At 40.3% G+C, this 131,156-nt stretch overlaps 2 protein-coding genes and 1 pseudogene across 9 annotated transcripts; 1 reads left to right on the top strand and 2 right to left on the bottom strand.

Annotated features, from left to right (window-relative positions):
• The first annotated feature begins 22,567 nt into the window (after window positions 1-22,567).
• Window positions 22,568-75,725, top strand: anks1ab (ankyrin repeat and sterile alpha motif domain containing 1Ab). 8 transcript variants are annotated; one of them, XR_004568017.1, is made up of 16 exons: window positions 22,568-22,660; window positions 23,001-23,397; window positions 35,247-35,319; window positions 42,945-43,060; window positions 58,745-58,843; window positions 59,655-59,801; window positions 61,703-61,810; window positions 62,816-62,986; window positions 64,936-65,073; window positions 65,470-65,541; window positions 65,815-65,898; window positions 66,039-66,176; window positions 67,380-67,556; window positions 69,556-69,671; window positions 70,437-70,971; window positions 71,961-75,725. XR_004568017.1 is itself a non-coding variant. In XM_034205731.1 (15 exons), exons 2-15 carry the CDS (start codon window positions 23,074-23,076, stop codon window positions 73,711-73,713), a joined length of 1,785 nt encoding a protein of 594 aa, XP_034061622.1. In that variant the 5' UTR covers window positions 22,568-22,660; window positions 23,001-23,073; the 3' UTR covers window positions 73,714-75,725. The 8 variants fall into 8 exon arrangements, 7 of the variants coding, with proteins under 7 accessions (XP_034061622.1, XP_034061620.1, XP_034061621.1 ...); XM_034205731.1 differs by lacking the exon at window positions 70,437-70,971 and having other exon boundaries at window positions 69,573-69,671; window positions 73,675-75,725; XM_034205729.1 differs by having other exon boundaries at window positions 69,573-69,671; window positions 70,437-75,725.
• Window positions 75,726-75,870: 145 nt separating this feature from the next.
• LOC117539515 lies at window positions 75,871-86,562 on the bottom strand (annotated as a pseudogene).
• LOC117539549 (polyhomeotic-like protein 2) lies at window positions 85,603-118,339 on the bottom strand. Its single transcript, XM_034205752.1, is given in 16 exon segments — window positions 85,603-87,821; window positions 89,334-89,646; window positions 90,461-90,575; window positions 90,654-90,759; window positions 92,063-92,192; window positions 93,361-93,578; window positions 99,398-99,698; window positions 100,328-100,638; window positions 107,352-107,538; window positions 107,540-107,635; window positions 108,233-108,367; window positions 109,362-109,523; window positions 112,750-112,827; window positions 113,176-113,337; window positions 114,957-115,278; window positions 118,113-118,339. Coding segments are annotated over 16 exon segments (2,835 nt in total). The 5' UTR covers window positions 118,157-118,339; the 3' UTR covers window positions 85,603-87,666.
• Between the last annotated feature and the right edge of the window lie 12,817 nt (window positions 118,340-131,156).

Genomic DNA, 131,156 nt, shown 5'->3' with positions numbered 1-131,156 from the left:
TAGCCATTAAGTGGAATTTGCCCTGAAGGGAATGAAGTGGGGAAAAGTGTTTATGATTACAGCTCAGGAGTTCAGGAAATAATCCTTGATCAGGAGAAATATGTGTTCTAATACATTTAGGAGGGAGACCACTCCTAGACAGACTCTGCAGAGGATTAACTGATATTTTGGATGATTGATGAGAACAATTTAGTTCCTGAGAGGCGTTAAATGTCATGTGTTTTTGAAGAATTGTAGGAGAAGTGAGGCTTGGGAGAAAACCACATTCCCTTGATGATTATCTGGGATTCATTAAAGTCCAACGTTCTGATGTGAAATGTGCTCACTTCATGTTTACTTTAAAACCCTCCTGTTGTCTTCCGGTCAAATCTGACCGATTTCCTACTTTCTTCAATCAAAACTTTTTTGTATTACATTCGATAGCATTAAGGCTTCATGATATCCTTCACAGTAGACATTTGAACATATACAATTGCTGATCACCACTTTCATTGAATTCCGGATGATTTAGTCAACTTTGTAACACCCATGGTGTTCCCGGTCAAAAAGAAAAGGAATTAGTAACCATCCGGATCAGATCACACAAACACACACACACACACGCACATGCACACACACACACACTCTCTCCAGATGTGTCCCCCACCCCTTATGTGCCCAATCCCCCATGTGAATCACACCTGGCACTCACAAACACACACGCCCACACACAGAACAATTTGACACATTTCCCGCTCTTATGTGCCCATCCCCCCACATGGATCACACCTGGGCCTGGCACACGCAATACATGTTGAGTGTCTGTTCTTTGTATGTAGGCCTACTGCAGTTTTTCATGTATACCAGTCTGATACAATATGTCCAGTTTGAAAGGGTGTTAAATGGAATTTGGTGATGATTAATGGTTTTTGTGTTAATGTAATAGCAGTTAAAACAGGACTGGTCAAATTTGACCATGAACACTAAAGTAAGGGTGGGGAACGAAGGCAATAGGAGGGTTAAACCTGATTCATACACACTGTAAAAATCCCATAATCAATACAATGAAATCAACTTTTAAAAAATGTTTTTTACAGAATGTTTGTCAGGTCAACAAACTTTTACAAAATGATAAAAAGTGTCCAGCTTAACATTGAATCACCTAATTAAATATTTTTGTTATTTTTGGAAAAATAGTTCCCAGCAGCAGAGAATTGTAGTTCTCTCCTTCTGCTCTCGAATTTAGGAGATGGAGGGAGAACATATTATATCATATATATTTTATATGACATACATATTTCAAAGTTTATCTGAGGTTGATTTGATGAAAAAAAAATTGAAGTTGTCTTTTTACAGTGCACTCACCTCTTTGATATTCCTGTCAAGTGAGCGCATTAATGCCCCGAATATCAACTCTCAGGGCTCACAGTATCGGTACTTAGTAAAGTGTTTTCCTGAAGCCCCCAGACCCATCAGCAACGCCAAGAGAGATGTTTACCTTTCATACAAAACAGGTTTGTCTGTGACTGCTGGCTGTCCACATCCGCACAGATTTACACTATCTCGAGGATCATTCTGGGCTCTGTATTCATGATGATGCATCTTATGTAGCTCCCAGCATGCAGTTGGCATTCTTACCACTGAACAGCCTTGGTTGAATGGAAAACGATAATCCCCCCCCCAGACTGTCGATTCCTCCATAGCCAATTGGCTCAAAACTGCATAAAGACCAGGATGGCGCTGATGAGTATACGGCATGATTGCGCAGGGCTGCCGGGTGGGCTATCGATGAAAAGAATCGTGAAGAAAGAAAGCGATGTCAGCAAAGCAAAGACTTTGGTAGACTCTTTCAATACCCCCTGCGTCTCCTTTTCCTCCTTCCTTTTGTCTCACCCTCCACCTCCATTCTACCTCCTCCTCCTCCTCCTCCTCCTCCTCCTCCTCCTCCTCCTCCTCCTCCTCCTCCTCCTCCTCCTCCTCCTCCTCCTCCTCCTCCTCCCTCTCGTCTTATTCTCTCTGCTGCCCTGCTACCAACACTACTCTGTAATTTAATCCATTTAGTCATGGCTCCAGATCAATATCCATGTTCCTTGGCCTTAGGGAGAGCCTCTTGAATCTGCTTGTTTCCAACAGTCTTAGTTGGCCAGCAGGGGCTCCCATGGGCCCGTGGGCTGATACAGCTGTAGTTCACCACAGTATCTGAGAAAACAAAGCTTACATCTAAGCTCCTGATAACAAAACACAGCTTTAGATATTGAAGCTCTATATGTATCATCAAATTTTTAACCAATTGTACTTAGTCCAGATGAATTATTTGAGATGTTGAAATGCAACGCCCGGCTGCTTAGCAAATGAATGACATCAAAACAGATTGCATTAAGGTTCATTTGATTAGTGGACCTTGTAAGTGACCAGAAAGAAAGATGGAATTATTGTTCCCTCCAGGATTTGATTTACTGTCTGCACAATGTCACAAACTGAAGTGGTGCATGACGCTTTACTAAACAGCAATGAAAAGGTTCAATTACCACAAATGGCCTGCTAAAGTGTCCTTGAGCAAGATAACAACCCGCCATCAGCAAAAAGTCTAAATGTGACTGTAAGAATTAGTCGCTCCCTGCCATTATACTTCAGTATAAACTCTTCATCCTGCCACCGGCCAGCTGTACGCTCTGTGGACACTGACAGTGATTCTCCTTCACCTACTCCACTGCGTTGTGCATCGCCATGTTTTATAAATATTAATTTTGCTAGCATTTGCATCCAAAGTATTTTGTACTTCATATCTGAGTTTCATAAAGTCAAAAGGACAGGCAAACAATTTACACAACTACTTTCTGACACGAATATGTTATGTACTGTTGTGAAAAAGGATATTACAAACTGGCAAGAGGTGTGTCAGGATGATTCCTTCTTAATAGATCTTACACAACTTCAATTCTCCAAGCCCACACATTTTGTATTCACACATTTATTTATTCTTGTTTAAGTATTATATGCAGCCCAGATACAATGTTTTCATCAGTAATATTCATCACATTCATAATATCAACTCAAGACACCTGCATTCTAAGAACCAATAATATTTTTCTGACATGTTATCCTAAAAAAGTTTCTTCTTTGTTTTTTACAAAGGGATTCTGACCGTTTAAGTATTGAATAGAAGGATTTAGACTCGCGTTAAATAACCCTTCACAATGGTTGTCTCTGTTTCCTCAATATAAAACAAAGAAATAAAAGCAGTAATAAAAACCTTGATAGCATCAATAAAAATGTAAAACCCTAGTTACATTTAATTAACACATTTCATTGTTATAAGTATTATATTTATACAAAAAGGATATTATTTATTTGTTTATAGTTTGTTCATGTGCTAGCAATGACCTGCATTGTTTGACAGAGTTTACAAATGTGCAACCAACATTAACACACAGTAGCAGTGAAATGTAGTTGTTTTGTTCTTTAAAAAATAAAAAGCAGCTTTATATGTACAGTAAAACGTTGTTTTTTTCTATATCAAATCAAATCAAATTTTATTTGTAGAGCACATTTAAAAACGATTTTGGTCGAGCCAAAGTGCTGTACATGTAATTTAAACACATAAAAACACATTACATCACAATAAAAGACAATAAATCACGACAGATAAAGCAACACATGGAACAGTCAGGAGTCGTGACCCCACTCTAACTAGAGGGCCAGGGAGAAGAAGTGTGTTTTAAGAGTAGATTTAAAAGCCCCTAGGGTCTGGGCCGACCTCACATGGGGGAAGAGTGTTCCAGAGCCTGGGGCCAGCTGCTGCGAAGGCTCGGTGCCCTCGGGTTTTGAGCCTAGTCTTAGGCACTATCAGCAGCAGCTGGTCAGCGGACCTTAAGGCTCTGCCTGGGGTGTAGCGCTGGAGGAGTTCAGCTATATAGGCAGGAGCCAGCCCATTTAGGGCTTTAAAAACAAATAAAAGGATTTTAAAATCAATTCTGAACCGGACTGGAAGCCAGTGTAGTGAGGCCAGAATTGGGGTGATGTGGTCACGCTTTTTGTGGCCAGTCAGGAGACGTGCAGCTGCGTTTTGGACTAGCTGCAGGCATTTAATTGATGCCTGGTCCATACCCACATACAGAGCGTTACAATAGTCCAGTCTTGAGGTCACAAAGGCGTTAATAACCCTTTCCAGGTCTTTAAAAGATAAATACGACTTGGTTTTGGCCAATAGTCTTATTTTAAAAAAGCAGGATTTTACTACGGTGCTGACCTGCTTGTCGAATTTAAAAGTGCTATTGAAGGTCACTCCAAGGTTCATGACAGAGGGGAGGATGTTTTTACTTAGGGAGCCCAGAATATTAACCGGAGAGGCTGGAGGTTGGGGTCCAAAAAAGATGACCTCGGTCTTACTCTCATTGAGGTTGAGGAAGTTTTTGCTCAGCCAGGATTTTATCTCTGTTAAGAAGTCCATCAACTGCTGTAATGAGTTGACATTTGCTTTGAGAGGCAGATAGATCTGTACATCGTCCGTGTAGCAGTGGAAGGGAATATTGTGTTTTGTAAGAATTGAACCTAGGGGCAGTATGTACAGTAAAAAGAGGATGGGGCCCAGAATTGAGCCTTGGGGGACCCCACAGGTAAGAGGGGCTTTGGCAGAGGAGAAGGCACCTAGCTGCACTAAAAAGCTACGGTCTGTCAGGTAAGACCTGAACCATGCAAGGGCAGAGCCTGTGATGCCTGTGGACTGTTCAAGCCGCGACAACAGGATGCTATGGTCCACAGTGTCAAAGGCAGCTGTCAGGTCTAACAGCACCAAGACAGCTGGGCTACCTGAGTCGGCGGCTAGGAGCAGATCATTACAAACTCTTAAAAGGGCTGTTTCAGTACTATGCATGGGTTTAAAGCCAGACTGAAACTTTTCATGGATACCATGCGTGGTTAAAAATGACTGCAGCTGGGCGTAGACTACTCGCTCCACGGCTTTAGATAAAAAAGGTAGCTGGGAAATGGGCCTAAAATTTGAGAGAATGGAGGGGTCTTTTTAAGTAGTGGCTTAACCACGGCATGTTTGAAGGCAGCTGGGACACATCCTGAGCTAAGAGAGGTGTTTATAAGTAATAAAATACTTGCTCGAACTGATTCGAAAATGTCTCTGAGGTGCAGTTTGTCGGCCGCAGGTGCATGATCCGAGAGAGAAGAGAGGGATACAGGCTCAAAGTGGTCGAGGACAGCAGGGCACAGAAAAGGAGCAGAATCTGGGATAGCACTAGTGTGGGCTAGCCTAAGTGCAGATACTTTTTCAATAAAAAATGTAAGAAACTTATCACAGAGAGTAGTCGATGGCACAATTGGAGAAACATCACAGGGATTAATGATCGAGTTAAGGACATTAAAAATAACCTGAGGTTTATGGCTGTTTTTGTCTAAGGTGGATAAAACAGCTCCTTACTCACTCACAACATTTAAGGTGAATACATTCTTATAGTCCTTTTCGTAGTGTTTTTGTTTTTCCCCAATTCTGAAAGTCTACATTTGAAAAAACTTAACTTAATAAATATTTCATATAACCTCACCTCGAACTAAAGGACTTGAATTTTTTATCAGGGTCCTCATCTCCTCAAACATATGGTTCTTATCCATACATGCATATAAAAGTAGTTTAAAATGTCCTCTTTAATGAGTGTCCTTGGCCCATAGCAGATTTGCCATCACAAAGATTATATGTTGCCATTGATTTCACTGAGAGTGAACCTTTTTATCTTTTTTTTTTTTGTATCCATTGCATATTTATGTTATGTTGTTCGAGTTTACCTGCTGGAACCATTGTAAGTTGAAGTCACTTAATTTTTAACCGACTGATCCAGTTTTGTTTTGTATTTGCTTTGTATAGTATTGGGTTTCTAAAGAAACATCCAGTTGAACCTTTTAACTTGCAAACTGCCACAGTTTAAAGGCTAACATTAAGTTATTGTCTATTTTAATAAAATTAAGAACTAGCCTTATTTTGAAAAAAAATCACTGCTCTTAAAACTTTGCCTATTGCTTCTCATTAATAACAATGTATTATATTATGCTGTGAGCCACAAGTTCAGAAATCCAACTTGTTATGTGAGTTTTTTCTTACTTCTTAAAATCTGTTTTACTTAGGCCTATATAAAAACATTGTTAATTGAAGTGTAACAGTACTTTGAAAATGTACAATTTTCATTTGGCCATAGGCCTACTCACAATAAAACTTTAGTCGAACCACAGTGCTACACTTAGCTATATCAAATGAAAGCTAACTTGGGAGGTGCTAGTGAATTGTCCGACCGGCCCACTTCGGTACCGGCCCACTGGGAAAACTCCCGGTATTCCCAATGGCCAGTCTGCGCCTGCTTTTAGCTGTTACTTATTTTGATGAACTGTCACATACATGTATAATATGAGTGTTTGAATCCACATAACTGAAACAGTAGCTGCATTTCATCATGATGAAGAGAAAGAGAAATAAATGGCCAAGTTACTGCTAGCAACGTAGCTAGCTTATCCGCACAGTAACAGTGACTAACTGCCATCATGCAATTTGGTGTAATTAAGTTACCATTTAATCACAATTTAACTTGTTGATGATGATAAATAGGCCCACTGATTAAAATATGCATACTAGAGATTCACCAAAAGACTACTAGATGTGAGAGGGATGTTGCTTTCACAGAAACATATATAGCAACATAGACATCAAATATTAATATAGTCAAGTTAGTATCAGCGCAGAAAGAACAAAACTGCAGCTGAAGCTAACTCCATTCAAATGTCCTGTATGTCCGAACACACTGATACTTACTGTTAACATGTTGAAAAGGACATTATAAAGCAAAGGCTCTAATTGTCTTGTTCATTTCTGTATTTTGACACTCATGCATACAGTATGTGCTGTGCCAACACATCCTCACTCCCAGGTCGGCCTATGTTGACGTTATGTCAAGTCCTGTGTCGGCTTTTTCCAACGCAAGGGGGGGGGGGGCTTAGCGTCCATTTTCAACGCAAGGGGGTGGCCCTTAGCGTCCATTTTCAGCTTTCCAGGATGTGCATATGCTTCTATGGACGCTCATGGAAGCACGGCATTCGTTTGTGTCGGCTGCCCTTAAAGGCAATGTGAGCGTCCATTCTCATTGGATAACGGAGAATTGTACACCCGGAAGTAAGTATTCCCCTTACTGTCGAATGATTTTACAGTGTTATCTGCACTACTCATCGACTAAAAAACACCAGATTATCCTTGTTAATTACACAACATTGATTGGTTTAAATTGTGTGCAATGCTTTTGTATTTTTCCCCTTCGATTCGGAGAAACAAATATTTTTTCGGAGTAAAGGATGGCAGAAGACACTACACTACCCAGAATCCCCAGCTATCGTTTGGACTACACCATGTGCTCTGTTTGACAAACCCGGTGATAGTCCTCAAGCTCTGTGATTGGAGAGTGTGCTCCGAGGGTTACGCCGAGCCTCGAACGGCAGAATGTCCAAAATCTATGGCACGTCTCTACTGGGAGTTGTAGTTTTAAAAAGACGTTTTCGTATTTCCCATAATAAGAAGTTGCCAGTATTAAACTGTGTACATCCCTGGAGGTTTAGGGGATCGGAAACACTCACATTTAAAACATATAATTAATAAATGGGTGAAAATTGCTTGTGCCCATAAGGGGCAGCATTAATATATATACACACATGCCAGCTAAGGTCAGAAGAGCTTTATTTAACAGCTGGTCTTATGTTTGTGACCCCTGTTGTTAATTGATAACATTACATTACATTAATTGATAAGCCTGAAACATGCACTTGTCAAGGTTCAGAGGCACATTTTGCAAATATGGCAGTAGCCATCGATCAGCTTAAGATAAGATATACTTTATTGATCCCAAGTTGGAACATGTGCGTTACATCAGCATGTGTAACAGTTAAATATGCAGTGGTGTTCATTTGTAAATCATTTAGTATAATCACACAAATTCTGTGTTTTATATTTAACAATTCTGTGTTCTTTATTTATTGATTGTTCAATACCTGACAAGGCCGGAGATGAAATATCTACATACATCTTATAAGAGTATAATACATTATGTATAATATCGGTTAAAATAAGTGCTTCAACATAGTTAACATTGCTGGAGGTATGCACAAATATTGATAGATGTCTTGTAATGCACTATTGAGGAACCTGCGACCCAAGTTTTTCATTCAATGCAGAACTACACCATAGTTGTGTGTGCCTATATGATATGTCAATAAACCTTAGAAAATCTTGAAATCTTGAAAGGGATGTGCAAAATAGTCATTATATACAGTCTTTAATTAACTATTAGTAGAGAATAACGAGTAATGAATATACTTTATAGGGATCCTATTAATATCTAATAATAAAAATAATGAAATTCAATAACATGCTTTAACCACTAGGTGTCCCTTTATATCAGCTGTGCACCTTTATGGTGTAAATACAGCATATCTACCAATTGGATCAAATATAAAAGTCAGCCGAATTAGTGTTGATACTGCAACGAGACGTATTGTGTGAAAAGAAATGTAAGATGTTGTTTAATGGCTGATATATTTATGATCCACGTCACGTTTTCAGTTCCTCATGTTTGTCTAGAAGTCTTCTCATCAGGGCTCTATGAACTACGGCAGATATGTAATATTTAATACAGCCGAACCGTGTATTACAATGCCGTTATGTGATGACTTTCAAAGAGAAAAGCAAGCACACTCGGAATAAAGTATTATTTTATTTTTTAAAAATGTTTTCGGTCTGTTTCCGGTATTTGTTAATGACGATGTGCTCTGAGATGTGAGACTGGAATTGCACAGGGGAAAATAACGTATCTTTAGATGCGGAGTTTGTTAAACTAATACGTTTGCGCTGTGGACCAACACTATACATTGACGGGGAAGGGGGTAGCAATAAAGATAACACCATTAAACAGTTACACAACATAACAGAATTAATATCGATAGCAGCGTCCCTAGCAACCACCTTGGTAACAATGAAAACTTCCTGAAGTAGGCTAATCTTCGTAATAACTAGCAAACTAAAGATCATGTACATCCACTGCACACATAATCTGAAATAACAACTCATATTTCTCGCATCAAATGACATCAAAACGCATTTTAATGGCCAAACTAACTTTAAAATAGGCATTTTACACCGAGACTAAAACGAAGTTCGGCCATGTTTTTTTTTCTGCAGGGAGAAATTTGAAGATCACGTGACGTCAAACAGAGCACATGGTGTAGTCCAAATGATAGCTGGGGATTCTGGGTAGTGTAGTGTCTTCTGCCATCCTTTACTCCGAAAAAATATTTGTTTCTCCGAATCGAAGGGGAAAAATACAAAAGCATTGCACACAATTTAAACCAATCAATGTTGTGTAATTAACAAGGATAATCTGGTGTTTTTTAGTCGATGAGTAGTGCAGATATCACTGTAAACTCAATCGACAGTAAGGGGAATACTTACTTCCGGGTGTACAATTCTCCGTTATCCAATGAGAATGGACGCTCACATTGTCTTTAAGGGCAGCCGACACAAACAAATGCCGTGCTTCCATGAGCGTCCATAGAAGCATATGGACATCCCGGAAAGCTGAAAATGGACGCTAAGGGCCCCCCTCTTGCGTTGAAAATGGACGCTAAGGCCCCCCCTTGCGTTGGAAAAAGCCGATACAGGACTTGACATAACGTCAACATAGGCCGACCTGGGAGTGAGGATGTGTTGGCTGTGCAGGCATAAATGAAAATGGATGTAGCCTTTCACTACTGCTCACACACTCTGTCTCCTCATTAGCAGCAGCATGAGCAATCCAATAACTCTTCACTTCAACACTTGTACACCAACACACACAACATGAGAATTAAGGTTCCATTTTATCCATGAAAATCATGGAAGATTACCATCAAGTAGAGGAGAACATTTCACAAATCACTTATTTCCCATCTGGCATTGGCATACTCAAAACTGCCTAGATGTTTCCCAAATCGGAAAGTTGTCTTTGCAATCAAGTGTCGCTCAGCTTATCTTCCAAACAGATATTTCTGTTGTGCGCTTCTACCTCCTGTCATTATGCGCCCAAGGTTGCATTGAAAACCAATCATCGGTTGCCATCTCTCTCATGCATGTAATGGTTTTTAATAGACGCGCTCGGCTCTTGTTATAGAAATCAGCTAAACCTTTCTCTGGTAGAGAATCGGCTTTCCACTGGTGTTCTTTTTTGCTTTAGTTTCTCTTTTGATTTGAGTTAGTCAGCTCTCTACCAAAGGAGCATGTTCTACCCTTTTCCAATCACGTACATGAACAGTTATGTTATCAGGTTCTCTGAGGACTTGCTAATTTTCACAATACAACTGACGGAGATTTCCAATTTAAAGAAATAACATTTCATGTGCACTAAACAATAAGAACATGTTCTTCTTCTAAAAATAAGACCGAGCTGGTGAATCGAAGTTAAAGCAAGAAAATCTCCTGTGATGCTACCTTTTAAATGTGAGGTAGACATCATGACGGAAAGCTAGGGCTGAATACTAGAGTGCTATCTCGCCTTTTACTCCAGCAACAAGTGATATTGCTTCTAAAAATGTGCTCAATATAGAGTCAAGGGCTGAGTCTATTTTTAAGGAAAAGATTCTTACTCTCCAAAATTCTTTGATGTGAAAAGGGCTAAAAGCCTTTCGCTAAGCACTGTGTATTTAAAGATGAAACCTTAACAATGAAAATCCTTTTGCATGACTTTTTGAAAGACATTTAGGACAGTACAGACATGGTTTGTGCAACAAAGAGCACAGCTTGATAATAGAAAGACAAATCATGGTATTTTGCATCTAGACGACGTGCAAATTCCTTTTATAAATGTGTTTCCCCTCAAATATGAACAGTGATTAATGTCTTTATTCCCAATATGTGTTCCTAATCTCTCTTTAGGTGCTGTGTTAGCCATTTAATAATGGAAGCGCGTTGTCCTACAGCAGGGGTCGGCAACAGGCGGACCGCGGTCCGGATCCAGACCCAGACGCCGACCTATACGGACCCGGAGCTATAATCAATAGACATTAATAGGGGATTTTTCGGCGCCTCCCGCTTTTTTAACGCTGATTTGGGTGACTTGTGTAATTCGTGGAGAACCGAAGAGTTTTCGTTTTGGCGGTGGGGAGTCCGTCCGTCAGTCCGACTGACGGACAACTTCTCACTTCAAAAAAGAAGAAGAAATCTAGACCGCAAAAATAATTAAACAAGCGAGTACCTGTTTGTCCTGGCCAATGACAGGTTCCTTGAACGAGCGTAACGTGTCTTCACGTGGTATATGTCTCGTCTGAAAGGAGTGCTGACGGAGAGCACCGGAACGCCGCTCCAGCTCTTCAAATGTTGCAGTACCATACACATGCCGCAGTGTTTGCGTGGCTGTGTCTTTAGTTGTAAGCACAGTGGCGATCTGTTGTTATTAGCATCTGGTTAGCTAGCTAGCTATGCTAACGAATTTAAAGAGCTTTTCTACAACCAGGTGGAAGAGAGCTATCTCCTGAGAGGCTCACATAACCTCAGCTCACTGAGGTTAAGGCACACCTTGATATGATCATTATAGTTATTAATGAGACATTAGAGACTAAATTAAAAACAGGTATAAAATACTATATGACAGTCACAAAAAAGTTGTTAAAAATAACAAGAATAGAGTTTAAAAGGGGAGTGATTTGTAAAATATCTAAAAAGAAACATCTGCTTACAGTTCTGTTTCATATGGGTGTTGAAAGATGGATCCATAGATCTCTTCATGTTGCTCTTAAAGTGCACCAGATTGATGCTTTTAACTTAAATATTTAAGAGGTTGCTTTTTCTTTGCACAGCATGAAAGAAAGGCCAAATGAATGGGCTGTGATTTTAGTTTTTTTAAGCAGAGTTTGAGTTCAATAATTTGTACGACCCTCGGAGGATGTTGTAAAAATTGAAAGGAAAAAGGTTCCCCACCCCTGCTGTAAATAATAATAAAAACCCTTGATTTATAACTTAACATCTCTGTCTCCTATTGATCTGAGTATATTATAAAGAATAGCAGTTAATTGAAGCACTATAGCACAGGCCTTTGTCAGATGGTATATTACGCTGTTTTTTTCCTGCTTCGAATAGTTCTCTCTTTTTTTTACCATACCTGTGTTTGCATCACTGTAACCAATGAGCACCTGCATGTGTGTATGAGAATGGCCCTGACACCATTTCAGCCCAGATTTAAACTCCTGGCAGGACAAGCTCCAGCTCAATTCTCGCACTGAAAAAAAACAAGTGAGTGAGGGTCTGCAATATAAGAGGGAAAGAAAGAGAAACTTTAAAACTGTTCAATTGTTATGATGTGTAAAGACTGATATTGTTCTATAATCGTCTGAAACTGTTAAGTCATGCTGTGAAACGGTTAACAAAGAAAAAGAGAAACTCAAGCTGCTGCTACACTTTATTTTATTTATCTAAAATTAAGCACTTTTAAGATGCACACATTTTCAAAAGCTATTTTATTTATTTTCTCCTATTTTATTTTTAAATGCAGCCCGAGAGGAACATTACACATATCCACAGTATTTTACTGTATATCTGTATAGTTCAATGTTAATTGACAATAAATATTGTTGTTTTTGAATTGTACTTTCTTTATTTGATTGGCAGTCAGTTGTTGATTACATGCAGACGTTGATAAAGCTACAGGTCACTTCAATATATATCACACTAATTCATGAAGCAATTTAGACATTTTGATGTTCCGGACCTTTGCATGGGGACATTTTCTCTAACTGGACCTCGTTGAATTTTAGTTGAATACCCCTGTCCTACAGTATCGCTTCGCAGAAAATACATTCCCCAACTCTCAGCTGAATATATCAAGCATGCCTGATTGATTCATGACTGCCAATATCATTACTATCATTAGGACATACATCTGCAGTACGCTGTGGATATGAAGATTGTCAAGGGCAGCTATCATGTTGCTGTCACTCTGAGAGTGACCTGGCTGTGAACCGCCAGCTTTATCTGTGGATTAATTAAGGGGCCAGTGCACTCTATCAAAAGTGCCCGCTCTACCTGCTCGGTGGCATATTTGATTCACTTATTCCCTTTGTCCCTTTTTCCCCTCTGAATTTAAATGTGTCCATCCTTCATTTTCTCCCCATGTTCCTTTGATAAGACACAATGGTTATTAGACTCTACTGAAAATGTTTTATTTTTGTTTTTTTTACCATCATACTGCAACAAAACAGGGAATGTGTTTAATCTGTCAGTGGCCATTGTCATCATCACCTCCCTGAAGGGAAATTCAGAAACGTGGAGCTGTGCCCATTGTTTTCACAGAGAGCAGCACAGAGAGAATTAACCTAACACAGGTAGCTCTGCGTGCCTCTGGCTTCAACACAAACATTTACCCCTACATGTGCACACATCACACGTGCATGCATGCATACGTGAATGCATGTGAGAACATACCGTCATGCACAGACATCCATCTATCATGCCATTGTTTCTCATCTTACATACTAAAGAAAGAACTACAGCTGGATTCCACGTTGTGCTTTGATCCTGATCTTTCCGGCAAGCTGAATTGATCTGCTAAATGTATCTTCATCCGTATGTGGCCGCACCAACGCATGCAAGGCAAGGCAAGGCAAGTTTATTTATATAGCACTTTTCAACACAAGGCAATTCAAAGTGCTTTACAAAAAATGAAAGACATTAAGAAAAAGGCATTTAAAATCAGTCATTAAAAAGAAAAGCTAATAAAATAAACATTAAAAGAAAAAATACATGGATAAAAGTTTCAGTGCAGTCTAAGATATGAATAGTTCAATTAAAAGCAGCGACAAAAATAAAAGTCTTCAGCCTGGATTTAAAAGTAGTCAGAGTTGCAGCGGACCTGCAGGTTTTTGGGAGTTTGTTCCAGATATTTGGAGCATAATAACTGAACGCTGCTTTACCATGTTTAGTTCTGACTCTGGGGACAGAAAGCTGACCAGTCCCTGAAGACCTGAGAGATCTGGATGGTTCATAATTTAGCAGGAGGTCAGAAATGTATTTTGGGCCTAAACCATTCAGTGCTTTATAAACCAGCAGCAGTATTTTGAAATCTATTCTTTGACACACAGGAAGCCAGTGTAAAGACTTCAGAACAGGAGTGATGTGATCCACTTTCTTAGTGTTAGTGAGGACTCGAGCAGCGGCGTTCTGAATCAGCTGCAGCTTCCTAATAGATTTTTTAGTGAGACCTGTGAAGACACCATTGCAGTAGTCGAGTCTACTGAAGATAAAAGCATGGACAAGTGTTTCCAAATCCTGCTGTGACATTAGTCTTTTAATCCTAGATATATTCTTTAGGTGATAGTAGGCTGATTTAGTAACTGTTTTAATGTGACTGTTGAAACTGAGGTCAGAGTCCATGACTACACCTAGATTTCTGGCTTTATCTGTTGTTTTGAACATTGCAGACTGAAGCTCAGCGCTAACTTTTATACATTCTGACTTGGCTCCAAAAACCATTACCTCAGTTTTATCTTTGTTTAATTGGAGAAAGTTCTGACACATCCAGTCATTGATTTGTTCAATGCACTTACTCAGTGTTTGAATTGGAGCATAGTCTCCTGGTGAAATTGTTACGTACATTTGTGTGTCATCTGCATGGCTATGGTAACTTATTTTGTTGTTTTTCATTATCTGAGCCAGTGTATTGTAGCATGTAGATGTTAAAGAGAAGAGGCCCCAAGATGGAGCCTTGAGGAACCCCACATGTCATATTTGTCAACTCAGATGTGTATTTACCTATAGAAACAAAGTTGTTTCTGTCCTTTAAGTAGGATTCAAACCAATTTAGAACTGTTTCCGAAAGTCCCACCCAGTTTTCCGGTCTAGTAATATGCTGTGGTCAACAGTGTCAAACGCAGCACTGAGATCTAATAATACTAACACTGAAGTTCTGCCACTGTCTGTGTTTAAGTAGATGTCATTACAGACCTTTACAAGAGCAGTCTCAGTGCTGTGGTTTGGACGAAAGCCTGACTGGAACACATCGAAACAGTTATTTAAATGCAAGAAATTACTCAACTGTTGAAAAACAACTTTTTCAATGATTTTACCTAGAAATGGGAGGTTTGATATGGGCCTGTAATTGTTCATTACTGAAGCATCTAGATTATTCTTTTTTAAGAGTGGTTTGATGACTGCAGTTTTCAGGGTCTGTGGAAAAATACCTGAGTGAAGAGATTTGTTTACTATATGAAGTAGATCTGAGGCCATGCAAGGCAAAACATCTTTAAAAAATCCTGTTGGAATAATATCAAGGCAGCAGGAGGAGGATTTCAGAAGTTGTATAATGTCCTCTAGGTTTTTATCATTAATCTGATGGAATTGTGTCATGGTGTTTGAATTGATGTTAAGTGGACACAGAGACAACACATTTGCTGTTCCTGATGCAGAGACTGCTTGTCTGATTTTCTGAATTTTGTCAGTGAAAAAGGAGGCAAAATCATTGCACGCCCTGGTGGATAGAAATTCAGAGGCTACTGACACTGGGGGGTTAGTTAGTCTGTCGACGGTAGCAAACAAGGCACGTGCGTTGTTTTTGTTTTTGGTAATGATGTCAGAGAAGAACGATTGTCGTGCGTTTTTCAATTCCAAATTATAAAGGCCAAGTCTCTCTTTATAGATTTCAAAGTGAACCTGGAGATTTGTTTTTTCGCCACCTGCGTTCAGCTTTTCGACATTCTCTTTTTTCTGTTTTCACGCTCATGGCCTTTCTCCATGGAGATATTTTCTTGCCAGACACTTCCTTTACCTTAGTTGGAGCAATGGCATCTATAACATTTTTTATTTTTGAATTAAAATGATCTACTAGCTCATTTACTGAGATGTTAGCAGGGGCAAATGTGGTAGAAAAATTCTGAGTAAACATTTCCCTAGTATTTTCAGTTAAATATCGCTTTGTGGTTACCTCTTTTTGAACATTTTTGTGAACAGAAATAGAGCTCTCAAAGAAAACACAGGAATGGTCAGAGAGTGCAACATCAGTCACCACAACCTTAGAGATATTCAGACCCTTTGAGATAATTAAGTCCAGAGTGTGCCCCTTATTGTGCGTGGGCTCCGTCACATGCTGAGTCAGTCTATAGCTATCAAGAACACAAAACAATTCTTTTGCCCCTCTGTCCTGGGGGTTGTCAACATGGATGTTAAAATCACCAACAATGACTAGACGGTCAAAGTCAATACACACTATAGACAGCAGTTCAGTAAAGTCATCAAAAAAGCTTGCACAGTATTTGGGTGGTCTATAGATATTTAGGAACAGAGCTCGAGAGGAGCATTTCAGCTGAAGGGCCACACATTCAAAAGAATCAAAGTTTCCATACGATGTCTTCCTGCATTGAAGGGAATCATTGAACAGAATAGCAACTCCACCCCCTTTCTTATGCATTCTTTCCTGACTCATAAAACTAAAGTTGGGAGGTGTTGATTCGATAAGAACAGCTGCACTGTTATTTTGTTCAATCCAAGTTTCTGTTAAAAACATAAAATCGAGATTGTGCTCAGTGATAAAATCATTGATTAAAAATGTTTTTCCTGCCAAAGACCTGACATTTAATAAAGCTAGTTTAAGTTTGTTAAACACACTATCAGTCATGTTTTTTGTAACAAGCTGTGGCTGACATGGAATCACTGCTAAATTAGATAAACTCACACAAACGTTTGAGCGCTTCCTGTATCTAAGATGATTCTATTACCTATCAACACAGATATCGGCAAAGCTACTGGCAGGCAGGGCCCCGACATGTCCTGGAAAGAGTTGAGAGTGCCATACGCCCTTGAGCCTGGACCCAGCACATATCAGTAAAAGTTTGTTGTGTTTTGTACACACACATCCTTATCAGGCTTCGGAGACTGCAGATGCCCTCTCGAAGGGAGGGGAGGTGGTCGACGTAGGCACGGTGATGGAGACGTGGGAGATGGTGCGGGGGTAGAGGACATTCTGCCTGGGCGGGAGGTGGTGACGTAGGCACGGTGATGAAGACGGGGGAGATGGTGCGCGTCTCCGCAGTGATTTTGGTGGGCGTCGTTGAGGAGCGGGGGTAAAGGACATGGTGCCAGTCCTGCGTATCGCCTTAGTTTGGTCTTTGAACTCCAGGAAGGAATCGGTGCCAACCCTCTGTATCTCCTTCATGTGTTCAACGATCCCCAGGAGGGTGGGCGAGGGTGAAAGGGTGAACGGAGTATCCTCAAAGGCGTTGACAGGGGGGGGGTTGACGGGCAGTGGAGACTCCTCCATGTGTCTCCCATAATCAGAACATTCCTCAGGCGGGTGCAGTGATAATTCTTCAGGGTTTTCTGCGCGATGTGTTGTGTCTTTCTCCCATTTTGATTCCTCTTGCCGCTTGTCCTTGGCAGAGGGAACAGATTGATAATGCAGGCAGTTGAATATGTTAGAGATAAACAATTTCACTCCTGACTTGTTCAGGCAAACTCCATTTGCCTTGAAAAGATGTCTGCGGGCCCAGAAAAAGTTAAAATTGTCATGCGGTGTGATAAAAAAAAAAGAGAAGTATGAGCAATCACTTATCACACCGAACGAAAACAATGTTTTTCTTTCTTGAAGGATGCGGTTAAGAGGATGTATTGACATCACTGATAATAGGTTTTAAAGGTGAGATTCATGACTACATGTATCTTGTTCAAAGGCCCCTACAGGCTATTGACACATCTTTACGCATCAAGATTCATATTTCTTTCCTTCAAGCATGATTTGTCTACATTTAAATGTTGCCCCTCCTTGCTGCCTCAACAAGGGTTGGTGCTCGGTAGCGGGTGAAATTTAACCCGACATTGACTCTAATTTGGGGTGATCTTTGCGTGGTTGTCGTTTTGGTTGCTATTTATCGGATTTTTCTGCGTCATGTCCGACACATTCCTAGCAGTATTTGTCTGATAGCGAACTGCCCTTTTTGCTACTGTTGAATAGACCGGAAATTTTCTGAACATAGCTAATTATAAAGAAAGGAGAAAATACAGACATAGGGCCAGACAAAGCCACACACTTGGCTCGTAAGGGACTAAAGAGAGGCATTCTTTTTGTGTGACTATTTTTTGGAAATATCCTTCTTATATATTATACTTATCTATAAGTAGCTACAGGAAGCTGATTGGAATGAAATTAGCTTTGTAGATATTCCATCATAAACAGAAGTACCGGACACAAAAACATCACAGGATCAACATATTTGCTTGCACAAAATGTCATGCCAATCCTTTCGAATAGACTATTTTACAAAACAACAAAAGCAAAGGTCATCCTAATGGTGGACTCTATATATACGTATATATATATATATATATATATATATATATATATATATATATATTTCATTATTGTTTATTTTGTGTTCTTATCTTTATTTGTTTTTGTTTTGTGAGCTGGGCTGTGTGATTTTGTATTTCTTTGTAAAGTACTTTGATCTGGAGGTTTTAAAGTGCTTTATAAATAAAGTTGGATTGGATACAACATTACAATGCATCAATGCAAATTGTTGTGCCAACCATCTGGATGTTGAGATAAATCACTGTGAATGTGAACACTTTGACCGACTGATAAATGTCAGGAGATCACCGAAGTCATTGGGATTCATCGTCTGGAAACCATGAATGTCTGTACCAAACTTTATGCAATAAATTAATTAATTTTAAAGTGGTCGCTCTAAAACCAACCGACCCCCAAGCCTTTCTTAATTGCCATAAAACCACCAGTAGACAGTTGTCAGATCCCTTCACTGTGGGGAACCTCTTGCCAATCTTCCAATAACCTATAGAAATGGCATTGGTGAAAGGGCAATTTACTGACTTTTGACCCAGTTTGATTAGCAACTGAAGTTAGATTGTGAGAGAAGATTTTATCTCTACCCTCCAGTCTCTTTCCCACTTTCTAACACTGATGGATATCCAGCGCTACATCTTCACTCAGCCATGCACACTTGCCCTCCTATTTCCCCGCCGAGAGGTCAGGTCTGTTCTTGTCTTTTGGAAAGCTTTAACAGACGCCGCATCTTTAGCCATTCTTAGCTAACAGCAGGTAGTTTTGCCATCCAATGAAGGCATTTATTTTCTCCTTCAACCTTGAAGTTGAAACACCTGTGCTCGATGTCCCCAGAGTAGAGTCAGATGATGTCTCTTTTACTGCCTAATATTTTTGTGTTTCTCAAACGTATGTGCTGTTGATGTTGTTGGCCTGTAAATGACCTCATTATTTATAGACTTTTAGGCTTCTAACCTTGATCTTATTATTTCCTGGATTTCTCTCCGGTTTGAATTTCCACATTTCGGGGCTCTGAAAATGAAAGCCTGGATGAATGGCATCCCTGGTGCCTCAGGGAACAGATGACCTTAAGGGTGAGTATCAGAGCATTCTTGTCTGTGACACTGGGGTTAACGTCCGCTCAAACTCTCCAAGGAGAAAAACAAGCACTATGGGATTTCAAATAGAGAAGCATATAACTGTCATTCAGGTCTGTATATTCCCAGGCATACAGGGAATCATACAGCTCATGTTATGGTGTTCATGAGAGGCTTGTTTTGGAGATTCGTTGCCCACTTTCAGATTTGTTTTAAAGCCTTTCTGAAGGTAATAGCTTCTGAGTTTGATAACTTTATTAGATTCTTACATAGTGGCCTCTTTCTTCTTCTCTGCAATGCCGGCTGATCAGGCAGGAACTGCAGGGCACCAAATTACAGAGAAGGATAACGATTTATAGGCTAGATTGGTGAGAAAAGTGGCTTTATATCTTGGGCAGTGTTATTAAAAATGTCAATTGTGGAGCTGGGGACGTATTCAGCAGGTGGAAAACACATCACAAACCTGTACAATAATCCTGAAAAGTCATTTGTGTGTCAGGGAGCAAAAACACTATAGGGGCGCACAAACACAGAGCACATGAAAACATTGCACTCCAGTGTGTGTGTTTACTGTACACGCTGACTTTCTGTGACTTGCACAGTGTGCATGTCTTTGTTGGAGAAGAGTGTTCATGAGTCACCACTGTCTTTAGCCCGCGGCTAAGCAGCCAGCCAGCCAGCTGAAGGAGGGGATGCATGTTTTATTTTAGTCACTCTAATATGCCGTGAAGACATCATTATCGTGAAACATGTTGTATTCCAGGGCGTCTATTGTTTAACATTGGCACAGAAGATGTGGATAACTTAAACTGTTTCATCCTCATTGCAGTCACAGAGATCATTAATTGTGCAATTAATCTTGCTTCATTAGATGTGGCTTTTGTTGTTGCCAGCTAAGCAGCGTGAACCCTCCTTGGCGAGCGAAGGATGTTATCTTTTCTGTCATGCACATACCAGCGCTGCCCATAGGGAAGAGGTGAGCATGCGAAGTACTTGGCTGATAGAGGGCACAGAGGCGCTCTGACGCTGTGCACTGCGACGGTTGCCTGTGAATACTAAGGATGCCTCACAAGAGACTCTTTTGTCAGCTTCAACTCCCTTTGAGAAGAGGCATGAATAGCACAGAGTCTGTGAGATTTGTATTCTACATTCCTCCCATATCAACATTTCTTATCTTGATTTATTTGTTCTTCTCTGCAGATCCCGAGAGTTCATTGTTCGATATAAACCCAATTCACAATGAAAATACTTGATGGCCTTTATTGTGTGGTAAATGATATCAGTGAGATATTTTCTTTCAAGTATATGACAAAGAAATAGAGAACACTTTGTAATGTAATGATTTGCCATTCAAATCTGTGTTTAGCCACTGTGAAGTGCCACCACTTTGGCCTGGACTGGATTTGTGAGCATGAAAACGTATTAACCCATTTAATCCCACATTTTCCCCAGACATGAAAATATCCAAATCTTGTGTCATTAGTAACCCTTTGATTGAAAAAATCAATCATTGTTTTAAAAAAAATTCATATATATATATCATAGGCTTTAGAACCAAGTGCACGATTAGTTTGTGCATCACTATTTTGAACTACAATCTACTGATTGATTAACTTGAACTTCTTTTCCAAAACATTCCAGTCCTTTTGGACTTTTCCCCTTTGTCATGGACTTGTCCTTTGTACTGCATCTCCACAGCCTTTATTGGGTCTGCTTTGTTGTTTTTTTATAGCTATTACAGCCTCTTTGCATTCACTTATAGTTCCCTTTCTACTGTCCATGGTACATCTTGAAGCACTCAATGTACAGTGGTGCTTTGCATTTCTCACATGCATAGGTAGTGCGTTTGTCACAGTGACGTCTTTCTGTTTCCACATTGAAAAAAGTTATTGCAAATGTATTTATAAATACTAGATACCTTAAAGTTTATGTTTACCAAAAATCATTGTACTATCTTTACGTTAACAGACCCTTTAATTATCCAATCTTTTCTGGAAATACATTGATATATAATTCAGTAACATTTATAGAGCCTTATAAGTGAAAATATGTTTTACGGTCACTATTGTGAACAATGGGATTAAATAGGTTGCTCAGACAGATCTTACCAAGGAAAAATAGGAGAGGCATCGAGAGGGAAACACTAAGCTGTCTGCTTCACTGCAGGTCATTGGATCATAGATAATATAGATTAATAGAGAAAGAGAGTTGTGGCTATACCTCAGTACACTTACTCAAGTAATGTTACTATTTCAGGGTAATTTATTCGTACTTCAACAGAGCTATTTATTTTCTTCCGTTTTTACTTCTATTCAACAGATTTTGGGGGCAAATATAATAATTTGTGCAGCACTACGTTGAATTTACATTGAGCTTTAGTTACTTACGGATTCTTATTTTTAATAAATATGATCAAATAACTAGAGATTTTCCTGCGATGAGAATCACACCATGTTGCAGCGCCAGATTGGTGAAATGGGGTGGCAATGGCTCGTACAACGCCCATTTTAGATATACACATCTGTAAAGTGTCATGACTGCGTCTTAAATGGTTGCCACACTTTAGTGGTGACACATTTTGTCCACAGACAGAAAGACAGACAGATAAACAGACATAAACACCAGGCAAATTACAAAAACCTCTTCTGTGTACACACCCAGTTTCCTCCAGGACAACAAACATTATGACACAAACACAAAAACTCTCAAGCTAAAAAAACATATTTTTTGTTTTGAGTGGTTATAAATTACGATGTATTAGTAATTCAAGTATTATCTCCATCATTACCAGCAGATTATTTAAAAATACATACGGTACATTAATAACTATAATCAATACTATGTGTATTATTCTGAAAAAAGTCAGTCTTTATTATGTGAAAACCATTGTTTGATACTTACCTACTCGTACTCTACAAACACCTACCTAAGTAAAGATCTTTGTACCTTTTCCAACTCAGTAACCTTATTCTCCTGCAGACTAGTCACACCCTTAGACACACACACACAAACACACACCCAGAAAAAGAGGAATCCTGACTCTCCCTCCTTTTTAAATGGAGCAGCCACCCAGTGCTTCAGTAACCTGATTACCCCAGCTGTCAGTCTGAATAAGGCCCGGCTTTGGGATCCTCCCGTCCTCTGTTCTTCAGAACGCTACTGAGCCTGTCCTCCCGGAGAGTCTGGGAAACAACCTCCGAACAAGACAGACACTGAAACAAGGAGCAGGGAAAGCAGCAAGGCTACAAGAGTCAGCAGGTAAGAGGATGCTAAAAATTAAGACTGTTTTTATTCCAGCGCAGTCAGTTCAAGTCTTTAACCATCAGTTTTTAAGAATGAAGAAAATAAACTGACTATTTAGAAGGGAGACAGTGTATCAAAAAAGCCACAGTTAAGAGGATAAAGGAGGCCCTTTGAGGCGGTCAGCCACTAAGGGGAGGGCAACAGGATACAACTAGTGGGTGGACCTTGATGATTGTTTCTGTGCACAACAAGTCTTTCACTTACATGCTTCCTCTCCCTCCGGACAGGAGCACTTTGTAGGAGTTGGAGGCAAATCCCTCAAATTACAAATATTTCATTAATCTGTGTTTTTCAGGACTGCAACTAGAGGTTTAAAAACTTCTGGATCACTTTCTGGACTGACTTTACAAGTGAGATTTCTGCAGGAAATGGAGGACCCTGAGCTGCAGTTTTGCAGCTCCAAAACAATGGCAGAGTGCATGCAGGATGCCACAGTTATCCAGGATCGAGAAGCGGACATTGACAACCCGAGAGAAGTTTCAACCGAGCCTACATCAGTGGCAACGGTCAAAGCCAGACCTGCAGACCTGGGGCTGATTCGGAGCTTGTCCAAGTCGGACTCTGACTTGTTGGCGTCACCTTTTGGAGGAGAGGGAGATGGAGGACTGGCTGGCCGCAGTGGGTCCGTGTCTAACTGCCGCTCTGGTCAGCGCATGGAGCGCATGCCATCGTTTGCTTCTGAGTGGGATGAGGTAATACTCCAGCTCAGGGGAAGGGAAACCAGTGGGAGGTGTAGAAGACAGAGGGAGTGGCAGTGGTGGTGTTAAGACATGGACAGGCTTTCAAATAAAGTGTGATAATGTCCTTAAAAGAGAGTGTTTAGTGAGTTTGTGAAAATATAGAGTGAAGAGGCCAAAAAGAGATGCAACTATAAGTGGGAATGAAAGAAAGAATTGTATTGCATGTATTTTTAGGACATCATATTGTTACAAGGCATACACACAACAACTATAGTTAATATGTTAAATAAAATAAAATAAAAGAAGATGCATTCGTTTCACAGATACCACATTAATTGTCATAATTGTCACATCTAACTGGAGGATCATTAGTCATTTTCTGTGGTATACCTTACTTATTTTCCCATCTTTCTACAAACATTTGAACTTGATTTCTAAGTCTCATGGTTATATTTTCCATTTTATTTATTTAATTTACAAGATTCTTCCATTTTGAGTTTATTAGGATATCATCTTTAAAACAATTCCTTGTGATTTGCTTTATTATTGCTTTACTTATTGTAAGAAGTTAAAAGCAGCATATTTTAGGACAGGAAAGAAAGATTCAGGAAAGGAAGGAAGGAAGCGGAGCGGAGGCAGCAGAATGAGAGCGATCAGAGGAGTCCAGCAGAAGCAGTGATAGACTGTAGTAACGCAGGCTGTTGGCATAGAGTGCCTGTGGGTGAGAGCTTGAATGCATGAATGGCTTGATCACTTGCACCGACCTCCCTGTAGCAGCCCTAGCATCTAAGACTAATTGGGCTTGTGCTGTCATTCCAAATCCACTCAGTACATGTCTCTGGGGCCGACCCACGCTTCCACTGTCTCCTCCTGCACTCCTCTGGCTCCTTTGCTCCGTCTTACGCCATCTACTTTCAGCCCTCTGTGAGCAACTCTCCCCCTTCCCCATCCCCAAAAGCCTCAACTTGTGATTTTCAAATGATTTCTGAGCGTCAATTGATCCTAAAGCACTGTAAAGACTATGAAATTAGTAGTCATTTCTTACCAAAACTCTCAAAGGCACATAAATAGTCCAAAACCTTTGAGGGGAGAATAGCGGATGACTGATAATAGAGTGTATTATTAGTGCACAGCTTGTAGGCAACATTTTGACACTTTCTACTGAGGGTTAGGGTTAGTTGTTATCACAACGATAACAAAACAAATCTTAGTTGGGGTTTAAGGTTTAGTTTTGACATTGTACAATATCTTTTCATAAATGATATTAGCTGGCAACTTTTTGGAGTATAGTATAAAGCCTGTTTGATAGCCTGTTAGATACACAATGGGTGCAAACATATGCGTTATATAGGTTATATATCAGTCAAGGAACTTTTAGATGTTTTGGTGGTTTGTCTATTTGTAAGCAGGATTACTGAAAAACAATTATTAACATTTTCATTAAACTTTCGTGGAAGAACCCATAAGGTTTTGGATCCAAATTACTGATGCAAAAATTAATTATTTTTACCACGGCAAAATGGGCTAAATAACCATTTATAATCCTTCTCAGACGCACATCTAAATGTGAATTCTCTAATTAAAATGTCTGCTAATAAAAAACCCTTCACATCATAGTAGACTGAACTATTGATTTTGGCAGAGTTTGTTCTCTCCGAATGCTCTTTAAATGTAAGGGAATGTGACCTTTCCTGCAATAAAACAACTGGAGAGGAAGCGCTACCATGATCTAACAGCAATGCAATGCAAAGCAGATGTAACATGAACAGATTAGTGTTCTTCACATTTGGACTTCAACCTTGAAACTGCTGATACCTGCACTGAATATATGACTTAACATAGGCGTACTTGATCACAGCCCTGTGGATGTTATAGTCACATCCATTTCCGGTTGGGCTTTTACAATATGTCTTGAGCATGTACCTTAGTCATGTTTAAAACAAGGGCAGTGGGAGCACTCCGACACCTCAAACCTTTACTTGGCCTTGTGTGCCCCTCTCTTTGTCTCCCCTTGTGTCCCGTGCCTGCTCCACCCTCTGCTCTCTGACGAAAAATGTTTATTCAGGCTATGTTGGGTGGGGTGTCCTGTTCTCAAGGGCATCCTGTTTTGCAACTGCTCCCGAGTGTCTGTTTCTCTTCCAGATTTCAAGGGATTTGTTTGGGTTGGGCAGCGAGGGCAAAGGTTGACTCATGAATTTATCTTGTGAAGCAATCAACCACCATCAAACATTGAAGTGACGCACAAGGCTCAGAGGAAGGCTGGGCTTTAGATCAGAAATATAAACACACACACACACACACACACACACACACACACACACACACACACACACACACACACACACACACACACACACACACACACACACACACACACACACACACACACACACACACACACACACACACACACACACACACACACACACACACACACAGGCCTTCTGAATGCAAATGCTGGTATTCAGATGCTGTTATTATAAAAACGAAGTTATGAGATGAAGTATAACCTTTAAACCCCATTGACATTTTCAGTGGTATATATACATTTTGAGTTGTATTATTTGAGTCAGCTTGTGTAACAGTGGACCATTTAAAAAAAAAAAAAAGGTTTAAAGGCCACCACAAAAATGAAAGTTCAGTAACAGACGTAAAGTGCATTCCAATTCAGACCCTCATTTCACCCCCTGTTTCCTGAGTGAGATTTACTGAAAGAGGGATGACATATTGTTTTATGGCACTTTCTCATGTATTGATTATTTATTATTTGTATGTAGTTGTTACTTGTATTTTATTTGAACCCTAAAGCACCTATCTGATGGCAGAGGTTTGTGATCTGAATACAGGATATGGGACAATCATTTCCTTGGCATGTTTATTGGTGTCTAATTCTCATTTAGGGGACGAGATGCCCCCTTAACCCAATCACGTTCAATGCTGTGTATAGACCAGTTCATTTGTGATTTGAACTTAACTGATATGAAACCAAACCAAGCTGAGTGTGTTTCCTGTTTCTCATTTGACATTAATAAATACATAAAAATACAAAATGATTTAAAAGAAATCCATAAGCTACCCTTTTAAACACTCATGTTTTATATTTTATTTTGGATTGATAAACTCGGCCACAGAGAGATGTCCCTCACACAAACTTATTTATGTTAAGGACACATGTGGAAACATACATTAATATCTAAAAGTCCAAATATACCAAAACATGGAATGGAAATATTGTTCAACAAAAACAATTGTTTTGTTTTTTTAAAGGAAGTCCCATTGAAATAAAATATGCAGAGACCTGGCCAAGGTAGCCTAATAGCTCTGTAAAAGATCAGGCATTTATAAATTAAACACAGAGTTATACCCAAAGATTTACAGTAAAAAAGAATAAAAAGATCAGCCACTGAAGAATATTTAACCTTTTAAACTGCATTGCAGCTGCCATGGAACAATTTGACTTCCTCCTGTCGAACAAACTAAACCAAAATGGATCCATAAATGGATAAAAAGAAGGGCAAAGGTTAACACAACCACATGTTACAGATGCTTGAGTGGCTTCATTCGTGTGCATACTCTACATATCCCAGCAGTATTCCTCAGGTCATTACACATGCAAGCTTTTAAAGTGCATACAGTGTGTGTGTGTGTGTGTGTGTGTGTGTGTGTGTGTGTGTGTGTGTGTGTGTGTGTGTGGTGTGTGTGTGTGTGTGTGTGTGTGTGTGTGTGTGTGTGTGTGTGTGTGTGTGTGTGTGTGTGTGTGTATTTTAAGCAGTCTATGGTTTATATGCTGCTACACCTTCTAATGGATGTGGTCTTACATAACAAAGATTGGGACCCATTTAATGAAACAAAACGTATTTTATTATGATGTAAACTGTGGTTTATTATTATTTTTTGACTTGATTTGATTCATACAGCTATTTTTAAATTATTATAATTTTGAATTAGTGATTATAAATTAAGTTTGTCTGCTTTTTATAAAACAGATATACCATAGATTTGAACAACTAAAATGAATTCAATATCAATGGATTTGAGTCTCTCATAGTAAAAATGATATAAAATGAGATTGCAAATAAAAACTCTCTTCATGTTGATATAGAGGGAATATTTTCAAAGTACATGTAAGATTGTTTATAATTCATACTAGAGAGCCACGGCAGAGTGAACACATCCCAAGATCTGGTTAGACAGATGTGGTACATGAATATGAGAGCAGTGTGGATGGTGTTGGGGGGGGGGGGGGCTGGGGGGAGGCACAGTCCTGTTTCACCTGCCACATTGCCTGTAAAATGTCTCACCAGGTGGAACCATAGAGTGTATTAAATAGGGTGTAACACATGAGGCTCTTAAAAGCTGCTGTTTCACACATACTTTGGCTAGACCTGTTTAAAAGCTAGTGCTTTGAAATCAAATGGAAGTTTGCCAGTTTGGAGATAGCAATGTAGGATTTCAATTTGAAGAAATGTCATGTCAGACATTTTCATTACTTTTAAATAATTGTATTATGTTATTTAGGGAAGGAACAGGTTTTTAAATTTGTAATATACATTCAGAACCTTAAATCTGGCTTTTTTTTGTGGGGATCATCAGCTTGTAACTGTCTTTTCCTGTTGTCACAACTAATCACAATCATTTTGTTATGCATCTCTCTCAATGTAGTACCTAGGAACAAGGTAGACAAATAAAGAAAAAGCTTAAAAAAGTATTAACACAAACTACATTTTCTTTACCAGAAAATGTAGTTTTCAGCTCGGGTTTTTCATGAACCCGAGCTGTCTCGGGTTCATGTCACATTTCATAGTAGTTGGGGTTTCATTTATTCATCGTCATGAGCTTCTTGACATTGCAATAAGCAGTAGTGTGTAGGAAGAACACAGTGTTGTGGTCACCAGTAGTACCTGACTAAAATCCTACAAAAAAACATACAAATAAATGCTGTTTCATCTTCAGAGACAGAAAGGGCTATATAGCTAAAACCAGTTGGACACTTAGTATGATAATTATAATGTCAAACTTTTATGAAAACATATATTCTATAACCATAAGCAGAGGAATACGTCTACAAAGCTCTTCTCTCATGTCACTATGGCTCACCGCATTTACAGTTCACCACTGAGGCCATCATGACTTTACTATGATCATTCTTAGCAGCTTTATTTGTGGTGTGTGGTTTCAAAGCTGTCAAATAAATAAAAATCTATCCAAATCATGAGGACTGCTGGATAGAATTATGCGATCTGTGTCTTGTATCATGTGGAGCTACTGGCCCATCTGTCTTTATTGACAATAACACTGAGGCGGTAATTCTGTTTCCAGGCCAGCGCCAGTGAGGCAGGCAGCCTTTTTGCTTAGTTTATTATATCCAGCCATCATTCCCATTATCTGTCCGGCTCACTGCTCTGTGTGCAGGGGACATCAGTGACTCAGCGGACAATACTGTACTCCCTATCTCTAAAGCACATTGTTTGAGATTATTTCCCATTATCGTTATCTTATTAAATAGCTTGGAGACTAAATTAGAAAGATTGGAGGAATAAAGGCAAGTGCATGAAAACACATTTTATTCCTATGCTAAAATCTATACTCTATACTCAAATCTGAAAATAAAAGTGTTCGATGTTTCATTAATCTGTTTATTAACATGAATTCCCCACAATGCACACCTCCAATTGTAGAAATGACCAATTGTGGATGACAAGGCAGCTTCAGGAACATCCTATAACCGAAAAAGGAAATAAACTGTTCACTTTCTCCTTTTGAAGGGTAAGTAGTTTTCACAGTAATCACGGTCTGATAAAGAGCTTATGTCTCTACAGTTGCTTCAAATGGTTAAATATAGTAATTTCTTGTATTTTGACTGCATAAAGTATAATTTGAAGATAAGTGTGGTAGATAGAAATAATGGTGAATGTAGAAGTGGGACACAGTTGGTTTTTACATAGACATCTTTAGTGTTTGCTGATGTATTGATCTGTTTTATGGTTTAGTTCTTCACCCCATAGCTGACAGTGATTCATCGTGATAGAGGTGCTATTTAGGTTAATGGACTGTAAGTCATGGTGTTCGTTCTGGCTGCTGGAATTGGTTTTCGTAAAAACGAACAAAGCATTTATTGTAGAATATGACTATTTTTGCACCATGTTCCTGTTCTTTGTGCCCATTTGGGTCACAGTGTCATATCAAAATAGACAACAGTGCACTATAACCCATGGACCGAAATGAAGAGCTGAAAGAAAATGTTACAGATAAATGCTGGGCGTCTGTAGCTGAACCACAAATTGCTCCTAATGGTCAGACCAGCACCCTGAGAGGGTTTGTAAGGGCTCTCAACATTGGCCTTCTATAAATACAGGTTCGAACAATCCCAATATTTATTTTTGGCCATTATGTCCATGACACTGTTACTGCAAGAAGCGCTGACATTTGTTGGATGCCTTGTTTCTATAAGTCTCTAGCTTGGAAAGAGGTGCAATGAATGAGTGGCTAATTCAAGAGGTTGAAATGAGGGGTATTTTATTTGATACTTCCTCATTTCACTACAAAACCGAAATAAGGTGTTACATGGCTGAATAGAGTTTGCTAGCGAGCTGAACGTTTTCTACATCTGTGTTTTTTCTGTTTAAAAAGTACAAATGTTGGACAATAGGTAATATTACTCGTCTATCATTCAGGTGGTTTCATCTCCAGTCTGATCTTTAGCACATGCAGTGCTGATCTGTTTGTGTTTAGAGACGTAACACAAAGATACGCGTGCTTGCTGTCTGGACATGGTGTCACTCTTTTTGCGGCCGAGTTTTCTGCCAAACATTACTTTAGATGAACTCTTCCTCTTTTAGTTTGACCCAATGCTACATGTGTTCTGTGATGTTTTGTGTCTCCTGTCATTGCAAACGTTTTTCAGATTCAAATGCTAATGTTTTCATTTTAAATGTCTGTTGTTTATTTTATCGCAATTCGAATGTAAGGATTAGTTCACTGCCCCGCTGAGTGTGTGTTCAAATGGGTGAATGAGCTGCAAAAACCTTTGAATCTAAAACGCTATACATTTTTTCAGCAACATGTATATAATTGGGAACACTTCCAATTATTTTAATTACATTACAATATTTAAATGTTTACTTTAGTATTTCAATACTAAGAGTTTTCTCTCATGGAACAGTGCCACATAATATTCTGTATATTTTTCAGTGAAGCACATAATGAGTGAAGGTATAATAAGGCCTGTGGAGAAACTCAATAAGAGTCAGGATCAAATTGGCCGACCCCTGGCCATTATGGAGCTCTCTTTAGGTAACAACCACGTCCCTACATATTAAAGCCACGTTCATTCAAGTCAGCAATCTGTTATACGTTGATTGCCTGAAAAATAGATGCAGCCTATATTGCTCATCTAATCTTTCTGGGGTCATTTGGGTCCAAACCACAAACCCAAGATCACTCCCTATTTTCTTCATTGTCTACATATACTTGGGGTTTTCTGACTCCAGTCCATTTTTGCAGTTTTTTGTAAGTGTGGTTAAAAGTTTATGTACCCTAGAGTCAAATGATCTGACTACCAAGAGCTTGTTCTCTACTCCTATTCTCCCAAGTAAAATAACGACAGATTCTCAGAGGAGCTGGACTCAAGCAAAAGAGAGAAGATGTTTCATTTGCATACTCAACTGTTTTGAGTTAGAGAAGAACAAGTCGTATTAGCTTAAGGTAACATCATCTGAGGACATGAATTGATCACAACAGTTCTGACAGCCTCTTGACTTGTATTGGAAATAATAAAATAAAATCAGAACTGTCAGATATTTTTTCAGTTTGAAAACTTGGGCATGAAAAGGTGACATAAAATGGATAATTTCTTTGCAGCGTGCAGGCATTGAAGAGGAGATTCAACCTGTATTAGCATGTAAATCACATCAGGGTGCAGAGCTTAGCCATCACTCAGAGATGAGCACCAGGGATTCCAGGGCAGTCCACTCAGAGCTCTGCGCTTCATGACTGCACAATTAATTACGTTTCTGTGTGAATAGATCTTCTAAGTTGATTACTTCCATCCTGCTCTCATACAATCACTGGAACGTGCTCTCGGGTCAAATTAACTCCAATTGAGAGGTGGTATGCAGGTCAGAGTAACTACATCTTGACCCTTTTACGTAAGTGCTACTTTTCTTTTGTTACCTAGCCTACACTAATCGATATTTACGAGTGCAAAAATACTAGAACATAAGACAGCTTCTTACTCAGAATCAGGCTATAAATGAATTTAAAACTTAAGAAATACTTACAAGCAAGGATTGCAAATGTTCCAAAATGTCTTTACAGAGAGTTAGATGACAAGATTAATAATAATATTAATAATAATAATAATAATAATAATACATGGGATTTTTTATAGCGCTTTTCCTAATGCTCAAAGACGCTTGACATAAAATCAGAACAGAAACAGTACAAAGAAAACAAAAAACATAAACAGTATCCTAATCCAAGTGTGGAGCAAATCCACTCTCATTTTGGTCAGGCAATTATAAAGCTGCAGCCGGGAGACTCAGCCTAACTTTACTTCACACAAAGACTTGACACAGAGGGAAAGTTTAGCTCTGTCCGTTCTTAAAAATCCAACTTACTCCTAAATTAGTAGATTGATTGCCTTGGGACTGGGCAAAGTTGTTCCAGTCTTTTCGGAAAGCTAAGCTAACTGGCTGACATGGGACTGTTATAAGCAAGAAAGCAAATAGGTCCCAAAATGTCAAGGCATTGCTTTTTAATTTCTTCTTATGGTTTAAAAAGTTAGTTTAAGTTTGAAGTGAATGTACTTGTTAATGGAGTGGTACGGTGGTTCAGTGGTCTGGACTCTCGGGTTAGAACCTGCTGGCAGGCTGGTTCGTGTGGCTTTGTCGAAATGTGAGCGAAAATAGTTGTCAGTTCCTGTGGTTAACTCCCAAAATATGTCCAGGTTGTACCCTGCCTCCCTTCTAATGTCATCCGGGGTCTGCTTCAGTCTCCCTGCAACCATCAAGTATAAGCGTGTATAGATAATGGATGACTGGAAATACTAATGGATCAAGGGACCTGAGTTCGCATGGAAATGATTTCATGAAAAGTAAATAAAAATAAGTTTGATTTATTTGACTTACTTTCTGTATTGAATACCCTGTTATAGTGCCCAACATCTAGCTATTCATACAGTGGATGAGGCTGCATGATATTATGAAATACTTCAGCACTTTGGCTATGATGGCGCTGGTTTCCCTCGAGGCAGCATTTTGGTGACAGGTTTTAATAAAGGTGCACTTAAGCCCAGATGTAATGTAGTCATGATGTTTGTGTGTGTGTGTGTGTGTGTGTGTGTGTGTGTGTGTGTGTGTGTATGTGTGTGTGTGTGTGTGTGTGTGTGTGTGTGTGTGTGTGTGTGTGTGTGTGTGTGTGTGTGTGTGTGTGTGTGTGTGTGTGTGTGTGTGTGTGTGTGTGTGTGTGTGTGATATAGAATGTAACTGGGTTAATTCAAAGAGTAATGTGAGGTCTCTACTGCTGGAGACATATGCCATGCGTCCCACGTGCCTGACTTCCAAATTAATCAAGGCTTTTCCACAGTGTTGATGCCACTAGCGAAGTGCATAGGGCTTTTTCAAACACTAAATATTACATCAAATAAGCCTGGCTGTGTCTCTGGTGTCACTAGTGAATGCAGATTCAGCTATTCAGGCTTGCAAAAAATGTTCTTTGCTGATTGTGAATAGACTTCACTATTGATTCTAAATTGAGTTCCCAGCCTGATCTGCAACAGTTCAGACAAAGAATTTTAGTTGACCCCAGCTCGCTAATTGCCTTGTTATAAATCGTCAAAACGCGTACATGCAGATATCCACTGTTGTACAGAAGTCAAAGAATACTGAATTCAAATAATATGTATAGTCTGACCGATGAGTCAGAAAGCATTCTGGTGCTCAGTAGAGAAACTTCTCAAACCAGCAACAAGTGATTATTATTCAAATGCAGTACATGTGATAAATCCCACCCTCTTTGTTTTAGTTGGTACGTCATCACTTGTAAATATATTACTGTGTATATTTCTGTGGAAGAAATATCACATTGTGTACTTGGGCAAAATGAATTGTCTGTTCCACTTGAGCTTAATGATATGAGTGAAACGCAATCCTTGTATTTGAATATTTAATAGGATGGAACGCAGAGAGGGCATTAGGATAACAACTCATCTCACACCTGCTAAAGAGCTCCCATCTTATTCAGTTTTCATGATTTATTTAAAGAAATAGTTGGAGATTTTTGGGGCTTCGCTTATCCATCTGGTTGTTAAGAGTTGGATGTATGAGAAGATTGCTTCCACTAGCGTTTCTGTTCAATCAATATGAGTTAGCTGTCAAGCTTAGCATGGCAAGCCTTGCTCTGTCTGACGGTAATGACATTTGCTGAGTGACTACTTTGTTTAAATGACAAAAAAACGACAAGTAAATATGACAATGTTGTTCGTGAGAGGGACTATTTCTTTGATTGACACATTGAAGGCCTCTCGTCATCTTGAGTTTGACAGTCAATCAGCCCAAGAGGATAGTTTTTTGTCTAAGAAAACTAAGAAATTAACAAATCTCCTTGTCCTCACTTATACTTGATGACATACCGTGTCTAGCAACCAAAAGCACTTAGTCGGAACCTGAGTTACTGTTATCAAGCAAGTACACATAGACAAACAACCTGGAAATGTACTTTGGCTCTCCTAAGAGACCACTTTTTGGGCTCTAAGCCCCTAAACAACTCTTCCCTGAGTTGCTCTGTAAACTCCTGCATGCATCATTGTGCTCACTTAACCTTTCAGTAAGCTGTTACCGTCTTCTGTGAAGCTTAAATAATACAGGTCTAAGAGGGCAATCAAATACTCACCAAGAAACAGTCAGCTACAGATCTCAATCTGTGGAGGGTTGGTTTGTGCAGAACTCTTGATTTGGGGTCAGGACTGCCGAATAGGAGTTCAAAAGCTAAGCTAAATGTACAGATCCAAAATTGGATATGTACAGTATATGCATGGTAGTGTCCGTAATTCTCAGATCGAAATGCACCCATTCACGTCGATCGTTCAGAGCTGCCAACTCTTATACATTGAACATGAGACATGACACGTATCCCTCATGTCACAGGTCCATTTCTTTAAACTGATAACGTCACAGTGTGAAAAGAGAACACTGACAGACTGCACCGAGCAGCAAAGTACAACATCAGCACCCTTAAAACACAATGGAGAATTGAACCGTTGTTTTCAAAGCACAGAGAAAGAAAGAAATCTAACATTTTATACAATTTAAAGCTGTCGACAAAGAAGTCCTATTTCGATAAAACAGTTTCTATAATAGGTTTGCTGAGAATCCACAGAACAGTGGATTTCTGTGTCCCAGACGATTAACGACCATAGACCATATTTAGCTCATCATGGCCGAGGCTAGTGCAGAGAAAGGAAGAACCAAATGTTCTAGTGAGAAAGGTGTTTGGGAAGGTAGTAAAAAAATGCCATGTCAATATGTATTTCCAGCCTTGCAGATTGTATTTCAGCTCATCCCTTTGCAGTGTTTTTGCTGAGTAGTGGGTTAGTCATTGAATTGCTGTCCGCGTTGGACTGTTGCTTGTAATCCATCATTGCAAAGCTGCCCGCCTCCTCTCCCAAAACTCCCAGCACCAGCAGCCCCCCGTCCTAACTCCTCAGCCAGTGCTACTCCTCCACTCTCCTGTGTTGTAATTGGTTTGGCTGCGGTGGGATGTGGTTACACCAGAGCTACGTGCATGTTTTGAGGAATTTCTGTATTGATTTGTTATGCATTAGTAGTTGTTTGCATTGTTTCATGCCTGTTTTATTTTCACAGATTGAGAAGATAATGAACTTGATCGGAGCAGGCATTGAAACGTCCAAAAAGAAACAGCCCTCACCAAGCTCAGGTAATACCTCACCACATATTAAGTTTTCATGATGATAGGAATTTTAATTTATGCTGAATTAATGGGTTTTTTCTTCCAGAGATATGACTATGTGGTGTGTAATGTATTGGTTGGTTAATGTAAGATGACAACAGGGTATGGGGGATTAGGTGAGTCTTATTCATTAACCATTTATAGCTCCTAATAAAGCCTGGTGCACCATTCATGATCGTCTCGTAGAGTTCATTGGAGGGGAATTATGTTATGTTAAGTTTTAATACCGTGTCATGTATTTTAGGAGCTGCTGTTCAGTATTCAAACACACCTTCATAGATGACGGAGGGGAGTTTTTTCTTGTACTTATAAATCACAGGGATTTAAGCTGACATTTGTCTGGCACATTGTTGTTATTAGTCACACACAAGGTTTCCACTTGGTGGGTGATCTAATTCCAAATTCCTCCTCACTGTCATTTTTTCTGTTTGTGGAGTTGCAGTAGATCTCAATAGGGCTTGAATTGATGGCATGCTTTATCAAGTGTCCTTTAGGCGGTGCAGAGGGAGAAGCCAGCTGGCATCAGCGCAGTTTGTTTAGATAACACTCCTGGGTTGTTACACTGTAAACCTACCTACATTAGTTAGAGACTCTGCCATAAGGTGCTTTCATCATACATGATTGTGTAACAGCTCCTCTGGGTATGCACAGCACTGCCTCAGGGGGCTCATCAGATTTATTAAGATAACATTTCCATGAACAGTATGTTTCATAGATTAACAATCTGCTGACCAACCCCCCGAGCTGAAAGACAGTATAATGCGTGGTTGTGATCAAATAATATAAAGCAAAGACGCAGAAAATAAACAATTTGTAGTTAGGAGGATTAAGAAGTTGAACTGCTCAACCACCAGTAACCATATCTGTGTATTTTCTGTTAATTAAATTACTTATCTTATATCACTCTCCCCTTCAGCCCATTTTGAAGGCTTAAAGTGTCAGTCCAGTTAAATTGGCATACATTACTATAAATTAAAAGGTAAGTACTAGTTTGACAAATGCAACCAATTAATTAAATGATGAGTATTCAAAAATGTTAAGGACATAAAGTAATTTAATCAAATATTTAGTTAAATGTTACTTATAGACACCCCAAAGCTATATAGCTATTGTAACAAGTCCTCCAACTCATACGACCAAATAGGTCGATTGTTCAAGCGCTTATTACGACCTATAATCACGTTTGAAAGTTTTCAACCTCTAATGCTCCTGTTGACTGCAAACGCTCCGGAGGGTCGTATATTCACAAATAACCCTCTCTGGAAAATCCTAAATTGTAGGATAGTTTGGCCATTAACATGCTTTTTGTTTAGATTTCTAGTGAGAAGTGTATATTGTACTTTTAGAATCCATGTGTAGGATAGTTTGATAGATATTACGAAGATGATTTGAGGTCTCGCCAGGAGAACGTGTATATACTACGTCTTTCCCCCTATTCATTTCTATTGACGGCAGCTTCCATGTAAAGTTAGCGTGGGTGAAAACAGTATTTCTGGTCTCGAAGTTTTCATAATAAAACCGTATTCCCCTCACTGTCAAATGTTTTAACAGTGATATCTGCCATACTCATCCACTAAAAAACATCAGTTTATCCTTGTTAATTACACAACATTCATTGGTTTAAATTGTGTACAATGCTTTTGTGTTTTTCCCATAGTTTTTTTTTCTGAGAGACACATTTCTTTTTTCAGAGGTTTTGATAGGCTAAAACATTGAACTACCCATAATTGGTGGTTGGTGTTTATGCGATGTGAAATCCGAAAATATAAAAATAATAATAATAATACTTTATTCTGAGTGTGCTTGCTTTTCTCTTTGGAAGTCATCACATAACGGCATTGTAATACACAGTTCGGCTGCATTAAATATTACATATCTGCCGTAGTTCTTTATTTATAGAGCCCTGATGAGAACACTTCTGGACAAACAGGAACAACTGCCACGGAAACTGAATACGTGACGTGGATCATAAATATATCAGCAATTAAACAACATCTTCAATTTCTCTTCACACAATACGTCTCCTTGCAGTATCAATAGTAATTTGATCCAATTGGTAGATAGGTAGCGGTGCACAGCTGATAGACAGGGACTTTAGATATTAGATATTACTGATTTTCTTTGAATATAAGAATGTAAATACTGAGTTGAGAGAATAGTCAGGGGATTTGGGTGATGGGAGACACATCTATGGAATCACAATTTCAATAGCTTACCATTAAATTACGGATATACCTTTCTGTCTGTGATGTTTTACAAATCAGATATTAATGTGTAGAACTACAATATGTGACATAATATAGCAATATCCTGTAACATTATGTGAAAACATGAATAAAACTACACATCTTCAGATGTTATACATACATAAGTGTCATACACTAAAAAAGTTATTATGGCATTGCATGCTGTGTGTTATTTCTAACATCTTCAGAAACTACCTTTCCAACTCCTCATGCAGTTGACTGTTACAGGTCTATACAGGTTCATGGTACAATGCATAAGCTTCAAATCGAGAGACTGGAACTGTATTTCTCTTTACCGTTCTGTTTTGATTTCACAATAAAGTTAATAGTAATATTATGTTTGATATTATTATGTTTTATTAACTAGACCACTGGGTCATGTTAAGACCATCTTTTCTGTCGGTTTGGTGTTACAAATATCAAAGCAATATATGTGTGGATAACAAAATTCATCTGTCATAAACTAAACTGGAAATTATACTGGAAAGTATAATTTATTGTGTAAACACTGTAAACTTGACAGTTTTTTAACCCGCACCGCCTAGTGGTTAAAGCACGTTATTTAATTTTTTTGTTGAATATGTTATATTTGATGACATTTTTTAAATATTAAGAGTAGCCTACATACAAAATTGGGGGAAAGTAGAAGGTCAATGATAGAAATATAGAATAGAAAATATCAAGAACATACTGTAGTGATCTCTACAATAAAACAGTTTAGTGCAGGACGTCCACAAATATTAATAGGAGGATGTGCAAAACAGACAAACTAATTATGCTTTATTTAAAAAAGATATAAAAGTAACAACACCAATTATAATTAAAAAAAAACCTTAATTCTTCATCTTAACATTCTCTTATGTGTAAATCAGTTTATTTTACGCTTTTTTTAACCATCGCACAATATAGCAATATACTTTTTTGCAAAAGGAAATGCATAACAGCAGAGCAACCCCAGAGCACAGCTGTTTTCCATTGCAGAGGTAATTTATGATTTTCATTGTAACTTGACTTTAAGCATTCTTACACTAATTGCCATGTTAACAATTAAGACCTGAGGTTATTCTACATTACATAAGAGCAAATATGTTGTTTGTTTTTCCCCTCTACACATATAGGTGTGTGCTATTTATAGTCCCTGTTGGGAGAACAGCATGCAGAAAATGTCCCACATTCAGCTGAGTCATACAGTTGCTGCTCCGATTTTAATCTGAGATTGTGCAAGGAGTTCTGGGAGGTTGCGAAGATGCTTTTGTTGCTGTTTTTGTATGTGTCGCTTAGTAAAGAGGTCATATTTATTTTCCACAGTGTAGCTTAATGAAAGGGAACAAACAGGTACCCTTCAGAGTCATTACCAGGGGAGGAGGGAGAGGGATAGAGGATGGGAGGGGGGCAGAGAGAAGGAGATGAGAGGGAAGATGGTAACCTAAATTGTCACTTTTCATTATAGCTCTTATCTTTTCAACGTGACACAACTTGGAAATCTTATCTATTCCTGTTTTGTGTATTTCTATTCCATCCATCGTTCTCCTTGTATGCTGTCATTCTCCTGTCAGTTGCCGAGGGCCGCCGATTCATTTCCCGAAAGCAGATTTCTGAACATTTGGGGGTATTTCTGTCAGCTGATTTAAGCCAGCCCTGCCATTTTTGCGTCATTCTGCTGCTCGCTCAAAGATGAGGTTGTTTGTGTTGTGTGCCCATCACAAGCGCCTCGATTGTGTGCTGAGAGCGACGAGTAAATGAGCTTAAAAAGAGAGAGGGAGAGGAGAGAGAGCTCGGCCAACAGCACACAGGAGGCATCGGCTCGGGTTTGTGTACAGGCACAGTCTGACGTTCAAAGCAAAAGAGTCCGCCTTCAGTTTCCCTGAATTAATTCAGCTTTGCAGCTCATTTTCTCCACTGCTCGGGTGTGTTGACAAGGAGCTAGTGCTTTTCTCCTTCTCTGATAAAGAGCCACGGCCTTATAGGCACAACCTCTACCTTTTCTTCCTCTGTAAATCGTTTTTGTTTTTACTCAAGACCGAACAGTGTTCAAACAGTACAGAAAACCCACTTGGATAGATGTGACAGCTCGGCCTGTTTGAAAGGGGATAAGACTGTGACCCAGATCCCCCCAGAGGAGGAGCGTTGGATACTCTGTCAGTCAGTAATTAGGTCCTACTACCGTGGGAGGTGTTGCTGTCCCAAATGAATGGATGTAATTGGATGGAGTGGCAGGTATTTTTAAAAGTCTTTGTCTGGATATCGTGGTGTAAGAGCAGACTTTGGTTAGAGGCTCAGGAGGAAAGAGTAAAGGAGGAGGAGGAGGAGTTGTGGGATCTCGTAGTGAATCCTAATTAGTCCACTTCAATCCTTCTTACGTCCTATTGGCATCTTATCTTCCCCATATGTGTTATCGCCTCCTCCTTTATTAGTCTTTCTCTGTCTCTTATCTGTCTCATTCTCTCCCTCTGCCTTCCTCACTCATCTTCCTCCTCAGTCTGACAGCAGCTTCTCATCCTGATAACGGATGATGAGCACTGTTCGTTCTGGATGACTGACGGATCACGGAGACCCTGGCCTTTTACCTGATCGCCTGAGCAACAGGGGTACGGGCTGCCAATTACGGAGGAAGTTCAATCAATAGCCCTTCACTTTGCTTCCCTCTGTTGGCACCGCTCCTCCTTGCCCTGACTGCTTTACTCACTGTCTGACTACCATCTGGGGATGTGTGAGGTGATTGCAACCAGCTTGAAAGCCTGCATAGCTAGACTCTGTTTGCAGCCGTATCCACATCACACCAGTGGTGGACGCAGTGAGCAGCCCAGCACAGGTCTGGCTAAAGTCGACCAATAAACACTGTGTGACTCTTTTTTACCCCAAAATCGATTTGAATTATATTTTATCACACTTTTTTATCAAGGCTTTTTTCCAGTAAGTGTCATCTGTTATACTTAAATGCTTGATCTGAGATTGAGCATCTGGAAAGCTTTCATGCTGTATGTTCGTGTGAGATTAGATGAGATAGGACTTGAATAGTGTCTTTGTTTCCTCCCTTCTTCTTTTCTCAGTGCAAAAGACACTTCTGCTAACTTAAATCAACGCTGCCCTCCCTTGTCCTATCATCAAAGTATAGATGTAAATGAATTCAAGTTGTCTGCTTATGAGCAGAGGCTTGATGAGGCTCTTTGTTTCAATATCTCATGTGAGCCTTAAGTAATTTGGCGTTGCTCCTGAAGAAGAGGATTGCTTCTTCGTCATCCCTTTACATTCTCATCATTCTTGGCAGAGAAGGACTGAGATTTCTTTGGTCTCTCTTTTTTTGGGGTGAGCTCCTATCCTCTGATGGTGGTATCCTCACTGCACTGGCAAGATCAGAGTGCTTCTGCAATTCTAATCAGTGGAGGGGGGGGAGAGAGGTGGGGTAAGGTTAGAGAGAGACAGACAGTGTGTGTGCATTTGTATGACAAAAAAAGGACAGCTAGATAAAAGGGGAAAAGGGGTAGTGAGACAATAAAGAGAGAGAAAGAGAGTGTGTGTGTTTGCTTCTGTCTGTGTGTTTGAGGACAAGAGGCAGGGAGCGAGACAGAGTGAGGGAGAGTGCAAGCCAGAGAGGGGGAGAGAGGGAGAGGCAGAGGGAGGGGAATTAATATAGTGGGAGAGTGAGGGAGAGAGAGGTGGTTACGTGGAGCGGCACCCCACTTAATCAGGCAGCATACGGCAGCCCTGCAGTGCGATCACACAGTGTGGGAATGGGGCTATGAGATCGAGAGCAAAAGGAAGAAAGAGAGACATGAGAGTGAGGAGGGGGGGGAGTTAAAAAGAAGAGCTTGAGGGATTTGCTCGGATGAGAAGGGGAGATGATCTGAGTCTCTTGCCTGTCGTGGACGTGGGAAAGGACGTGGCAGCAGGGGCTGAGGTTGAGGCAGATCTGCGGTCTCCTGTGTAGAAGTAGCCGGCGTCAGGACGTTATGCCCTGTGAGCAGTGAGGGGAGCGTGTGTGAGCCGGGAGCAGCTGCTGTGACTGCATCTGCGCTGCCTGCATGTCTCAGACAGGCAGGGGATGCAGCAAACCTCTGCCCTGAGCACAGAGGCTGCTAGCCGTACCCAGCGAGGAGAAGAACCAGGTGGGCTGGGGTGGGAAAAGGGGGCGTCTGCCTTAAGAAAAGGAACTAGCTTAACCTGCACCTGTAGTGATCCCCCCTGCTTCAGAGTCAAGACGCTCACCTGCCGTCTGCTGGATCTGAACCTGGATTTACTGCTCTGAGAGATGAGAAGCACGCTCACTGGCAGAGCCGCACAGCCAGCAGTCTGCTGAAGAGTGTGGATGCTGGGAAGCACTGGCACCACCAAGGACACCAAGCCTTTTTCCAGACAGCTTTGAGGAGTTTGAAATCAGCACACTCTGGAAATCCTAAGCCAACCAATTTTTTTTTTTAATGTAGGATTTAAAATATTTCTACCTGATCGTACTTCTTGTGGCTCTGGAGTAAAGAGGAAAACAAAATGATTTAAGCCAATGTGTATTCCTTGATCAAAAATAACACCAGTACCTCAACAGTACTTTAGAATGCTGCTACCTTCCTTGTATGAGCCGTGTCCTTGCTCTCAAAGAGATTGACCAATGAAGCCATGGGACTCAGCCAGAGCGTTACAAGTATGTGGTGAAAACCGTGACAAATTTATTTTGGGGGAACTGAATATTTCTGTGTTACACCCTGATGCAGTAGTTTCTGATGTTAGACAAACATATTAATGGGGATAGTTTTAGCCGAGTAAATAATGTGTGATGTATGAAAATGTTTGATTTAGTGACAGATGTTTCCATTTCCCTTCAGGCTGAAAATGATTTAGCTTCTTGACTTGAAGTGTTCAGAATTGTTTTGTTGTCGGACTAGCTAGGCATTTGTTCTTAAACTCGCTCATCTGCTCACTAAAGGAATGTTTAGTGAACCCTGTTTGTTGGAAGATGCCGTAGTGGCTCAGTCCAACATAACTAACACCACCAAGCTTCAGATGGGCTTCCTTCCCTGCACTACCTCCACCCTCGCCTGACATTTCCAGTCAGTCACACTAACACCAGTGGGTGTATATTAGCCTAGTCAGTCCCCTGCAGGGCTCGAGCTAGGCCTGCAGCACTTCCTACCCTCCTCCTGTGTTTGAGTTAGCTGGGCCCCCACCCTTACCTCGGGAGCCCCTCACCCCCGGCCTGGACCCTGTCTCCCCCCCACCCCGCCTGGTGCTGCTGCACTCGGCTCTGCCTCTGCTGGCCGAGGATGATGTGGCAATGCCATGTGTCGTCCTCTGAGTGCCGCTGCTACCGTCTGAACGGCTTCTCCCTGCTGAAGCGCTTCCCTCTCTCGGCAGATGGGGCCTGTGGTAAAGCCCTGGACCAGCCGGTCGGAGAGTGGCTGGAGCACGTGGGGCTGCCGCAGTACGAGAGCAAGTTCCTGCTCAATGGCTTCGACGACCTACGATTCATGGTGAGTCACCTGCAGCATGTCATCTCAGAGGTTGCTTCCACTTTACATCACTCCGTCTGTCCCCGTGTCAACCCCGCTGCATTTGTCTTTTAGTGTCACCACTCTGCTCTCTCACCCTCTGCTTGTCTGTTAGCTTCTCCACTCACCCTCTCCCTCTCTCTCCCCAACTCACCCCACAGACCGTTTCTCTTCCTCGCTCCCTTTCCTCTCTCTCCTCTTCACCTCCTGTGCAATGCATGACCCTGCTAAGATTTATGGCCCATCACTGAATCCCTTTACAGAATATGGGCTGTCACCAATGGAAAGACAAATTACAACCAAAGCCCATTAACTTTTTCCCAGCATTTCCAACCATGCTATCTCATTTACTGTCAATTCTAAAGCCACTTCCTCGCCCCTTTATATTGATTCTTTTGATTTACAGTCGTCCCACTTGACCTCTCTATAGATATAAATAGATAACCTGCACAAACAATAAACCAAAACACGCTGTAGTTGCATGTTTGCTTGCCAAATCTCACTAAATGCTCTACACATTATTATGCTTATGAGAAGGTCTTGCAAAAACGGCACAATATCTGATTAGACTGCAGCAGCATGCGTATGTTCAAATGCAATGCAAACAACATGTTTGCATGCAGACTTTTATTTGGGTTACACATTTATGATGACACTAGTTAAATGATCAAAAGCCACATGGATGTCCACTGTGATGAACATGATAACAAACACAATTCAAAGCATTGGCACATATTGCAGTTTTAAATAGCCTCCATCAGATTACATATTGATAACTGAATTTGACTGTAGTAAACAGTCTGCCTGAAAGCATTATCATGTTTCCCGTGGAGAACGTTGCAGGGAACTTGATATTGCATTTGGTCATGATTGTAGAAAACGCTATTTCATTTAGTTTGCTTTGAAAAACATGGCGACACACTGTAAATAACTCGGCCCAGAGGGTAAACACGGACCTTTCTCACACCACAGAGTTGCATTTGCACTATGGGCTATATGTTACATCAGTTTGTCACAGCTGAGCTCACTTAAAGAGCCTGTGACAGCATCCCAACAACTGTTGTGCAATGAAATATTGGGCTACTAGTAATCTCGAACCGTCAGTTTAAAAAAGAAAAAGCGATACCGTTCCGTTAAATATCAATAATTTCGAACATCGCGGGAAATTCCTTCGACTCATTTTGAAGTTTTGGGGGAAGCCGGAAGTGACGTCAATGCGGGAACGCTTCACTGTGCGGCGAGAGAGCCAAACACGGACAAAGTGTGTTGTCATGCGTAGAAATGGTGAATTACTGAGTTTAGGCACGTTAATAACGTTGTAATGAAGTTGACTACAGTATATTCATATGTGTCAGTGCTTTCATGTCAATTCGGCGAACATAAACATAAATGATCGTGGTGAAGATGATGATTACATTAGGATTAAAAATCGGTAGTGAGAGCTGCTGAATTTCCTCCCGTAGGATGTGATATAAAAACAAATCGATTATTTTTGTAGTTGTAAACTCAAGTGGATGAAACTACATGTATTAGTGCTTTCATGTCAATTCGGCGAACATATGATAGATTAAATGATCGTGAGAATGATGATTACAAATCGTTTGTTTGTGCCGGTCTGCATTTCCTGATGAGAAAACAAACCGATGCTTTTTGTAGTTGTAGTACACCAACATGGATTAAACGTGTGTTTTTTTCACCACAATGTTGGGGAAATTAATGGATAAAATGCACGGATTATTATTATTATTATTCCCACTCCGATCGGGACACTAGGTCCACCGTTTCCCCGCAGCGAGGCTCCCCCCGTTGACAGTTTATGTGGGCTGGGTGCAGTGGCGGACTGGCCATCGGGACGAATCCCGATGGGCCGGTACCGAAGTGGGCCGGTCGGATAAATTACTAGCACATCCCCCATAGGCGGCGCGTGAGGCTCAGGTTTGGGAAGGCTAAATAACTTTTTTTACCTGACGCTGCCCGCCTCCGGCGTCTATAGAAAAGAGATCAACTCAGTGTGCGGAGTTTAAATCTCTCAAGTCATATTACAGGATAAAGGAAATACAGTTTAAACTGCCGTATGCAGAGAAGACGCCGACGTGTCGCACTTATCATTCATATTACATCATCAATCAGATCATCGATCATATAATATCATAATATCATATATTTCCTTATCTCAGTCAGCTTCTCCAGCCGTATCTGGCTGGTATGTGACACTCACAGTGTCACATACTGTATGCAGAAGTATTATTTTAAGCAACACATTATGTTGACGAAACACTCGAGTCAAATGTAATTAAAGTCAGATCCACTCGTGTTTTAGACGTGAACGTGCTCTCAGCTGGAGAGAGAAACCCTGGCTTGATTTACCGAGTTGATAACCAGCGTCGTAGGACCGCTTAGCGAGATCTCGTTTGTTAGTTTGTTGTTGTTAGTTTGTTTGTTACTCAAACATATCCAGGGTCTGTTGAACTGGCTTCGTAGTACAGGGCACAGGTGGCTAGCAGCGCTAATGTCAAAGACACAGACATTGCATTATATTTGTATTTTACGAGGATGCAGTGACACAAATATTTACATATTTACATTTACTATCTACAGCACCTGCCGCCCCTGACATCCCCCACTCCCCCCGTTGACAACTTACTAGCGGTACCGAAGTGGGCCGGTCGAGAGTCCCGGGATGATTTTTAGTCCCATTCCACCACTGGCTACATGACCGTATGATCGCCCATATTGACGCACCTAATTCCTAAACTTCTAACAGATACAACATAAACCGATCCTTCAGCCTCATATGAGCTCTCAGACACGTTCAACATTAAACTGTCATCGCTGTCTGAGCTTGCTGCTGTGTGCGCCATCGTGCGTTTATATGCAGATGCTGGGATCCTGAACGGTGCAGCTGGAGCGCTGTGCCCGCAATGACGTCACACATAATTTGGCGGGACTTGAAGAATCCCCGAGAAGATCCAGAAAATGGTCAACATTGAAGGGCAGATTAATGGTTATCAAAGTACAAATATCCAAAATCAGTTCAGTAACGGTTTTCAAGGGGACAATATTTACTCAAATTGATGGGTTTGGATGATGGGGGAAACTCGTGTCACAGGCTCTTTAAGTGAGACCAGTAAACTCAGAGGGAAAGTGGTTGTATTCATAAAGCGTTCCAGTTGAGGACTGCTGCTCTGATCTTTTCTTACTGGTAAGGCATGAGATTACAACATAATGGGAAATCCGTATGCACACGTGATCACTCCTACTATGAGGGGCTGTGGAGATACAAGCTGGTATGGGAGCAAATAAGGGCAATCTTCAGGGCTAGGCCCAATATTTTACAATTTGGTTATGTGTTTGAAGGCAAGGAATTTGATTAATTTTGAGTTATGAATATTTGTTGTTCTTTTTTAACCCCATGGGACTAAACATGTGTGTTAATGTGTGCAGTAATATCTTAAACAACAAGGTTTCACAAGATTGATTGTACAAAAACAAAAAACAAAATGATTTAGCATTATTGGTCTGTTTCTTTGGTGGTTTGGCTCCTGATCCATAGCTTTGTTTGGATAACTTGGTGTCCCTTGGGATTATGGGATGAAAAACGGAAGCTGTATAGAAGTATGAATGTAAGTTATTAGGCTAATGTTTATGAAGGCTAGTGTTTAGCAAACCTCCTCATTAGACAGTCTGAATCCTATGATTTGATGTCCAGTTAGCAACAAACGGATTGGCTAGTCAGCTCAATCGTAAATACAGCATAAAATGTGTGCTCAAAACTCTTAGCTTGTTGCAGACAGAGGGACAGTTTGTTGGTCTGTCTCTCAGACTTTGTATAACCCAATTGGGATTCCTGCACAAATGTAAATGCAAATTCACTAAATATTTCTGCAGCTACAAATACTTTACATATATGCAATTGGAATCTCTGTTCTCAAAATGTTTCACATTCAGATACATGCAAGCAAATGATTTGTACATGCACACAAAACATTCAGCTGCTTTACAATGACTTGTAAAACACATTTTACAGCTTCAAAATAATAGTGAACCTTATTTGCTCCCATAAACTCAGATTTGTATTTGTTAATGAAGACAAGCCCAAAGGAGTAGTATATTATAATACTATGAAGTCGGAGTAAAAGGAATACAGGGGGGGGGTGGCCGTAAGCTATGGGGTAAGCTTAGTACATATAAAAACGTTGTTTATCTGTCGAACAATAAGTAATAAATCATGTCAGTATAGAAATACTAATACACTCTTTATCCCTGTATATGTAACATTATTGTTTGTAATAATATAGTTTATTACTTGGAACTTCAATTGAGAAACAGTATAAAGATACAATTACAATTCTGATCTTTACCTAAACTAATATATTGAATGCCTGACAAATAAAAGGTATTTAACATAATTTATGTAAGAATCCTCCAAATCCAATATTGCCATAAATCAGCCCTTCTTATTGATCAGCAGCATGGCCCACAATAGCTTAATGCAACCATCAATCAATCAATCAATGTTTATTTATATAGCCCAATATCACAAATATTACATTTGTCTCAGTGGACTTTACAGTTTGTACAAAATATCAGTATGACAATACGACACCCTCTGTCCTTAGACCCTCACATCGTACAAGGAAAAACTTCCGAAGAAAACCCACAGTTTAAAGGGAAACATGGGAGAAACCTCAGGGAGAGCAACAGAGGAGGGATCCCTCTCCCAGGACGGACAGACGTGCAATAGATGCCGTGTGTAAATTGAAAATATAATACATTTGCAACATAGGTAGTCCAAATGTTTGGAAATGCATGTGTGTATAATAGGAAGATGAATCCACAAGGATATCCATCCAGGACCTATGATCCAGGACCACAGCCACGACTCAAGATCCAGGGCTCGCGATCCAGGACAGAGGACCGCAGGATCATCCATGACTCCGGATCCCGGCGTATATAGACACCAAAAAGAAAGACATTTGGGGAAGCTGGGTTAATCGGAACATGAGAGTACACAGGTATAGACAGAGAGAAGGAAGAAGTAAGATGTCCCCCGACAAACTAAGCCTATATCAGCAAAACTAGGGGCTGAATCTAATCAGCCCTAACTATAAGCTTTATCAAAAAGGAAGGTCTTAAGCGCACTCTTAAAAACGGATAGGGTGTCTGCCGCCCGAACACAAACTGGAAGCTGATTCCACAAATGTGGAGCTTGATAAGAAAAGGCTCTGGCTCCCATTTTACTTTTAGAGACTCTAGGAATAACCAACAACCCTGCATTCTTGGAACGCAATGCCCTAGTAGGACAGTAGGGTATAATGAGTTCTTTAAGGTAAGATGGCGCCTGCCCATTAAGGGCTTTGTAGGCGAGAAGAAGAATTTTAAATTATATCCTGTGTTCTATAGGGAGCCAGTGTAAGGCAGCCAGAACAGGAGTAATGTGGTCCCTTTACCTAACTCTGGTTAGTACACGAGCTGCAGCATTTCAGCATCAGCTGAAGCGACTTGACTGACTTCTTGGTACACGCTGATAATAAAGAGTTACAATAATCCAGCCTTGAAGTAACAAATGCATGGACTAGTTTCTCTGCATCGTTTTGAGGCAAGATATGCCTGATTTTTGCAATGTTACGTAGATGGAAGTAGGCGGTCCTTGAAATTGATTTTATGTGGGCGTTAAAGGATAAATCCTGATCAAATATAACACCAAGATTCCTTACAGTCTCACTGGAGGCCAAATTAATGCCATCCATAGTTAGTATATCCTTAGATAATTTGTTTCGTAGATTCTTCGGGCCAAGTACAATAACTACAGTTTTGGTCGTGTTTAACATCAAAAAGTTTAAGGTCATCCACGTTTTTAAGTCCTTAAGGCAGTCTTGAATTTTATTTAGATGATTAATTTCATCAGGCTTGATTGATAAATATAGCTGAGTATCATCCGCATAACAATGAAAATGTACAGAATGATTCCTTATAATATTGCCTAACGGAAGCATATATAATGTGAACAAAATAGGTCCGAGCACTGAGCCCTGTGGCACTCCATGGCTAACTTTGGTTTGCGTGGAAGATTCATCATTGACACGTACAAACTGAGAGCGTTCAGATAGATAGGACCTAAACCAGTCTAAAGCAGTTCCCTGTATGCCAACTAAGTGCTCTAGTCTTTGCAATAAGATATCATGGTCGATAGTATCAAATGCAGCACTGAGATCGAGCAAAACAAGAATAGAGACACGTCCCTTGTCAGAGGCTATTAGAATGTCATTTGTGACTTTAACCAGAGCTGTCTCTGTGCTATGATGTGTTCTAAAGCCAGACTGAAAATCTTCAAATAAATCATTGTTTTTTAAGTAATCACACAACTGTTTTGCGACCGCTTTCTCAAGAATTTTTGAGAGGAACGGAAGATTGGAAATAGGTCTATAATTGGCTAAAACCTCTGGATCGAGGTTGTGCTTTTTAAGAAGCGGTTTTATCACTGCTACTTTGAATGATTGTGGAACATAGCCTGATAATAAAGACATATTCATAATATTTAATAAATAAGTGCTAATTAATGGAAAACTTCCTTCAACAGCTTAGTTGGAATTGGGTCTAACATACACATTGATGGTTTAGAAGAGAGAATCATTGAATTTAATTGTTCAAGGTTTATGGCTGAAAAGCATTCTAGTTTACTATCTAGTGCAGGGGTGCCCAACCTTTTTTTAACCGAGAGCTACTTTTAAAGTTGCCAGTCTTCCAAGATCTACCAGTCCAAATAGAGAGACGTAGTTACTGACAGCCTACTACCAGGTGAATACACACTTCTACTTTTATAAAACTGACCTTTGTACGATGAATACTTCATAAAATACTGCAGATCCTTTATCTTACCTCTTTCTAATCTACACACATACAAGTATTTAACTGAAGCTACACAACAGTGTTGTTGATACAGAGTTGGAGTTTATTCACACGTCACATACTACAGTGGGTAATGTTTTCAAGAAACATTGAACAGTGCTGCCACTGTGCCACATATGACACAGGGAAAAAAGAAAAGACTCTGAACCCTTTCTTTGTCCTTATATAAAAATAGTGTTGCTACAAAAGTATAAATGAGGCTTACTAATAAGACAACTCAGATCTGAAGCTACACAGGAATCTGCTGCCAAAGTGCAATAAAAAAGACAAAATTAATAGAATCGAACCCTTTTTTTATTGCATTTTAGTGGAGTATAAAAATAAATGCCTTTAAAATAGGATGCAAGCAACACTAGTTTCTTAACCTGAATTGATAATAGACTATAATCAATTTAAACAGAACAGATCTTAATGTTTGCATTCTTATACCATTTTGTACAATAATTGTAATGAATAAGTTCAAACAAACAAAAACTTACAGCTGATTAATAACGGTATCTAACTTGAGTTTTTATTATATCAAAAACCTGTTGAAATGCTACTGTTATTTTTACTGTCCCCCAAAAGCGCGTCGCAGCCTCCAGGAAAGCTTATTTCACAACTTCGCCGTCTTTGAAAGACTTCATGTGTTTCGCAAGAACGTGCCTGACTCGATAAGATGCTCTGGTAGCAGCCTTGCTCTTGTTGTTGGGCCTGGTGGAAATGGACTGCTGTGCATTTAGCTGTCCTTTCAGGCCCCTCCCCTTTTGGGAGCGTAGGGCAGAATTAGGAGGGAATTCCGTCTCGTAGCGTTTGTGCACTGTTTTGAAATGCCGCTCCTAAATTACCCTTCTTCGATAAAGCCACGCTCGCATTGCAGATGAGACAGATGGACTTTGAATTGAAATATATACACAAATAATCATCCTCCCACTCGGAGTGAAAATTATATATTTTGGGCTGTTTTGCTTCTGCCATAATTGCGGTCTTGTGTGTGTGCCGACTGTCACTCCTGTTGACACGGACAACGTCAGCGAAATAGTGCCCACTGCCCACCAGCCACGCCCCGACACATGGGGTCACGCCGGCCAATCACAAAGCTTTGATGCGTTCAAGTGCATTATTCTGGCACGGGAAGATTATGTTATAGGACATTAACGATAAAACAGAATGTTGTTGTTCTATTTTTAGACACATCTCGCGATCGACTGGGAATCTCCCCGCGATCGACCGGTCGATCGCGATCGACTGGTTGGGCACCCCTGATCTAGTGTAATATTAGAACTTACGTTTCCGGGAGCTGTTGATAACACTATACTGGTCAAAGGCAAGAGGTCATTAATTTTGTTTCTAAGAGTAACAATTTTATCGTTAAAAAAGCACATAAAATCATTACTACTGAGTGCTATGGGAATAGAAGGCTCAATCGAGCTGTGGCTTTCTGTCAGCCTGGCTACAGTGCTGAAAAGAAATCTTGCATTATCCTTATTCTCATCTATTAATGAAGAGTAGTAGGCTGCTCTCGCTTTACGCAGTGCTTTCTTATATTCATTGAGAGTAATATGCCAAATTAAACGAGATTCTTCAAGTTTAGTGGAACGCCATATCCTTTCAAGTTGTCTCGACTTTTGCTTTATTTTGCGGGTTTCGGCATTATGCCATGGAGCTAATCTATGATGTTTTATTTTCTTCTTTTTCAAAGGAGCAACAGAGTCTAATTTTATTCGCAGCGCATCTGTAGCACTATCAACAACATGATCAATTTGGGGTGGTGTACATGTTGTATAAGTTTCCTCCCTTACATGCAGACATGCTATCGAGTTAAGTATTGGTGGAATCTCTTCCTTAAATTTGGCTATAGCACTAACAGATAGGTTTCTGCTGCAGGAGCTTTTGACTAATGCTTTGTAGTCTCGTAACAGTACTTCAAAAGTTACTAAGAAATGGTCGGATAAAGCAGGATTATGCGGTTCGACTAATAGTTGCTCAATTTCAATACCATAAGTCAGAACAAGGTCGAGAGTGTGATTATAGCAGTGGGTTGGTTTATTTACACTCTGAAGGAAACCAACAGAATCTAATATAGAGTTAAATGCAACAGTAAGGCTATTTTTATCATCGTCCACATGAATATTAAAGTCACCTACGATAATTAGTTTATCTGTTTTAAGAACCAAAGTTGATAAAAACTCAGAGAATTCTGATAAGAATTCTGAATAAGGACCTGGTGCACCGGTACACTGTAACAAATAAGATTGGCTGCAAAGTTTTCCAGGTCGGATGCGTAAGACTAAAAACGAGACTTTCAAAGGAGGTATAATTTAATTTTGGTTTAGTATTGATAAGTAAACTTGAGTCAAAGATTGCTGCAACTCCACCTCCTCGGCCCGTGCCTCGGGCAATATGAGTATTGATATGGCTGGGTGGAGTGGCCTCATTTATGCTGACATATTCTTCATGTCTCAACCAAGTTTCAGTGAGACAGCATATATCAATATTATAATCTGATATTAAATCATTTACCAATATTGCTCTAGATGCTAGAGATCTTATGTTTAAGAGACCACATTTAATATTCCTGTTTTGTTGCACTGTAGTAGTTGTTACATTTACTTTTATTAGGTTATTATGTATGACACCTCTATTAGGTTTTACCTTAACTTGTCCTTGGGCAGACACACACATCCAGTGCTTGAATTGGAATGAAAAAGGTGCCAGTACTCTAAAATCAGCAACTTTTTCAAGTCAATTTTATATATACAACTATAATGCTGGTGGGTTTGTCTCTTTACTACTGTATATTTTAGAAAGGTTCACTGTACTTAACATTTTTTATGATAGGCAGCGGATATGGCTAAAGCTCAGTAAGGTCAATATTAACTGAAAATATAGCAATCAAAGTCTAGATCTTCTGCTGAAGACACATGAAGCAGAGACCTTTCAGGTGAGAGCCCCTCTGGTGGTGTTGAACATTAATGACAAGGAAACAAAGCTCTGGTCAGAAGCATTTTTTATAAAAAGCTTTAACAAAATTAAGTATTTCTGTACATTTTGAATGCAATCTAACTTTCCAACTCAGAAAACGAAAAACGAAAAAGTGCCAAAAGTCTTCTCACATGGCTGAGCTGCTTTGCAATATACTTCACCACTGAAGAATACAAATATGTATAAAGTAAACTATGATGCAATCTAACTTTCCAACTCAGAAAAATGATAAAGAGCATGAACAAAGAACATGTAAAAACAAATGCAAAATTTGCACAATCTAAAATGAGAAACTGTAACTGCAAGTAACAAAGTCTGAGCCATGGTAAAGAGTTACATTGAACACCAAGCTGATCAGATAACTCCCTGGTTGGTCTGAAGTCCTTCTATCTCCAGGATCTGTACAAATCGGCACATTATGCCAAAAGTCTTCTCACTGGGTGAGCTGCTTTGCAATATACTTCACATTGTTAGAAAAGGCTCCAGAAGGCCTTGGGGACATCAGTATCAGGGGCTGGAGCTGGACAGGCTCTTTCATCAGCACTTCTCCTTCCCTTTGCCAGCCAGGACCTCACATACTGTTCCGGATTGAACTGTCCAGTGATGGTCCATTACATTTAATGAAAACCAGGCTGGACAGTCGGCTGACAGAGAGAGCATTCCTTTTTGCAGTAAGGATATCGTTCATGCAGCTGAATGCCCGCTCACACTCACTAGTGGAGACAGCGATGGTTCGGACTGCTTTCAGTAGAGGCTCCATGGCAGCAGGTGTACGGGATGCCCTGGTTTCCTTGTATTCGCGAAAGCCCTGAACAGTCTCTCTTCTGTCCACTTTCAGCACTTCGCACAAACGTAGCACCTCTACGTCCCCATACTGTACGTCTAACTCCTCTTCAGGCCAACTTCCAGGATGGATAACTTTCATGTCCTGGATTAGCTGATTGTCCCGGGCCTCCCGGCCATGTAATGGGATTTCTCTTGTGCTGACATGAGAGGAGGTTGTGGAAGTCATTCTGTGTCTCAGATTCTCTACCATACTGTGGAAAAACTGACCTGCATGAATCTGTACAAGCCTGCCATTCTCACGCAGGGCAACACCCTTGAAGGACTTCTCAGCTAGAGCTGTATGAACTGTAGTCATGTGTGGGCCAGGCATGGTGACCATGGATTCAAAAACTCGTATTTCTCGAGTTAAGAGCCTATCTGCTGTAGGCAGTGTCATCTCTCTTTTTTGGAGTTGCCGAGAGAGGTCGCTGAGCTCTGTGAGCGCATTGTACATCAGTCCCAGATTGCTGACAAACGTTGCAGATGTGAGCACATCATCCAGGCCCTTGTACTTCGCTCTGTCTCTGGAATCCCTGCTCGTGTCGTTTGCAGCATTTGTGAAGTGATCATGAAGCACTCGGTAGTTTTCCCAGACTGCTCTGACGCTCCTTTCACTTGAAGCCACCCAGCGGATGGACAAAACACGCCCTATCACCAGGAGACGCTGTCCGACTGCTTGCGCACACTGCGCTAACTGCCTCTGATTTTTGGGGGAGGCATGGAACAAGGAATAGAGTTTGTCAAAAAAGATCTGGAAATGATTGAGCCCTGAGACCTCCTTGACCACATCCCCAACTGCCAGCTCTAGACGATGATTGGAGCAGTGCCACACAAACAGGCTTGGGAATTTACTACACAACTGGGTAGCAACGCCTGTTCTCTTCCCTAGCATGACTGAAGCCCCATCACATGCAAAAGAAACGAAACACTGACCTAAAAAGTCCTCGTTAAAATCTCTTCCAAGACACTCCATTAACGCCTTTGTGATGTCATCAGCCGTTGTTCCATCCAACTCGATCAGCTCCCAAAAAAACGTTTCGGGCTCAGCATCAGCTAATGCTGAGCGTAGACACACAACAAGCACCGTTTTACCACTAATAGTGGTAGATTCATCGACCAAAACACAGAGTTTTCTTTGGTTTTCTGTAATGTCTTTTGCCATTTTTTTCTTCAGCTCATGAGCTATGTGGTCGATGATTTCGCCACAGGTTTTATTGGAGTGCAAAACCCTGCCCACGTTCAGCCCATTCAGTTTCTGTACATTCAAATCAATTGGCATGTCTGTGAATGGCCGGCTATGTTTGCCAATTTTATATGCTGTTCGAAAAACTCTGATAGTGGTGTCTAATTCAGATTTATGCATAGACTGCACTTGATGTTGAATAGTTTCACGTGAAGCAGATGTAAGGATGTCAGCAGCTTTTACATGGGCTTGTGATTCATTATGTTCTTTGATTTTTTTTCTCAGGCTAGCTTGTTGTTTGCCCTTGTCAACACCGAAATGAGACACTGCACACTCACCCCATTCAGTTGACAGTTTCAGTCCTTGTCCAGTGTGTATTCCCAAAGATTTGACATCTCTGCATATCCGACATCCTAGCTTCTTATCTTTAAGAAGGAGCCATGCATTGGTCTTGCAAAAATATTGCACCTGGTCCGTTGTCCAGCAGTCAGGTGCATCGCTTTGCCCGGTGTTGGTGGTGGCAGTTGCGCCAGCAGCAGCTAACGTTAGAGGCTCTGGAGGAGGCGGCGGAGCTAGTGCTAATGCTAATGCACTAGAACTTGGAGCAGGAGGATCAACCAAAGAAAGCTCCCCATCAGACACAATTTCCAACACAGGCACAGCATTCTCTGGATTTGAAGTTTCTTCCGGCGACAACCGCTGTCTTTTTGCACTTTTATTAATCCACGCTAACATTTTAGAAATGCTAATTTGTGACGTGACTTGCTTTTCTTCTCTCGGGGGCGTGCCTGCTCTGTTCTATCACTCTACATAGCCACCCACTGGGTGGGAGTTGCACTGCATAAACACAACACACGTGCATCTAGGTATGTAAATTGTAAAGCATTAAAACATGGTTTTACTAACAGTTTTCAGTATGTTGTTACTTCGGCATTATTATTGTTATTATTTTGAAACGTGTATTACTATTAAATCACGGTCAAATAGGTTAATTTTGACATAGTCGTTTCCACCACAGTATTTACATGGAGAAGATAAGCCCCGCCCCCTCTCCAGCACGTTCTGTTTGAATGACAGGAGTAAACAGCTGACAGCCGCTGTGAAACTCCAGCGGTTAGAGCGATGAGAATGTCCGTTCGGCACCTCATGACGCATCTACTGAGTACCGGGCGGCTGTATATATATATATGGATGTATAATAAGAACGGCGGGAGAGTGTTGAGTACTGGCACGGTGCATGAGTACCGGAGTACCGCCAGCATGCCGGTACTGAGCAAGAAGTGCCGGTACTCCATGGGTCAGAACCAGAAGTGCCGGTACTGCGTACCGGTGAGTACCGGCCCAATTCCAGCACTGCACACATCGCTAATATTGGGTATTTTATTGGGTTCTGGATTCCTATGGATGACTGCCTAGGAGAGAGCGCAGAGAAGCGTGTAAGACTGCGACTCCGCCTCCTGGTCTCAACTCCAGTTTGTCATGGATTAAGTCCACAAAGCCCTGAAATGTTTGCCGAAATGAGATTTACACCTTCCAAAGTAGGATGAATGCCGTCTCTCTTAATCAGACCAGGTTTTCCCCAGAAGGCTGTCCAATTATTTACGAAGCCCACATTGTTTGCTGGGCACCACCAAGACAACCAGCGCTGAAATAATGACATGCGGCTATACATGTCATCATTGATCAGATTGGGGAGGGGACCAGAGAAGATTACGGTGGGATACCAGGGATACTAGCTAGTTTAGTTTTATACGTATTTCAAAATCTTTACTGGTTGACACACATATTTCATCGCCCCCACTGTGTATCGCCCGACACTGGTGTGCGGATATCAAAACAGTAGAAAGAAAAGAAAGCAAGCTCCTTTGCTTATTGGGCCGGAAGATTCCATGTTGATCAAGATTTCCGGGACGTAATGTGGCGGGAAAGATGGGTCATTAAGCAATCTTATGTTCACTTACATGCCACGACTAATGTGTCTGCCTGACTTATTTATCAAAGAGATAAATAATTAATTTCACAAGGCAAATTACCCATGGATATTTACAAGGCTGTGGAGGTAGCAAACAAGGGAAAGGTCAGAGTAGTCAGGCAGACATTGGTGAATGTTTAATATTGTGCCCTTTTGGTTTCTGCCAGACCTCTCTCAGATGTCATCAATCAGAGCGTAAACATCACGATTTGTCTGTGGGATTCACTGTCAGTCAAATAATTCCACCATTACTCGTTTTATGTTAGCGTTATGCTTTGTTGCTCCCATGGCCAAACTAATGTGGCATTGAGGCAAATTGTCTATTGCAAAATATCTTAGAAGTTACTCAGCCTGCATTTACATTGCATCTTCCCTGCATTAATATTGCATCATATTCTGCAAACCCTCTCTGTCTGCAATGTTATAATGTGGAACTGAACATACACATTATAACACTTAATTTAAGTCTTAATTATACACCATATTATTGTAACAGCGGCTGACTCTTGAGAAAAGCAACAAAATTCAATTTTTTCTAAACAATTCCCCTGTGGTGAAGAGCAATAGAGCAATTCTAATTCACTGTTGCATTAACTGAGTGCATTTAGTGAGATGAAGGACTTCTACCATGGCTACATCTGCAAGTCGTATCAGATTAAATCAAACTACCATTGCTCATAAGCTATGTAAGAACTCAACCATACATTCCTGTCACATGTTTCAAATGCAGCATGAAATAATACGTTTGCAGAGTCTCCTGAGGCATCATCAAACTTCAAACTGTGTTAATAAAAGTGGAGAATCTATTTTGGGTCTCTCTAACATCAGACTTCGCTTCATTTTGACCTTTATTCTAGCCATCAGTGAGTAATCTCCAAACGGCACCCTGATACAGGCCTGTGAATACTGCTGCATTGTGCTCTGAAACCAATCCAGTAAGAGCAGATTGAGTAAAGACCACAGAACATTTTAACATTCTTGGCCAGGAAGAATCAATCCGCGGAAAAACGCTTAGCTCCACATTTTCAAGGTTCTCCTTGTATCTTTATGTATGGCTGCCTATAAACCAGAATAAGATGACAACGCAGCAGGAGTCGCAAATATGAAATAGACAATAATCTGCTTGTCAGTCAAGATTTTAAGAGGTGGAAAATGATTGTTGTTCCATTGTTTCAATGTCCTAAATTAAGGAATTGTAACAAACTGGAGGGAACAATGGTTGGTTCCTCTTGGAATATTTCGATGTGCCTCGATGAAACACAGGGATCTTGTAGATGCTGCTGCAGCTATGAAGGCTTTGTTTCCTCTGAGTCGCACCAGTTCAGATTGATTACTCTTGGCATGCACAATTTATTTGACTTCATTGTCCTCCCACTCTGCTGTTACTGCTTGTGTCAGAGATGTGCATATTCTGTGTGTGTGTGTGTGTGTGCATGTGCTAACAAGCAAGTGTGTTTGCTGCAATGTTGACCCAGTTACAGTGTAGAAAGAGTCATGATACTTTCCCTGGCCTATGGTCTTATAAAGGCATTATGTCAGTATATTGTGCGTAAATACTGTATGCCAGTGTATGTTTGCAGACCTTTCAATAGCTGCACTGATATACAGTATATTATAATTGATAACTGATTTTAATGTGTTGTATTACTGTATGTCCATATTGTGTATTGTCTGTGCATGTGCTTGTGTCTATGTCTTTATTGTTTGCATGCGTGTGTGTGTGTGTATGAGTGGCTGTGTGTGTGTGTTTGTGTGTGTGCCTGTGTGTGGATGTGTTTATTTGTGTGTGTGTCCTGCGTTTGTGCACATGTAGGGAAGTAACGTGATGGAGGACCAGGATCTCAGAGACGTCGGGATCACTGACCCAGGACACAGGAAGAAAATCCTCCATGCGGCACGCAGCTTCCCCAAGGTACTTAACATCACAACTTAACCTCTGCACTGAGGGGTGACCGACTGTGTCTCAGCGACAAAGGTCAAGATGTCATGTTTACAAAAATAGGGCATATGAATAAAAATAGATAACACAGTAAAGGGAGAAGGTTACACTTGTGAAGAGATACTGTGGTTCCTTAGAGTTTAAATGAAAAACATAGCAAAATAACATTTTTCCACCACTGACACAATAGATTTAAGGGTAAACAAGTACATTTAAAAAAACTTCAATTATGACTTCTTATTGCAGTATATTGCTAACAGTCATTTTGAAATACTACCCCTAAAATGCATTACAAGTAGTATTGGAGCCTGGGATATTTACGACTTGTCTATATTATACTGAAAGGGCTGCACATGGGTTGTAGATGAAAAAAATCTGGCAACCTGGGCTAAATGTTAATAATGTATTAAAAGCCTGCAATTGTGGAGGGTAAAAAGGCTAAGCAACAATCATGCTAGAGGCTTTGTAAGGCTTCAAACAGGCACAGTAGTTGTTTGAGCTAAATGCTAACACGCTGATAAGGTATAATGTTTACCATGATCACCACCTTTTGTTAGCCGGTTAGCCTGCTTACATCTGCTCTAATAACAAATGATTGAACAACACATTTTGATAATAAAAAAAAAGTCCAAGGCTCACCAAAACTGTTCGTATTCTTCCTCTGGGGATTTTGAATAAAGTAGAACATTTGCCACCGATACATCCATTCTCTCTCTAACTGGAAAACAAGCATATATACTCTACATTTCATTGCAAAAAGACATGCCTCTCTCCTTCTCTCTAGGTGAAAGCACTGGGCTGTGATGGCAGCACGTCTCTTGTGTCCTGGCTGGACGGCCTCGGCCTGCATGAATATCTGCCCAACTTTCTTTCTAGTGGCTACCGCACACTGGAGTGTGTCAAGAACCTGTGGGAGCTGGAGATTATCAATGTGAGAAGCCTTCTCTTACATTTATTCACTGTTTCAATGTCAATGGAGGAGAACAAAAATGTTCAGTGTCTTATGACGATGGACTGTCTCTTTGTGAATCATCTCCTTAATCACAATTATGTCTCCGTTAATAGAATATGTTTGAGGTTGATACAAACTTTAAAATGCAATGCTGAAGTAATAAAAGTGCCAAATTATTGAAGCATTTTTCATAATACTATAGGAGAAATATTTTTAGTATCGCTGAGTAGTAACTGACTGATAGAATGTGAATTATGGAGCCGTATGACAGGTGACAGGAAAATGAATACATTTATTTAGTTTTTATCTTAATCGTGTAACATTTTATGATAATTGGTAATTGCAAAGAGGACTTATTTATTTTGCATTGGAGGTTTTTCGAGAAATGCAATTAGCTATTTGTTTGTGTGCAGGTGTGGATTTGTCTCTGTGCGTCAGTGTGTTATTTTAGACTACAGCATCCTCATGGGATCCCAAGATAAATCAACATGATTAACTGGACAGGAAAGAAAAAAATCTATCATGCTTTGCTACAAAATGACCTCTTCCTGACGTTTCTTTAATCTTCAATTTATCATGACATACGGGCTTGGTAATAAGCACCATGCAGACATGAAATTGTGGATGTTTTGACAGGCAAACAGATGATCTGATCTGGTTGATAAGCACTCACAGACGGCAGTTTACGGAGGTGATATTTCCCCCACTTATCTCTGCATCTTAATGTGTTTCATTGTGATGAACACAAAGAAAATGGCAGAAACCAGCCATAGCTGCAGCATCAGCACAGCAGGAAAGCAGCAGCCAAATCCACTGTATATGCAGTATGTGAGGGAAGGAGTCCAGCACACTGCGATGGCGATGCAGTAAAGAAAGATGGGTGTGAGAGCCGAGCACATTACTTTCAGTGTGCAGAGCCGCCTGTGAGCTTCCTGGCAGGACTCCCATTACATTTCATCCTCTTCAGCATCTTAGGATCAACCATCTCTGAAGTTTATATTTGATCTACAGTATGAGCTGGTGTACATTCTCAGATAATCCCAAGGCTCTTTATTAGTATTTAAATGTTCTCTTCTTTTACACACCTCATGCACACTGGTCTCTCTGGGATCCTGCTAAAGGGAAACGGCAGCAGCCCACAGACCAGTTGCCTCATCTGCCTCCGACTCTCACTGAATACATCATTGAAGCCTTCAGACAAAGAGTCATACGAGCCTGTTATAGAATGTTTTGCAGCTGCAACATAATTGCGAATGTAACATTAATCACTCGACATCCACCTTTACTGGATGAGCATGAATGTTAATAGCCAATTATGCAAATATACAGAATTAAGATAATGAGTTTTGACTACAGTAAATTAACCCTTGCTCCCTCCTTTGAGGGTTTTATCCACACAAGCAGATCTGGCATTTGTAAAAGATTTAAAGAGACAGCGATATCGTGGATATGCGTGTGTCAGGGGAACTTGCAGTGGTGAAATATTGTTAATTAAAAAACAAATTGAAATTCTGACTAATTAAGAGAATTTGTTCGATGGAGCCTTTGAAAATCCGTTTTTTTTGCATATTACTTCTTATCCTCCTGTAAATTGCCAAATGCTTCTCTGTTATTTAGGAACCATGTTCAAAAATGGATTGTGAATTATAGTGTCCCAGGAAAGAGACAGTACTGTACTTTAAGCTTACGGCAAAACAGATTGAGGCTGAATTATTGAAGAGCGTCATTTCTGTTTGCCTGTGGATGCCTGCCAGTGAGGGTTGCATGCCACAAACTCTGTCAGTGTGTTTTGGATGTATCTCTATTAGCTTAGTCTAAGTAAATGCTTGTGTTCGCAATGTGACAATGCACTGGAAGGTCTTATGTTGTGTCCTCTCCAGGTTATAAAGATTGGTGCCCTGGGCCACAGGAAGAGGATCATCGCCTCTCTAGCAGAGAGACCCTATGAAGAGGCTCCGTCCAAGTCCCGTCGTCTGTCTCCAATTATGGTAAGACTGGTGATGTGGACATTTTAACACTGTCTCGTAAAAAAAAATGACCTTCCCATAGAAATAAACTGAATTCTCAATGACATTATGACGGAAACCTGGCTTACCTGGGTTAGGGTTTTCCAACACAAATGGAAACAAAACAAAAACTTCCCTTGGTTAATTTTAGTTAACAAATCTACTTGGTTAGGTTTCGTAAAAAGATCATGGTTTGGCCCAAAATAATTATGTTTGTCTAGTTGTCAAAGTTACAGACTTAAATTAAAAAATCAAGTCCTTTGTTGGTTTGACACATTCATCCCCCCAAACATCATTCCTACATGTGGTTTGGGAAATACAGGTGGGAACATGCAGTTCCCAGTCACAGTATTTAGCTTTTCACTAGGTGGCACTTGACACTAGACTTTGCTCTATCTACAAAAACAGAGCAAAGTCCGCATATCTTTTTTTCCAAAGCACCTAAAGCACCACCATTGTTAATCAGACTGCAGCATTGTTAGTGCTGCTATTTAACTAAGTGCAGAATAATAGTCAAAGCTCATTTGGTTAATGGATTGGGTGTGCTCAATATGCCCAATTAAAAGGGCTGTTCTGCTTATGGCTTCAATACAACCCATATTTAGTGTCAATGATGTTTATAATAAATACTTTTGAAAAAGCATAGGATGGAAGTTAAACAACATTTCTAGACAAGCTTTATTTTTACGCCAACATAATTTTGTGAGAAAATGGAACCCACTGTTTTTTTTCTAGAGGCGGATATCTAATTTTGGAATGAGATTCTTCAATATCATTATGTTCACAACAGTTAAATACTCAGGGCTGATTTCCCAGGCAGATTAAACCGGGCTAAAGAAAATTGAGAATCTCCACGGAAGAGGCTCTTTTGTCGGGGATTAGGCTTGGATGTAGATCAGGAAAACCAGCCCATGTAGACAGTGCTGTCAAATAATTAATCTAGGCTTTTGTGTGACTGTGGGTTTGTCTTCTTTTGTTGTGTGGCAGTTCCATGACCTCCTGTCCCAGAACACGTCTCCCCTCAGTCAGTTGGACCCGTACACCAGCCGCTCCATGGACATGCTGCTGCCCTTGACTGAGTCGGACCGGAGGAGAAGAGCGGTGGATCAGGACTGTAGTGTTTCCCTGCGGTCGTACAGCGAGAGGCCGCGCTCTGTAGTGAGTTTCAATTCCCTTCACTTTTAAAGTCTTCTGGGAAAAAACTACCAAGCACACTTTGGGTGAGCGACTGGCTGAATAATAGAGGAGGATAATGTTCAAAGTTAGATGTGTCAGGGTGTCTTGTCACACGTTGTTGCTGGAGTTGTATTCACATTTTCTCAAACGCAGAGTAGTTCTGCAAAAATAAACCTTCATGGTTGAGTTAAATCTTAGTGGGCAGACACAAAGAGCCACAAAACCATCAGACTGTAGCAAAATAAAAACTGCTAAGGGGGTAATGGGGGTTAGGCGATGTGACAATGTAAAGTACAGCACTGTGAGATCATATGAATGGCCGGTCATCCTTTTGTAGCTATCTTTTTAATATATCTGTCTGGATAAGGCCATAGAAAATGAGAACAAGGTAGGATTACTGCAGGGTTAGGGTTACATAACGAAAGGGGAGGACTGTAAAATAACATATTCTAGATGTCCTCAAGAGACTTCTATTAATGCATGGTGATATGGATTTATTGAAAAAGAAGTGTTGCAAATTTGATATAGAAAATGTATTTGATAACATTACTCCTATGCAAGGTAATGAACTCTGAAGTGTTGCATTATCTCAGACAAAACTCTTCAAATATGTCAAATAAAAACTTAAATGACTAATTTATGTCTTCTAAGTCGTTGAATAAGATCATTCATTTCGATTTAAATATTTTCAAATATTAATGTTAAAACATGACAGTCATGAATTATTGTTCTACCTGCGATTTTTTTCAATCTAGCCATAATATATCTGTTCAAGTAATCTGTTAGCTACTGCAGCACATTACATCTCCATAATAAAATCCATAAAGTTCAGCTTGGAGCATGCAAGTTAACCTACTTTTTCTAGCGCATTGTGGTTTTTGGCTCCATTTAAACTCACCCTCAACAGCTCTGATGTAAGAAATATTAAAAATAAACATTTTATAAACATACAAATTCAGTTAAGCATTTCATTTGCCTCCCTGAATTTCTTAGGTTTCTATATTAAATATTTTTCGTTAATCAAAGGTTATCATTTGCTAAAGGTCAAACCACGACATTATGCACAAACAGTTAATCTGGCATGATTAATTTCCTACTCACTAAGGTCAAAGAGAAAACACAGACACGCGTACAAAGATAACACCCCCACCACTCAGGAGCCATTATATTTTTTAATCAATACTTATCTTTTTTATAAATGCTTAGTGGATAATTGTCAGTAGTATATTTTACTCTGATGGGTGATTTATGAAAGAGCTGAGCCCAGTTATGTGCATGAATAGTTATGAGTATAACAACAGATCACACAGGACTCACACTAAAGTGCTGACCGAGCAGACTTCAGTTGGCTTCATAGCAATACCCAGCAGTCAGAAGTCTAATATGCTCAGAACACATTGATCATCAGTGTTGCTTGACTGACTGAGGTGTGCATATGTGAAGAAAAGTGACCCAGCAGAAGAAACTCAGAGGATGTCCCTGCCCTAAAGTATTTTATGTCACAATAATATTTGTGATTTTGATTAATTCATAATTGTGTAGCTATCTCTTTAATATATTTGGATATAATAGAACATGTTTGAAAGTGTTGGAGAAGGATTTTTATATTATTTTTGCATCAGCATGATTTGTCTGTATTTTATATTCTATTACTTCAAAACAATTATATCACGGAAGGATTTAAGGTTGTATTTGACTGAATTCGTTTTAGCTAGGTATAGCTAATAAACTGGAAACTGAGTATAGGTAGATGCAGAGGGGGGACTGATGTAAAACCTCCTCAAGGTCTACCTGCTAGATCTCTATTATGGCTTCTGGATATGGAATTATAAAAATATCAGTTCCTATGCCCCTTATAGAATCATTTAGTTTATTTGATGTCGTCAATGTGAATTGTGTTTTTTTCAACCAATGATTTTGCCTCCCTGCAGGACAGACAGAGTGAACGACAGAAAGACTCTCGTTTAAACCTCCGGCCTCCGAGCCAGTCTGCTACCTATGCCACGGTGTCCGCCTGGCATCACCAGCCTGAGAAGCTCATCATGGACTCCTGCGGATACGAGGCCACCGTAAGTCACTTCTTTTTTAAAAAAAAAGGTATTTTCGGGCCAGAGGGCCTATATGAAGAACTTAGAGTGAAAAGGACACTATAAGTCCTCCCCTCTGTCTTAAAGAGACAGAGGGGAGACAATTGCATGGATTGTTCGGCCAGTTTAGGTTTTGAACTGGCCTATAGTGACTGCATATGGGCCGTCGCTCTAACCGCTGAGCTATCCGGTGGCCCCGTATGTCACTTTTTACTGTCTTTAGCTTGGAGGCAGAGATACTGTTCCTATACAATATAGATGACAGAACCGCCTGCCATTGCATAAAATAGTTTGACAGGGATATTTAATTTTATATACTGCATCTAGTTGTTCCATTGTATATCGTTGATTTGATATGTGTGTTCGACTCTCTCCCAGTACCTAGGATCAATGATCATCAGGGATCTACGAGGGATTGAGTCCACACAAGATGCCTGTGCTAAAATTAGGGTAAGTATTACTGAACAAAGATGTGGATTTATTTCTTCTAATTTGAATTGCTCTGAGGAACAACTCAGAAGTGTTTAATACATTTCACAAAATAAAAACAAAAATATGAAATGACAAGGTGACAAGAACACATACAACTGACAATTACTTTTCCCTGTATAATCACTTCCTAAATAATATCTCTGTTATTACATTATTGTTGCACTGTTTGTTAGGAAGAGCCAAATGCTTGTCCTGTTGTTTATATTCACATTTTAATTGTGTCCATTACAGAAATCAAAGGATTCAAGAAAGGGTCCAGTAGTCATACTGTCCATTACCTACAGAGGGGTCAAGTTTATTGATGCAGCCACGAAGGTAATGTGAAAGTATGTGTGTGTATAAGATTGTGTGCGTCAGTGTGTATCGATCTGTCCGCAAACATTGCAGTGGACTCGCTCAGTCTCCATTAGCGCTTGATTTCCAGTAGGAACTCACTTCCTTCCTTTCTCCATTAGACTATAGTGGCGGAACATGAGATCAGGAACATTTCGTGCGCCGCCCAAGATCCGGATGACCTCTGCACTTTTGCTTACATTACCAAGGATCTGAAGAGTGGACACCACTTCTGTCACGTCTTCAGCACAGTGGAAGTGGTGAGTGCATCCTGTTAGAGTAAGAATAATATAATTATGTCTGTAACTGTTCCGTGTAATCCATCGAGGAAACCCAAACATCTCTACATCATTCTTGAGCTTTTGAAAAATTCCTTCCACCATAACTTCGAAAAAACAAAGTGCCATTTGTGGGTTATCTGGTATCCTGCAGTCAAACCACATGCAGCATACTGTGGACATTATTCCCTTGATTGATTCATCAAATGGCTTGATTGAAGTTCCTCTCCCGCTATGCATGGCATTTTTATGTACAGGCACAGATTATGTTGTAATTCGTGTCTCATGTTCTGTAAAGGTCAAAGACAATCTTTTATCTTTGGCAGGTGGGCCACTGAAGCATCCCATAACTGCAGGGAATCTGTTTTACTGAATGATGATCAAAGTTTTCACCGGTTTTGAACTTCACTCATTTGTAACACGACTGCTCCTTGGTGCAGAATGTCTTTTTTTAACATCGCTTTTGCTTTTCCCTAAACATGTGCATGATATTTAAACGAGCCAAAATATAATTATACAGTTATTATCCAAAAAATTTGAAGAGCAGTGTGCCATGGCTCTTTTTTTGTGTGAAGCACAATTAATCGCTGATAATTTAGAAACTAAAGAAAATAATGGTTACTCTAATCAAGTCATAAATCATTGGAATTAAACTTAGAGTAGATTTTAATCCTCTGAACTACTTGATACGAAAACACGAATACCAAATGTTTAGTCACGTCCTTGAAATGTTAGGCTTTTAATTAAGGTCGTTAAATTAAATAACAAGATGCCACGTCAAGATCAACATGTGCAAATATCAGTTTAATCGCATAAAAGGACAACCCTGAATTACATTTAGCAAAGCCCAATTCTGAAAGACTTTGCTAGTCATTTCTTCCTAGCCTTCTTAAAGTTCTCCACGGCTTCAATGAGTGTCAGACATAATTACATTCAGCCAAGCATAAAAGGTTTTCATGCCCATTGAAGTATTGAATTTAAAAAGCAAACTCTATTGAACTGGCTGTTGTGTGTAGTGGTGATTGTGTCATTTACGTGTTGTAAAACCCGTTGTTTTGTGTCACTTAACACCAGCTTCAAAGGTTGATGTTTAACTTTTATTAAAAATGATTGACCTAACTTTATATCCGGTGGTGAATTTGATTTCAACACACTTTTTCGACAATATTTCTTTCCTCCACACAGACACAGACATATGAGATCATCCTCACCCTTGGGCAGGCGTTTGAGGTGGCCTATCAGATGGCAATGCAGTCGAGGGCGAGACACTACGTCCCGCCTACATCTCTGCCCTCGGAGGTCATAGAGACCAAAACCAGCCGCCCTGTGTCTCAGTCGTGGAACAGCATGCGGAGATCAGCAGTGAGTACCACCCTACAACTCTTCAGGAAAAACTTGGTGTGCACTTATTATCTGTGAGCGTGAGTGTGCTCTAGTTGTTAATGGGACAAGGAGTTGTACAATCATAATTAAGAATAGGTACGCAGATCTCATGACCGACTTTTTCCCAGTGACTTAATCCCCAACGGGCCACCTAGAGAGGAATATTTGCTGTGTGTTGTGATGAGTCATGACTTTGCTGGCAACTTCATCCCGCCCACTCCTCAACGCTTAGTCATTCAGAACAGGCACGATTCTTCTTTTTTTTTTGCACATGTGAAACATGATGAATGAATACTTTTATTTGTTGCGGGTATATGATTTCCTCTGGGACTTCCTGAAGTCTGGTGGTTAGACCTATGATTCTTCACTATTGATCGAGCGATTTTTGTAAATGTTCACGTATAGCCTCAGCTGTGCATCAATGCTTTGACTTCGCTGCACAGCCGGGAGCACGCACACTGCTAGACCACATAGACACAATTCACTTTGTTTTACTACCTGCCTGTAAGGATAATATATGGAGTAATCACAGATCTGCATAATGAGTCTCGCTGGTTGTTTGATTTTTAACTGAGAGGGGGGAGACGCCTATCTGCTTCAATTTGTTTTAAGGTTTTTTTTATGGCTCTGTAATGGCTTCCAAATCAAACGTTGGTTTGAACAGACTGTGACAGCCGCACACTTATTTAAAATGTTTCTCAAGGAGAGATTGACAGTTAGATAAGCCCCTCTCTCGCACAGCGTGTATGCTGTTTGCAATGATAACCGTTACAGATTTACCACTTTAAATTCCTCTGACAGAGATGTATTTGATTGGCTAAAGAATAAACTGTTGTGTTGACTGGCTACTTGTGAAACAATCCAGTCAGACTTTATCTCTCGAGTCCATTCTTGCATCTCAAGTTGCTTATCAGGAATTATCTTGGCCCGGATATCCGTTGCCTTCAAGTTTATTTTTCCTTGGTAGTCGGAGGCATGGCCCACCCTGCTCCGCCTCTGATTGGCTTTGAAGTTGTTGCCTTTTGTTATTTGGATTGTTTAGTGGTGGCATGAGGGGTCATAGGTTATAGGCTAAGGGTAAGAATATCATGGTAAGCCACTCAGAGGCAGAGCATGAGGTTAATGTCTTTGCCATCCTAGGAAAAACTAATTTGCACAGTATAAATATAGCTAGTTAGCTAATTAAACTAGTGATAGCTCCATTAGTTTACTGTAAAGGAAGTACTGTAAATGGATCATAATTTGATTGCTACAAACATTTATGTTCTGATGTTTGGAGGTGCCTATACCACTAATGATTGATTTAGTAAAGTCAGATTGCTAATATGACTACTCTATATATTTGTGAAGAAAGAAAGTGAAGAAAGAGACAACAATGGGTCACTAATTAAAAATGGAAAGGTAAAACAAAATTGTAAGATGACCAGCGCATCTGCAGGATGTATTCTTCATCCCTGTCATGCAACGCTGTGAGGACATGGACAAAATGGAGTTATTAATGATTTAAGTCTTGACTTTCCTACTTAGGCTTAAGTAAGATACACTAAGTCATCCTGGCTGCTTATTGTGTGCTGGCAGTGTAGTCCTATCCATTTTAGATTTTTTAAATCTACATTCTAGCCTTGTTTTTGCCGTCAATCATAATACTTGTTGATATAGTCACAGTAAGTGTTTGATGTCATTGCTGTCATATTGTCTTGTAGTCGTGGACAGAAAGGTAATTGACAAACATATTGTTGGTCATAGTTTGTGTTTATGAACTGCAAACTGTCCTACACTCAGATTGTCCAGGAGAAAGCTTGATAGACCTGCGTTACAGTGGAAGATTATAGCAAAATAAATGTTACTATTCCAAGACACAAGAAGTAAAAGACTATATTTTTGCCTTAGCACAGATGATAAACTGCTACCACTAAGTCTTCTCTGTCCCTCTTTACTCTCTCGTTTTTTTTAACATGTCTTTGTTCTTGTCTTCTTGGTCCTCCTGCCTCCCAGGGTGCCCCTCCGCTCGAATGCCGCTGCTGTCACTGTCACACGTGTACTACCCACCGCCCCTCCTTCCTCCCGTTGCACTCTGTTAGCCCCGGAGTCCAGGTCCTTCTCTTTCCTTTCCTCTATTCAACCTGTGATCACCTCACACATCTGCTTACACACCCCCCCCCCCCTTTGGTTTCTGTTGTGGTGCCGCAGCGGGCTTTGTCTCCTTGTTTCGTGGTTCTTAGTCTTTCCTCCATTAACGTTCTCCTCATCCTTTTACTTTCCCATCGCTCATCTTCATCTGACATGTTAGGGTTGTAGTTGCAATGAGTGGTAGGGAGAGGGTCTTTTGATGTGATCCACCTTCTCTATATTAGCACGGTTTGCCCAATTGTGTCAATTAGGGTCAAGATGGTGGAAGTTGTCTTTGTGGATGGTTTTAGCAGTTTTCCGTCACTTTTCATAGTTCTATCTTTATAAGACATGTTGTTAACAGGGAATCTTAACATTTAGAAACCTTTCTTGAGATTACTTTGAACCATTTTTAATTCATAACAAGTTCATCAGTGTTAATGATGTGTGTTTTGACCACTTATATTCTGTTTGTTTGTCCCGCTGGTGGAGAGCACATGTTGCTTTTGAACTACTAATCAGTTTATATGTTTACCTCCCAGAGGCTAGCTTTGGTTCACAGAGTGTGTTTCCTGTCAGACATCCTCCATGTTGTGGATTGAGTGTCTGTGATTATAACACGATCACCGGACCCCACCTCTAATCCACGTGCACCTGTGTGAGCCGAGGACTTCTGTGTCAGTCAGTGTGGCGCTGTGGCCTTCGTCTCACGCCCTCCTCTCGTCCCTCCTCCCTCCCTCCCCCCGGCAGATGGACCCCCTGGAGATGGACGCAGACATGCACTCCATGGGCAGCACCACCTGGCTCTTGGACCAGCGGGACTCCCACAGGCGCCCCGTCAGCACCAAGTATGAGACCACCATATTCTGAGGCCGGACCCCTGCAGCCGCCCCTCTGCACTCCCTCGTACTTTCTTCTCCCCCCTGCATCCGGGTCTTTATTTAACTCTCACACACACTCATACATGCAAGCCCCGTGCCTTCTCACTGTGATGGTATAGCATCCCTCAGGGCGCCCTACTCCTGCACCCCCCTCTGCCCCGCCCAGCGACCCACGCCGACCTCTCTTTACCTGCAATGACAAAACACTCCTGCGGCCCCCCCTCGGTACACCCCCCGGCAGCCTCCCTCCCTATTGCTGCTGCAGCCGATGGCGGAGCCCTGGAGCGGATGATCCTGGACTGATCTCATTTTACAGTGGCCCTGCTCTCTCGACCAAACTGCCTCTTCCTCCTCCTCCTCCTGGCAACTTGCATCTGCCTCAAAATCCCCGATAGCTCCCAGAGGTTGCTTCTTTATTGTTCTTCTTCTTTCACACCATTATTTTTTCTTTATTGATTCTCTGCAGGCAAAACAAGCGTTTTCATATGATTTGATTAGCTTTGTATCTAGATTAACATTGGGTTTGTTAAATGTACAGAAATTGTAAACTTGATAATATTGGGTAAGCTAAAAACGTGTGTTATACCAAAACAGCCAGTGTGTTAAGCTGTTAGAGGAAACATTTTGTTTTCTTGCAGAGATAGGAATATTGATACCACTCTCAGGTCTGTACAGTAAATATGAAGCTGCAGCCAACAGCCAGCTAACTTAGTGTATCATAAAGACTGACAAAGCTAACGTGGCTCTATCCAAAGGCTGAACAAATATCCAAGGTTTTGTACACTTAAGCACAAAACGTAAGACATTTTCAAATATGTCAGCTATTGTACAAGGACCATAATCAATTATTTGTTATCCATAAACTCACAACAAGTTGAATATCAAAGATATGCTAATGTACAGTATAAAGTATAACAAATATTTAATATGGAAGTATATTTATTTAAAAATCCTGACCTTGACAATCCAATTTTCCATGGGATTTAATGACTTCCAAGTTGTATTGTTAGATAAGTGACTCTAAACTATATACAGTATAATACGGCAGTCTTTGAGAACAAATGGGTTTTACAAGTAACTCACTTTAGAAGCTTTAGAGATGCTGGCATGTGGATTTATTTTCTAACCAGCTCGAATTAGATTCAATTGCTGCTAACCTTAGCTAGCTGGCTGCTAGCGTTGCTTCATATTAACCATGCAGACGTTTGAGTGGTATCAATATAATAACTCTAACTTTAACGTGTCATTTTGAAATAGCAAAAAACAAACGTTTATTCTGTAAAAACTATTTTTGAAAGTTTATTTTATCACCTTTAATTTCAACATTTCTGAATTGTTTTTGTGATTTTGCCTCACAGACAGTTATTTATTTTGTTCCTTTCTCCATCTTTAGCCTGTCCTGTCTCACCAGGCATCTACCACTGTGAGGCACTAAGAGGAGGCTGCTTTGATAAGCATGGGATGAAAGACGGACATTTAAATCAATGAAAAGACAAAACAGCAACATGAAGCAAACAACCTGTTGTTTTTCTACGCATTTGTACAATACTCACAACACCACCATGGATTGGATTGGTCGTGAACCTATCATGGATGATGTCTGGACTCATGTGGACCAAGAACTGAACCCTCGTACACACACACACACACACACACACACACAGGAACTTTCCTACACTTTACCGAGGACAACAGCCTTACGTCATTTAGGTTATCTATAATCAACTAAAGCCCCCGACCTTGCTGAATATCATCACTACCCAACAACTGCACGCCTCCCCCTGCTTTTAAAAGACTGAAAAGAAGACGCCTCTTCTCATTTCCTGGTGTGTTTGTTGACTGACCGTCCGAACGACGTTCTTGATGGTACAGTTTTGTCCATATGAGAGTCGTTGCTCTGGCCTTTGACTGCCCTGCAGTCTCTCAGCATTCATGGTAGCACCGAGAGACTGTTTTAATCACAGTATCTTCTTTGTCAATTTAAAAAAAAAGAATATCACTGTGTTGAATCGTGGCACTATCCCTTTTAATACCATCTTTTCTTTGGTGCATTTATAAAGTGCTTTTTGATAGACTGGGGTCGATTGAAAGGAAAGCGTGATTTAAGGAAGGGATCACAAAGGATCCAATCATTGAACACACCACCAAAGAAAGTGTACTGACATTAAATCTCGCAATTTTGGTAATCGCAACCAAAACAACGTCCTCAAACACATTTTCCCATTTGTATTTTAATGAGCCCGGAGCACAATTTGGCACAGATTTCCTAACATAGCATCCTATTATTATGATTACATGGGTAGCTATCCGTGCTGTTTCACACCAATTTTAGAATTAGCTACAGTACATGCAAAGTATGTCACTTGAAGATAAACGGCAGTGAAAAGATTTAATTCCACTACATAAAAAAAAGAGCCAAATCCTAAGTGTTGCTCTGTTAATGCGAATGGATTTTTATGCTGGGAACATGACACAGTTTTTTGTGTTTAGAAACAAATGAATTTCCCTCCTGCACTGTGACTCAAAATGCTCGTTGTGGAGTTGACGCGTATCTGTGGGTCCTCCCCTGTTTGCACTTCCTGCTGTATGCCTGGTTTCTGTCTGTCCTCATGGGAGTTTGGACTGCTGCTGTTTACATCCCGTCCACTGTCCTTGTTTCTGTGTGAGGCATTGAGCTCGTCTCCACTGACTGTTAAGACGGTCTGTGTGCGGTGCCACTCTGTTCTGACTGTTAGCTTCCACTGACGATGCATGCTGGCAGTGTTTCTGTGTTCTTGATGCACTTGGCCTAAGCAGTCTCTGTTTGTACTGTAGCTGTGTCTCGTCTCTCTTCGCTCATCTCGCCATTTGCTTTTTATGTTCCCTCCTCTCGACACCAACACCGCGCGATTCATCCCCATCCCTCCCCATGTTTCCACTGTCCTCCCAACACTTTGTATATTTCTTCCATTTTCTGTGTCACCAAGACAACCTGCTCTAGTATGGATGAAAAAAAAAAGAAGGCATTACACTTTAATGAGCAGCAGCTATTTAAAGCAAGTTTTGGTGGCATGATTTTGACTGTGCATGTACCAGTCTTTTTTAACATCAATGTTTTCCTTGTGTAGCTCACCCCATCGTTCAAGTTTCCGGATACCAAGCTGTGAGTTGAAGGGGAGCAGCCGATGTGAGTGTGTGTGTTGTTGTTAGAGGGCAGAGCGGAGGGAAAAGAGGTAGAGGAAATGAGAGGTAAGCCTAATGCAACGTGCAGGGCCAAACAGCTACTCTGACATTTATATCTCACTCTGTATATCCCCTGCTCCTCCACCGGCCCCATATCAACCCCAACACACAGACGAAAGGTAACCCCCCCACCACCGGCTATACGGGACCCGTGTATCACTCCTGTCTCGAGTAATCAGAAAGGGTCAGTCTATTTCCTGGCCTCCATGTGGCTTTCTGATCTCGTCATGTAGGTACTGTTATGTTTAGAGCACTGTAGACCACTAATGAGCATTTCTATTGATTCAGGTCTATTGGAGATAGAAACGGTGGGAGTTGTTAAGGAGAAAACAGAAATGTAACGACGTGTAGAGAAAAAGAAAAAGAAAAAAAACTGTACCAGCATACAATGCTTTGCCCATGTTTGTGGACAGAGTATGGTTTGTCAATGAAAATGTGATACTGTTTCAAATTTCAAAGCAATATTATATTAATGAAAAATTAAATAATACAATGACAAAACAATCCCTATCAAGTCTGTTGTCAGCTTTGGTTTTGCATTATGGCTCAAAAAGTCAATCACAGAAGGAAACATAACACCGTCTGTTTGAAAGGTAAAGTGACAAACCTGTTGGGTAATATTTAACAATTATACTTTCAGTGTTTCCCCTGAAGTAGAACATTTAATGTATAATGTCAACAAACAATCAGTCTTGATGTGTGCCTACCATGGTTTGGATTACACATTGAGAAACTGAAACGTTGACTTTAATTAAAGATGTTGTGTCAACAGATTTCCCACAACTGTATTAAGTTAGTTGAAAGCAATAACATTAAGTTTGACGAAAAAACATTAATATTATTGTCAAGTCACAGAGCTAAGCTTTTGATTTGTGTTTTTAAAAAAATATTCTGCTGTGTTGATGACATTTTCAGAATCCTCAAATCTCATTTAAACCTACAGTAACTTTCTATACATGTAAATGACTATACATGTGTTGAATATGTTCTTGAGTTGTCAACTAACACAATCTTAAATGTCACCAATTATTTTTCCAAACCTTGAGAAATCCCTTATTTTATTCAACGTAACAGTCCATTTCATTGAGTCTCCTGTACTCACAACGTGTGCTTGTTCAGCGTATATAACATTGTGTTTCTCCACTAAAAGTCATATATTGTCTTTTCAAACTATTTAAAGCCACATTTTTACGATGCATTGTTGAAGAAACACTGATTTTCATCATCTAAAACTGCTCAACATAAAATGACCAGGTGTTCAAGAGAGTGCCATGTAGTGCTGTTTAAGCTCTGAGTTTGTCTGCTTTTGTGTTAGCTCTGTCGTTTTAAGTGTATCCAGTCATTGTTTTCCCAGGATATTGTTTAAAACATGAATTGAGGGAAAAACGGTGATTTCTTAAATAATGTATTAATTATATTTTTCATTTGTATGGTGGATTGAATCGTGGCTGCCGAAGAATGGAAAATATTTGTACAAATAGGAGCCTGTTTAGTACACCACCTTCCACCTATAGCACCTACTGAAGGGGAAAACACTGAGTATAGTTTTTGGTTAGTAACTAAAGGTGTAAAAAACATAAATTCAGGAAAAAGTACTCACCGTCATAAAAATCTGTCTTCATTAAGATAAGAAGAGAACCCAGCTACATATTAAAAGTATTATTTACAAACTCTAAGCATCATCTTTGGTACTTGATGCCTTTCCTGAGGCATGAAGTAAACCAACAGATATGGTTTTCAGTTAGTTGACCTTTTCCAAAACATTTCTAAAGCACTCTCGTGTTATGACTTTTTTCAGTAACGCACTGAAACTACTTGCTACTCTTGTCCAGGTTAAAAACTGTAACTCATTATGTTTCATTCAACTGTTTTCTTAATGTTTTGTGCATTTAAATGTGTGTTTGAGATGCATCAATGCAATAATAGTTAAGATCAAGCTTGGATTTATACCTTTTTTTGACATATATAATAATATATATTTTGTCTTTCTGCTGCAGACTGTATATGTCTTTGCTTTGAACACTTGTTGACAGTATTAACATTCGGTAACAAAACATTCAAACAGCACCTCATGCTGAGGTTCACCAAGGGGGGGGGGGGGGCCTCTCCCGGGGGACCAGCAGTTTCCTGAGGATGGGAGCGTAGAAGGGACTGAAGACGCTTCTGTTGAAGTGGACGATTCGCCCAAAGGCCGTCCCCCGCTCTGTGAGCTCTGCGCTCCCCAGCCCGGGGGGGTAGGCCGCTCTGGACTCGCTTTGCCGGGACCGCCCTGCAGCAACGCCCCGAGGAAGCCTTGTACCCTCTCTCCTGTTTGACCGAGGGAGGGGGAGAGAGCAGGAAGGAAGGTTGTCTCTCTGCAGCAGCACACAGTCCTAAAAACACATGTGGAAATGTGATGACCCAGACTAAAGGACATTATAACGCATGTTCTTTCCTACGGATAAAAATATACTACCATCAACATCCCGCACTATTCTGTGAATATTTCTCCAAATATTTTAGTAATTATACTCTGCTTTCAGCTCCTCTTGCTGCTTTCTTTTGTGACATTTAAGCGCAAACTAAATCATTTTATGTATTTTTTGTAAAAAAGTTAGCATCCATCGATGGATGAAAGAATTTTCTGGAAAATGTCTTGCAAGGCATGTTGCTCTTGTTGTGTAATATTGATGCATCCCCAAACTAATAGATACAAGAAACCCTGCCCTAAATTAGAATTAATATAACCAATATCCAACTATCTAAGTACTTGAAAACTTAAATGTGAATTTGTATAATTTTCCATGATGTGTCCCGCTGCTGTGCTCAGCCTGACCTGTGAGAGTGTGGACAGGGTGGCTCACAGATGTGTCCTCTCAGCAGATCCTGCTCCCCTGAGGCAGCCGCCCCCCCCCCCCTGGCCGCTCACAGCTCCGGTCACCAGCTGCTGCAGCAGCCCCCCCCCCCCCAGCAGCACCCCCCTCAGGTCGGCTTCACCAGTAACCAGCGTTAGAGCAATTAGCAGCAGGATCATTAGACGTGAATTATGTCAGGCCTATAAATGTATCCACTCAATAAATAAGGGTTTTTAATATGTCTCTCTGTGAGTTAGATGATATAAAATAATGCTTTAGTGAAGGGTTAGGGAAGTAGCCTGTGCTACATTGTATTGCGGCTCGGAGTGCGAGCAGGCCTTGATATGACACGCTGCTGTTCCACATGTATCCACTAATCATGACGAGGCTTCTCTTGAACAGAAAGAATGAGGTTAGCTGAATCTGTTCTGACAAGCTACTTTCCTCCTGTCACCTCCATTGGTTTCCTTCTCATACGATACCTGTTCCCCGTGACAGTCAGTACATGCATAACCAAACCCTCCTCTTACCTGCTGTGACTGCCCTCAGCACCCTGACGTACTGCCTGAGTTTACCCACAAACCCCTGGGCTGGTCAGGGTCAGCACCGACGCCTCCAGGGCCGACGGCTGCAGCCGCTGGGCCGGAGCATCGAGGCCGAGGCGGTCCATCAGCACCGTCTGTGTGTGGGGGGGAGAGGGTTAATCACAGTTTAAATATGAGCCTATACAAAGAAACTAACACATCTTGATGACATCATTGCGGATCCCATGGAAAATGTTTCACTGGATATTCTACAAGAAGGTTGCCAAGATGGGGTACTGTTGCATTTGGAAGGGGGCACGTGTAAATTGAAAATTGAAAAAAAAAGCTAATTTATAAAATAAGAAAAGATTAAAAATCCATTGGATAAAACTTAAAAATAATCGATACAACACTCAAATAGTTAAACGAAGTCTTACACCCCAAAGTCCTAAATATCTTGTTCCATTATATTTAACAGAAGGCGCATATCTGTACCTCCTAAACTCAGCAAACCATCAAAACAATATAGATTTATAATTTAAAATCATAAGCACAAGAGATAAGAGGAAAAACATATATATTTTATTCGGGGGTGAACCGTATTAGTGATAAATGTTTAAAAAAAATTGAAAAAACTTTTTATACAGTATATAGATGAAATTGCTAGTTAATAGCAATAGTATAGTGAACATGTTTGAAACATTAGGCTGCACTAGTTCACTCCATGTGGGAGCAATACGAAGGCAAACATGACCACCTCAAAATTCAGTTTAATTATAGAAAGACTTTATTGTAGGCTGAAAATATCCACCTTTAAATAATGGATAGTGTTAAGTAACATGGAGAAAAGAACACATTTGAAACATGATGCTGATGAAGGAGTGCTTGAGTTGATCTGACAGGGCTGTGTCAGAACAGCAGGCTGCCCTCTAATGTGTCACATGCTGCAACACGAGGATGAGGAGGAGGAGGAGGAGGAGGAGGAGGAGGAGGAGGAGGAGGAGGAGGAGGAGGGGGAATATATAATATACAAGGTAACTGTATTTGATTACAAGGACATTCAAAAAATAAGTAATCAGATCACTGTCACATTTTTCCAAAATAGGGATTACTAGCAGGATTGGCGGTGGTGGCTTGGGAACTGGAAGGTCACCATTTCTCAAGTCCCCAAAAGACCAAGTGCTACCGAGGTGTCCCTAAGCAAGGCACTGTTCCCTACACTGCAAACAACTCCCCTCTGTGGCACTATTAAGGGTATATACATTAATTAACTTACATTTTTTACACAACATTTTGAACTAAAGATCAATATACAGTATATTAAAGGTAGATATACTGAATGAATGGTCTTTATGGTTTATATTTAGGCTATACATATAAACTACTTTAATTCTTCTTTATTTTAATGCAGAAGGTGGACACCTGATTTTTTAAACAAAAATACAGTCTATGCTTTTAATGAATGTCATTTAAGCTTAAACAGCATTTGTAAAGTATTACTGTTACTACATTCCTTCTTTTCTAAGGTAACATTGTTGCATACATTTATTTTCTCCTGTGTTTATTTGCATTACGTTTGATATCAAAGGATCCAAACCTTTATATATATATTAGGGCCGGGACTCGATTAAAATAATTAATCTAATTAATTAGAGGCTTTGTAATTAATTAATCGCATTTTTAATCACATATAAATATTTGACCTGAGAATAGTGAGAAGCAATTTTTTTCACATGGATTTTAGTATACCATTAGGCGCATTCACACCGCAGTACTTTTCCCACAAAGGTTCATGAGAATTTATTTCATGAGAACTCTTTGAACCTGGGGGTGGATTAGGCAAATGAAGCCGCTGACGTCACTTCTTCTTCTTCTGCTTTGGGTTTACTGGCAGGCCGCAAACAACTTCACGGCGTATACTGCCGCCCAAAGTCCCCGGAGTTGGGGACTGGCTTCAGTAGAAGCTGCTGGGAGTCCCAGCAGCCTTCCGAGTAAATCGCCAGAACGCCGACACCTCCTCATCTCCACCGCTCCCATGTTTTATTTTGTGTTGCCATAAATTAGTCTCTCTGCGTTTCTGCGCTGGGCTAATGCTAATAATGCTAATGCGAGGATAATAAAATTCACAAAACGTTTTGGGAGTTTTACGGGGCGTGGTTTGCAATCCGCCCAGCCAATCAGAAATATAGCTCTTTTCTCACAAGAGAGCCGTACGAAAGTCCCTGCTCTCTAGCAGCTCTCTGCTCTCTAGCAGGGACTTTCGTGGGGGTAAAAAGGTTCTCATGAACTAATTTTAGTACCGGCTCTTTTTGGTGTGAACGCGATAAAAGAGGCTAACGTCCACGCTAGCTTCCACGCTAGCTGCTATATGTTTTGCATTGAGGTGATACTTGAGGCTTGATGTGCTGCGGTGATATGCGAATTCCTTTTTGCATAATTTGCACACAACCGTGCTCTTATCGACGCTTCCATCCGTCCGTTTTTTAAAACAACATTTCCCACTGTTGTTCACTGTGGTTTGTTGTTGTCCGAAGTCATGAACGTTAGTTGGTCCTCCAATATAATCGGTACGCCTGAAACTCATCCAGTGAGAAACGTTCCGCGGTGCAAAAATAAGTGCGATTAAAATGCATTAATTTTTTTAACGCGTTAATTTTTGTGTAATTAATTAATCTTAATTAACGCGTTAAAGTCCCGGCCCTAATATATATATATATATATATATATATATATATATACAGTCTATGATCCAAACGCATCGGATATTAGGGGGGGCGGCTGTCAGCCCAGTCACACTGAGCCTCTTCGGATACCGCCGCCTGAAGCCAAGCGGTGGTGTCGTCCAGAACATCTGCAGGGAAACAGTAAAATACACCGTGACGATTGGAAGGCCATGTTTACACATGATTCAGATATGCTGCAATGGCACTAAATCCATGACTAAATCACAAGAGGACTCACATGGTGTTTCAGTGATACAGACATATTGTGTGGGTAGAAACTATGTATTTAGCAGTGGTGGATAGTAACTTAGTACATTTACTCAAGTGCTGTACTTTAGTACAATTTTAAATAATCATAATAACCCAGTAACTCAATAAACATACGATTCTGAAATGGGCCATTACACTTAAAAAAAAAACTTAAATTAGCCAGAGGTCAGCTGCTCGCTCAATCAGAAAGCAGATAAATGGCATGATGGGGAGTGGGGTCAAAATCAGTTTAATTGAAAATGTGAAATATCCAATGACCATGAGTTTCACAGTCACAGAGTCACCGTCATCATCTATCACGAAGATTTAAACACTCTTCCTCACCAGGCCGCTGGTCCAGGATCTGCTAGAAATGTCCCCTCTCGTACTGCTCTGTATCCTGCAGGAGGTTCAGCCTCAGGAGCACGATGATGAGGGTCAACATGTCCACCTTCATCAGGCCCAGGAAGATCTTCCTGAGGGAGAGGCAGGGAATCACTTTTAAAATCAATAAAAACAACTTTATTTATACATATAGCACCTTTCAAAACAAAGTGCTTTCCTATAAAAACGGAACACATTTACACAGGGGGTCCGTGGAGGTACTGCAGGGGGGTCGCGAAATCTTTGGTTGATTAGACAATTTTTTATATTTCTTAAAAAAAAAAAATTTCTAATTTTTTTTTTTCCCACAAATTGAAATGTCTTTAAATGCACATTAACATGATTCCAACATATTGTAGCGAACGGAGAAATGGAGGAAGAAGACGTTATCTTTCAGTCAGCAATGCACGCATTCAGCTACACACAGTAGCTATCTCAAGCTAGGCGCCGGTTCACTCACAGCAGGAGACTACCCCGGACCTGTCCCACCAGGCCTCCTGTACACAAAGGGGAGGACCCGCCCCTATCGCTGCTGTGCCAATCACGAGGCCGCATGACACACGCTAGTCCCCAGTTTACTAAGGACCCAGACACAAGGACGCACGCTGTGATATTATTGAGAAGACCATACCTTTATATATATATATATATATATATATATATATATATATATATATATATATATATATATATATATATATATATATATATAAAAATTGATCGTTTTGTAACTCGACCAAAAAAATCCACAAGCACAAGAGAGATACCATCCACCTCAGAAACCACCAGAGGATTCACTGTCCCTTCTACATGTATGTTTAAAGTTAAAATCTGTGAATTAATTTAATAGCTCAGTGGTGTATGCAAGATGTGTTTATAAATGGCAGTGGCATTTAATATAAAACACATTTGTATGCCATACATATAGTTGGGGTGTCCCTGCTCCAGCTCTCCATCAGTTTGGGGGTCCCTGACCTGAAAAACGTTGAAGACCCCTGCATTAGCCAATAACTAACCAAGTTACACACACACCCACCCCACCCCCCCCCACCTTATCACATGAGTCTCCTCCTAGAGCAACATTGTGTTCTTTTTAACCAAACACTTTGCAGTGGCCAGCAGCAGCTCAATAGCCTTTAAAGCTACAGACAGAGAATCAACACTTTTGAAACAGGGCTGAAACCAGAGTTTGCGTTAACCGAATATTTTCCGTCTATGACGAATCTTTTTTTAACAATGACGGAAAAATCTGAAAGCAGTCCGTCATTTTGACGGTTAGATTAGAACAAACTCGGAACAGCGCCAAAGCTTCCCCGCAGCGAGGCTCCGGTGTTATGCATGCCCGCCAAAAAGGAAATGATACCGTTTCCACCTAAACCTAGCCGTACAAATCATTGAAATGTCTGGGAGTTTTACGCTGTGCGTACTCCCACGAGGTGCAGTGGGCATGCATAACACAGCATTATACCAGCGCTAACAGTTCACAAGCGTGCGTGCGTCCCCCCAGTTCACGAGCGTGCTCTCTCTTTCTCTCTTCCCCCCCCCCCCCCCCTGTCAGAGTTGTGTACAGTTTAGACCGACGGACGGACATGTTACGATCTTGTCCGTTAAAATGATAGGCAGCGAAAAAGTCTAGCGCCACCTCTGGCTGAAACAGAGGGGTTTATGGAATGCTACAATGATATGTTTGGTATTTGGAGCCAAAAAAATGTTTTATACATAAATTGCAATTTATTTAATATGCCAAGTTCAAGGAACTGCCTTGTCACTTTGGTCATACATGGAAGTGGAGCCTATAGTTTTCATTTAAAACGTTTTTTTTTCAATAAATAAATCTCATTCATATTTACATAACATTACATACATTAAATATAACACTGAAATGGTAAAAAAAAAACGCAAATTATTATTAATAATATCCAATAAATGTCAGTCACCCAAAATTATGTCATTGGTGTTACTGCTACACAAAACGCTTTTATTTTGAAGTAATGTACTGTCTCTGAAGTGCCTCCTGTAACAAGAGATCATTTGAGGCAGTGCAGTGGACAAAGACATAAGGAAAGTCAGATACTTCTTACTTTGTTTGTTAAAGGTGTCATTTTATCTTCAAATTGTACGTGCGTCTTTCAAGTCTGTCATTAGTGTTACTCATTGCATAGGCCTAGGGGTGAACATTTGAATGTGAAAATGTATTGAAGATGAAGAGTTAAACGATTTTGATATTGACTGAAGCCATAATGTGGTCTGACACATTGCAGCCATTTTGTTAAAATGGTAGTGTTTTCTCCAAATTGTCACTGGTGTTACTCTTCTTCCTGGTAACACATAACACCAGTGACGTTCCTATATAAATAAGCTTTGTATAATGTATAAAAATAATCAAAATACTTTAAGCTCTACTTGTTGTGGATTCATCAAGTTAAGAGTTAGTTATTGCTATTTAACAGGTTTTAGATGTTTTTAGAAGGAATATATTTCAGCAGATTTGTATCACAATTCCACCTTTTCTGTAGAATGACTCAGTTACATTTTTTTTAAAGTATTGCTTTAATCGATCACTAGATAATAATTACATATTTATATATGAAATGTAGATCTTCTGTTCTTTGATACTGTATATCGTTTAAGTTGTTTCACCTCTAGATCTACTTATTATGAACTGACCATGTATTTTATGTTTATTTTCCTGTGAATAGCAGAGCTATAATGAGCTTGTGAGATTTCCAATGTGGTTATGTGTATTAGCCCATACTGTATTGTACTATAGTCTTAGTGGGTTCAGAGGTCTCAGTAGACACTTACAGTCTTGACCTTACAGTCTGGTTGTAGTTTGGAGGATCATTGACCAGCTGCTCCCGTAGAATATGCCAAAAGCTGTACCATATCCGTCCCTCTGGCCTCCAGGCTACAGATAGAAATATGTTTTTAAAAACATCTCAAAAGAGACTAAACATTTAATACATTTTGTACAAAAGAGTGCTTTTCTCGCCTCTCTGGAAGGCTGGGTTTGAAGCAGAAGTCTCTGTTCAGCACTAGCTCATGCGCGAGATTCAGGTTGGAAACACAATTTTCTAGCTCCGTCAGGCTGGATGATGAGGCGGTGGGCGGACTCCCTGACACCACACACAGGACACACAGACACACCCTCAGATAATTAAAACTGCCACTGTGGTAATCATTCAATTACTAATGGTCCCTGAACGTGCCTGAAAACAATAATGGCTACAATAAAGCTTCATACCTGTGGGGGAGTCAAGCTTTTCTGGATGGGGAAGGTCGCCGGGGGAATCCTCCGCTGATCCTCTCTTTGATTTGGCCTTTCAGCAAAAGTCTAGACATTTAAATGAACAGAATCAGGTTGATATGTACGAGGAATTTGACTTGATGTCATGGTGCATCCAGTAAATAATAAACAAAACACAGCTTGATGAAATTGGTAACAATGTCTACAACACAAACAGTATGAGCTGCAATAATAAGTAGCTTAGTCAATGTAATATTGTTTATTTATCATTTCAGTTTTTTGTTTAGTTTCAAGTTTTCTTTGTCATATAAAATGTCTAGATGTATATTGTTGTAGGCTATGGGAAATAATGTGACTTTTTCCAGACAGTTTTTTAAACCACTGCACTGGCTCAATTTACCCCACTGCATGTGGCTCAATTTAACCGACAGCCACTTGGAAAACAACTCTCTAGCTTAGCCCTTCATGCTAATTTTAGGCTAAATGTTTCACATGGTTTTACACCTTGCTAAATAACCAACATGTATGATATACATTTTCAGACCTGAATACATTTTGTTTGACATAGTCATTATACCTGACAAATGTACTTTGACAAGCAAACAAAACAAAACCACATTTACCATGTGCTTCTCTCACACACAGCTAAATAGAAATGATGGGTGCTTCCTGATTTATGGTTACATGACAACAAATGTGCACATTGTTTCCTCGATACAGGGGGTGGCTCGATCATCTACCCCACTCTCCCCATTTAGGAATTTAGTTTAAACTGTTTTCTATGGGGTTCCTAATGGCTTGCATGTTTTACCTCAGCGACATTCTTTTTTTATGGCATAGGCCTACCCTATTTCAATACTTTTATGAAGAACTTTACTATGATTATTTAGGCTGCACATTGAAACCTGTCAACTTTACTGAAGTGACGTTTTGATAATGATTACATTTACAGACAGTGTTTAGATAATAACGTACCTGTTGTTGGTATTCTAATTAATTAATTAAAACTTAAAAATAAGAAAGATATAAATGTACTGACTGAAACGTCATAAACTGTATCGAACTGTTTATCTCAATAAAGTGTAAAAGTCTCGTGCGTGCAGTCATTACACCATAGACTGTAAGCATTACGGTAACATTTGAATCTGGGCTAAACCATTCTCCTCCGGATAAAGGAGGGGTTTAAAAGTACAAGCCTTTGATGACGTTTTACACGGAATCTAAATCTCTATGTGCGATTGTACCATAATATTACATATAGCTATTAATGCTTTAAATTACCAGCCTTTATTCATTTTTTGTGGAAAATAAAGACAAAAAGCGGCTTAATTTGGTTTGCTCCATTCTCAAATCAGCGTGTCACCTCACCAATTCACTTACCTGTTCCTCGTTTTTAATAGAAATAAAAAAGCAGAAAACGGTCGGTGTGTTTGTATAAATAGAACATTGTCTAGTAAGAGAATAATGTTTGCGACAGCTCTTATTTACAGACTATGGTGAACAGCTGGAAATGTCCTGTTTTCTTTAACCAGATAGGCTACTTCGAGAACTGCACTGAGATATTGATTACATCTCCAACAAGTGTGTTCAATGTTTACACTTTTCTAGGTTCTATGTATGTACGGTGTGCATATATTTTTTATTTTACTTCCTTTATCTAAACCTCTTAAAAATAATTTTAAAATACTTGTAAAACATATCCCGTTTTATGTTTCTTGGTGACAGTTTTTGTACTTTTTTTTGGTCAATATTTACCACAAATAGCTTCCAAATAAGGTAAGAACTTGTAAAGCATTTGAGAAATTAAAATACAATTTTTTACAAAGACACCAAAAAAGTCCCGAGACAGATGTGTATTGTAAATTATTTATAATTGCAAAATGTTGCGTAACAAACTGTTTTGATAAATACAAGCATTTGACAAAGCCTCACCTATAAAAGTTGACCTTCCTTCACAGCCACAAAACACAAATAGATTTGAACATATTGGGGAAAAAACAACTCCCAGGCCATGATATTTACACATTTGCATATTTCAAAAATATTGAACATAATTACATTTCTGTTTTAAAATAACAAGGATAACTTAAAAAATGTCAGTTTTACACTTAGTTCAAGCTTCTATGTACAAATACATGCGTTTTCTTTTCTGCACAATCACTGCCCTCACTTCAGGTGGAGTGTCTCAAATATTAAAGCAGACAAAAAGGAAAATAAGTGCCAAAAGTTGGGCTATGTGAAGAGAGCAGCACACCACAATTGTTCCTCAGATAACTTAGTGTCCTCCTATGAAACTGAGACAAGAAATCAATGTCTTATTTTAGTAAATCATCTTGAAAAGCGGTGAAAAATAATTTGTAAGCAGTTTAAAACTACAGGGGAAAAACTGGCCAGTTTCTCATGAAAGGGAAATCGATGTCACAAAAGACACTGCGTAAACGGTTTCTCTGCATTCAAGCTTTGTATTCCGGAGCAGTGAGGTTCTTATTGTGAAAAAAGGAAAAGGAGCATCTGCTGAATAAAAATGAGAACATTTTAATGAATGCAATCTTCTGTTCCCTGCCACACATACAAAGAGAAATGGTTCTCTTCCATTCATACACGAACCAAACTGTACAAAAACATCTCTAATAATATGATATTAATTAATTCAGAATTCACTCATGTTTGTATTAATGTCCTAATTCAGCAACGACTGTGCTGCAGTATGACCCCAACAGACCCCACTGAGCAGGTAGTGCACTTTGGCAGGCTCGTTCTTCTCAAAAGAGTTCTCTTTCATTCAACTTTTTCTTACTCTGGCCAAATCCATGACTGTTTACACCTGCTATAATCTAAAGAGTCTGTATCTAGATGTGTTATCTGGATGATGGCATGTAATAGACTACCTCAAAATCCGCACCCTGTATTAATAACAAACATGTTGTCACGGTAAGACAAAATGGCATGTCTTAGGTCTTTGTAGCTTTCTGATTGGCAGCTTGGTTGGGTGATTTTATCAACTTGCTGCGTGTTTTGCATTCAATAATGCACTTTAACTGGGGCGCACTATGGGGTTGGAGGTCTAAACTGCAACTCGAATCTGCAGTGTCCTTTCATGCATGTTGTCCTACACACTAATTGCATTATAAAAGCTTTAAATGCTCAAACATTAAGCATTTCACCTGGCTGAGATCTGAACATCATGTAAGCAGGGCCACACCCAGATCAGAGGGGTATACTACGAAGCCAAGTTAGAGGGTTAGCGAGGTATGTTGAGCCTAAAGCCAGAGTTTACTGTACTACGAAGGTGTCTCTCTTTTAACCTGGCTAGATTGTCATGATAACTTATGCTGCAGACATAACCTGCTCCTTTCAAGGTTATGTTCAAATTAAAATAGGCCAAAACCACTGTTCTCCAACTAGTTCCTGTAAATAGCAGGCCTTTATAGTCAGTCAGTGAGCAGAATTTATGCTCATGCTTTTTGCTTCAAAGTTTAAGAGCTGCAGTTGGTAAATCAAATATAATAGTCATGAAATGACACGATATGGCTCTGTTGAACTCGCTTCGCAGTATACCGCCCAAGTCTGGTGGATCATATGGCAGCCTGCATGCGATATGTTCTGCATGCTTGTACTCCTACACCTTTGCATGCTTTGTTCCTTATCAAGATCAGATATCCAGATACACTCATTTAATGTGAGAATCAACATTTGTCATAAAGCACAGATCTCACTGTGACTCCAGATTGTATTCCCTGTGACTGAATGCATGTAAACGCAGGCTTTTAGTGCTTGAGGGGCTTCAGTAGTGATGAGGTCATAGTGCAGCAGTCAGTCCGTGTTGTCAGTGCTATGAGGACATCATTTACCTGTTTTACGCTCTTCTCTCGAACAAGCACACACAAAAAAAGATTCATCAAGATCAATGCACGTGCTAAGAGTCTTTGAGCATGTTGATGCGTGCGAAGATCTTGAGTGCAGGTCCCAGTTTAATGTTCATGGCGCTCATGAGGTGGTCCTCCTTCAACAGGAGCATGGCCTGTCCGTCAATCTCCTGAGATCGAAACTCGTCTGCGATCTCCTGACAGCCTGCGTGAACAGCGGAGGGAAGAGTCTGTTAGTGACACTAAAACTTCAAAAATAAAAGCATGTCTATGTATCGGGGATGGGACGATATAGTATTGTCATGTTGAGTAAAGAAGATACTTCATTGTGAATTTATTGAGGTTGATTTTCATTATTGGGATAATATCTTCACACGAGTGATTTGGAAAACGTTTTATAGCTCGCTATCATTAGGGAAGTAACAAATATAATGTAAGAAAGAACAGACTCACTTGTTTTTTAAATGATCTTTTGCCAGGGGATCTTATTATTATTATTATCTTATTTAATATTATTGTTTGGTATTTCTCTGAAAATAATGTTCACTAAAAGAGATGTGTGTCCTATATGTGATGCAAAAAAAAATGTATTTCTCAATAAAATAATAATATGACTCGACCTTGAACACCAATGACTCGGGACTTGACTTGGACTTTAATTCAGGGTTCTCCAACCATGGATGTATAAGTCTCCAACACGTCGATCGTGAGCTACTGGTAGAAGAGCAGACTCCCGTCGGGGAGAGCAGAATCTTCCGCCGCTCCTACTCTTGCATGGAGGGGCGGGACTTTATTTAGCCGGGCAACCATATGCGAGGACACTAGGATCATACCATTATGTGAAAGAAGGGGGGGCAGACGCTCCAAAGACAGCATAGTGGTACAGGCCAGCTGCACAGAGCGACAGGGAGCCGGATTTAAATACAAGCGCATAGGAAAAAGTCAAGAAATGAGCTAAAACTGAAAAAAGAAGCAGCATCTGGCTGCTTTTCAATGATATTGGAGAAAGCAAAGCTGAGTGCAAGATTTGTAAAAATGAAAATAACCTTCAGAGCAGGTTTTTTTTGTTGGTAACCACTCAGGATTTATTGCCAGAGGTGGGAGAAGTTCCGATCTTGTACTTGAGTAAAAGTACCAGAGTGTAGGAATCAGAGGTGGAGTAAGTCATACATGTGCAAGTCATGAGCAAGTCTCAAGCCACTGTGGTGAGTCAATCAAGTCAAGTCATTGCTCAGGTCAAGCAAGTCACAAGTCAAGAATCAAGTCATACGAAATTCTGATGAATAACCCCAGTTTCCACATTTAAAAATCAGTTAAAATATTGTGGTTATGAAAAGTTTAGTTTTATTTTCAACATAAACAGCAATGGAGAGTGGGGCGCTGAAATTATAACTCTATTTGATTATTAAGTATTATTCTGCTGATGGATGTCATTACATTTGGTGAAAAGCACATAATGACTTGTTTAAGACTCGGTTTTCAAAGTTTAGGACTTGGACTTGACTTGAACTTTCCCATCCTGACTTGAGACTTGACTTGGACTTGAGTGCAAAGACTTGAGAATTACTTGTGACTTGAGTGCAAAGACTTGAGACTTACTTGTGACTTGCAAAACAATGACTTGGTCCCACCTCTGCTAGATGTTGATATTGTCGGAGCTCTAGTATGTAACCCTTAAGAAATGTCGATGAACTAACACTGTGGTTACTCCTCTCACCTGGCAGTGATCGGATGAAGTCGTAAACTTGTTCCACGTTCCACTTGGTGGGGTCGTTGGGTATGAAGCAGAGCGAAGGCGAGTCTCTGACAGCACAGACCTCCTGTTCCGAGGCCCTGCTCGGGTGCCGGTGTACGGGGACCTGAGCGGGGGCGGGGGGCAGGGGCCCCGAGCTGGCTGCAGAGAGCGGGGAGGGCGGTTCCTCGTAGCTGGACATGTCCGAACACGGGCTGGACTCCTCCTGACTGGGTTGCGAGGGGTGGGGGGAGGAGACAGAGCCGCCCTGAGTCTGCTGCGGGGAGGGGGACAGCTTCTGAAAGTGACAAAGTTGAAGCATGCCGTAAAACACTCGGCATATGGGAAATAAATGGCGGAACAGTAAAACGCTTTTAAGACATTGTGATGGACTCAGCAAAGATTAAAGCTGTTATAAAGTAAGATTGATACTGTATTTAAGTGAGTATAATACACCTGCAAGGATTTTAGGGTTGTTGGATGGATGCCAATGCCTCAAAAGTTGCTAAACCTGAACTAAACCTGAACAAAATGTGAAACAAAAGCACAACAGAGGTTCAATACTGAACCCTTGAGGCGTTACATAACTGAAAACATTTTGGCTATACAACCTTAGAAAGAGGGATCTCCAGCCAGAAAATATATATTATTCACTGTCATATAAACTACTTGTCTGTATTGTAAAAGTAGCTTTGCTGTGTCATTAGAAGTTTCAAGGTCCTGGGATATCTACGTACAAAGTCAAAGTCTCAGATGAGTGGCAATAAAAAACAAGACAACAAATCAAGTGGCTTTTGATGACTATATCATTTGCGTAGAAGGCAGAAAATCCATTCTGATGCTCTACACACCTACCGTTCCCCAATAAACGTTGACAACGATCATAAAGTAGGTAATGACCCTTTAATGACAGAGGAAGATAATCGGGCACTGACACAAATGATGCTAAAAGTTCATTAAGAAGCCTCAGGCGTGAAGAGTGCAGCAGGAGCAGTAACTACTGAGAGGTAAAGTGTTGAGGAGGGTTTTTACAACAGTGTGTGTGTGTATATGTGTGTGTGTGTGTGTGTGTGTGTGTGTGTGTGTGTGTGTGTGTGTGTGTGTGTGTGTACCTGCTTCTTTGCCTCTATACTGCTGCGGCCCTGAGATCTTCTACGCCAGCGATTGGTCGGTTTACTCCTCTCTGGACGGAAAAGGCCTATCCGTTTCGTGCAGCCCACGTTGTACCTGTCAGCAAAAGCCCATTATTAATGTGTTTACTTTTTCACAAAATGAAAAATTATAAAGAATGAAAAAGTGACTCGCCTCTTTGCACAAACCACGGAGCAGAATCTTTTAGAACCTTTAAATGTGTAGGCAAAGTCGACCCAGCCGCAGTATTCACATGTCAGCTTGGGTTCTTGTTCTTTTTCTGAAGGAAGGGAAACAATATGGACACTCAATATTAGTTTCTCTTGTGAAATTAAACAACGTGTGTCAGATATGGTCTAGGAAGTCTGATTTAAGTGACAGATACATGTGTTTCAAGTCTTATCAGGTATTAAAACCCTGTACAGAATTGCACAACTCTGGCAACCATTAGAAATATGCTCATGCTACCAAGTTATTTTCAGGAATGTGTACCTGCATGAACCTTGCCAGAAAACATGATTTTGCAGCAAAAGGTGAGCCAGTATAACTTTTTTTTATCCAAAAATACTGCATTTGCACCAAACTGTCAGCGGACTGGCTCCATTTAATAAATGAGAGGGCTGTGTGTTTTATTACACAGGGCTGGAGTCTGAAGGTAAATCAGTTTACAGCACTAGCATTTTGTTGCCTGACAAATGAGAATGTTCCAGGAAAAAAGGACTTAGGTTACATTCAATTTATCACAGACTTGATGCATTTAGAGTGAAAAACACTCCTGGAGAGCTACATTATTTAACAGGTTGGTTTGGGACTGGCGAATAAAGGCATGTACAGGTTAAGTGGCTTGGGGCTTTTCTGTATCTGTTCTGAAGATTTTAATGCTGTGAAGTTAACCCATTGTAATGTCACAATTTCATAAACCTTCTAAACAGCAGATTCTATTCCCCACTTTCTTTTAGAGTCTCATTAATGCATCCCAGTGTTAATTTGTCAACGAAAACTATGACGAAAAATGTTCGTCAACAACCTTTTTTACATGACTAAGACGAGACGATGACGAGCTAAAAATAGATTCTTGATAACGAAAACTATGACGAAATGTATATTTAGTTTTCGTTGACGAGACTAAGGTGTTAATGGTGGACTATCGGACATTCAAAATGCAGCATATTTCCCCCCGAGTGTCCATCTTGTCTGTCAAAATGCATCTTACGTTTCTAACTTGCAATATCATTATTTCCGCTCTCTTCACTCCAGAAGAGCGATCTCCCTGTGTCTCTCTGTGTGCGGGGGGGCAGGGCCTAACAGACATGCTGCAGCGGACACAGAGATCTGCCGGGGACGGAGCGTTCAGAGAGTATAGAGACACATTTTGACTAAAAGTTGACTAAAACTAGACTAAAACTACGAAGAATAGGAATGACTAAAATGTGACTAAAACTAATAACCATTTTCGTCTAAAGACTAAATCAAAAACAGCTGCCAAAATTAACACTGATGCATCCCTGAGTTTAATGAGAGCACTGGGCTACACAAACTGATAAACATCAATTGTTGTACTTTCATACAATAATATGCATTACCTGATGTGTTCATGTCCTCGGTCTCGGAGTCGCTGTTTGCTGCGTTGCTGACGGGGGTCTTGTCGGGGTCCGAGGAGAGCTGATGATCCATCTTCTTCGGGCTGTCGATGAGAATGGGCAGACGCTCCACCTGGTGACAGAAAAGAGATATTTACAAATGTGATATCATGCTCCAGGAATAGGAAAAAAGGCTGTTTCTGCTGTAACAATATAACTGGACGGCTTGATTTGCAAAGCCATAATTCTGAAAACAGCAATATTAGATCAATGAAAAGACTACTTTAGATGATGATCGCAGCATTTGACTACCGCTTAATTAATTTAACAACCAGGTAATGTAAGTCTTTGTCACATCATTGTCTAGATCAGAGGAAATGGGGAAAACACAGACACTTCTGAACAATAGCTAGCTTAATAACTTTTGGGCTCACTTTGATAATCAAACTGCTGCTGGAGACATTGTTAGCAAAGTAGGGAATGTGCGTCCAATTGTTCCGAAACAATGAGTCATCAGCAGGGAAATGATTTGCACTAGTGATTATTGAGTCATTAAATCATTAAATCAAGCATGAAGGGTTTAATAATTAATGGTTACAACTTCTTGAATGTGAACATGTGCTGCTTCTCTGTTTAATATAATTTATAATTGGATATCTCAAGCTTTGACATTTCATAGAATTAACACCTAATGAATAAATAGAAAAAAAACCTTCTAACAATCATTAATATTATATAATGATTAGCAATTAGCCCAATTTAAAAGAACCATATCAATGTGTTTGCAATGTAGATACTGCATTATTTCAGGCTCTCTAACAGTATGACTTATTTGTGCTTGTTTAGACCTGTATGCATGTAAATATACCAAGCATTTATACCAAATGTCCAGTAGGAGGCAGTGAGCCCCAAGTCTAAAAATAACAACAAGCCTATGTGTTGTTGCATGTGAACAAAAGGGTGTTAATTCTCACGTTTAGCTTTTTATAAAAAAAGGGGGATACACACTTTACCCGTATACAGATAAACAATATAATCACCTGAATGTTAAGTGAGATGACACAAATTAAAGCAGGGTTTTTATAAGCCTCGAGATAATTGAGAAGCTGCATCTCCACACGCACACACCTTCAGTCTCACTCAAATTAATGACTGACTCCCACAGAAGCTGTGAGCTGTCAGTAGTAGTAGTAACAGAGGGTTTTGTGTTTGCCTGCTGACAGCTCCCTGCAGGCGAGTACACCAGAGAGTGTGTTGTTATCGTGTCTCGCTGCTAGTAACTCTGCGATCGGGCCACTTACACACACGGGGAACGGCTCGGCCCCCTCTTGGATGACAAAGCCTTCGATGACATGTGTGAGGACCTGCGGCTTGACGATGGCCTGCGGCGGTTTGTTCTCGCCGTTCTGCGGCGTGCTGCCGATCACGGTGGGTGCTTTGCTCTCATTTCCTGAGGTCATGGCTGGAGGTGGGGTCCCAGGTGGAGCAGCACTCAACCTCTTGGTTGAGCCTCCGCCTGCTGATAAAGAAACAAATTCAACACCGTGCAGTTAATGTATAGTGCTGGTCACTGCTGGTGGGTTCTATGAATGAAATTAGAGCTAAAAGAAGGGTTGATTAAGCATTTATGTCCAGCAAACATACAAACATCCCCCCAGTTTCCTTCACAGATGAATATTTGATGCATTTCCTTGTCATATTGTTGTATGTAAATAATGTTGTGTTTTCAAAATGGTCCCAATTACAGGCATGCATTTAGAAAATGTCGTGCTAGGTTCTGGATAATTAATTAATACATTTTCAGTTGTATTACATTTCAATGGCATTTTGTGGAGAGAACAATCAGCAGCCCTAGATTAATTGTCAGATTGAAACTTTAATTACAAATATATAACATATTCTGATTTCAGCTTCTCATAAGTGATTATTTGTTGCTTTAATAAAAACAACATTTAAAAGACATCACTATGGGTTTCATTAAGAAGAACTTAAAAGAAATGTTTTTTCAGTATTTTGTGACATTTTATAGGTGATTCAAATACCCAGCAGATTAATTGAAAATTAAAATACAGTAAGGACATTTACACAAGCACAGCAAATGAGGGTAAATCCACACTATTATTTTTATTTAAAAATGGTTAAATTACATAATTTTAATCATTAAGTATCTTCAAACTTAAATAATATAAGTAGCTGCAACTTTAATCAATTAGATGTTACAATGTGTTATTTATTTCAAGCTTAGAATAGCTTCTTTTTCTATATTCACAGATACGAGCTCTTTAACAGATACTTGGCTGTGTATGATCATGAGGTCATATTATTTAAAGTCCAAGCAGACACACAATCATCACATTATAGCTACATGCAAACAGTAAGCGGTCATATCCACCTGCCTGCTGCTTTAAATGACTGCTCTGGTCTATTATCAGCAGAACATTTGAAGTGACCTACTGACACACAGACGGTCAATAACAAACAGTAAATTCAGCATGCGTGACTCCCACAGACACAACACCGACGCCCCTGCTCCCCACAAAGAGAAAGTAAACGCCATGCCTCGTTCTCTTAAAAGTCTCCAGCGTTTACCAAGCTTTCTTACCAACTTCCAAGGTGTTCAGAGAGAAAACATTGCGGTTTGTTTGTGGTTGTAATGATCCTACACACAGCGCTGCCGCTGCTGACCGTGTTTGAGCTGCACCGCTGCTTCAGACACGCTAAAGAGAAGCTTTACAGAGGCCCGCCCCCCTGTTTCCTCCCATAGAGGAACACTAGAAGGCTGCTGCATGATGAACACATGCTTCAACCGGGAACCCGGGAGAAGAGTGACTCGATTCAGCCTGACCAGGGGCGTTTCCTGGACCTGGAAACATTAGGGGCTAGCCCACAGTGTTGGCGCCAGAGATTTTCTTTTGGGGGTGCTGTGGGGTAGCTTGACGTTTCATAGAGGTTGCTCAAACATGTAGGGTTTCCCATTAAGGTACCGGGCGCTACAGTGGAATGTTCTACTGCAACACTCTCCACACGCACATACACAGTACACCCGTGACTGTAGGAGGCTCGATAATCAGCTCACGGCATAGGCTATAGGTGTAAGCAGGGGGTAAAGTGCAATTTGTTATAAGTGGGGCGCGGACCTCACCTCATCGTCCGGGGGTATGCTCCCGGGGAAGATTTTTTTTTTTTTTTTAAATATTAAAGTTAAATGCATCAATCTGGTGCACTTTGAGAGATCTATGGATCTCTCAACACCCTGAAACAGAACTGTAAACTGATTTTCTTTTTGGATATTTTACAAGTCACTCCCCTTTTAAACTGTATTCTTGTTTTACTGGCATATTTAATAACTGTTTTTTATAACTATAATGATCATATGAAGGTGTGCCTCAGAAATATTCTTTTGAATAATTCGTCACCAAACCGTTTGAGACCCACTGAGATAACTTGGATACAGTTAACTATCTAAACACTCAGAGTCCTTTAGCTCACCTGAGAGGAGAGGAATCTCCTCCAGCTTGTTGTGGAAACAGCTCCTTATGTCCGAGCTAGCTAACCAGATGCTAACAATATGGTCCCGTGCGCTCTCTCTGTCTCTCTCGCTCGCTTACTCAATCACACTAAATGCGCTATTGCCCCACACACACACACGTTTATTTCCATGCAACTCTCTGATTGGTCTGGTGTTTTGCCTCTGTTGCATTCACTGAACACGGGAAATTACAATCCTGCCGTCCTCTCTAGTGTCATGATGAGGTTCAGGTAAAGCACGGTTAATGTATTATATTATTGAGGGAGAATTATCCGGGGCTACAGAAAAAACATTCGGGGCTTTGACATTTTAATTTGTATTTCCGACAAGTGTTACAAATATAAATACGATCCATTAAAAGCGACAAATGATCGCGAGACAACAACGCATGTATTTAATTTAACAGGGGCACAGAGAGGGATTGTATGGCCCAAGTCCCCCCACTGCTGAATATGCCCCCTCTGAGAGAAGTTTGACAAGACACAGGGTTCTTACATATTTTCAAATTGTATACATTTCCAGACTGTATATATTTTGTACACAATATTTTACAACTGAGGACAAAAAGCTAGATGTTAAATTATGTAAATAAATTCCAACTGTTAACATGCTTTTTTCTGACTGTGTATGCTATTTTATTTTCAAGTAATTGCCAGAAGATGGTAGCTAGGTTGTTTACTGTAGCTCATACAAATACAATAACCTTAACCTGTAACACAATAATATTCACGAAACTGACGATATGAACAATTTGTACCGAAACAAAACACAAGCCTAACGCCGAGCCTCTGAATTAGCACTAAGAGAAAGAGTGCTAACGTACTTAGCACAGAACTCACTTTAGCAATCTTTTATACTTTTTAAAATATATATCACCTGAAAACTGAGATTCCAATGGTATACGTATCATCACTGAGCGACCAAAACTCGCGGCAGCGAAGGCTGGCAAAAACACAACACACAACTTCACTTTACTGGGCCAAAACGGCAAATATGTCTTACCTTTGCTGTTTTCTGATCAATATGTGTGTTCAATGACATTAAAATGCATATAAACGCTGCTGAAGGTTAATCCAATGTCTCTGTGTCACTTTGAAATGATTACTGATAATCCATCGTAATATTTATGGCAATGAGCCTAGTTTTTAGTTTTCAGTTTTCAGAGCGTAACGTAGCTTTCGGTTTGGGCAAACTGCGTGCGCATCAATCTCACTCCTCAATGGTAATGTGAAGGTGGATTTAGGAACTTCCCCTCGATTCTATTGGCTCTAACGGTTCAAAAGAGGTATCAATCACCAAAATCGACCTCTCTAAAAAGGTCAAATTTAGCTTGTTTTGCATCAATCTTGATACAGGGTACTTATATGTTATAGTTTGGATTCCTAAAGCTTTTACTCTACTATCCCATCATTCAAGGGTGGTTTTCACTAAGTAATGTTTTTATTTTGGACGGAAACAATAATTTACATTTTTTTACTATATTCAATCTGAATTGACTTTAAAATAAAAAAGTTCTATATTGATTCTGACTTTTCTACATCCAACTCACAGGTTTATCATTGCTTTGAGAAAAAAGATTATTAATGTACCCCTTTTAGAAGTGAAGATATAGTCATTTGTTCTGGGAATGTCATTTTAGAGCCTGAGACCTGAAAAACAGGCTCGGGGTTAACAGGTTACATTTAAATAACAGTATTACCACACTGTCGAGTGTCGAATTGCTTCAATTACTCAAATTTCTAGGTACTTTTTCCACCTCTGGTGTACGGCATGAAAAAGTTCAAGGTGCTGTAATTGTGGGGGGTGTGTTGTTTTGGTAAAATATGAAATATGATCCTGGACAAGACACCTCCTACAAACATGGCACTTACTACTCTTTGTATTGTGATTTTTAAAGTTTCACATTTTCATATGATTTGAGCTACGAGAAACAATTCGAGATGTGACGCTATCCCGATGTTATCAAGTTGAAAATAAAAAATGTTGTAATGATGATCGTGAGGTAAACAGTAGAAACAGCCCCATCATTCAAATGAATGGGGGGAGCCGTTTCTATTTTAGATTTTTGCAGCTCTGATGTTTGACTCAACACAACATAAAACCCCAAAATACTAAAAGAACATTCACAGTCCTCAATGCAGTGTATATAGTATATATATTCAGTAATGCATGTTCATTAGTTAATGTAACACCCACTCTGTTTACACACTTTTCATTGAAATACTTGAAAGAAGTGTCTGAAGAAATGTGGTGCAGTTAATCTTTTAGCTGGAAGCCTTGTTTACTCAATAAGCCACTTTGACAGGAAAACTGCTTTTGATACATTTTCCGAATGTAAAGAAGCTGAAACTTTGTACCCAACGTCATCAGCCCCTGCAGCCAGTGGATTATAAAAAGTGTTTCCTGCAGTAGTGGTGAGAATCACACCCAACTCACTCTTCATAAACAGTGATTTGTGGTCTGCAGAATGATTCCTTTTACAATAGATACCACATTAGCCCCACTTCCAACCATTAAGGAGAAATATCACTGAATCTGGGTGAACATTTAAAAAGTACAACAAAATAATAAGAAAAATCAAGCTTCAGCATGTAACACACTAACACTCAAAGTTTCTGACCACGAGCCAAACCTCAGAACATGCTCTATATCTTTGATCCAAATACCCTGCTTAAAATGTGTGCACATAAAAAAATACAGAAAATTGAACAAACATTTAATTAATGCAACTTTTCACGGATGTCCTCAATACAAAAAGAGTGAGACATTCCCCATTCCAAATCAGTTTGTCCTAAGTTTAGAAACTAGCCTGAACACCTACACAATTGAATGCAATCCAAGAGAATAGATGTGTACAAAATATTGAACTTATAGCGTTCAGTAGAGGTTCACTGATTGATCCAGATAATTGTCAGCTGATCGTATATTTTAACCTTGCACCCACACCAGAACAGACAGAAACATGAGAACTGTGAAAAGGTTCTTTAGTGTCAGTGAAGAAGAAAAAATATCAATTTGAAACACCTGCAAGTCCAAATTAAGCTGTGGAGCATCAACCCTAATACCAGGATTTCAACAACATCCATGTCCTGTGACTCTTTGTAAATGACCCAAGATGATGCCATTTTAGTCTCCCATATCTTTTGTCTGAAAATTGTAATTAATGTTAAATTAATTGTGGTTTTGTTGACACCAATCAATACAGGCTGTAGTTAGTGGTGGTGTTGTATGAACTTACATCAGAACTTTTTATCCGACCTTCATGTTTGTAAATGGTTGCGAACACAATATGAACATGATGTCTCCCTTGCATTGTGTGCAACAGCCAGGCCGATACTATACAATAAAACAGTGACCAAGTGTGCTCAAATGTCTCCAATGTAATGTACAGGCAACAACATAATAAAAACAATAATGGTCCATTATGAGTCTGGGTGTATTATTGTTCTGCTGTTCAGGGCTTATGTCAAGTTTAAATGTTTGAGCAGCGCTGAGTGAATTGTGGGTATCAGCTGAGCTATTTGGCTGCATCTCAGATGAGTCGCAGATAAAACAAAGCAATAAGAGACAGAGAGGAGCGAAACTAAATGTGCTGCAGACACAACACATTCTGAATTAAACACCAGCATTGATTTTATGGTCCTTCACTGAAAGTTCAAATAGATGGCCAACTCAAGCAGAGCGGAGCAAAAATAAACAGTTTTTTGGCCCAAAGATAAAGTTTTTTCAACCACTTTTCCTAGTCCCAGTGGCTATTTGACTAAAGTGTATTTAACGAAACGTTTGAGTTCTCCATGCTGAGTCATTACCTTGTGGCTGGACAGCTGGTGTGGGTGGCTCGACTTTGGGCAGCTCGACAGGCTTGGTGGGTTGAGATGGTACAGGTGGAGGTTGCTGTTGCTGTTGCTGCTGCTGCTGCTGCTGCTGCTGCTGCTGCTGCTGCTGTTGTTGTTGTTGTTGTTGTTGTTGTTGTTGTTGTTGTTGTTGTTGTTGTTGTTGTTGTTGTTGTGGTGGTGGTTGCTGCTGCTGCTGTGCGGCAGGGGGTGAACACATCTCTCTGACCACCAGTGAGGTCGGTTTATCTTTATTGTCGTGAAGCATTCGGGAGGCCTATGATGGTTATCAAGGGAGAGAGGAAAACATGAGAAAGTACATCTGCAACAGTGAAGAAAAGACAGATCAGCGACTTTTAGTCTTTCTAATGTCAGTGACTCATGAGCTAAAAACTATTAGAGCTTGGAAAATATCACACCAGTGGGAAAATATGACACCAGGAATCTCTTAGCCAAAGATTTCAGTTTTTTTTAACATGTATGTCTTGGAGTAGAAATGGAATGTGTGGGTTTTGTTGCAATGGTAGCTTTTGAGTGAGCAACACAAAATGTTAGGATCAAAAGTCCTGTCCCGTAAGAAACAAATGTGGGACAAATACAATGAATCATATTAAGAAGCAATTCTGGTAACAATGAATAATATGATACCAGAAAAAGATATATCCTAGGAGAAATGTTTATAGTTTAGTTTTACCTTTGTTTGTCCTCTTTTTAATTAATTTTTCAAATATTTTTAAATGAAGTGGATCATTTTCAACAAAGCAATGTGAGGCTGTGCCAGCTTTTACAGGCAATAATATGACCTTTGCCTTATCATTGATGCTGGCAACACTTTAAATGAAATACATAACATTTAAATGAAAAGTGTCTCATTAGTTTGAGACCGTGGTGTGTAAGTGTACTCACTGTTGGATGTATTTGCAGGTTGATGGCAGTGAGCTGGACGGGCTGAGCTTTCGCGTGGTTCAGGGAGGAGTGGAGGGCGTGGGGGCTGATGGTGGAGTGGAAGATGGTGGCCTGCTGGCTGGGCATGGAGGACTGGTGCGGAGCAGGTTTGGGCAGCACGGGGACGGGGTGCTGAGACGGTTGAATGGAGGCTGTTTGCAGCAGCTGGCCCGCGGCCCTCTGGGAGGCTTGACTCTGATGGACCACAAACTGCTGTTGCTGCTGCTGCTTGTGCTGCTGAACCAGGGAGTGGGGCTGGATATGAGTGTACGCTGGAACGAGAAAAACATTTGGTTTTTTTTATTCATGAATCCAGCTTACTGCTGTGCTCACCACCCACAGATAGTTCACTTGACATACTTCCTCAAAGCCAATTTCCATTTGAATAAGGTCCTACAAAATATACTTATCGTATTAGGTTCATTTAGACAACTGGTATGCAGTTTTGCTTTTTTGCTTATACCTGTGTGTTAATGTGGCCGCAGACAGTGGAAAAGGGGAAACATTCATAGCATATACTATTGCTTCAATACTATATAATATGTATAATATATGAAACTATTGACAAAGTAAGAATTGTACATTACATGGTGCTGAAACTAAGCAAACAATTATGGTCATCTCTGTACTGTTTATAAGGCCACAATGGAAAACATGTACTGGTTCCTGTTAATGCAAATTCAATATCTTGGACATTAATTGGCTTTTTTTCAGATCAATCTATTATAAGAGTAATCATTGCAGCCCTATTTTCTTATTACACAGTGCTAAGTGCATGCAGTAGTCTTGTCAAACATTGTCTTGTATAAAAAGGTGAGATCTGTGACAGAGCACGAGCAACATTTATCTCATGCGTGCTGACAACTGTCCACACTCTATATATTAGAGAGCAAGGCCAAATGTAGCCTGCTTCACAAAAAAGCAGGTTTTGTAGCTTTCCCTTCACCTGTGTGCCCCTTGCTGACAGGATGTAATATTATGAGCTCGATGAAAGGTGCACAGAGAGGCTCCCTGTAGCAGTTTGGGTCTGACCATTACTCACAAAACGTTTCAAAATGGCCTGTCACCACCTGTCAGTGGTGTTGTGGGTAAAAAGGCATCCTGGGCTCATAACTTGCCTGGAAAGCCCGAGACACAGCACATCAATCTTGCATTGTGGGAGCATGTCTGAGTGGGAGAGAGTTGCTCAGCGGAAGTATCCCGAGGCTAGTCTAATATTAGAAATACTCCAGGAACCAACATGCAGAGCTCTGACACTCTGTATGGAGTTAATGTTGAGTCAGGAGGTCCAAGCCCCTCTGCTGCCTCTTTGATCTTTTACAACTCTACCAGGAAATACTAACAACTAATTGACTCATTTCTAACCCAAACAAGAAGAAGTGACTCCTGCCCTAGAATACAAAACAGAAGCGTTTGAGCTGTGTGAACATGGAGGTGTGTTCGGTGATGTTAATAAACCCTCTAATAAATCAGTTTATGGAAAACTGCCAAGTACATCAGCGTTTGTCTCAAATCCCCCTCGCCCCCACCCTGTTCTTTTCATGATGTTTTGTGTGGGATCAGCTCCATCTGGTTTCAAAGTTTCCCTGAGAGGCTCTGACCGCAGTCTGTGCCCTGCTGTGGAATATATACATGTTTCTATCCGGCAGAGTGCATGCCATTTGTCCCTTTAATGCTGAGAACGGTTGCTTTTTCACATGGCGAGACTCTGTGAAACCCACCAACAGAAAATCGGTCTATTCAGTGTTCAAAAGTGAAGACCTTCATTTGTTCATGTTCAGAGAAGGATGGATATGAGCCCAGGATGGGTGAATACATCCAGAAGCAATAGAATTAAAGATGTCAGCTTAGAAAGATGGTTGGCGGGACGTTGCGGGGCTCGCTGCTCCGCCCTTTGAGGCTCGAGGAGCGGACAGTGTGAGCTGTATTACTGGTGTAGTTTCCTGGTTGCTGCGTGGGGTCTGCGAGACAGTGAGACACCGCGGAACTGAGCCTGCGTAAACACACACTCACAACCTGAGCTCCGAGTGTGTGTGTGTGTGTGTGTACGGAGCTCCACGCAGCACCGCGGCTGAGAAAAGATAAGGCTGGCTGTGTGTACGTGTGCGTGTGTGTGTGTGTGTGGAGCTCCGCAGCGTTACCTCACTATGACCAGGAAGAAAACAATGGAAAAAGAGAAATGTCCAACGAGGCGTTCTGGGGCAGCATAGACAGGTATTTTCTGTGTTAGAGTTTTACTCGCTACAGGGTGTACTTTGAGGGTTTGTGACTCTGCAGACCGTTTACATGCAGAAAAAGCTACTTAACACACGAGGGGACGGGTAATAACCGGAAAAGCATGTCATGGGACCTTTAAAGATGAAGAGAAACAATAACATGATAGGAGCCCTGATCTGGGATGATTAGACCATTCATGGATAAATTGACCAACAGAAAACTAAGTTTTCAACAAATATTTTTTGTATATTTTTTAAAAATCATCCTTTTTCAAACGAAAATAGCAAAACACATTTACCATAATAACTTCAATAATTTAATAGTTAAGAAATGTTTTTGACTTTTGGTTCAGATAAAACAGGACGTCTGTTTAGGCTCTCTGGGGGGTAATTTAAGTTTTTCACATTTTCTTTTACATTTATAAAAAAAAATAGACAAACTGGAAACTATTTAATAGATAATAAAAACCATGGGAAAATGGCATTACTCCTGACAATAGGGCATGAGAAAGAACTCAGAACAACAAATAATCTATTATTATCTAATATTCTGTCACTGAAAATATAAAATACTCCAACTGCAGCAACTTACACTAAAAAAGGTAATAAAAGCACAAACCTGACCTTAATGATTTGAATGATTATGTGCAAATATGGCAATACAATAAGAAAAGAAATAAACTACAAAAACCAACCACCTACACATGATTCAAAATGCATCTCGAACAGTTAAGAATTGAATAGTAGCACTTTCGATCAAGATCTCACAGAATCATATGGTAGCAACAGATTCCAGCATTTGTTAATGATAGGCGGGGGATTTCTGAATCATCACACAACGGAAACCACCAGCCCTCCCAGTGTATCCTGACAACGTTCTCAAGCCCCTAATGAGGAACAGAGAGAAGTCTTGGAAGAAGAGGAACACAGGGGAATTCTTTTAGATGCCTTTCCCCCTCAAGGTCTTGGAGTTAAGGACTGGAATGAACTACCCTCCCCCCCCCCCCCCACCCACGCAATCATACAAAATTCAGTATGTGGCAGTGGGCTCCACACCCCATACACCTCCTACTCTATCTGCGTGTTGTTGCACAATGTCCTGCGATGGAGGACAGTTAACGTCCCCGATGGGTTTGTAGAACCAGGCCCTGGAAAATCCCAGAGTTTCCACTTTCTCACCGACTGCCACTCTGGCTTTCACTCATGAAACACATTCCGAACTAAAACAACAGAGCAGGCTTTACACCATCTTTCCTCACTCTAATACAGATCATCATCAAAAGAACTCAATTCCTAAATGAATCCAGTTCCTGTTTGGTTTCAACACTCCACAGTTTCAGACAAAAAACTGTTGCCGTCTCACGTTAATGTCACATTGGCAGGCTCTCAGGGAGAAAACCAAATGACACCTCAGTATTTTAGCAGTTGTAAACTCCAGTGAGGCTATATTTTCAGATCAGTAAAGGGAACATTGGATGTCAGTTTTATTAGACAAGATAAGAGAGAAGAAAGGAAGCTGTTATACATTTTAAGTGGTTTTCCTTCTTATTTCTTGGTAATCCTTTTCAAGTGAAACTGGCAACTCCTTCTGTTGCTAGCAGCTACATAATTATGCCAAGTCAGATTTCGTGTGCTGTTCTTTTAATCTGCCAGCATGGTGCTTTGGGGGGTTTCATGCTGTGTTTTTTTTATAATAAGGTGCTGAATCTTTGGTGCCAAGAGGAGGCGATGACAAACACTTACTGCAACAAGCCAGATGCAACATTTGTTTCCAGTCCAAATCCTATTCAGGGGACCAACTCTTAATGATGGTAATGTTCACAGTAGCAGAGATAATGCTCTAAAATGGTCTGCCAAAACATTGATGAGCAAAAATAGCAAAACAAAATGAGTCACACCTCTTCTGTTTCTATTGTTCTCTCAGATCAGACCAGAATGATTTCTGCGGAGTCAAGTTCAACCCTAATAAAGTAAAGATGTGTTTGATTCATGATAGTTTTCACAATATCATTGCTTCTAATTATTAAGATATTATTTTACCATTTTATTTGTTAAACTTGTTAAAGTGCTATCTTTTGCAAAACAAGTTCATATGAAACAGCCAGTGAGGAGGTTTTTGTCATTTGTTAGACTATTTATGCTGGTAATGAAGACTTGGTCAACATTTAAACCAATACAAGTGAGCCTAGCAAAACCAGTTTAGGTTGAGAGAAAAAAATGATGAATTGTGTTTATAAATACATGTTTGACACATTAATACACTGTGCCCAGGAGGTTATGTTTTCAGTTTGGTTTGTTTGTTTGTCAGTGGTCTGATTGTAACAACATTTGGTGGAGGGGTGTAGTATGGTCCACAAATGATCCATTTACCTGGTGGATCGATTTTTTACTTTTATTAACATTGCAAGACAGGGCATGGGCTTTGCCAATGTCTCTTGGAGTGCCTTTCTAGTATTACATGTAACAATTATGCTCCTTTTAAGGGAACTGGTTTCCTGCAGCAAGTTATTGTTTATATCCCTATCTATTGGCCATAACAAGACACTAAACATCAACCATAAAAGTAGTTGTTGACATTTCGGATTTACAAGAGACAGTGGCATGTCAGTAGCAAAGCCTTCCCCTGATACAACATTGCAAATAAACTGTCAGGTTGAATCCGAGCTTTCATACTGAATCCTCCGATCAGGCAGACACACAGCCTCACGCGCAGTGTACTAACTCCTTGCATCTCATGTGCACACCTGTCCCTCATGGCCTGCTGCTATGGCAACCCATGTTCATTTCTCCAGACAGCATGCAGCCAGATTTGCAGCCTCCATCCTCCCTTTCATTTTATGTGAATCCATTACTGCAACAAAGCATGACACAGTTGTGCACTGACACGCTCACATAATCCCAACTCCCCCCCCCACACCCCACACCCCCACCCACACACACACACACACACACACACCACACACACACACACACACACACACACACACACCACACACACACACACACACACACACACACACACACACACACACACACACACACACACACACACACACACACACACACACACACACACACACACACACACACACACACACACACACACACACACACACACACACACACACACACACACACACACACACACACACACACACACACACACACACACCACACACACACACACACACACACACACACACAAACACACACACACACACACACACACACACACACACACACACACACACACACACACCACACACACACACACACACACACACACACACACACACACACACACACACACACACACACACACACACACACACACACACACACACACACACACACACACACACACACACACACACACACACACACACACACACACACACAACATTATTTCTTGGGGTGAACACAGTTACTACTCCCAGCGCATGTACATTGACTTACATATATTTTTTGCCTAAATTCTGTGAAATGTGATGTCTTATCAGGAGCCTCTTGAAAATGTGATAATGCTTTGCTTATCTTGCAAACAAACTGGTCCAGATTCGTTTTAATCAGCTTGTGCTGCTGGCATACTCACAATCATTCACACTAAATACAAAAAAACAGCTGCTGACATTCAAAGTGATTTAGAAAGACTCTTGCGTGGCACTGTGCCTTTCACAGCTTCCAAATCACAAAGCAGCTCGACTGTTCCAGACACAGGCCAACACATTTTATTTACCACGGCTGGTTTCACCCCGTCAGTGAGAGAATGGGATTGTGATGCAGGCACTGACATGTCACACTCACAGCCAGAGATATTATCAGGGCAAAGTGTAAAAACTCATTTCTCATCTAGTCTTGCTATAAAACACAGGAACACATTTCTGCTGTACAGATGACAGCTGCCTGAAGCGGAGCCCCAAGTCTATTTCAAGGTTTGAGATGGACATCTGTTTCAAAAGAGAAGCACACAGCAGCTGACAATTTGCCAGTTTAACATAAAGGAGAGAGAAAAGATCCTATGGAATATCAAGTGTCAGTGAATCGGAATAACACAAAGCCTCTAAAAAAAAAAGCAGACCGTCTATATTTATCAAATATGTTACCAAGAGTTAGCAGCCATGCTAGCAGCTCTGTGAGGTGAAACTAACGCTAACATCATTATGGCAACATACTCACTTCTACAAACCTTTCATGTTGATTTATGCAGGTATAAAGTTCAGTTTAAATGTAGCATGTAATGTTTATTTGCTAATTAGCAACAAGGTGCAGCTGAGGCTGATGGGAATGTTGTTTATTTTGCAGGTATTTGGTTGAAAAGGAAAGTCTGGATTGTCTTTGATTGCATGTTGAGATATTGAACAGGATACGTTGACAGTTTGACCTGCTAGTGCACTTCAAGGAAAATAAAAGGGACTGTCACAATCATAACAATTCTTCGTCTGTTGTCCAAAAATGTCTATAAAATGTAATGATAATCAATCCATTAGTTGTTGAGATATGTTGGTGGTCGGCCCGAATTTTCCATCCTTAATTCTGCTATCAAAAGTAATACTTGATTAACTGACTCATTGTTTGCACTCTTTCATCAATTGCTAGTTTCCTTTATTGACCCTTAGACCAAACCCTTAACGCCTTTGTGAGAATGATTATTTCCATGTGGCCTTGGTGTAAGCCCTGCTTGGATCCGTTTTACTGTTACGAGGCCTGCACCGGTCAGACTTTAACCTTATTTGAACTGTGCAGGCAGTTGGGTTGCAGACTCCACTTACCTGGAGCAATCAGTGGCTGAGCGCTGATAGATGTGACGTTGCGGCTCATGTTGATAGCTCGGGGTTCTGAGTTGTCCCCCTTCTTCCCAGCTTCAGATGAACTGTCAGAGGAGCCGGCCTTTGCTCCTGCGGAGGCCTGCGTTACTTGGCTGGGATTCTTCAGATTGGCCGGCTGGATGGGAACAGGGGCTCTGCTTCAGACTGAGAGCCTGCAGGGTCTGAGCGTGAGAGCAGGACGTGGTCGCCCCCTGCTGGCCACGGATAGCTAGATTCTGGACCTGATTCTTAGAAAGACAACATTATGGGAAATGATTGATAAACAGATTCACAGAGTGGATTGGAGGCAAGATATTATCAGTATTTTTATTCATGTACTCTTTTGCAAACCAATGAAGAATGGTCTGATTAAACATTCTATGGGGAGGCAGTAGCTCAGTCTGTAGGGATTTTGCTCGGTAACCGAAGGGTCGCCGGTTCACGTCCCGATCGTACCAAAATACGGAGTGTGGAGTGGTAGCTGGAGAGGTGCCAATTAACTTCCTTAGCACTGCTGAGGTGCCCTTGAGCAAGGCTCTGAACCCCTAACTGCTCCGGGCACCAGACGACTGGCAGCCCCTTCGCTCTGCCTCCTATCCTGCATGTAGTCCTGTTTGTGCATGTGTTCATGTGTATGAACTATGGGTGTGTAATGTAAAAAATATATGTTTTTTTAATAAAGTTATTCTTCTAACAGAGAAGTACAGCAAGTACAAATATTTGTTAAATATTATCATATCACATAGTTTAGTGCAGGATTTGAGCTGCGATTTAAACTTTAAGTGATAAAGTCCAGCAATTTAGTGTTTATTTTTAGTGTGAAAAGTGTTTTCTAATGGATGTACCTGCGAGGAGGCCTGCGAGGAGCTCTCTGACTGGACAGCCGTCACTGTGGCAGTTGGAGTGAAGATGAGCTGCGGGGACAGAGGAACCGCCCGGCCCAGACTCCGGGCCACCTGCACCAGGTTACTCTGCTGGGCCTAAAGCATCACACACAGGGAAGAAGAACTGCATGAGTCAGAAAATGCCTCTGGGATTGGATTCTTCACTAATCTTTCATAAAGTACTGAAAGTAGCCAGAGAACAAACTCAACAAATCTAGAAGGGCACTAAGAGAGAGTAAAGATGACTATGATGACCCTCAGGAACACAATTAAATATGATTAAGCTAAAGGACCCTTTTCATCTGCTTAGAAGAGAATGTGCCAAGATTTTGATCTCTTTGACAGAATTGTATTTTTTAACAAAAATAAGAAAACGTTTATTCAGTTAGATGGATTTTTGTAGTAACACTGTTTTGAACTTCTAATGTTTGTATGTGTGGGAAAACAAGCAAGGAAAATGGAAATTAATACAATCGGGCTTGATATTAAATCATATGCACTAATTTAACACCAGAAGACTCAACCAGAAATTAAAGCGATGGTTATCTAAACTGACAAATGTGTTTTTTCTGTCTGCCTGCAGCATCAAACACACCTGAGAATGCTGTGTACTTGGTCATAATGAGGAAGCAGAAACAGAGTATGTGCTAGATGCCAGCTGATAGCAAGTTAAAAACGACAAGTTACCCACAACCAGCTGCTAAACAGGCCAATAACGACTGAATAATGCTTCAGCAACTTTCATGTAAAACAAGTGATCCTGCAGCCAAAGCATAGAGAACACCTGTGACATCCAAAACATTTTTAAACATGCACACACAGTCTCTTCTGTGCTTGTAATGAGCACTCTGGGGCCTGATAGATTATCTTTGCAACCTTCTCTGGTGGAATAATGTAAATCAAGCACTAACTACTGCAGAGTAAGCATAAATGCGCAACACACACCAATCCTAAAACACACAGAAGGGAGAAAAACACAAGCTGGATAGTGCTTATTTATTTAAGCAGTATGTGTGTGGGGTTGTGTTTATGCATATATGCACACTCATGACTGTGCCAGTGGCTATGCCTCGCGAGTGTGCAGTCTCACCATCTGTGCACGCAGGTACATCTGTGCCTGGCTGGCTGTGAGCGTGGGGCTGGATGGGCTGCCCAGTAGAACAGCCTGCTGGGAAATACTGGTGGGGGTGGAGCTTATGCTCTGGGCCCTGCTGATGAGCTGCGCTGCTGCCGGGGAGGTGGTCAGGTTGATCTGAAGGGAGAAGATGAACAGGATAATTAGGTCATACAGTAGTGTCAGTTTTACCAGTTGTTACTTAGTCTTAGTCGTGTGTTAAATGTCCTTAGTCAAACTCATGCCATTTTATTTAAGTTGATTCAAAGTATTGGCATTTCACTCCTAGCTTAGTCATTAAAAAGAAAACCGTAATTGTTAATATAGTTTCAGTCAATCAAAATTGCGAACGTTTAAGTTTTTTTGTTGTTAATTTTATATTAAAGGTGGGGTAGGTAATTTTGGAGAAACCAGCTCGAGTGCGCTAGAATTTGAAAATACACAGCCGGAAAAAAATCTGCCACTTCCTCACAGAGCCCCTCCTCCAACACACACGAACGCACACATGACCAATGAGGGCACGAGATAAGTTTGTGCACAGATGGAAGGCTGACAGGCAGGTAGGCCATCCAGTTACTTTAGCCGGGCCGGCTAAAATGATTGGTCGTGCTTTTTACAGCGCTACGGCTTCCACAGATGACATTCTTTTATGGACTTATTGTCAAAGCACTTAAGATATTCATTGCTATCGGATGTTAAGAGCATTCCATGGAATATAACAAAAAGTGTTTCTGAAATAAATTGCATACCCCACCTTTAAACATTTCAGTCAATCAAGTCTAGCCAAAATTACACAGTTATTTTCTCCGAACTCTGTTGATATCATTGTTAAGTTAAACTTAAGTAAGTTAATTACTCTTTTCTTAAGGTGTGCTGCTGGTGTAGTCCTGATATCGGGCACGCAACACAGGAAATGGAACTGCTGCATTGATAAAAACAAACAGTTTATAACATTTGATGTCCTTTTTTTGTCAATGATTATCTTTTTTAAAAACCACATTTAAAGTGGGGCAAAAAAGTATTTAGTCAGCCACCAATTGTGCAAGTTCTCCCACTTAAAAAGATGAGAGGCCTGTAATTTTCATCCTAGGTATACCTCAACTATGAGAGACAAAATGAGAAAAAAAAAAAAATCCAGAAAATCACATTGTCTGATTTTTAAAGAATTTATTTGCAAATTATGGTGGAAAATAAGTATTTGGTCAATAACAAAAGTTCATCTCAATACTTTCTTATATACCCTTTGTTGGCAATGACAGAGGTCAAACGTTTTCTGTAAGTCTTCACAAGGTTTTCACACACTGTTGCTGGTATTTTGGCCCATTCCTCCATGCAGATCTCCTCTAGAGCAGTGATGTTTTGGGGCTGTCGCTGGGCAACACAGACTTTCAACTCCCTCCAAAGATTTTCTATGGGGTTGAGATCTGGAGACTGGCTAGGCCACTCCAGGACCTTGAAATGCTTCTTACGAAGCCACTCCTTTGTTGCCCGGGCGGTGTGTTTGGGATCATTGTCATGCTAAAAGACCCAGCCACGTTTCATCTTCAATGCCCTTGCTGATGGAAGGAGGTTGTCACTCAAAATCTCACGATACATGGCCCCATTCATTCTTTCCTTTACACCAGTGTTTCTCAAACCTTTTCACACCAAGGACCACTTAACCAATAAAAAAAACACTCGCGGACCACCTAACTCCACAAATATCCAAAAACACATCGTTTTTTACAAATCGCCTGAAAATGGTACAAACAAGTGGCCACATGTGTGATGAAGGTGTTTATCTGGGCTAGATCATGCAATTAAAAGTGAAACTTAAGCTCGCTCCATTACGCAGATATTCCCGCGAGAGTACGGAAAACTTAAATTAATTTATTTATTTCAAATGTGAAATTGTACCAATATACTCACGGACCACTAGGGGGCGCTCACGGACCACCAGTGGTCCACGGACCACACTTTGAGAAGCACTGCTTTACACGGATCAGTCGTCCTGGTCCCTTTGCAGAAAAACAGCCCCAAAGCATGATGTTTCCACCCCCATGTTTCACAGTAGGTATGGTGTTCTTTGGATGCAACTCAGCATTCTTTCTCCTCCAAACACGTCTAGTTGAGTTTTTACCAAAAAGTTCTATTTTGGTTTCATCTGACCATATGACATTCTCCCAATCCTCTTCTGGATCATCTAAATGCTCTATAGCAAACTTCAGACGGGCCTGGACATGTACTGGCTTAAGCAGGGGGACACGTCTGGCACTGCATGATTTGAGTCCCTGGCGGCGTAGTGTGTTACTGATGGTAGCCTTTGTTACTTTGGTCCCAGCTCTCTGCAGGTCATTGACTAGGTCCCCCCCGTGTGGTTCTGGGATTTTTGCTCACCGCTCTTGTGATCATTTTGACCCCACGGGGTGAGATCTTGCGTGGAGCCCCAGATCGAGGGAGATTATCAGTGGTCTTGTATGTCTTCTATTTTCTAATAATTGCTCCCACAGTTGATTTCTTCACACCAAGCTGCTTACCTATTGCAGATTCAGTCTTCCCAGCCTGGTGCAGGTCTACAATGTTGACAGCTCTTTGGTCTTGGCCATAGTGGAGTTTGGAGTGTGACTGTTTGAGGTTGTGGACAGGTGTCTTTTATACTGATAACGAGTTCAAACAGGTGCCATTAATACAGTTAACAAGTGGAGGACAGAGGAGGCTCTTAAAGAAGAAGTTACAGGTCTGTGAGAGCCAGAAATCTTGTTTGTTTGTAGGTGACCAAATACTTATTTTACAGAGGAATTTACCAATTAATTCATTACAAATCCTACAATGTGATTTCCTGGATTCTTTCCCCCCATTCTGTCTCTCATAGTTGAAGTGTACCTAGGATGGAAATTACAGGCCTCTCTCATCTTTTTAAGTGGGAGAACTTGCACAATTGGTGGCTGACTAAATACTTTTTTTCCCCACGGTAAGTCTTTTTGTCAACAATATTTATGTTAATATAGTCACAGGTAGTGATTAATAAAGTCGCTACTGCCTCGTCCTAGTCATGGAGAAAAAGGTTGTTGACTAACTTAATTAATCATAGTCAACAAAGTAAACACTATTATACACTTCCTTTACTCTACTGATATCTAAATCAATACACCAATTACATTCGACCAAGACATACAAAATACAAGATCTTGAGTTTCTGAACATTCTTACTACCAAATAATAAATGCAATAGAAAAGTAAGCACAGCTCACATGGCTGGTGTGGCGCAAAGTTCCCTTAAAGCTTCTTGGTGCCAAAATCAATTTTATTCCATGATAATTTAATGGACAGAGATAACTTAAACTCTCGAGGCTCTTAGGAGACAGGTCCAACTCTGAACTCTTACCGTAGCTTGAGTTGTTCCTGTTTGCTGGGATGAAGTGCCGTTCTGTGAAGAGCTTTGCCGGCCAGCAGCGATACTGGCCTATACAGAGAGAGAGAGAGAGAGAGAGAGAGAGAGAGAGAGAGAGAGAGAGAGAGAGAGAGAGAGAGAGAGAGAGAGAGAGAGAGAGAGAGAGAGAGAGAGAGAGAGAGAGAGAGAGCGAGAGAGATAGAGAGAGAGAGAGAGAGAGAGCTCTCTCTCTCTCTCTCTACTCTCTCTCTCTCTCTCTCTCTCCTCTCTCTCTCTCTCTCTCTCTCGCTCTCTCTCTCTCTCTCTCTCTCTCTCTCACTCTTTCTCATTTCCTGAAACATGTCTTGAGGGAGGGCAACAATAACAGCATCAGCTTTACACTGTGACATTGATTCTTTCATGTGATGAGCGCTGGCTGACCTGCTGGACAGCAGCCAGGCTCTGCAGCTGAGCGGTGCTGAGGTTGTGCTGCTGCTGGAGGGCAGCAGTCTGTAACATCAGATGCTGCTGCTGAGCCGCGTACATCTGCTGCAGGTACTGTGCTGCTGTGTTAGGCTGTCTGTGTAGCGCCTGCTGGAACACCTGCATATAAAAGATAGACAGATAGATTTGTTGTTTTATCATGCAGCACATCACACACTTTTATTCTGAGAGAGGAATTATTAAATGTATGTCAGCTTATCATTTTCAATGCTAGTTTTTATCTTGTACGTTTGGTGGTATGTAGTTTCTTAATATTTAGGTGTGGAGAGCTAAGCGTAAGAATTTCACTGAACAGTGCAATTGCCTGTTATACTGTACGTATGACAATCTAATATCTTGAATCAGGTATGGTTAGTTCAGTAATGTTGAAATAAAGTTAGGATATATTAAATATTATTGTAGAAAATGGTAGTCAAATAATTGGTTGAGTTTATTAACTCGTCTTTCCAAATCAATGTGCTTATATACACGGTTTAAACAGCTTGTTAAAAGTGAAAGTCAATCACTTTTAAACCTAAACCAAAAACATATATGCTCTCAAAGCCATTAAATATTTATTATAAATGCAACCTCAAAAAATATTGTTTTATACCCAAAGCAATCAATGGCAGATTATGTGGGAAATCACATAATTTGCAAGGAGGATATTTTAGTTCAAGCTAAATCCTAACCTTGAAAACATGTTAGAAAAAAAAAACTTCAACTCTAATTGTGTTCTGAGGAATTTTTGTTTCAGTTTTAGGTCATAGAGTGTGTCACCCAATAATTGTCTTCAAGAAAAGTCTCATCTACGCCTTGACCCGATTAGAACAGTTAAACCTCCATCCATTGAGAAGAACTCTTTGCCCTTCACCTCTGAAAGTACCCTCTTCCTTGTTGCCAAGTAACCAAAGAGGATGTTGACTTGAGGTCCATAGTGTCAAAGAAGCATCCGGACACACACATCTTGAAATGGGGGTGAAATTGGTAGCAGAGATACGAGACAACACTCATTTGCTTTAAAGGAGCAGCAGCCCCTTTCCGCTCAGAGAATGCCGTTTGCCATTTGATTGTCACCGGTCTGAGTACAAGTAAAGGCCCACTGAATATAACAAAAACCTAACTGTCAGAGCATCAGCACTAAAAGCTTGGGTGGACCTTATTCAGGGAGAGGGTAAGCCTGTGTAGAGGATTATCCCGGGGTCAAAGGTTCAAGAGCACAAAGCACATAAAGAATTCCTTTAACCTGAAGAGTTCTGTGAGATGGCCGTCATTTCAGTTTCCTTGATTAGGATGACAAATGCCTCTTATTTCATTCTGATTAGAAAATGATGTGTTGACATGTATGTGGTGTAATATACACCAACAGAGGGCAGTAATGCAAAGGAAAGTATGATCACCTCTTTATGTGTATGCAGATGTCACACACAATATAAGCTGCAAGGATTAGCCGCGGAACAGACCTGGTGATTGACATTAACCTAGTGAGCAACTATTTTGATGATCCATTAATGTTTCATGTGATGTTTCATGAGAAGATGGCAGAAAATGCAGTTTCCTTTGCATAAAAAACAAGGACATGTTCTGCTTTTCTGTTTATTCTCATATAAGATTGAAAACATTTTAACTTTGGACTTTAAGAAACTGGGATGGACATGTTCACTTTGTCAGCCCTTCATACAGAATCCTGACTGAATATCAAGCCGTCAACAATTTCATCTCAACACTAAGGAACTCACCTGCACTGTTTGCCGGTCGGGTATCCCACTGTAAACAGATATCTGAGGCACCGCCTGCCTCCCGGCTGCAGTACTACTGCTGGCACTACTGTTTGTGTTACTACTACTACTGCTGGGGGGAGTGGTAGAAGTAGTAGCAGTAGTGTTAGAGGTACTACTGCTGCTGGCAGCTGTGGTGCTGGAGGAGGTGGCGGTGGCGGTGGCGGTGGTGGCGGTCCCGGTGCTGTTGGCCGTGGGGGCAGGGGCCCCCGGCTCACTCTCCATGGTGCCCTCTGCTCTTCTCACCTTTGACCCCCGACTCTTCTGAATGGCTCTCCTGTGCCTGGGGACAGGGGAAAGGCAGAGCACATGAGAACATGCAACACTTTCTTTGTAACTAAGTTCAAGAAAACAGAATGTCTTTCTTCAATAAAAAGTCATCAGTCATAAGGGGAGTAAAAAGTGAGTGTGAGCCCTATTTCAGGGCTGCAACTAAGAGCAAGTTTTATTATCAGTTGATCTGCAAGCTATTTTCCCAATTGATGGATTCAATTTCTTGTCCATAAAATATATAACAAAAATAAAAGAATGCCGTTTGTCACAGCTCAACATGATCAGCTTATTAACCATTTAATTTATCGTTGCAGCTTCAATGAAACCAAATGATAGGAGTTCACAAGCCCTGAAGTCTAATATACTTGATAATCCACAATTCTATTTCCATATACTGATTTGCCATCGACTGCAGCTGGACTTAGAGCAGTACATACAACAGCAATGTTCTGCATTGTACAAATGTGCAGCAGGATGAGAGCCAGCTGGGAAATAAATGATTCTTTTGAAGTCTGTTTATTTTCATGCACAAATGCGTTACTGGAGTTAGTATTACATTTAAAGGAGCCTCTACGAATACATTCCAGTATCGTCCCTTGACTACTGGAAGAAGCTCAGTTTTTAAACTCTACACACAGTGTATGGATTCATTCTCCAAAAACAACAAAAAGAGAGGCATGCATGACACAACAAAGCTGGCTAGAGAAACACACAAAAATGCAATCTGGGAAGCTAATGATTTCCAGTGAATTAAGCATGAAAGGCAGAGTGGCTGGCTTACATTAGCGGTCTCCGTATGTTTGAGAGTTTCACATATACAAGATGAAAAGACGCATTCGGTGCAAGTTAATTAGAAGGCAGCAGAGGCGGTTATAATGACTCAAACTCCCTCGCACACACTCCAACCGAAACACTCCTAACCATGATACATACGAAAAAAAGTATTGGCCTTGATCAGAAAATTGCCAATACAAAAGACATATGTCAAACCATACTGACATACACTGTCTAAGACTTCCATTTCTTCTCATGAGCGTGGAGGAGAACAGAACACATGATTAAGGACCTGTCCATAAAAGCCTTCTTAAGGTTGGTCCCCTGGTGCACAGCTATCCATTAGCACAAGAGGAAACGCTTCAGAGCTCCCCAGACAGAGAAGACGGAGAAGGCTCCAGCTTGAAAGGTGATGAGTTTGGAAGAGGATGGGAGGAGAGACAGGCTCATTCCTTAGTGGAGGCAAAGATGACATTTTAAGAATATAAAGAAAGTCCAGAAGTCTTTGAGGAAGCGGAGCTCCAATGGAAACAGGCAGACTTGAGATGGTAGTGGTGTACTAGAGAGGATGATGTGGGATTAATGAGTGAGTGTGTATGTGGAGGGGGATTCAAACAGCATGACAGCTGATGTAACAGAGCTGAAAAGAGAGGGCAAATAGGGAGGGTGGAATTTCTAGCCTTGGGGTTAGAGGTGTGAGCATTAAGATATAGGGGGAGGCAGGAAGGGAACGAGAGTGAGGGGTGAAGGTTGAGGGAGCAGGTTGAGGATTTGAAATGGGTTGGAGTGGAAACGAGAGTTTGATGGAAGTAATTAAATAAGGAGCTATGCTGCCGCCATGCTGCAATTCTTAAGCTATTTCCTCCTCCTCCTCATTATTCCTTTGAACGGATTAGGGGCCACAACAGAGCTCTTTAGCCCCACTTATGCAACAAAGCAGACTTGGAAACAAACTGCAATCTTACAAAAACATATGCTTTAAATTTAATTTGAAAGCCCTCGTCACTGAATGAGAAAAAGGCAGGAGTTGAAAGAATTGTATGTTCTATTAATGAAAACTTGAGATGATCATGAATAGGCAATTAGGAAATTAGTAGATCTTTTTTCATGTTCAACAGAAAACATCTTGTCAACACCCTTCTCTAAGAAATAATTGTCAGGGTCATTCAAATGAAATGAGGACGATTTAAATAAAAAACTGAAAAAAAACTCAAATGAAGACCCAATTAACAGACATTTAATTTTGATATAAAAAAACAATAAAAAAATTACAATTTTGCATTCTGCAGTGTCTGCAGTGAATTTGAAAAAGTCTTGTCCATATAACTGAATATAACTGACATCTAGTCCTGCTTTCTGGTTGTAAACAAAGCACTGCCAAAGCCTGCCTGTATGCCGTCATTAGCCTACATCCCACTGTCTGCTTCCCATTGCCTCTTCATGTGTGTGGAGAGGGGAGGGAATCCCCTCTGGTAATGATGCCTTCACTGCCTGTCTTTCTGAGAGGAGTCACCCATCCATCAGTGAAGGGGTGCAATGGAGAAAACAACACCACCCCCACTCCAAACCTTAACCCCACTTCCACATCTACGACTTTAATCAAGCTTTGACCTGGAAAAACCTGGTACCCAACGATGTGTGTGTGTGTGAGCCCATCAAAGTAGCCCGTTATACATTTGAAACAGTCGCTCAGTCAGCACCATAACAACACATTTGCACTCCTTACAAAAAGCATATTGATCTACTCATAGTGGCTTCACAAGACCGCAACAACTGACAGTCAGATTTGTGTCTAGAGGTTTTGCATCGCCTGCAGGAAGATGAGAGCTGTTATGAGACTGTCAGACAGACTGGCTGTCTCTACAGCGCTTAGAGGAAGTGCATCCATCAGTGTTCCTCCCTCAGTACGCATATAGGAAAACGCTGATGACCCACATTAAAAAAACATCGCTAGAAAACTGCAAAAATCTATTGATGCTTTAATAGCCAGGAGATAAATGTATGCTTGCATGTGTTTGTGGAGGGGTGCTCTGCTGCTGAGACAAAGCCCCCTAACCCTGGTGCTCCTACCTCCTCCGGCCCCCCCGACGCGATGCAGGGGTATGATGCCCCATCCCCCGGGAGCGTGCTGTCCTCCTGCCGGATGCTGCTCCTCTTTGTCTGCCTGACTGAGTGTCTGGCTGGCTGACGGACTGAATGAGCGTGTGCGAGTGTGTCGGATCCGAACCCCAGCACCTCTCGTCTTCTACCCCCAACGCACAGCGAGCTCGTCGTCCCAGCTTCAACACCCCACTCCACCAACCAGGCCGCGGCCTGCCTCCTGATTATGTGGTATCCTAGCGACAGCCAACGGGGTGCTTATGGAATCCCCGTCCAAAGCAGCGTGCTGATTGGACGGCAGGATCCTCTCTAATGAAGATGATGGTAATGATTTACTCAGTCTTTCCCCTCCCCCTCTGCCTGAATACTGATTTTTTTTTAAGGATGCTTGGACCCTACAACATAAGGTAAAATGTAAACACCATCTAAATGTGTTTTTATTTTTTTAAGTAAAATCCCAGATAATGAGGCACTTCATAGAAATTACAGCAGTGTACTCTTTTTGTGTGAAACTGAAGGCTCTATATCCATTTTAGTGCCTCAAATGTGAGGGTCTGCAGGTTGGGTTTTAAACCATTGATATAGAGAGCACCGTTTTCACAAATAACCAGCAGCAGTAAGTGGGACAATTTTGTATCACAACATTCAGCGATGGACAGGAGAAGTGACTTATGGCCAGCCTGAACATTCAACCAATTATCGGACTAGAAAGACAGTAATCACATCATCAATTTTGTGACAAGAGTGATACTGAGGCTAGAGAGCAAAATAAATAAAAAGGAATCACGGTCCATCATGACGCCCACTACCCAGTGTCTGCCCGTTAAGTGAAGTACTGGTTAACTACATCTTTAACCAAATGTTCCCTTATCCTGCCTAATCAGCACCATTTAAGCCAAATCCTAACTAATGATACAAATCTGACTCGATGATGGGATAGCCATGTCGCAACAGGAAAGCATCAAAACACCCATTTATTTCACGTACGGAAATGAAATTAATAAGAGTAGAAATTCAGATCCCCTGCAAAATGAAATGAGATAGCGTTGCAGCTGAATTCAACCCTCTCTTTAATGACTACAGGATTCATTTATGTGGAATAGGATAGATAAAGAGAGAAGATAATGGCATACTTATGCTCTGTCCCACCACATTAACACGCCACCCAACCGTCTGGTTCTATGAAATGTAGCCATTTGAATCGTTTGATGGTGCAATGTGGTATTGATTGGGGCCAACCATGCATGAACCTCATTGATTATCATCTTCGCATTAGCATATAGATTAGCTGGCGGTGCAGCCAGAAACGCAAGCCTCAAGTCTCACACTTGGCTGACAGAGCTGAGCAGCAGGGTGAGGGGGGGGGTCAAAATAATAAGGAAACAGAAGGAAAACAGAAGGAATGGGGGACCTCAGTTGACATAAGCTGCTTAATCATGAACCTCAACTTTTGAAAGCACAGGACCCTAAACCGCATAAAGATACTTCAGCAAAAAGAGTGTCCACAGTGAAATGGGGCGTAAAGAGTGGTCTAGGCAAGGGTCTTTAAAAACAAATAGCATTGTTTTCAAAGAGCATTCAAGCTCATTATCATTTTTACGAACACTGATGCCCAACGAGCTCTTTTGGGGAGTGCTATACATTTAAATGACGTAGACACTATATTAGCCTTAATCTTAGATAGCATTTGACATCTAGGACACCATCAACGTATGCACAAAAAAGTTTGCTTGAACATTTTGAAATAAAAACAAAACTGAATGACAGTTATGACAACATTATGAGACCTTCGAACACACTGTACAGAAATAACACGAGCCAATTCATTTAACATCATAGTGCTTTAGAACTGCAAATCATTTTTTCCTTTCAGGGGCTGAATATATTAATTGTCTTCAATTATTTTTGGGTTAGTAGAGCCTATTTATAATCTCACAGGGGAGACCAGCAGCTGCCTGTCAGACTCATCCATTTTGATGGACAAAGTGTTCAAGACGTTTGAAATCTCTTCAGAATATTCAGACATATTAGGTGGCAGATTTGTCATCCTTTATTTTCTGCAGAAAGGGTTATCCAGGCTATACGTTGTGGGAGACTGTTATCACTCCAACGCATGCATTCACTTTGTATTTGATTAATTAACAATAGGATTAATGAGTTTAGTGCCAAAACAATTCGTCAGTTGACAGAATGTTCTAATTCATTTGTTTCCCATGATAGTGAGCTCCAATTTGAGCATTTATAGCTTATTATATCGTTTTATAGCATTGTCAGTTATATTTTTGGGCCCTTGATTATGGAAAAATAGCGACTTGGAAGAATCTTGAGAACAGTTTTTCTGATATTTAAAACAATGATTATTACATTGAAAAAGACAATCAATAACAATCTGAGCTGCAGCCCTCAGTGAGTTATTTATGATCAATTCAGTAGGGTCACAATATTGACAACAATAAACATCACCTGGTTATTAATGTCTAATGAATGACAGGGTCCTGGCATTATAGTCAGCTTCCACATCCTCTGCTCTACAAAGTAGCATGTCCTTGGTGATGCTGAGGTTATCCCCTGAGGCCAATGATGGTCGATGGGTCTTGTCCAAACAGAGCAAGCAGGGCACAGCCTTTGTTACAGTGTGTAAGACAGAGATACCCTCTGATCCCGAGGCAAGATTGGTCGGGTATCCCGTAATTGAGCCATCTGACTCCGACGGACCTTGCCTTCCACAGCTGAGTAGACCGGCACAAAGAGAGGTGCTGGCTGCTTTCCAGGTAAAGTGTGCTGAGCGTGTGTACCATTCCAGCACATAGACTCATGCTGTGAAGACACAAAACACTTTCACTTGACTCTACCCGGTAGACTGTGCTCTTGTACGGCATCATTTCGTAAAGCCCCAGCCAGTAACGTGCCGATTGCTCCACGAGATTCCAAAAAATGACTTGGATTGTTAACAACTCTCAAAATAAACCCAGAGGAAGCAGACAGAAGAGCAGAAGGAGACTGAGGCAGAACATTAAGGATTTGTCCCTTTGATCTAAAAATATGACAGTTGAATAGTTCTGGCAAAGCTTGCAGATTAGCAACACGCTTCAATCCAGGCTGTTCTATCAGAGAAGTCTCTGAGGCATCTCTCACAGGCGTCGATCATACCAAGAGGAAATAAATAGGTCAGGTATGAGCTGAAGTGGATAGTGTTTTACTGCCTTCATCGGAAAAAGCATTTCATTTTTGCTTTAATCGAAAACATCTGACGAACAAACAATCTAAAAGAAAACTGAAAAGCCTCTGGGTCACAAGTACAGACTTTCAGGTAGCTTGTGATGACTGCAGGAATGCATTTTATCATTACTTTACCAAGACTAGAAGATGTAATTTGCCAAAAATGACATAGCATCCTCATTTTCTTAATGAGGATAGAGATGAGGCACTCAATGCATTTACCCCTCATGGAAAGCTCTTATTTGAACTATAATAACGACAAATATACCATATCCTGATGATAACATGGTTATAACACTTTAAGGCAAATACAAAGGTCACCATATCATCTTTAAGTCATCTATAAAGTCATCAACAGGTCAGAATGGTCTTTGACCTGATCTGACAATGTGTCAAATGTGTAAGCCTTTGAAAATATTTCAATTTGACATCATCCAACTCAAACCTTGCTTGTAATTGTCAAATGTAGTCATCAAGGAATTGTCTAGAAAATGCTAACAAACATGCACTTATTACAAAATATATGGTCCACCTATGATAAAGGTAAAAATACTTTATTTCTGACATCATACACACCAACTGACCATTTGTATTTGACTAAATGGGAATGATGTCTGTTGCTGTGACTGAACTGGCATCGCTCATGTAGAGAAGCACATCATCTGAGTTTCTTGCCAACAAAACTTGCACGCAAGTGTGCTTCTTCTGCACAGGAAAAAGATCTTTCCCACTTTTCGGCAGAGTGAACGCATCAAATCTCTCTGATGTGCATCAGGCTGACCACTAATGGATGTAATGCAAGAAGCAAGTGCAAATAAAGTGGTCACAGATGATGGAGCGCAACATCTCAACATGCAAAACATGAGTTGGACCTGTGGCTCTCACCCTCTTGTGAAATAAACAAATCAACCTTTTCATAACAATGACATAAATAGCACATGACAGCTTGTGCATTATAGACCAATATTCAGCTACAAGAATTAAGGGCTGATACTGTTTGATGTTAGCTTCTACTGACTTACATATGACAGCTTGATAAAGCAAGCAATTCACCTTTGGAAGATCTATGAGCTTCTTGTGTAAGCCTGTTGATGCTTTGTATCTTGAAATATTACATTACATTACATTACATATTACTTGTTAGACGCTTTTATCCAAAGCGACTTACTCAACACTGTGGGCAATCCCCACAGGAGCAATTTGGGGTGAAGTGTCTCAGGGACACAACGACATGCTGACTGCAGTGGGGTTTGAACCTGTGACCCCCTGATCCGAATACCAACTCACAACCCACTGCACCACACGCCTCCAAATATCACATCTCTAAGCATAATCTGACCCTCCAGAGATGGCATATAGTTTAAGGAGGAGGTGGAGGCAACACATGTACTCTAGGGCAGCCATGGCCTAAAGAGACCTCATCTGAAGAATAGAAGGGTTGCCTAGTGATGCTGAAAACAGGAGCGAGAACTCTGTTCATTTTTGCTTGGCCTTCCTACCCTACAGGTTTTTACCAAACAGAGGAAAACAGGTATACAAATCACGTCATTGTGCGATTTTGGGCACCCCCATAGAAAGAAAACAAATCAACAACAAAAAATCAATGACAAAAATAAGAGCTGGATTGATGAGTTAATGTACTGATTAGTCAATCAACATACAAATCTAATCAGTAACTATTTTGATAATTATTTCATGCCAATAATGATAGTTGCATCCCCTCAAAAGGTGAGGATGTTCCTATTGTATTTGGTATATAAGTTAGTAAACTTAATATATGTGGGTTTCAGGCTATTAGTTTGACAAACGACCTATTTGAATATTGACTTGATTTTTATGGGCACATAATGTTGTTTTTTTGACAAATCAATAAACAAGAGAACAAATAACAGGTTCATTCCTAATGAGAACAATGTGTTGCAGCCCAAATGCAAACACACACACATGACATTGTACTTGTGTTTAAGGTCTAAACACAGACACAAGGGGAAGGGGAGGCTAGCTTTAGCTGTGATGTTATTCTGAACACATTCAGGTCACATGGAGGGCATGGCCACACCATCCTAGCTCTAGCGGAGCATTAGATGGCCTACACTTGTCACAATAACTCCTCCTGTCCGAAAGGTCATGACCTATTGGATCAAAGTCATTCAAGAAAAAGTCTGGCATACTTAAGCAAACACTTTAAAAGTGATGAAGCAAACACTAGCAAAGCCGAAGAAGGGATGCTAATGTGGTCAAAATATTGTTATTGCACGCTTTTCTCACGCACTGATTTTCATTCATAGCCAAGTTGTTTTTCTCCACGATGGCTGGTGCTGAATTCCTTTACAACGTTAGCTAACGTTGGCGCTAATTTGCTTGTTATTCGTCTCCATATTAGGGTTTCAAACCACATGGAGGGTCTGCATGCTAAACTTAGCCGTCAAAAAACGTTAGCAGGCAAGCTAGAAACAAACGTTGCTCCTGTTTTGGGGCCCCGAAAAGACGTTAGCGAAGTGCCAGCGTTTACACTCACGCGTTCCGACACACACAAACACAAACACGGTCACTGCCCCCGCCCGCCCCGTGCCAACCGTGACACTCTGTCCCAAGAAGCAAGCGAGACGTTGCACTTACCGTTACCGTAAAACCTTGCTCCTCTTTCTGGCCCTTTTCCCTGTCTGTTTTTCCTGATATCTACACCATTTCTGGACGGTGGCTCAGAGCAGACCAGCGGCAGCAGGGGTGGGACAGAGTAACTTCTTTTCATTTGCATTCCAAACTGGCAACGTGACGTAAATCTGACCAATGAGCGCAGGGTATAACATGTAACTCCGCCTCTTCTGCTGTCAATCAACAGCACACTCCACCTCCCCCGCCCCCACCCTGTCAAGTGGCGACCGCTGTCCTGATCTCCATGGTAACAAAAGGGATTTAACCCTTGCACTGTTCTACAGTACATTTAAGTGCTAGAAGAAGTAGATCCTTTACTTAAGGAAAATAAGCCTCAACTACACATACAAGTAGGCTACTGCATTCAAAACCTTACTTAAGTAAAAGTAGGCATATGTATAATCAAAATTAACTTGATAAGATAAGATAAAACTAAATGTGTCCCTAAATAAATGGCTGTACAGAAGTTGCAATACAAATTATGGGCAAGGTGAAAATACAAAAGTCAAAAATAACAATGTTAGAAATGGTAGATAGTGAGCCATATGTTTTCATATCCTGTTTTGATTCAATGTGTGAGTAAATAAGATGGAGAAATATGCAGGAATTTCTGGCCATTCAGACAACGATTTACGTTTATTAAGAACTTGTAGTTTTTATTGTTACAAAAAAAAAGATTGCTATGAATTCTTAAAGATGTATTCATAATTTTGTGGTTGGTTCAATCACAATTGTTTCTTCTGTTCCGCAGGTTTGTGACTAATGCAACATGTTTTATTATATATGTTTTTATGTGTATTTTTAGGAAAGCTATTTTTAAATGACTAATTTTGAAGAAATATGTTTTTCACTGGCTGTGAAATGTGTGGAACATTGTGATCTGGAAAGAAACTAAAGCTCTTAGGCAAATGGTCAGTGGAGTAAAAGGTACAATATATAATTTTACTTGAGTTCTGAGTTACTTTCCGACTTTTCTGAAGTTATGTTTTTACGCTCACTTGGTTAATAGTGTTAAAGGAAGACCAGAGCAAAGAGTTAAGATATTTGAGACTTTGTTGCCCCACTTAAAAACTGCCTTCTTTGTTGTCCCTTCAAGGAAGGTCAAAGGTCAGGATCAGCACCCACAGAAACAACCACACCCTTCACTGGTTTAGATTAGGGTTTTTGTTCAAGATCACTCCAGCATGTCAGATGAGAACTTGCACAATTGTTTTACTCGGTTAAATAACTTCAGCTACTGCATTGTAGTAGGGCCCCCATACTAATTACTAGTCACAAGCTAGAATTTATTTTCTAAACATTTCATTTACAATGTAAAGTACACAGGGAACCATCCTTTGTGTTACGTTCAAAATAGTTATTTTGTTATTTATGTCATTAGATAACCTCAACTTAAGTTTGTTTCTTATATTTTCTAAATGTTAGAATTGCATGGTCTTCATAAGCAAAATAAAACTGCACTGAGATTTGAAAATAATAATAATAGTTTTAAATATTTTTAATGGGAATACTTTTTGCTTTCTTATTATGATGTTATTTTATTTTCTAGAGGAAATTGGAAGAAATAAGCATCTCAATCAATGGATCCCCTCAACATAAACATATGTCTGGGATTAAACAGATTTTAAAATAAAATGTGCATCTTCTGTTTCCTATACAAAACTGTAATGGGCTGGTTGAATACAATAAACATAGAATTGTTCTGTTTTCTTCAATATTATTGTTGTTTTCATTGTCTTGCACTCATCGATCATCCCTTGGCAGTCTTCAAACTGCTGGACAACAGCATCCACAAAGCATGTCCACATGGAAATGAGGCGGCACAGTAATAAAATAGACAGCAAGGAATTGCTAATGTTTCAGTGAGTTGCTATTGTATTGCCTGTAATATGATCAGGGGGTGCATACATCTGCCTACAAATACTGAATAATTTATCAGAATATGAGTTATTCGGTTGGCCCTTGAGTTAATTATCTGGTGTATCATAGCTCCCTTGATGCCTGGCTCGCAGCATCAGCATGGACACAGTATCATTCTAGTAACTTGGTGAATCCCCAAAGGCACATTATGGGCTTGCAGTCAGGCAGACTGTGTACTATTAATGTTGTTGCTCCAACGCCGCTCTGCTGGGCTGGAACATACCTTCAAAGTTATGTTTTTACAAGAATGGGCCAAATGTAATTGAGGATCCTAATGGAATATGTATGTGCTCCCGTTCAGCTAGGTCGACCCTCCATATCAACAAGGTCATGGATGGGAGGTTTTACGTCTATCAACATGCATGATCATTTGCCAACATTGCCACTAGTTTACATTAAATGTTTCTTAACATTATACAATATAGAGAGAGTTTGGATCACACATACTTCAATTGAAATACCGTCTAACAATTTGCACTCATATCTGAATGTGAATCATTTTAGCCCCTGATGGTTCATTTTATCTGTGATGTGTGAACACATTTAAAGGAGCCCTATGCGCTTTTGGGGGTTTCCCATTTCCTGTTGTGTTATTTATATCTTTTGATAATTTAACTATAGTTTTAGAAGAAAGAAACGTGTCCGTCCACACGAGACCGTTCGACCCGCTGGAGACGCTGTACGCAGAGTCCTGCAAAAAAGGTGATTCACGGGTGGTATTTTTTCAAACGCTTTTTTCCGGGTTCGGTTCTGGGTAAAACAAAGATGATGCGGTTCGGGTCGCGGGTATTGCATAATAAATATATTAAAATAATAATAATTTAGTTTAATGTTTAAATCCTCAGACCTCTCCCCCGCGGGACCGTGCATAATCAGATGCATTGCAGCTGCAGATAGAGCCATAAGAAATGAATGCAATTTAAGGTTACGTTAACATTAACTTAACGTTGTAAGAAAGCAAAACGAACCTTCGAGAAATCTTTTACTCTCAGACTGGGTGTAATTGTGTAGCATTGCTTGCCTCCAGAATCACTTTTAGTTGTTTCCCAGTAGAGACTAGAGAGAGCTGTCAGAGCGGTTGCTCTCAGAAGAGCAGCATTGGGCGGACCAGAGAAGACCAGATAAGCACCAGAAAAGCACCAGAAAAGCACAAGAATGGTTCTTGAACCGGTTTGGTTTATTGGCAGTTTGCAAACCACTTAAGAGTACTGGAGTGTGAAACAAAAGCTATTGAGTCAGTGTTGTGGTGCTGTTGCTTTTGACAACTGGATATACAAATACCTCCTACTATATAAGCTGGTCCAGTAAATACATTACTCTATGGCACCATAGTGAACTTTGAGAAAAGGGAGCTGTTTGTTTCTAACTAAGGTCAGCAACTTTTAAAGATTGCTCCTTTTGAGCCCTCCACCCCTGATGTGTAGGTTTGTGTATTGGTGGATATTCACGTTTATACTGTATGAAACATTGTTTCAACTACAGTAGATCAGATATCAGTCTAATATTTAGTATAAGGTTCTGTCATTATTTTTCCACAAGGGGGTGCCATCATGTCACCAGTCTACAAAGCACTTTCTGAGCTCAGACTGACAACCACTTGTTCAAGCTTGCACTCAATTGGACAAACCTATGCAAGAAAAATATTAGAAACAAGAAAAATACATTATTAATAATACGATATGGAAAATGTGTTATTGTATTATTATTATTAATACATGTTCTATTAAGATTAAAATAATCACATGTTTATGTATGTATAAACATGTAAAATAAAAACCAGTAATCATCAAGTTTTGTCATGTCTTGTGAAAAATCTGCTCTCAGTTGTCATCATTCACGTAAAAATATGTTTAAAATAGCATGGAGAAATGAGGTTAATTGTTCCACAGAAACAATGAATATTCCTGAAGTCAAAGGCTGTGTGCAGTTACTTCCTCTCTGCTGTGTTGCTCTGGTTAGTCCTGTTGTGTTTGTTTTTATTATTTTCTTCAAAGACAGAGACCAAACCAGCACCTTGATGCCTTTTTGAACTATTTTTCTCTTGCATGAAAGAGCTCGGGAATGACGATAGTGCGGCCTCTCGCATCAAAGTTTGCTTATTAGTTTAATAATTACTTGGTTTTCTCTTCATTGTTGTGTAGTTCTCCGAGTTGTCTCACTCCGTGTTTGTACAGCAGGGATGACTATTGTGAGGAAGGATATTTAGTCTGATTCAGCCCCAGCAGACATCCCCTCCCTGCTGCATAAGACAGACAAAAAAGGATTGGAGATTACAGGCATCCTGTACATTGACCTCTGTGTTTACTTAATCGTGGGGCGTCTACACCAATATTACCATTATTAACACTATTTTACAAGTAGTTTCAAGCTGTAAAAGGAGCTGCGGATCCTAGATGCCTTCCATCTTTCTCTAATGAATCAACTAAGAAATCATCTTTGACCCTTCCAGTTAATGTTCATCTCCAAATGAACTAAGATTCCTTTTTCTGGCTTCCTGGAAAATCTTTCTCCTTTGTGATCACTTATATCACTTACCTTGTCTCTGATTCTCCACAAAAGCATGTGGTTGTTTGAAGAGCCGATAGTGAAATTACAGCAGCTTAATGTGTCTCCATCCTCTTCGCAGAACTTGAATGGAAGAGTACATCCAACTTGCTCATTATTTCAATTTCCTCACACCCGATCAAAATAATAGGATTTTTGCTGGTTGGTGTGCAGTGATGTGTGTGGAAGAGTCCGGTGTTTCACAAAGTGTTTCAATGAATGAATGAACCCACTGAATAGCCTATGCAACTGTTTGTGCACAGTTGCCTCTGTTTTGCCTTTTGGCTCAGATTACTCATCAGTTCCTTTTCAGTTGTTTGCAATTTATTCTCGAAAAGACAAATGTCATATCAGTTGATGAATTAACTGACAAAGAGGTAAATAAAAACACGTAATGAAGGGATCAGTGGAATGACTCACCCCTTCCTGTGCTATTATTTGCCCACACCCTGGACTATCAATACAAGTATGTTTCTTACTGCTTCCTGCCTCTACTGTTAAATACCAGTCATGCATGTACAGCTGTATGACGAAGAATGGTCGCTGTTCCTGCTTTTTTGACAGGTGAGTATATTTTAAAACCTCACAGAATTATCTTTCAAGAGACAGCCCGGCAAGAACATCTCTAAACAGAAGTGAAGGTTGTGTAATGTAAGTCTCACCAATTAATATCTAACTTCAAATAAAAACAAGCATATTTTAAAGCTGCAAATAAATAAAAAATGAAATAATTTTTTTTTTTAAATTGATAGTGAAAACTACTGAGAACTGTGTCATGCATGTTCCTATTTTTTTCTAAAGAGAAATAGGACATTTGAGGTTGCACTGTGAAATGACTAAGAAGTGATCGGTTCAGTGTAGCTTCCGGGAAATTATGACAATCAAGAGCATCCTGATAGAGAGATACAGAGAAAAAAAGATTGGGTTGAAAAAATTAGTTTAATTTTGTTTAATGCTTCAATGTTTGTTCTAAGGGGGGAAAACCAAATATATCAGGGTGGTTTCAGTTCCCCTTAAGATCAATCAAAACATGTTTACAATTTTCACCTGAATGAAACATGGATCCAATTATTTGACGTGTAAAACCCCTTTAAAATGTTCGAAATAACAACCCAGGTAACGCTCTGATTAAAGGACCTGACATTTGAGGTAAATTAATGAATACATTAATGAACTGAACTAAGCTATGTAAAAGGCTTTGATTTTTTTAGTTGATATAACTTGTAAAATAGGAAATACAACAAAACTGCTTTTAGAAAATGAAAACTTGCATGCTTGCTCGGTTTAATGCAACCAGGTATTTTATTGCTGTGTATCACCTGCAGTGTTACACTGGGTTTTGGCATTCATTATTATCCTGCACTTTTCAAGCTTTTGAAGAAAATAAAATCTATAAAATAAATATTTCATTTAACTGGACCCTTGAAAACATCACCTGGCAACAGTTTGAGCCCAGTGGTTTAATGTGCCTGAATCACCACTGAGTGGTACTGCAAAAAAAAAGTTGAAATATAATACTAAGTTCATAACCCAAATGTGGCAGGAAGCATCTTACACACATCTCTCTGTGTGTGTGTGTGTGTGTGTGTGTGTGTGTGTGTGTGTGTGTGTGTGTGTGTGTGTGTGTGTCCTAGCATTACTATACTTGTGGGGACCTAAATCTGTTTACACAGTCACGTGTGGGGACTCGCCTCCCTTATGGGGACAAATTGGAGGTCCCCATGAGGGGAATCATTAATTTTAGGGTGAAGACTTGGTTAGGATTAGGGTTAGGGTAAGGCTAAGGTTAAGGGTTAAGGGTTAGGGTTAGGCATGTGTTGGTTATGGTTAAGGTTGGGATAAGTCTCCAGGAAATGCATATAAGTCAATGTAATGTCCCCTGAAGTGATGTATACATGGTATGTGTGTGTGTGTGTGTGTGTATGTGTGTATGAGTGTATGTGACTATGTGTATTGAAGGTTAAATGAGGTGAAGCAGGAACAGCTCTGAGATGAGAGCAGCTTTCACACTGACATGTTGATGTGGTTGATTATAAACCATGTTCAGGTTGGTGGTAAGTATGGAACACTTATTTTCTGCCTAACCAGAAACACACACACAGTCAGGTTCATTACAGCAGTCTACTGTAGGTTACAGAGTATGCCACATGCCTGCCTGCACGCACACATTTTCTATTTCCAGTCCGTCAGTGTGAGGTGAACTACATGGACTTGTGTTCTGTGAAAAGTCAGTACCAGATATGAAACCTGCTGTTGGTGGTTGACTGTCAGGAAACCGACAATGACACAGACAGCAAGAATGAATGAGTCAGAGTGTGCACGTCCACCATGTAAGTCTGACAGGAAATATCTGAAAGGATCTAGAATTCTTAGGTCATTCTTAATCATCACTTGTTACTCAGAAAACATTACTCTGACAAAAATAGCAAGTCATGAATCTGAAGTCTTTGGACTTCAGACAGTGGGCTGAAAAATGGCCGTAACTACACAAGACATTATTTGGCCTAGTGCTATGCATATCAATAAAGTGTTTGTTTTTATTTACAGCATTGCGCTACGAGTGTTGCTCATCCTTTCTTGAGACACATTCCTGGCATAACTGTTCAAACTGTTGTATACAAAAATGCTGCCAGGTGCCCTTTTCTTCTTTTGTTATCACTAAACCTTGCTTTTTCC

The sequence above is a fragment of the Gymnodraco acuticeps genome, unplaced genomic scaffold, assembly GCF_902827175.1.
Source record: "Gymnodraco acuticeps unplaced genomic scaffold, fGymAcu1.1, whole genome shotgun sequence".
NCBI lineage: Eukaryota > Metazoa > Chordata > Actinopteri > Perciformes > Bathydraconidae > Gymnodraco > Gymnodraco acuticeps.
Note: the sequence above shows the minus strand (reverse complement) of the source record. Positions and strands in the feature narration are given on the sequence as shown.

What these genes read in the sequence shown, in the direction of transcription:
- anks1ab (XM_034205728.1), top strand. Translation starts at nt 23,074, where the DNA reads ATGGAGGACCCTGAGCTGCAGTTTTGCAGCTCCAAAACAATGGCAGAG. An exon ending in CGGCACGCAGCTTCCCCAAG is followed by an intron (nt 58,844 to 59,654) that starts GTACTTAACATC and finishes CCTTCTCTCTAG; the next exon opens with GTGAAAGCACTGGGCTGTGA. An exon ending in CCTGCGGATACGAGGCCACC is followed by an intron (nt 65,074 to 65,469) that starts GTAAGTCACTTC and finishes ACTCTCTCCCAG; the next exon opens with TACCTAGGATCAATGATCAT.